This window comes from Dromiciops gliroides, chromosome 2 (genome assembly GCF_019393635.1).
Source record: "Dromiciops gliroides isolate mDroGli1 chromosome 2, mDroGli1.pri, whole genome shotgun sequence".
Taxonomy (NCBI): domain Eukaryota; kingdom Metazoa; phylum Chordata; class Mammalia; order Microbiotheria; family Microbiotheriidae; genus Dromiciops; species Dromiciops gliroides.
Genome location: NC_057862.1, coordinates 582,373,659 through 582,517,837, shown reverse-complemented (window position 1 = coordinate 582,517,837; position 144,179 = coordinate 582,373,659). Strand labels below are relative to the sequence as shown.

The window sequence follows — 144,179 nt, the reverse complement described above, 5'->3', positions numbered from 1 at the left end:
AAATGAAAGGCTGTATGTACCCCTTTTATAAAACTTGTAGGGGCAGCTAGGTGGCGCAGTAGATAGAGCACCAGCCCTGGAGTCAGGAGTACCTGAGTTCAAATCCGGCCTCAGACACTTAACACTTACTAGCTGTGTGACCCTGGGCAAGTCACTTAACCCCAATTGCCTCACAAAAAAAAAAAAAAAAGCTAATGCTGCATTATAGGAGGCATAGATCCCTGGAATAAGGAGATTATATTCCCTCTGTTTTCTACCACTATCATCAAACCTCTAGAACATTGGGAACAGTTTATGAAGTCCTTTGATAAACTAGAAAGCTTCTTGAAGAGGACAACCAAGATGATATAGGTCCATGAATCCATGTCATATGAATATCTATTGGAAGAACTAGGAAATAGGGCAGCTAGGTGGGGTACTGACCCTGGAGTCAAAAAGATCTCAGCCTCAGACATTTACTAGCTGTGTGACCCTAGGCAAGTCACAACCCTGATTGCCTCTTTAAAAGAAAAGAAAAGAAAGAATTGGGAATATTCAGCCTGAATAATATATTCATTAGGAACAAGATACTTGTCTCTAAGTATTTGAAGGGCCTGTGGAAGAGGGAATAGACTTGTTCTGTTTGGCCCAAAGGAAAGAGCCAGGAGCAATGGGTAGAAAATATAAAAAAGCAAATTTAAGTTTAAGGTCAGGAAGCATTTCCTGGAAATTAGAATTGTCCAAACAGGAATAGATTGTATTAGGAGGGAGGAGTTTCCCCCAAATGTAGGCTTCCACACAGAAGCTGGATGGTCATTTATTGAGTAGGTTATGGTGGGAATTCCTTTTGTGGTATGGGTTGGATTAGATGATAGTTTACATCTTTTTCAGCCCTAAAATTCTGTGATTCTAAGGATCCTCTCTCTAGGACATCCAGATGAAGATGTCTAACAAGCAATCGCATATTTGAAACTGAAACTCTGAAGAGAGATGGGGAATTCATAGAGACAATGGTTGAATCCTTGGGAGCTGATGAAATCATCAAGCAAAAGAATAAAGAGAAGAAGGCCTAGAGCAGAGCCCTGGGGTGTGCCCACGCATAACAACTGGGCATGGATGATGAACCTGGAAAGAAGACCAAGACAAATAAGTCCAACAGTGAGAAAGACAATCTTTAAAAAGCAATATCATGAAAGGAAAAGAGTATTCAGAAGGAGGAAGTGGTCAGCAGTATTAAACACTGCAGGGAAATCTAGAAGGATAAGAGCTGAGACAAAGGTCATTGGATTTAGCAATAAAGAAATCATTGATGACCTTGAGAGAGCAATTACAGTCAGGTGCTATGACTAGAAATCTGATTGCAAGGGGTTGTTATTGATGAACTGTGAATTGGTCAGGCCATTCTGGTTGTTGTTCAGTTTCAGTTGTGTCTGATTCTTCATATTCCCATTTGGGGTGTTCTTGACAAAGATACCATAGTGGTTTGCCATTTCCTTCTCCAGCTCATTTTACAAGTGAGGAAATTGAGGCAAACAGGGTTAAATGACTTGCCCAGTGACACATAGCTAGTAAGTGTCTGAGACCAGATTTTAACTCAGGAAGATGTCTTCCTGACTCCAGGTCCAGCAAAGCTATTCACTGCACTACCTAGATGCTATCCAGCTATTCTGGAACTACACTCAAAAAGTCACTAAGCTGAGTTTACCTTTTGACCTTTACCAGGGACAGACCCTAAAGAAGTCAAAAACAGAGGAAAAAGGGACCCATATTTACAAAATTATTTATAACAGGGTTTTTTGTACCAAGGCACTACAAACAATCACTTAGAGAATGATCAAACAAATTCTGGTATATGTATTAATATAATGGAATATCATTGCACTGTAAGAAATGACAAATATAATGAATTCAGAGAAAATCGGGAACATTAGTATAAACCTGCTGCAGAGTAAAGTGAAAAGAACCAGGAAAACAATTTATACAATGACTCAAGTCATGTAAAGGAAAACTATTTTGAAAGGCTTCAGAACACTGATCAATGTAGGGACTAATTAGGACTTCAGAAAACAGATAATGAAGTGTCCTTCCTGCCTCTTGGCTAAAGAGTATTATACTAAAGGGGCAGAATGAGACACATTTTCAGACAAATACAATATGTTGATTTGTTTTGCTTGATTTTGTTACAAGGAAGGACTTCTCATTAGAAGTGGGGTGGAGTTAGTGGGTAGTGAAAATGATGCCAAAAAAGAAAGAAAATATCAATGAAACATTTAAAAAATATACAGAAAGGGGCAGCTAGGTGATGCAGTGGATAGAGCACTAGCCCTGGAGTCAGGAGGACCCCAGTTCAAATTCAACCTCAGACACTTAATACTTACTAGCTGTGTGACCCTGGGCAAGTCACTTAACCCCAATTGCCTCACCAAATGCACACACACACACACACACACACACACACACACACACACACACACAGAAGAGAATAGAAGGAAGTCCAAAGGGAGACAAGTTCGACAGTTTTGTTACTACAGTGTTAAATTTAATATACAATTTTAAAACCTGTACATACCAGAAGTTCCAGTTTCACATGGAATTTTCTTTTCTGTTCTTTGTATTTTGAAATCTCATTTGTACTATGGCTTCAATTATCATCTCTATGAAGTTAAATCCCAAGTCTATATCTTCACACCAACCTCTCCCATAACATCCATTCTTGTGTGTCCTGATGATACCTCAATGTTTATAAAACTGAACTCATCATCTTCCCCTATAACAGCCTTTCTCCTTATCTTACATTTTTATAAATGAGAACGCCATGCTTCCTGGTACTTAGAATTGAAACATTCATGTCATACTTTTTTTCTCACTTCCATTTAATCGGTTCCCAAGTCCTCTGAAATATCTCCCACATAAATCCTCTCCTTGCTACTCTCACTGCCTCCAATGCCTGGACTCATAATAGCCTCTGACCAGTTCTAATACCCAAGTCTTTTCCATCCAACAAACCACTCTTAACACTACTGCCAAAGTTGAACCCCTAATGCTTCAACACATCACTCTCCTGTTTAAAATAGTCAGTGGCTACCTACTGTCTATAGACTAAAATACAGTATCCTTAGCCTGGTGTTCTATAGTCTGGCTCTTATCTGCCTTTCTACCTTTAATTTATGGTACTCCCCTTGGTATTTTAGGCTGCAATCAAATTAAATCATTAGCTATGAACTACTGAACTTGTTTCTGTCTTTTCACACTTTTGAACGAACTACCCACTGAAACCCACATACATGGGTGGGCTAGACTCCTCACTATCTCTGCCTGTGACAATTTTGTTATTTTCAAAGCCTAGTTCAGGTTCTGTCTCCTCTATGATGCCTTCTCTAATCATAGCTGGGATTCATACCTCACTCTGAAAGTTTCTCAGGCCAAACTGACTTCTCTTTTGCTCTTAATGATTTTCTAACCTGTATTTATTATTATTTCCTCCACTAAAATTTTTCCCCAATGCCTCATTATGCCATGGAAGTGACCTTGCTTTCTCTAAGGCCACCTAAGTGAAATTCAAGTTTTGGCAGTTCTTCCCAAGTTGGAAGGACTTAGAGTATTTTTCTGATACCAAATAGAACCTATGTTATCCACAGACCAGCCTACCTAAGTTTCAAGAAGCTCATCATCAAAACATTGGCCACTGAATCATGGATTTTTCTGCCCACAGCAATTCACAAAACAGTCTACAGTGGGCTACACTGGTGGTAGAAGCTTCAGGTCTATGAAGTCATGGTTGTTTTGAGTAGTAAAGTATTATATATATTTGTGTACATCTTTCTTTTATATAAGGTCTTGAGAACAAAGGCTACATCCTTAGCACGTAACATGATGCTGCTTAATAACACATGATTTTTTAATTTAATTGTCTGGCCAGATGCTGTCTAGACACATCCAACTGGATGACCTATAGGTATTACAAACTCAGTATGTCCAACCAAAGCTCATTCTCTTCTCCCCTCAATCTACTCCTCCTCCAAACTTCTATATTTCCTTCACAAAGGGAAAACAGTTCATAACCTTGGAGTCCTTCTTAACACTCCTTCATACCCCCATTCAATCACCTTTAGCTCAATCTCTTTCCCATGTGTCTCTTCCCTGGTTCAAACCCTCATCTTCTTTTCACTAGGACTATTGTAATACCTTCCTAACTGATTTCCCTGCTTCTTCTCTCTACTTCTTCCAAACCAACTTTCACAGTTGCCAAAATATTTATCCTAAGTCACAACCTATGGTCTTGTGTGAGAAAGTGGTATTTGACCTGTTCTGCCTAATCTCAAAAGGCACAAGTGGGAACAAGTAGTGAAAGCTACAGAGAGGCATATTTCACCCCTGTGTAAGGAAAATCTTCATAACAATTAGATTTTTCCCAAACTGTAATGGGCTGGATTTCCTATCACCAGAAGTCTTCAAGCAGAAGTTAGATCACAACTTGTCAGAGATATTATAAAAGAGAATCCTGTAGCCAGACTAGATGGATTCAACAATTGAATTCAACAAGCCTTTATTAAGTAACTTTTTGTGCAAGATGACGTACAAGGTATTGAGCATAAAAATAAAAAGGAAACAGGCTTTTGAGGGCCATTACAACTCTAAAATTCTGCCATTTGTCAAGCATCCATTGTGCACTGCAGGATGGTGTTGAATGCTCAGATGAGGCATGATCCTTACCCTCATGAAACCTTGTAGGAGAATATGACATACACAAATCACTCTAACAGAAAGAGAAAGACCAAACAGGAGAGAAAGGTGGCACCAAGAACAAAATTTCCTTGGAAGAAGAAAGTAAGATTTGGACTTATTTTAGTTATGCATGACTTGCTAAGAAGAAAAGAAAGAAAAAGAAATGAGAAAAATGTAGAAAGGAAAGGGGATGGGGCCTGTCAAGAGCAAGCATGCAACTGAGACACTTTGAAGGAGCATCTGGAATGACTAGAAGTCCAAAACCAGGACTATTGGGTCGGCTTAGTTATTTGGTGTTGTCTAAAGATCCCTGGAGCTGGAGAAGGAAATGGCAAACCACTTCAGTGTCTTTAGCAAGAAGACCCCAAATGAGGTCACAAAGAGTCTAACAAGACTGATCACTGGCCTTATCACAGTCACAAGCTCTTTCCTCTCTAGAATTGTTGTTTCTTTGGGCTTTCAGGACAGGCTCCCAGGATAATGGAAAGAGCACCGGATCTGGCATCAAAGAATCTGACTTCAAATTCCAGTTCTATTCCCGACCACTTGAGTAGTGTTAGGACAATTGCTTCACCTTTCTAGCCCTCAGTTTCCTCATCTGTAAAAGGAGGAGGTTAGACTAGATCTCTAGGCTTCTTCCCAGTTCTAACTGTAAGTTTTTGAATTGAAAATCATCCCTCGGGTGCCATAGAAACTGGGAAAATACTGAGCAAAGCCACAGACACATTTCCCTGACAACAAAATGACTTATGATTCAGGAAGAATAAACATGCCTAGATAATGCATTGGGGATGGATCAATTTACAGGTCTATACAGACTGTGGTGCTTGTTGGAACATCTATCTGAATGTTCTCAGACGGATATCTTTGGGAGATTAATTCATGCCTGGGAATAACAATTAGCCTGTACTCTTTAATACTTAAAGAAATGAAATTCCCACTCACTGTAAGCTGTTAAGATCATCATTATTTTCTTGGAGTCTTATCTTCCATATTTCAGAAAACAGCTCTTTAAGGAGTTAAGCTCCATATATACACACATACTATACTCATATATACCCCAAACAAAATAAATAATTTCACCATCCAACAAGAAAATCATTCTTTCTTTGTTCACTTTTTGATAACCCTATCGATGATGATTCCAAATGAAGTCAGATTCTGAATGATTTCCAATGACATCAGACACTTGTTTTTGTCTGATTATGCCTTAACATTATAGATGTGTATTCTCAGATACTGTGCAGTGTTGGCTAGTTGTAAATTAGATGCCAGTTTCTTTCCTGCATTCATCCTGTGAAGAGGTAGAGAAAATCATTTCCTGGATAAAGAGGCCCTCAAATTCTGAAGCAGGTTTGAAGCTGAAAAGGGATGATTCTTGCAAGAGGGGGAAAGGAAGGACCTCTTGAAGCTGAAAAAATAAGTTTAATATAGTAGGCGCTTAAAAGTTGGATGAGTTGGGGGCGGCTAGGTGGCGCAGTGGATAAAGCACCAGCCCTGGATTCAGGAGTACCTGAGTTCAGACACTTGACACTTACTAGCCTCGTGACCCTGGGCAAGTCACTTAACCCCCATTTCCCTGCGCAAAAAACAAACAAACAAAAACCAAAACAAAAGTTGGATGAGTTGAATTTGTTGATGAAAGGCTGTATAAATTTGTCACTTCTGGCCCTGGAAAGAGCTCTGCCTCTTTCAGGTCAGGATTTAGGTACTATAGGGGCAAGAATCAAGATAGAAACTTAGCTTAGCAATTCTGAGGATATGTCATGAAGCTAAGTCAATCTGGAGCCTTAAGCATCAGAATATACAGACATCTGACAGCAGTTTGAGCTAAATCTGAATTTAACACTGAGTGGAAATACTAGAAGCAGATGGTGCTTGAGGCAGCTGGTGGTACAGTGGATAGAGAGCTAGGTCTGGAGTCAGGAATACCTGAGTTCAAATCCTGCCTCAGATACTTACTAGCAGTGTGACCTTGGGCACCTGGGCACTTAACCACAATTTCCTCAACTGTAAAATGGGTAGGGTTGTTGTGAGAATCCAATGAGGTCATGTCTGTAAAAAGCACTCACCAGCAGGTGATAGTAAGTGCTAAGCAGATAGTGTAAATTCTTCTTCCCTTGCCCTCCTGTACATGTTTTGTTACTAGATTGTAAATTTCTTGGGAACGAGAATTGTGCCTCTTTTCTCCACATATTTATTATATCTCCATCATCTAGTATAGTGTCCTAATCATTTGGTGGGAGTAGGGGGAAAGAGTTGGTTCTAGGCCTGTCATTCAATTGAATGGATAAAGTTAAAAGTTAAGCAGTAATAATAAATTGTAATTTGTTATGAAAGCTAGAATCAGACTTCAGTGGAATTGGGTTCCTTGGTGCAATTTAGAAGAATATATCTTTTTTTTTTTTTTTTTAGTGAGGCAATTGGGGTTAAGTGACTTGCCCAGGGTCACACAGCTAGTAAGTGTTAAGTGTCTGAGGTCAGATTTGAACTCAAGTACTCCTGACTCCAGGGCCGGTGCTCTATCCACTGCGCCACCTAGATGCCCTAGGAGAATATATCTTATCAGACAGAATTCAGAACTTGCAGTAACTTGCTATTCGGGTTAGTGTTATGTCATATATATCCTATAAAATAAAATGTAGCATTACTATTACTACTGTTGCTTATGACGTCTTCAGAATATTTCTTATGGGAAATGTCCCCTTTCCCCAGAATGATGGTGAGAGGAGGAGTATGTGTTAGAATGCAAATGTGGGCCCCTGAGTATCTCTAAAGGTATAGTAAATACCAGTGGGATATATCTATGTATTAGAACTCCCTGAAAGGTGACTATATTTTCTTTTTTTGTTGTTTTTGGTGGTGGGGGGTTGTTTTTGTTTATTTTTGTTTTTGTAGGACATTGTGGGTTAAGTGACTTGCCCAGGGTCACACAGCTAGTAAGTGCCAAGTGTCTGAGTCCGGATTTAAATTCAGGTCCTCCTGAATCCAGAGCTTGTACTTTATCCACTGTGCCACCTAGCTGCCCCAAGGTGAATATATTTTCTTAACCAAAACCTAGGACACACGATTTGAACAATGTTTGCTTTTTCCAGATTGGTGTACACTTGACAATTGTGTGCCTATTTATATAAGATAGATTAGCACCCACAGCATCATGTTCTTGGGCTTAATGACAATGTCACCTGTTGCTATCACCAAACTGATGCTATGCCTAGCACTGGCACACACATAGTGAAGAGTATTCCATCTATCAGTCTGTCTGTCCATCATGCCTGGAATACTCTTGCTTCTCATTTTCATATCTTGGAACCCATGGCTCCCTTCAAGGCTCAGCTCAAGTGTCAATTCCCAATTATTAGTGTTCCCTTGCCAAATCACTGAGTCCTTTTAATTTTTAATAAATCTCACTGTGTGACCCTGGGCAAGTCACTTAACCCTCATTGCCCCGCAAAAAAAAAATAATAATCTTGGATTTACTTATTTAGGATTTATTTCTCTGCAAGATCTCTCATACACACACACACCTTCTTCTCCTCCGACATCACCTGCACTCTAATGGAGGGCCTTATTATCTTACACCTGGACTTTTCCAATAGCCTGCTTGTGGATCTGCCTACCTCAAGTCTCTCCCCCTTCAATCCACCCTCCATTAAGCTACCAGTGATTTTCCTAAAGCACAGATCTAATCATGTCACTCTCCTACTCAATAAACTCTAATGGCTCCCTATTGCCTCCAATATCAAATACAAATGTTGTTTGGTGTTCAGAGCCCTTCAATACATAGCCCCCTGCTACTTTTCAGTCTTACACCTTACTCCCCAACATCTCTTCCATCTAGGGACACTGGCTTCTTGGCTTTTCCACCAACAAAATGCTCCATCTCTGGGGACCAGACATTTTTTCTGGCTGTCCTCCATGCCTGGAATGCTCTCCCTCCTCAGCTCTGTCTACTGACTTCCCTGAATTCCCTGAATTCCCAATTAAAACCCCATCTTCTACAGGAAGCTTTTCCCAACCTCCCCCCAACTCTAGCGTCTTCCCTCTATTACTTATTTCCTATTTAACCTGTATATAGCTTGCTTTGGATCTGTTTGTTTGCATGTTATATTTTCAATGCCCAACGTGGTGCCTGACATATAGAAGGGATTTAATGAGTGTTTGTTCATTGATTTACAGCTATTCACACTTCTGTCTTTCCATTGAGGACCCCACCATCCTCCTGGTAGGCCAGCTTTACAACTCAAAGTCATCCTAAAGCAGGGCTTCTTGACCTTGAATGGGGAAAAATTAGATCCTCATTTTCACCTACCTCTAACTGAAATTTAGCTTTTCCTCCCATTATGAATGTGGACAATAAAATATTATTATGAGAAAAGGGGTTCATAGGTTTTACTAGACTGCCACAAAAAGGGCCAGGAGGGGCAGCTAGGTGGTACAGTGGACAAAGCACTGGCCTTGGATTCAGAAGGACCTGAGTTCAAATCGGGCTTCAGACCCTTGACACTTACTAGCTGTGTGACCCTGGGCAAGTCACTTAACCCCAATTGCCTCACAAAAAAAAAAAGAAAGAAAAAAGGGCCAGGAGTCCCTGTCCTTGACTCTCCCCTTCTCCTCACTCCAATGTAAGATCAATTACCACATCTTGCTGATTCTACTCCACAACATATTTTGTATTCACCGATTTTCTCTATCTCATGGCTACCACTGTCCTCTGACCTTTATCACCTTTTACCTAGACTGTTATAATCACTTCATAATTGGACTCCCAGCTTCCAGGGTCTTCCTTCTCCCATTCATTCTCTGAAGAGCTACCCCAAAAATCTACCTATAGCTCAAACCTGGTCCTGTCACTCCTCCCTTCAAGAAGAGTCTTCAGTGGCTCTCTAGGGCCTCTAGGATATAATACAGACGCCATAGCTTGTCATTCAAAGCCTTTCATGATCCAGCACTAGGGAACTTTCACTTCCAACACTGCATTACAGCCCAACTCACCCACTTGCAGTTCCCTAGAATGGATGTTAAGTTCCAAGTTAAGCCCCTCCACATCTTACCTCCTGGCCTCCTTTAAGGATCAGCTCACGAGCCACCTCTTATGAGAAGCCTTTCCTGATCCTCCCAGTTATCAGGATTGGCATCATTCAAATTGTCATGACTTTACTTATCTGTTTACAGGTTTTAATCCTCCATTAAAGTGTAAGTTCCTTGAGGGCAGAGACTTTATCATTTTGTTTTTGTATCTTTACCATCTCACAGAGTGCTTTCACTTCATAGGAATAGGGCCTTAATCAAATAGGAAGGTGCAGGTGAAATCAGATCACACCACACTGGAAATGTATTGAGACTGGTTAAAAGAATCAGACATGACTACCTCCCCCACCCTCCCACCCATGTTTATTAGAGCATTTCAACAGGTGCATTCCAGCAGGAGATTCCATCAACAAGCCAGTGTAGTGGTGATGGAAGGAATTGTCCTTGGGTGGGGTGAAGAGGAGAAGAATTGGGTTCTCTTTTCTTCCCAACTTCCAAATTGATGGGGCAGCTAGGTGGCACAGCAGATATAGCACTGGCCTTGAAGTTGGAGGACCTGAGTTTAAATCTCACCTCAGACCTCTGTGTGACCCTGAGCAAGTCACTTAGGTCCATCTCCAGTCGTCCTGATACTATATCTTGTCACTGGACCTAGATGGTTCCAGAGGATAAAGTCAGGCTGGTGACTTTGCACAGCCCTGCCTCACTTAAATCCAATTCATTGCAACCATTTGTCATGGTTCTCTTTGAGAACAAAGGACAAACAACAACATTGATGAGAGGATAGCATTGTGAGCTATGAAAGGTTGGAAGATTTGAGTTTCTAAAAGCTAATTAACTCTGGCTGATTGATAATCAATGGGGAGAACTCCAGATGGGGTCTCATGAGTGATAGTATTTTTTTGAGTCTTCCTGCCCCCAGAAAAAGTAGTAATTGCCCTCTAGGGATCTGACTCACCTCTGGGAAGTGGAGGTGGGAGAAAGTGGGAAGGAGGGAGAAAAGAGGTGTTATATTACCTTCCAGAAGGAGTCTAAGCCTTGAATCTTAAAGGTGTTATGTAGGACTCTGTGGAAAAGAGAAACTTACTGGAATGTCCAAGGGTTTTGCTATTAGCTATCCTAAATTTAGTTCACTTTTAATATGTGCTGATGGACTATTTGAATCTTCTCTTTGTTTTTGTATCTGCCATGGGTTCCTGTGAGTCTTGCATTTTCTATGGGATGAAATAAGGGCTTTGACATTCAATCCCCATGTGCTACCATTTGCTCAGGAGCTGGCAACTCCTTTCACCCACATTTGGGGAAACTAGACCTAAGCAATATACCGTGAATGTATTAAGAGATTTTTCCTGGAGTAACTCCAGGTGGAGCTAGTAAGCCAAAAAGATAAAATATGCTTTATTGGTCAGCCACCAGGATAAGATCCAGTCTGTGTGAGCTCAAGGTCTTGAGAACCCTTGGATATGAGTTCCAAATGAAAGGAAAAAACAACAAAGCCTTCCGAACTTTGTTCAAGGTGGTCACCAATTGTGACCAATTACATCAATTGTGACCAATTACCCCAACTGTGTAGAGGAATGAAGATCAAGTATATCTCCACCTCTCAACAAAAAAAGTGGTATAGAATAGGTAGAAGTAGGCTATAGTTTCATCAAGTCAATGCATTTATTTGTTTTCCTTAACTGTAGTTAGTTATTTTGCAGGAGAGAGGATGAAAGGGACTGGGAAGAGACAATGATGTAAAAAAAAAAAAAGCAATTTTGGGATATAGACCTAATAGTGGTATTGCTGGGTCGAAGGGCACACACAGTTTTAAAACCTTTTGGGCATGGTTCCAAATTGCTTTCCAGAATGGTTGGATCAGTTCACAGCTCTACCAACAGTGCATTAGTGTTCCAATTTCCCCACATCTCCTCTAACATTTATCATTTTCCTTTTTTGTCATATTAGCCAATTGGATAGGTGTGAGGTGGTACCTCAAAGCAGTCTTAATTTGCATTTCTCTATTCAGTAGTGATTGAGAACATTTTTTCATATGGCTATAGCTATTTTATAGATATAGATATTCATAGATATATAGAGAGATATTATATATAGATATTTAATTTCTTCTTCTGAAAACTGCCTGTTCATATCCTTTGACCATTTCTCAATTGGGGAATGACTTGTATTCTTGTATATTTGATTCCATTCTCTATCTATTTTAGACCAAGGTCTTTATCAGAGACACTGGCTGTGAAAATTGTTTCCCAGCTTTCTGCTTTTCTTCTAATCTTGTTTGCATTGGTTTTGTTTGCACAAAAACTTTTTAATTTAATGTAACCAAAATGATTCATTTTGTATTTCAAAATGTTCTCTAGAGTGATGAAATTTTAGATTCTGAGTCTGAAAGATATGAGTCATATTCCATCTCTGACATTTCCTGATTATGTGACCAGGAGATTAACTGACTTGTAAGTAAGCATCTGAGAACTGGATTTGAACTGGATTTAAACTCAGGCCTTCCTGCCTCCAGGCCCAGCACTGTACCATCTAGCAGCTCTCACACAGGCTGCCTGATATTTCTGTTTTACAGAGAACTCACTCAAGGAAGATGTTCACAGGGTGGTCAGAAGAAACAATACAAGGACACTCTCAAGGTCTCTCTGAAGAACTTTGGAATAGATAGCATGATATGGGAGATGCTAGCAAAGGACGCCAAGTATGGCATGCCTGCATCAAAAAAGGCACTGTGCTCTATGAGCAAAGCAGAATTACAGTAGCCCAAAAGCAACGTGAGATGTGCACATTTAGAGTCCTCTCCACCCCAGATGTTCATATGGACTATTTATGCCCCACCTGTGATAGAGCCTTCTGAGCTCATATTGGTCTGATCAGCCATAGTCTGACATACTATACCTTGACCCCCAAGATAGTGATGTTATTTTGGTTCTCTTCGAGAAAGAAGGCCAACACCCAATGCGATCATAAACCATCCATTTGCTCTCTGAATCTGTTTTCTTCATCTGTGAAATGACGATAATACCTGTAGTACCTACCTCACAGGGTTATTGTGAGGCTTAAATGAGAATGTATGCAGAAATAGTGCAAAAACTTTTAAATGCTATACAAAATGAGTATAGGGATGAGAAGCACTCCTCTGGCAAGGAGTATATAGTTATCAGAAGTCGCTTCCTTGACAAATCTCTCTGACGGTGGAGATATATGTGTGCTGGAGGGATGGAGAGGTAGAAAAGCTGTTCACCCTAAAAGTCATCTCCAGTTTTCAAAAACATTTTTCATTCCTCCCATCTGCACCTAATTAGAAAAGGTAGGGCTCTGGACCAGATGCAGCCTGGGGAAGTTTTCACTGGTGCATCTGGAGTCAAAAGCTGATCTAATCCTGACTGGTACTATCTACATGTGCAGCTGCAGGCATGTCACCAAACCTCTCTGGGTCTCAGTTTCCTCAGCTACAAAATAAGAAAGCTGGTGTAAAGAATTAATTGTTATTTGAGGTTTTTATGACCCCATCTTTTGGCTAGAATTAAAAAAAAAAAACCCTCTCATGCACTGACCTCTGGGGCTCCGAAGACAGCATGATGCTCCACCCACTGGTTGTAGCTGTCGCCATGGCGCTGACACCTCATGTCATCACCACTCGCCGACGTCTACATGAGCTTGGCAAAATTATAATGATTGGAAGCCTAGTGAGGGCAGTCATGTGACTGTCAGAGCAGCCAGCCAATTGGTTGGGGGCTGCTGGGGTTTGCTGGGAAGGGGGAGGAGAATTGGCCATTCTAGCTGGAAGCTGGAAGGCAACAGGAGCGCTGCTGTGTATTCTCAGCTGATTCCTGGGCAGTGGTATCTTTTCAGGTTGTATGATTTCCCTTTCCCCATTTTGTTTCCTTTCCTTTGATCCTACTGATCCTGTTTGTGTTTTGGTTTTTTTAAGTTTGTTCTTGTTAAAATAAATCCTGTTCTGTTTTGAGGGAAGCTGCCGGTCTCCTTCCTTGCCCCAATATTGCACGAGCCTCTTAGCTAGCACTCTCCAATTAAACATTGGTCTCTAAAGCTCCTTTCAGCTCTAGATCTATCTAGATACTATGAAACAGACCATTCAAAAAGAGCTCTCCCATCACCACCACACCCTCTCACATTCAGATCTCTTCCTTCACTACTTCTCCTTTATTCCATTCTCAGATGAATAGTCCTTCTCCTTGCCAAGTCCAAACACTTTATATGCATCCTTGATACCCTCCTTACTTCTCCAGCAAATGGTGTCCACTATCGTTCCTACTCTCTCTTGTCTTAAGTCTTTTCCTATTTAGTGGCTTCTTCCCAGTTGTCTACAAATACACCCATACAGACCCCATACTTTTAAAAGCCTCACTTGGGGCAGCTAGGTGGCACAGTGGATAGAGCACCGGCCCTGGAGTCAGGAGGACCTGAGTTCAAATCTGGCCTCAGACACTTAACACTTACTAGCTGTGTGACTCTGGGCAAGTCACTTAACCCAAATTGTCTCACTAAAAAAAAAAAAGCCTCACTTGATCCTACTCTCTCATCCTCTATCCCTTCTCTCCTTCTTAGCTCAATTCCTCGAGAAAGCTATCTATATGTTGAGCCCCCACTTCTCCTCTCACTCCCATACAATCTGGATTCCAACTTCATTAATAAATTAATGACAACCCTCTCCAAAGTTAAGATTGATCTCTTACCTGACAGATCTAATGACTTTTTCTCTGTGCTGGTCTTCCCTGACCTCTTTGCAGCATTTGACACTATGAATCACTTTCTCTTCCTTGAAACTCTTCTTTCTAAGGCTCATGACACTCTTCTCTCCTAGTTTTCTTTTTTTTTTTTTTTTTTGGTACTGCTCACTCTCCTTTTCTGGTTCTTGGTCCATGTCATGCCCACTATAAGTGGGTGATCTATCTCCCTGTCAAGCTCTACCCCAGGAGGACCCCTTCTCTTTTCTCTTTATTTCACTTGGTGATCTTATTAACTTCCATGGGATCAATTATTACCTTTATGCAGATGAGTCTCAGATGTAGCTCTCCCTCTCCCCCCCCCATCTATCTCCCTGGTGTCTCTGCTGAGCTATAGTCGCATACCTCCAACTGCCTTTTGAATATTTCAAACTGTATATCCTATTCACATCTCAAACTCAACATGTCCAAAACAGAACTCTTTATCTTTATCTTTACCTCTCCTACTCCCACCCTCCAAAACTTTCTTCCATTCTAAACTTCCCTATTAGTGTCAAAGAGATCATCGTGCTCCCTGTTACTTGGGCACAAAACCTCAACTTCACTCTCATTCAATCTATCATATCCAATCTGTTACCAAATCTTGTCATTTCTATCTCTACAACATTTCTCATTTCTATCACCTCTCCACCCACTCGAAACTTTAGGCCAGGTCTTTAACAGTTCTCATCTGGGTGAATATAATAGGCTTCCAAGTGGTCTGCCTGCCTCAAGTCTCCACACTCTAATACATCCTCCACTCAGTTGTCAAGGTGATTTTTTTCTGAAGTGTAAGTCTGACCATGTCATTTCCCTGTTCAATGAATGCCAAGGTTACCTTATTACCTCCCAGATCAAATATCTAGTCGTCTATTTGTAATTTAAAGCTCATAATCTTGCTCTTTTCTACCTTTACAGTCTTTTCCAAAAAAAAAAAAAATTTTTGTGGACAAAAGTCCAGCTTCTTTCTCTTTCCCCAAACCCCTGCTTAAGAAATGTTAATATGAATACATGGACCACCTGGATTTGATGGAGGTGCCTTATTATCCAAAAGTATTTTTTACGAAACCCTGGGTTAATAGGAGCAAAATGTCCTTCAACTGAACTCCAAACTGAACCCAGCTAGCTATCAGATAAAAGACCCTACCTAGTGACTTCTTTTCCCTCAGGATAGTAAGTCCCTATCTTATGGTGACATCTGGGCGTCTTCATCCTTGCCAAACCTTTTTTATTTTTATTTTTTTGAATCCTGTAATCTTATCATGATGTTTCGGTATTTCCTCCATGCTTGTTGTCATTGAAATTGTTAAACTGCCTTTGCTGGGGCAGCTATGTGGTGTAGTGGATAAAGCACCAGCCCTGGATTCAGGAGTACCCGAGTTGAAATCCGGCCTCAGACACTTAATACTTACTAGCTGTGCGACCCCGGTCAAGTCATGTAACCCCAATTGCCTCACTAAACAAACAAAACAAAAAAACAACCTGCCTTTGCTTCTGTATCATAGTATTGTAACTGACAATGCCCTGTAACCCATGAGCAAAGAAACCTTCAAAACCCTTAGAAGGAGAGGGTCTCTGAGCTTCCCTCTTAGGAAGGGGAGTCTCCACATGATCATTATATATATATATATATATATATATATATATATATATATTTCTTCTTGGGACAAAATATTAAATTGATATTGTTTTTTTCTCTTGGTCTCTGATCTGCTTCGTAAGAAGACAAGTATCATGTTCTCTCATCTGGTTAGTAGGAGGTTAAGTCTCTGATCTGGTTTTGTAGGAGATATTATAAGATATTATTATTTTTCTCTGATCTGTTTAATAATTTTGTAGGAGAGATTAAAGATTATTTTCCTGATCTGTTTGTAGGAGACAGGCAGACACAAAAACTATGTTTTAATATTCAACAGAAAGAAAAATAAAATCTTGTTACAAACACATATAGTCAAATGCTAAGTGAAGTGAGCAGAACCAGGCGAACATAGTACACAGTAACAGCAACATTGTGTAATGCTCATCTGTGATTGACTTAGTCCTTCTTAGCCATACAATGATCCAAGACAAATCCAAAAGACTCATAATGAAAAATGCTCTCCACATCCAGAAAAAATAACTGTGGACTCTGAATGAAGATTGAACCATAATATTTTCACTTTTTGTTGTTGTTTTTTCTTTTTAGAGGTTCTTCCCTTTTGTTCTGATTCTTCTTTCACAACATGACTAATGTGGAAATATGTTTGACATGATTGTACATATATAACCTATATTAGATTGATTGTTGTCTTGTGATGGGCGAAGGAAGAGATAGAGGGAGAAAAATTTGGAACTCAAAATCTTATAAAAACAAATACTGAAAACTATCTTTACATGTAATTGAAAAAATACTATTGATTGAAAAAATTAAAAATTTTTAAAAGAAAATAATCATAAAAAAAGAAAAAACATAGTCAAAATTTAAAATTCCTACAGTGACCATGCCCCAAAATGTCTCATTCTGCATTCAGAGTTCTTTACCTCCCAACAAGGAGGAGGGTAGGATGGTTCATTATGAGTCCTCTAGAATTATGATTGGTTATTACACTAATTAGAGTTCCTAACTCTAAAATCTGTATGTCTTCACAATATTGTTTTCATTGTATAAACTGTTTTCCTGGTTCTCTTCACTTTGATCTGCATCAGTTCATTTAAGTCTTCCCAGGTTTCTCTGAAATTATCCCTTTCATAATTTCTTATAGTACAATAATATTCCATCACATTCATATACCATACCTTGATCAGCCATTCCCAAATTGATGGGTACTGCCTCAGTTCCCAATTGTTGCTACCACAAAAATATATATATATGTATATATATACATATATATATATACAAATATTTTTGTATATCCTTAGTTTGTTTTGCTTAGACCTAATCCCTTCCTTGGAGCAGCTAGTGGCACAGTGAATAAGCTGGGCCTCAAGTCAGGAAGACTCATCTCTCTGAGTTCAAATCTGGCCTCACTGACATCTAGCTGCCCCCAATACACCTTACTCCCCATCATACACTGTGATCCAAAAATACTTGCATCCTTGCTGTTCCTAGCACGCTGTCTCCCAACTACGAGTATTTTCAATGGCTATTCCCAAATATCTAGGATGATCTCCTTCCTCATATCCACCTCTTAGATTCTCAGGACTTCCTTCAAGCCCTGTTTAAAGTCTCACCTTCTACAATAAGCTTTCTCCAGTCCTCCTTAAACTTGGTACCTTTTATCTGAGACTATCCTCAATTAATTCTCTATATATCATTTGTACATAGTAGTTTTCATGCTGTCTCTCCCCACTAAACTGTGAGCTCCTTAAGAATAGAGAACTGGGGGCAGCTAGGTGGTGCAGTGGATAGAGCACCGGCCCTGGAGTCAGGAGGACCTGAGTTCAAATCCAGCCTCAGACACTTGACACTTACTAGCTGTGTGACCTTGGGCAAGTCACTTAACCCCAATAGCCTCACCAAAAAAAGAAAAAAAAATAATGGAGAATTGGGAGAGGAGAGGGAATTTCTTTGTATCTCCAACATTTAGCACATTGCATGGCACATAGTAGGCACTTAATAAATGCTATTTGTCTGACTTTATAGTGGTGGCTGTAAATTGTATGTAATCTTGACTGTGGCTTCTCAGTACTTGAATTCTTTCTTTCTGGATATTTGTCTGGGTTGATCACATTGCTGCTCTCTTGGACTACTGATTGTTGTGTTATTCTAGGATCTCAGGGACAACTCAGGCTGGAGTCCTGCATGCTTTCAGTGCTCTCAAAGTCGTTTGACTTAATATGCTTAGCACTTAGCACAATGTCTGCTTCATAGTACTCATGGAGAAAGTGGCCCAAAACTGTCTCTACTTGAATTGTGAACTTTTCCTTTTCTGTGTCAGAAAGCTTGTGTCTGAGAACAACTTCAACATTTTGGAATTCACTTCATGCAAATAATGAACCAAAGCCCCAATACTGGGGTGGGGGGAACAATGGAGAAGATAGGTAAAGGAAGAGAAGAAAAGGGCACCTGACATGCAACTCAAGCATCTGTACAGAGTAGTGCTACACTGGGGAGCACAGAGACATGGGTCCAATCAGCAAGAAGGTGTGTTTTTGCTGAAGTGGAAGATGTGCTCCAAAGTGCCCTTCTGATAGTGGGATTCTTATACTATGATTTTGGATGGTCTCCCTGGAACTGCCAGATTTGCATGAGGGGTCAGGGGGCAAAATACTATTTGGGGGGGTTTGTCATCAAGGAGAAAAAAAGCTGGTACTAGACAAAATATAATTTGGGGAACATAGTTGCTATAACCTCTGAAAAAATGTTATCAATATTTTCCCATGATTATATTCTATAAACTTATTATGGCCTCCTTTAAGGGCTTAGTGGGCTCAAAATCACAGGCCTAATCTTATAACACAGTAGAATATGGGAGACAAGTACATATAAAAATTATATAGCAAAAATACAAAGGTGATAAAATACAAATCTATACAAAATTTAAATACAAGGTAGTTTCAGCAGTTGGGGGCATTAGTAGTTGGGGGGCATCAGGATCTTCTTTATGCAGAAAATGGTATCTGAACTGCTTATTTAAAGAGCCTTCCTTCCCCCACCCCCAACAACTAAGAGGTAACCCTCTTCTATACCATCTTGGTACCTTGGGAGAGTGGGCTCAAACTTAAAGCAATTTCCACAAGGAATTTGCCCCCAACTTCACTTCTGAATTTGGCACAACCACTGGGTGAGTCAGTGTCTCAGCTACTGCTGGGCTTGACTCCCAGTGCTCAAAGATCCATGGGGACTGTACTGGAGCCTTAGCTGGTAACAAACTCTGGCTGGTCTCCTGTTACTGGGCTTGTGATGGCTCACAAGGTCACAGACATTTCCAATACTCCTTTACTTAAGGAGTATTGCCCAAAGAGGCAAACAACAGAGTCCTATGTTCACACCCATGTCTGGGCTCAGTTGGGAAGATCTGAGGCCTCTGTGCATCCAAAGGCTTACAATATCTCGCACTCAAATGCAGCCAGCAAGGACAAAGAATACACCTGGGCTAGTTATCCTTCTTCACATAATAAGGGGGCCAAAAATACTGGTGGGAAATAGCATTATACATCATTGTCTGTATAGAAGCAAATCCCCTGGACTCCTCCATGTGGGATGTCAGCAGGCAGTACATGTTACACATGCTGAGGATGGGGCTCCCATTGACAAATATATGACAAAAATCCCCAGCGCATATGTACTATTTATGTACATGTTGTTTTCCCCGATTGGCATGTATGCTCTGAGGGCAAGGACTACTTCTTGCCTTTCTTTGTATCCCCAGCACCTAGAACCATCACTGGCACGGAGTAAAAATGCCTGATTGAAAGACTGAAGTGCACTGCCTTAAGCTTGAATGCTGGGAACTCACCCTGAACAAGGGATTTGTACCCTGATCTAGGTTACTATTCTGTTTGGTTGAGTTTAATTCCACCCTGTTGGTGATGAGAACTTGAATGCCCAGTAGTGTATGGTCGCCTCGTCACAGCCAGCCTGTTGAGGGGCAGGATGTGAGAATATAAAAAATCCTCTGGTTTGGAAGGGCCTCTCTGCGATCAAGTCTAATGGGCTGTCTCTATTCGAAATACATCTCCCTTTCCTGCAATCCCCTGCTCAGTAAATTCAGCAGTCATGCTGGTAAAGTCCTGGGATCTCCAGGCCTTTGACATCAGAATCAGGTTACCAATCAGATGTGCTTACGTGTGACTTAGTGACTACAGCCTTCCCACAAAGCCCATGTTCCTTTCCTGTTTTGTTGCTGACACAGTAGTTGAGCCTAGAACATAAGGCTGTCCCACTGCTCCAGTTTGGGAAGTTAGCTCTTGGCCCCAGTGTGGAGTGACCATGCTGCCTTGCTAGGGGAAAGGAAGACCAAGCTCCCTCCCCATATTCCCAGCCCCTGGGTGTTTTCTCCCTTAAGAATTAAAACATTCCGGGGGCAGCTAGGTGGCACAGTGGATAGAGCACCAGCCCTGGAGTCAGGAGTACCTGAGTTCAAATCCGGCCTCAGACACTTAACACTTACTAGCTGTGTGACCCTGGGCAAGTCACTTAACCCCAATTGCCTCACCAAAAAAAAAAAAGAAAAGAAAAAAGAAGAATTAAAACATTCCAAATAAAGTTAAGTCTTTTACAAAGGTCTGATAAGTCTGCAAAACCACAAATCTGGGAAAACATTTTAAGGATGACTCATCTGATGAAGATAAACCCCCCCTCTATGCATTAGTAGGTGATCTTCATGAGTTGCTCTGGAAGAAAAATGTCAGCACCTGGTAGCCAACTTTTTGGTCACAGTCTTCTCCAAAAGTAACTAGGAACATAGTCAAAGCTTTTCAGTTTGTGTAGGGCCAAATTAACACTTGCTTCTGACAGCATAGCCTTTGATAATGCAGGCTCACCTCCAAGCCACCCTTTAGCATAAGAATAGGACACAAAATGGAAAGTTAAGCAAACAGAGAATTTTGTCAGGATCATAGATATATTCATTCATTCCCTACCCCACCCCCTTTTTAATTCGGACATTTGCCTTTTTGAAATTTCAAGATCACTGGCAATAGCTCAGCCATATTTCTTTTGTCTGAGACACCTCTTTGTAGCCATAAAGCCTGCCCCGCCTGTACTTGATGTTTATTAGTAATAAGTAATATGGTAGAGGGCTATCACAATCCCTTTTGTAGTGACAAGAGACCCAATTCATAAGTGATCTTTTGTACATATGAGTGAATGGATTTGATTTTTTCAAAGGAAACCATGGAGAATTTTCCAAATCACCTTTAAAAAGTTGCTAAAGTTGTAAGACAAGAAATGTGACTGCCTGAAAGTTGACTAGTAGATTAATGAGTTGGCAAACCTTTGAAAAGATCCCCAAGTAGTAGACCTCACTTTGTCAGACATCCTGGATCTAAGTGTCCCAAATCTTAATACCTGAATGACTTTATAGAACTTGATTGTCAGATTTTGTGTCTGGAGAGGGCCAAACTTCAGTGGTTTACTGTTTAGGTGATGACAGGGGATGAAGATTCCCCTTTTAGGTTTCCTGGTAGGAATAACATCCCAAGTATTATGGACTAATCAAGAGAAAAGCTCTGCTACTGGCCCTCTGGTCTTGGCCACAGTAGCTCAGCTGCCTTCTTGTCCTGAAAATTCCCTCAGTTCCTATGGCCTCCTCACCCTGCGCCATCTCTTCACCCCACCTTTTCCCATCAGTGAATTCTTCCCAGAATTTTCATTTTGAGTAAAGGACCAAGCTATCCACCCTTCTTTCCTCTTCTTGTTCTTCTGACTCAATGGTCAACTCATTCTCTCACCTTAGCAGTCCCCTCAAACCCCTGTGGCCTGATCATCCTGAAATATCCCTCTGTCCTTGTTGTCCTCTTCTCTCATTAGTGAGTTCCACCTTTAACCTTCATTTTGAGGAAGGGCTCAGGCCAGTCATCTTTTATTCATCCTCAGGCTCCAATTCTCTCTCATGCGATGATTAAAAAATTCCGAGACATAGTTTCTGAGTAATTTAATCATTTTATTAATGCCTGCACATTTATTAATAAAAGGATGGTCATTTGACCATCTCTTAGACCAAAGATTACTAATAGTGGTGGGCTCACAGTTTATATGCCCTTCAAAGAGAAGGTGTTCCTGAGGGGTGGCAATCAACTCTTAGTGGTTAACAATTAATGAGAAACTGAGTATTATAAAGAGAGGCTGGGCTATATTCCAGTGAGGGTCTTGAGGTACGGTAACTTGTATCACCCAAATGTCGGTCAAAGAGACATCGGTTTCCATATCACCTGTCTGACAAAAGGGAAAATCAACATTTCCCAGATCTGTCTCAGCAAACACAATGCGCAAAAATGTACTCATTTGCCCAAACTTAGAATTTTTTTTACTGTCTGATTAGATCTTGGCCTTGGTAAATCTTTAAGAGAGATTTCCCACAGTTTGGTTGCTGGATGAGGAAGAACAAAAGGAAAAAATATCTTGGTCCTAATAAAACAGTTATTAATCAAAAGGTATTAAACAAAACAACAACTGGTATATTTGTTATCGAATAAAATAACTAAATATTACTTATTAATAAAAAGTTATTAAATAAAAGAAATACTCATTTCTCCGGCCAAACTGAATTTTTAGCTCCCTTTTATGTGTTGTCTTCTACCATTATAATGCGAGTTCCTCTAAGGCAGTGGTTGTCTCTTTTTTTGTCTTGTATTTGTAGTCCCAGCACTTAGCAAAGTACTTTGAACATAGTGGGTGCTTGATAAATGCTTGAGCACCTAAGTCAATTAAAATATACAGACTCTGAAAGGTGACCTGAATTTTCATTTATGACATATCAGCATCACAGTTTATATACTTAGATATTTCTTGTGCTTATCTATTCAACAAATATTAAGCAACTACCAATTGTATACAGTATGTACGAATGTGCTCTGTGGTGGTTTTTTTGGTTTTTTTGTTTTTAGTGAGGCAATTGGGGTTAAGTGACTTGCCCAAGGTCACACAGCTAGTAAGTGTTAAGTGTCTGAGGCCGGATTTGAACTCAGGTACTCCTGAATCCAGGGCTGGTGCTCTATCCACTGCGCCACCTAGCTGCCCCTGCTCTGTGGTTTAAAAAAGAAAAGAATACCCACATGTTAAAAAAAAACAAAACACCCACATGTGCAAAGACACATTGTTAATATGAATGTATGGATCACCTAGATTTGATGGAGCTGCCTTATTATCCAAATGGATTTTATGAGACCCTGGATTAATAGGAGCAAAATGCCTTTTGCTCAAAGACTTCAAACTGAAGCCAGAAGTCCCTATTTACTTTCCCCAAGAGAATAAACAAATGCCCTTTTGAAATTCTTATTTACTATCTTCTTTCCCAAGAAAGTAAATAGATCTTATTGTTCTCCTGATCAACTATCTAGACCTCCAGGTCTTGGATAATACCCTTCCTGTTTCCACATAATCTAACCACAGCATCTGCTTTAAGTTGAGCTGTTCAACTGATTTATATTGTTTAACGGATTTACATTTGTAGTATTTGCTTTGGGTTGGTTTGTATCGTGGTGGTGAAGTTCTTTTGTAACCAGTGAGCAAAGAAGCCTTAAAAACTCTTAGAAAGAGGGAATCTTTGAGCTCCCTTCTTTGGAAGCGTCTCCAGCATGATCATGTTGTATTTCTTCTTGGGACAAAATAAATTAGTATTATGTTTTTTCTGTCTGTCTCTGATCTGGTTTTTCCCGTAGGAGACATTATGGTCTCTGATCTGTTTTGTTCACAGGAGGACAACAGGTATGGAAACAAATTGTAAAATTAATTTTCTCTGATCTGTTTATTATTATTACTTTTTGTAGGAGACAGGCAGATTAAACTATATTTAATTTTCTACAAAACATATATATTTAAACTAGGGTTAGGAAATTTTTATTTAAAGCTTTGGTACTTTGAAGTATAATTATTTTGCAATTTGCTACTCAGAACAAGCAAAGCAAATAAGGAGGCAAACATTAAATGGCTTCCATATGTCAGACACTGTGACCTGAGTGTTAGGGATCCAAAGACAAAAGGCAAATATTTCTGCCCAATTTAATTTTCTAGAGAGAAATGCTGATTTCATTCACACAAATATCTCTATTGTGGACTGGACATTTGAAATAGGTCTTCCTTGATTCTAATTCTCTAATAAAGTTAGGCCAAGTATAGAGAGCTTTCAGCACTGGTTCAAATATAGCTCTGATACTAAATGTATGGGACAGCTAGGTAGTGCAGTGGATAGAGCACTGGCCCTGAATTCAGAAGACTCTGGGTTCAAATCTGGCCTCAGACACTTGACACTTACTAGCTGTGTGACCCTGGGCAAGTCATGTAACCCTCATTGCCCCGCCAAAAAAAAAAAAAAAAAAAAGAATGTAGCACCAAGTTCTATCTGTATGGATACTAAATGTATGGTCATGGACAAGTGACAGGCTAATTGTTGTGATGAGGCTCAAATTAAATAAAGTATTTAAGCATTTAGAACATGTTTAATGAACTATGTAAATGTCAATTACTATTATCATCATCAGTGTTATAATGGCCATTTTAACTCATTAATTTAAAAAAAGTTTAACAAACCGGAATCAAAGTCAGTACCCTATTACCTATGACATATTTGTGAATGCCTTGGACTATACATGAAAAATTTAAAGAAAATATAAACATTTTATGACAGAATCAGAAATTTGAATCCCTGTCTCCAGAAGTCCCATCCTTAGACTTAATTTCTTCAATGTTATAAACCTTTAGGAAATTTTGTGTGGTAGCCTGAAATCTTGAACACTTGCCCTAGATGCAACCTTACATGATACAGTGAATTTCAATATAAGCAATACACTTGACACATGAATCCAATGAGAACAAAAGGCAATGATTAATAAATAGGTCTTAAGTACTTGGAATAGTTTAAAAGCTTTATAATCCCCCACAAAAAAGGAATAAAAACCATATTCTTATTTTTTTATTTTTATTTTTTTATTTTTAGTGAGGCAATTGGGGTTAAGTGACTTGCCCAAGGTCACACAGCTAGTTAAGTGTTAAGTGTCTGAGGCCGGATTTGAACTCAGGTCCTCCTGAATCCAGGGCCGGTGCTCTATCCACTGCGCCACCTAGCTGCCCCAAAAACCATATTCTTATTACAAAATTAATTTTGACTATTGAGTTGATCTTTTCCTTACAAAACAAAAAAACTTTTCAAAATAATTGAATGATCCCATTTTAATTATGACATCATTTTCATCTGCAACAGTTAATGCTTCATTTTCTACTTTATGAAGTCACTGAGAGCTGAGTGAAATCAGATAAGCATACAGACAATTGGCCAAAAACAAGTTTCTCAGACTTTCAAATAAGATTGGCTCATTATGTAAAAAGAACAGATTGGAACCAAAGTGAAACTGTATAGTGTAGCTGTAACACACTGGTCTTTGCTCTGCTACTCTGTGATCTGAAGCAAGTACTTTTAATATTTGTATTTTCCTCATCTTTAAATGAATTGGACTAAATGGTGTCTAACATAATAAGCCTAGAAACATATTTTTATAGTAATGTAAAAAGATATATGTATTTGGTGAGATGCAAATTCTGGTATATGAAAACTATTGTACATAATTTGGAAAATGATGACCAGACAAAAAATTTGACTTTGCAGAAGAGAATATTAAAAATACTGCAGTGTTGTAGTAGCATACTCCTGAGATACAACAAAATAAAATGGAAAGGGCACTGGACAGGAAATTTAACCCAGGGATAGCCTTAAGAAGGTAAGGCAGGAAAAAAAAAACAAAATAAAAACAAAAACAGGGCAGCCATTTCATTAACAGTTTCCTGAATTTTGCCTCATTCAAAAAAGATGAGAAGTTAACTGGATAATAGATATAAATAGAAAATTTGGCAGAGAACCCAACCTCTGCCTAAATTTAGCTGGGGGATCAGAGTGATTGTGATTGAACTCATAACTTTTCTTCTAGAAAATGCCCCAAAGATATATTAGAGTCAACCAAAGGTACCTTTAGGGGCCATTTATTGCCTCTAGGTTCAAAAGGGGCAATTACTAGAAGTGTTCAGTTAGCTCATGTTTATATAGTGCTTTATGGTTTGCAAAACACTTCTTTTCAATTGAATCCAACAATGCTCAAGAACTTTTGCCTATGGAGATGGGAGGGGACAGGGACCAGGGACATAAGTCTTTTTCCATGGGGCTGTTTTCCTTTACTCCACCATGTCCAGAAATTTAGCAATCTGCAAGATGAAATCAACTCACAAACTCACATTTTCCACCCCAACAGCATGATTTCTTCAAGCCCCCACTCCCCTCTTCTCCAGCCAGGTAACCTTCTTCCTCTCCTCTTACCTCATTTTCAGCTTTTTTTTTTGTGTTGTCTCCGTTAGATTGTGAGCTCCTTGAGGCCTGGGACTGTCACGGTGCCTTCTTTTGTGCCTCCAGCACTTAGCACAGTACCTGGCACATAGTAGGTGTGGTGGTAGGCCCGGGACCAGTTGGAGACTCAACTTGCTGGGGTCAGTTAGAGGACACTCTTCCTTGGGAAAGCAAAGCCAGATAATGAAATAGATGTGTCAAGGGTACCCAGAAAATTAGGTGCCTTGAAACTTATAGCAGGAGCCTAATTGGAAGCCTTCCTTCCTTCCTTCCTTCCTTATTTGTTTACTACCTGACTAGTATCAGGTGGCAACAATAATTCCTAGTTAGGTAAGCACCCCCACTTCCCAACAGCTGTAACTTTTCCCCCCATCTATCCCCCTATAAAAGCATTATCTTCCTTCTGGCTCAGAGAGGAAGGTGTATTAAATACTTCTCCTGGCCACATCCCCTCATGCCAAATAAAAATTTTACTACCTCTGATCAGAATGTGTGTGAGTTAATTTTTTAACACAGGGATACCTAGAACCAGTTTTTCTCCCATGCCAATAGACATTTAATGTTTTTTTGCCTCTGTTGACATAGAGGGGTTGGTCTGCTTTTTCTAGGCAGCTAAGTGGCACAACAGACAAAATACCAAACACTTCCTAGCTTTGTGACTCAGGCCATGACTTGTCTGCCTCAGTTTCCCCAATGTAAAATGGGGATCATAATAGCACCTCTCTTCCATAGTTGCTGTGAGAACCAAATGAGATAATATTTGCAAAGTGCAAATAATAGCACAGTGCATATTAGGTATTTAATAAATGCTTTGAGTTAAAATCTCACCTCAGACACTTACTAGCTGTGTGACCCTGGGCAAGTCACTTAACCCCAATGTGGGGCCATCTCCAGTCATCCTGATATGTATCTTGCCACTGGACCCAGATGACTCTGGAGGAGAGAGTGACGTTGATGACCCTGCACAACCCTCCTTCACCTAAACCCAGATCAGTGCAAGTCATGGCATCATGGCATGGTCCTCTTTGAGAATAAAGGATAAACACCAACGACTGCCTCTATTAAATTGTAAGCTCCTTGGGGACAGGGACTGTCTTTTGCTTTTTGGTATCCCTAGCCCTAAGCATAGTGTCTGGCACATGGTAGGAACTTAATATTTACTGATTGACTGATAGAAGTTTGTGATTTTTAAAGTATTATTAAACTGTATTGATTTTTAAAGTATAATAAAATGTATTAACTTGTTTACTTATATTGACTTTTGAACACCTATTTTTTAGATTTTATCTTTATTATTTGTATATACTTGCAGTTAGTATATATGCATGTTATTTTGATCCTATTTTCTTTGTTATCACTTCAAGTCCCACAGTATTTCTTCTTATTCTTCATATTTGCCATTTCTTGTGGCACAATAATAATCTATTATCTTTTAGAGTAGGAGTTTATGACCTGGGTTCTATGAACTTTTTTCCCCACTTTAAATGTTGATACCTATATTTCAATATAATTGCATATGCATTTTAAATTGTTATTCTGAGAAGGGGTCTAATAGTCTTCAACTGAATATAAAGGTGACCATTACAAAAAAAGCTGAAAAACTCTTGCTTTAGATTAACATTTTTAAAAGGATAAGCCTTCACAATTAAATGCAGTATCATTGCATTCAGTATAATCCCATTTGGGGTTTTCTTGGCAGAGACACTAGAGCGGTTTTCCATTTCCTTCTCCAGCTCATTTTACAGATGAGGAAACTCGGGATCAAATTACTTGCCCAGGGTCACACAGCTATTAAGTGTCAGAGACCAGGAAAATGAGTCTTACTCACTACAGGCCTGGCTCTCACTATCCACCGTGTGCCACCTAGCTGCCCCCTCTTTAAACTACTGCCTAACATAAAAAGGATCCCTGTAAAAAGAGTTCTGCAATTCTAATGGTCAGAGTAAAAGAGTCATGTAGCTAAAAAAAGAAAAAAAATCTTCATGTTGTAGTCACAAATAAAACATCAGGTGAGATCAAGAACAAAATTTTTCCTAAAGCAGAACCCTGGATGATTGAATTCATGATCCAGTTTATTCCTTTCTCTGGATGGCAACCTGTCTTCAAATGAAACAGGGTAATTAGATGAGACGAATCCACGGCTGTATTACTCTTACATATGCTCTCCTCAGAATCCTACCATTTAGCACAACTTCTAAATTAACACATACATACGCTTTTGTGCAATCTACTTTTTTCTTTCCAAATCTTTTTTTTTTAAAGTTTCCTTTCAGTTTGTAGTAAAGTATGGGTTCTTTGCAAAAATGTACACCTACTGAACCAGCAGGGGGCAAAATACAACAGGAATAAATTAATACAGTATATTAACTTTTCTCACTATACGGGGAGCAGAAAAAAAAATCCGTTTGTCCACCAATTCTTCGTGATGCAATCTCTCCGTGTTTTACAAGGACTGGGTTGCGAGAGACAAATATTCTATTTTAGCTCTCAAAGTCCACGGGAATAGATTGCAGAGGGGATAGATTATGATATGCTGCTACCGTGCTCACACCAAAGAACCAGACACTCGGGTGCTGCCGCGGGATCCTCCTCTCGTGTCTGCTGTGTAAGTTGCTCTACTTCAAAATTTTGAAAATATCTGAAATCATTCACATTACCTACCACCTGCTGAAGCAGATGGATCGCACACTGTAATGAGCACAACCAAATGTAATTTAGAAGTTAAGAGGAGAAGGCTTATTTTGCGTGATTACAATAATCCGTGTATATATCCAGGTAATTAATTCTGCTGAACGAACCCGGTCCTCAGAAGAAAAGCGTTCAGAGAGCAGCGGTATTTTGGGATCGCCCCGTTAGCGGGATCCGATCTCATTTCTCACCTTTCCGTTGAGTCAGGTTCCCCCCTCACTGATGTTACGGTCAATATTCCGGGCTGAGTCTGAGAAAAGTCCCTGCCTTGACAGTTCTCCGAGACCCCGATAGTGGCAGTCAGCTCCACGCCGACCCCGCCCCCTTCGCGTTTGGAAACTGACTTTCCCCAGAACCCCGGGGCTTCCTAAATCGGTCCGGCAGATTTAGAAGAGCGGCAGAAGAATGGGAAAGTCGGGGGGGGGGGGGGGGGCTGGACGAGGTGAAATTAGGGGAGGGGACCAGGGTTGATCCTCGGGTTAGGATCCCAAGAGAGAAGAGAGGCAGGAGGCGGGGAGGACTCAGGTCCCCCGGTTAGTTAGCAACTAACCAGATTGTGGTCCCTTTCCATTCAATGTTACCGGGGACGGGGGCGGCGGAGGAGAGGAGACCCAGGACCGAGGCACTGCTTTGACCGTTACTTCTTACTAACCGTCCGAAACGTTCAGCGATCTCGGGCTCTCCCGGGGAAGGGATGAAGGAAGGAGGACCTTTTCTCCACTTACCTCCGCGGCTCGACCCGCACCAAGAAAAGGGCAATTTTGCCCGCACCCAAAATGGCGGGCAGGGCTCCTCACTCGACAAGAGCGTCTGTGACACCCATTCTCCTCGAGGGGTCCCTCCCCACATCACCCGCCCGGCCCCGACCCATCCACCTTGCGCCCGGAAATTACGTGGCGGCGGAGGCGGCGGCGGTTCTCCCGCTGCATGATGGGAGAATGTGTGAAGTGGGCGGGGGGAATCTCCGCGGAGGAGGAGGAGGCGGAGGCGGTGGCAGCGGCGGTGGCGGCGGCAGGCGGAGGGGAGCGGGATGGGGGCACCGCGGCGGCGCTGAAAGTCCGGGTGGGTGTAGATGGCGCCGCTCCGCTAACAGGGCGGCGGGAAGCTTGCCCTCCCTAGTCGCCCACTCTGCTCCGCCCCGGAGGAGCCAGTTCCTCCCCGGGCCCGAGCCATGCCCATCGCGGCCGCCCTGGAGGAGCCAGGTAAGAAGCGGCCGTCGCGCCGGGTCTCCTCCCCTCTGAGGACGGGGCTGCAGCGGCGCTGGAAACTCCCGCCGCGCCGCCTCCGCGGCCGACCCGCGGCCGGCCGGGGCAAGGGGCGGGGGTGACGGGAGGCGGGCGGTGGCGAGGGGCTCCTGCCGGGGGGGTGCGGGGAAGGAAGCGGCTCTGCGGGCCTGAGGGCGAGCCCGTCCTCGGGGGCCGGGGCCGGGGCCGCTTCCCCTCCTCGCACTCGGCTGCGGGCTCCGGCCGCCGCCCTGACACCCCCTGCTCCCCAGCCCCGGCGGGGGTCGACCTTTCCCCCTCCCCGGCTGGGCCCCATTCCCACCTGGACCTACCTCTCGCCCCTCTCCTGGTCCCGACCCCTCCACCTGCCCTGATTTCCTCCTCTTCCGCTCTCTCGGGAAAAAAAAAAAAAAGCAGAACCACACACACAGGAGTGAAGTTTGGAGCTTTGCTGTCTCCCCCACACCCTTCGCCCCTTCCTCGTGACAGGTGTAAACACGGCCCCCTGGCCCGAGGCCGCCGCCCGGGGACCGGGCCGAGCCACCTGCCCCTCTCTTCCTCGTTCCCTTCTCCCCACCAGTCTCCGAAGGCATTTCTTGTGCCTCCGATTACGGTGAATTTATCGAGGTCCTACCGGACTTCCCCAGGTTGGGAGGTAGGATGGCCTCGCTTGGATAGGGGATTGGTTTAACTGCCTGGGAGGGTGGTCCTAAGTTCTGGTGGGGGCTTCCCCCGTGCTGAGCCGGGAAAGAACATCTGGCTTGGCGTTTTGTTCGGAGCTTTTTTGTCCCGGGTGAGCCTCCGATTTGGGCCGAGAAAAAAAGGAATCTAATTCACCCAGTTACACACTGCTTTGCAAACGGAAGCAGCGTTCGAATTGCTTTCGTTTCTTGTTTTTGTTTTTAATTTCTTCCACTCCTAGGGGGAAGTCAAGTCGAATAAAGCTTTGGAACTTTACCCAAGGTGCAAGCCTGCCCTTCCTGCCAACCAACTTTCCCAACTTTTGAATCCTTTTTTTTTTTTTTAGGATGGGTTTACCTTTGAAAATAAAACTTGTTTGTAGTTTTGAAATTGCCGTTTTAAGGCACGAACATAAACAAACAGGACAACACTGAAATGCTGACTTGGCTAGTAGGATGTATCAACGTTTTGCATACTTTATGAACTTAAAATGTTGTCTTTTGTCGTGGAGATCATAGATTTAGAGTTGGAAGAAACTTTAGAGGCAGTTTAGTCCAATCTCCCTCATTTTACGAATGAGGAAATAAGCTCAAAAATGACTTATCCAAGGTCACACAGTAAGTGACGGAGCTGAGATTTGAATTTAGGTCTTTTGACTCCAAATCCATTGTTTTTACCAATACAGTAGATTATTTTAATTTAACTTTTGCTGAAGTGCTCTTGGCAAATCTCACCAACATCAATTATAGTAAATAAAAAAACATCGGTTTCCTGAACATTAGCTAACATTTTGCCCACAGAAATATTAGATGGTGTATAAACTACAGATAGTACTTTTGAATTCATATGTAGATATGGTGGCCAACCATTACAAAAGTGTTTTTTAAAGTCATGGAAAAGTACGAATCTTAAATTGTATATGTTTCTCCATAAAGTGCATGGGTAAGTTTTCCAAAAAGTTATGTTATAAAAACTGTATAGAAACTTGAGGTCAGACATTTTCAGTACATTTCATGAAAGATTCGTTTTGAAAAAGTAACTTTGTTTTTGGCTGTTTTTAATTATATAAGTACAGTAGATACCTTTTTTTTTAGTTATTTTAATAAAGCAGTTACTTTTCTTAGTTTTGATGACAGAGGCAGAAGCTATCAATAATTATATTGTGTTTTTCAGGATCAGATGAATCTTTTTTGTTAAAAGAAACAGTTTGGAACTTAATTCTCTGGAATTTAAAACTTTGTTTTCTTCCTTCATGTAGGATTATTGTAAACTAGGTTTGTATTGTTACACATTTTTTTAAAATTTGAATTAATTTAGCTCATAACTTATTAACTAATTCAGGAAAAAATATTAAGCAACACCAGTACAGTATTAAATGCATACGTTGTATAATTATTAAAACCTACCTCAGGAAAACTGATTGGGTGCTAGCTCTATATGAAGTGTTCTGCCTCTCATCAAGAACTTTAAAAAAATTCTCATGATAGAATTACTGAGTATTTGGGGTTTTTAAAACCTATTATAAATTTTTTTAGTTGAAAACTTTATTATTCAACTGTATTTACTATTAATAAATTATAAATCTTTTATTTTGTATTTTATATTCTCTTATTAAATAGGCCAGTACAAAAGTTTCCAGGCAGAACTTTGCAAAAACATGCTTGTTCATATTATTCAATCTATCATGTAAAGAATTTATTAGTATTCTGTATGTACCCCCAAAATGTCATAGCCATTCCATGTACTTGATTTAATGCTATAACTAGTTACGAAATATTTGGTTGTTGGTTAATCTCTCCCCTCCCACCCCTGTGCCCCGCAAAAAGCTTCAGAGACTTCATGATTGTTATGTAGCATCACTTTATATAAGGGAAAAAAGCAGTTACCAAGAATTCCTAAATGCCTTAAAGAATTGCTTGGTTTTAAGGTTTGGGATAGATAACTGATATTTCACAATAAAGCATATAAGTGAACGTCTTTATAACTTTCAAAAGGCTTGTCTTTTACATTAAAAAATGAATAGAGGGTAGAATTTCCTTTTCCTCTCTTCCTGCTAATAAAACCTGAATCTTTTGGAGGTTTTCCTTTCCCTACCCACCAAAGTCTCTGTCTCCATCCTTCTAAGTACTGGATAGTATGGTTGTGAGAGGAAGGATAACCTCATTTAGGGTACCATACATTAAGAAGTGAAAGAGACCTTATACTTTATTTAGCCCAGCTTGCCACTTTACGGAGGAGGAAACTGAAGCTCAGAGAGGATGTTACCTGCCCAGGATCACAAAGCTAGTAAATAACAGATTTGAACAGGAGGCAGCTGTTTGGTGCAAATCAGGTCTCACCAGCTGTGTGACCCTGACCCAAGTTATTTAACTTCAATTTCATAAATGGATTTGTCTATTTGTCTTCATTTCTTCATCTATAGCATTGAGATCATAGTAGCACCTATCAGGGTTGTTGTTAGGATAAAATGAGATATTTGTAAAATGCTTTGTTTTTATATATATAAATGCTAGCTATTAAATTCAGGTTCTCTGGCTCCAAAACCAGCACTCTTTCCACAATGGCCTGCTACCACAATAGTTTTTCCCTGCCTCTCCCCTCCCCAAACCAACTTATTTCCATCCACTACTGTTCCCCTTTTCTCCCTTTCTCCCCGCCTCCAGTCCTTATCAGAGCCCTCACCTGCACCTTTCTCCCCAGGCCTGTGTTCCAGATCTTTGTTTGTTAGCCCTTTCTCCCCAAACTGCATCTCAGGTAAGCCGTTTATTTTATAGCCTTGAGGTTTTCTTTTATTTTCTCCAACCCTAGGCTAAACCAACTTTCACTGTTTTTATCCCAGTTCTAAACAACTGATTTTACAGATTAACTTTTGGGAGACAACCAGTTCCTAAACAGGTGGAGTTTGTTTTTCATTTAGTATTATTTGTATTTACGTTAGAGAGGTAGAATGGTATCGTGCATAGAGAACCATCCTCAAAACCTTTTAAGACCTAGCTCATGTTTGACCCTATGCATTTCAATTAACCTTCTCAGTGCCCAAGGTGACTCTAAGTTGCCATGATGGTGCTCACTCTCCTTGTTAGAGTTTTCATCACCTGGGAGTTTTCCTTACCAATGAAATCACAGGTTCAGCCTCATCTCCACCTGTCCTTTAAAAATGCAGTAACTAAGAGCAGGGGGAGTGTCTGAGGGCGTGGGGAGTGGTAATGAAAAAGGGGCTATCCCCTGGAGATTATAGTAATTTAAATACTGAATTTGTCATAAGCAATTTCCAACAAAATATTGTACAATTTTTAGTAGAATTTTTTTAAGTGTGTACTTTAAAACAGTAAAGACTGTAAAGTTTTGTCATTTTAAAAATGGCAACTCTAGATTGAAACTGAAGAGCAGTCAAAACAGCCTTACTTTACTTTTGATTTTTTTTCTTCTAATATTAAACACCAGAAGCCCAGAAATTTGAGTTTCAGAAAAGTATGTTTCTGGATTAGAGGAATTGCTTCTTTCTATTTTGTTTAGAAGGAGGTTCTTTCACTTAGTGTTTGATAATAACAATTAGAAAAGATACAATTTTTGAGGTAGGTATGGTGTGGACAAGGAATATAATACTTTACTTTTTTAGAAAACAAGTAGATTCTAAAATTGTGTGTAAATTTAAACAAATATATGGTGTATGTTGCTTATAGTGTGCACAGCTTACATAACCAATCATTTGACATATTACTGCATTCTGTACTTAAGTTAAATTAGCACACAACCAGAATTTTTGACCTTATCTTCCTTTCAGTTCTGTTTTAATATAGCTCTTTTTTTCCTAAACTTGTAAGCTCTATTATAATGAAAAGGGGTAGTAAGAGCTCTTCTGCCTATTGCTAAAGTGTTTAGCACAATCAACTAGTGAGTATATCTTCAATGAACATTTGAACAGAGAATTTCACTTTTGGGCAACCTCATCCTGGTTTTTTTTTTTTGTCTTTATCAAATACAGCTGAAGGTCATGCTATATAACTACATATGATGAATTTGTACCCAGTAAAAAAGTAGACATCTTATTTTTACTAGGAACAGATAATCTAATGTAAACCTAATGTTAATTAAATGTTTCACCATTATTTTAAAGTGTTTTTAAAGGCATTTGTGAGAAACATTCAGGCTATTTGGAAAAAAAACATTTATAAAAGTGAAACTGAGGGATGAGTTAGGCCAAATGGGTTAAATGCTTACTCTTTTGTGTATGTGTAGATCATCTTACACAATGCATATTTAATTCTTTGGAAACATGTTCCTTCCCCAGAACTGAATACATAATAAACACTTTGCAACTTCTGTAGCATGATCAAATTATTTAAGATAACTGTATGAGTAATATTATTAGGTGACTTTTATTTCTAAAAATCAAGGCCTTTTATCTATGGCTGTGTTATAAGTTCAGAAGATTTACCGGAGAACCAGAAAGCACCTCTGATATTGTTTTGTATCTGGAGGAATAAAATGCCAGATGAAAACTTTGAAACCTTTATAAAACTGAGAGGGTTTTATTGGTTGTTTTTTTTTCTTTTTTTCTTTTTTTTTAAGCAAGAGGAGCATTGGTTACATAGGTGACATTTCTATTATTAAATAAGCTATTAATATTGTTTATGTAATATTGGAGGTCATTCCCAAGTCTTGAATATTTTAAAGGTGTTCAGTAGTTACCCTTTTCAAAGAATAGCTTTTTTTAAAAATTTTTTTTATTTTTAGTGAGGCAATTGGGGTTAAGTGACTTGCCCAGGGTCACACAGCTAGTAAGTGTTAAGTGTCTGAAGTCTGATTTGAACTCAGGTACTCCTAACTCCAGGGCTGGTGCTCTATCCACTGAGCCACCTAGCTGCCCCCAAAGAATAGCTTTTAATAGTGAAAATCTTTTCTGATCTAGAGGCACAGTGAATAGAATGCTGGGCCTGTAGTCAGGAAGGCCTGAGTGCTAATCAGGCCTACTTATTTGTTTGACTCTAAACAAGTCATTTAGCCTCTGCCTCAGAAAAATAGAGATAATAATAGCATCTCTCCTGCAGGTTTGTGAAAATGCTTAGCATAAGTGCTAGCAAATAGTAGGTGCTATAAAAATGCTTATTCTCTTGCCCAGTTGTTTTTTGTCTTTGTATCCCCTTTACATCGTACAGTGGGTGTTTAATAAGTGCTTGCTGGTTGATAAGACTTAATTAAACCTTAAAGAGGTTTTGTGTTATAAAACAAAATTTTTCTGTTTATTCCTCTTAGCTATATTAAATGTTTTTTACTTCATCAGTGCTTATGTCTAATAGATATGATTTTCTATTAACTGGGGCTTTTAAAAAAATCTTTTTGCTCCTTAATTGTGCATTGTCTGCAAACAGTTGTTGGTCTGAGTACATGCAGACAAGATACTCTTGGTGCAGTAATATACCCAGAATCAAAAAGCATTGCTTCCCCCCCCACCCAAAGTTGTTACTGGAGGCCAACTTTTGTTTTTCATGGCTAGTTACAAAAGTGGAAAGAAAATTACTTTTAATCACTAAAGCTGAATTAAACTGACTTTTTGAAAATATCAGAATTATAAATTTATTAATAACTTTTCCTGAAAATGCTAATTAGAACCTCAGGTATCTATTACATCATTATTATATATCAGGTATCTGAATTGTAGTCTTCTATCTCCAAAGTTTGAAATTTCTTTTTAACTTCCAGTCATAGCATCATTTCCCCTCATTCTTTATTCCCTCCTCTCTGCCTCTCAAAGTTACAATGGAGGTCATTCAATGAGAGCTCTTTTCCCCTTCCTCTTCTCCTATCACTCAGACATCTTCCTCCATTATCTTCTCTTTCAATTCCAAGAAGATGTGGCCCTTCTCTTTGCCAAGACTAATTCTACATGCACCAGTGATCTTATTCCTTCCTACTTCTCCAGCAAATGGCCCCCAGTATAATCCCTGCTCTCTCTTGTATTCAGTCTCTCCATATTTACTAGCTTCTTTCCTATTACCTACAAATGCAACAGTGTTTATACCCCATCCTTAAAAAACTTACACTTGATCCTACTGTTCCTGCCAGCTGTTATCTTATATCTCTCCTTGGCTAAACTCCTGGAGAAAGCCTTCTATACTCAGTGCTTCAACTTCTCTCCCTTTTAAACTGTCCACACTCTGGCTTCTGGCCTCATCATTCATTCAACTGAAACTGCCTTCTTCAGATTAACAGTGATCTTTTCATTGCTAAATGTAATGACTTTTTTTCACACCTGATACTTCTTGACCACTCTGACACCATTGATCATCCTCTCCTCCTGCAAACTCACTTTCTTTTCTATTTTCTTTTGTGACATTCCTCTCCTCAGATTCTCCTCTTTTCTGTCTGACCCTCTCCTTCCTTTTCAGTCTCTTTTGCTTGATCTTTAGGTCATGCCCACTAACCTTGGATGTATCCCAAGAATCTGTCCTGAACTGTCTTCTCCTCCCCCCCATCCTGTCTTTTTTGGTGGCCTCATCAGTTCCCACAGGTTCTGTTATCACGTCTCTGCAAATGATTCCCAGATATCTGTATCCAGCCCCAATCTCTCTCCAGAGTTCTAGCCTCACATCACTAAATTGCCTTTTAGACATCTCAAACTAGCTATTCTATAGACAACTCAAATTCAACATGTCCAAAACAGAAATCATTATCTTCCCCAAGCCATATACACACCTTTTTCCCTCTTCCAAAATTTACTATTACTGTTGAGGGTACCCCAGTTTGGCAATCTTCAGCTCCTCACTTGTACCTCTGCTACATATCCAATCTGTTGTCATACATACTTTACTTCCTCTGCCCTCTTTTTCCTCATTTCGTCTGTCCGTTTACACAGCTGTCACTAGATTACATGATACTCATCACCTTTTACCTGGACTGTTGGAGTAGCCTTTTAGTTGGTCTCCCTTTATCAGGTCTCTCCCTACTACAATCCATCTTCTCATTTGCCAAAGTGATTTTCTTAAAGTGGAGAAAATAGGAAGTAATTTGTCTGACATGTAAATCCTTCATGACCTGGGCCCTTCCTGTCTTTCCAGTCTTCTTATATTTTACTCTATGACCCAACTGCACTGGTCTGGCTATTAGCTGTTCCTCACACAGGATGATCCTATTTCTCTGGTGTTGGTATTGGATGCCCCTGGTTCCTGGAATTCTCTCTGATCACCTCCAAATCCTTTTCCCTGGCTTCCTTTGAGACTCAATTCAAATCCCTTCTTCTGCAGTCTTTCTTTTATCCTGTCCCTCCTCTACCCCAAGTACATTGTTTCCAGATGACCTCCCATTTATACTATATGTATTTTTTTTTATGTATATAGTTATTTGGATATTGCCTCCCCTATTACAATGTGAGCTCCTTGAGAGTAGGGGCAGGACTGTGTTTTTGCCTTTCTTTATATCTCCAGTGCATGTCACAGTTCCTGACACAGTAAACACTTAATAAATGTTTGTTGACTGTCTGGTTATGAGCTTACTATAGTACTTTGTCAGTGTTTTTTACAAACTTGTTAGTTACACTAAATAATTTTCATTGTAACATAACATCAGTACCCTCATTTATGAAAAAGATCATTTGAACTGGTTTAAAAAAAACTCTTCTTAAGCCTTTGTTTTCATCAGTTTTTTTAATGTGCCTTTTATTAGAGTGATCCTGTGGAGTGTTGAAAAGGACATTGGTTTGGAAATTAGGATCAGTTATTCCACAAACCCTGGATTATGTGGTTGATTCAACCCATACAACCTCTGGTGTGAGGGCTTGCTCATTCACTTTGGTGTCTACCTAGCACTCACCTGTCACCTGTGGTTCCAAGAAACTGTAGCATATGCATCGGCCACACCCTGTTAAACTGTCTTGGTAGATGGGCTAAAGCAAATTGAGGGTAACAAGCCTCAAAACCGTTGGTGAGTTCGGAGGGTGCCTACCACAAGCATTCGAAGACTTCACCCAGCAAATGGGAACAGTTCCAGTGGTCATGAAGGTGGCTGAAGTAGGTACTGTGGGGTGCTTACAGATTGGTCAGACATCAGTTACACCAAGGTCATCCACTGCATCCTGGGCCATGGTCAGTCAGAATGTCCACTCTGGAGGAGACAATGAGGCTGATGACAGTGCAATTAAACCCAATTCATGGGCAATTCAAGACCACTGATGTCATTGGTCCTCTTCTAAAATGAAGGACATGGGGCAGCTAGGTGGCGCAGTGGATGGAGCACTGGCCCTGGATTCATGAGGACCTGAGTTCAAATCCGGCCTCAGCCACTTGACACTTACTAGTTGTGTGACTCTGGGCAAGTCACTTAACCCCAATTGCCTCACCAAAAATAAATAAATAAATAAATGAAGGACAAAACAATTTAGGCCTACTGTTTGCCAGGCTTTGTTCCAGAGATATTTGCCAAACATAAAGAATGGGACAATTTACATACAAGGAACTTCAGGAGGAGAGAGCCCTAGCAGTTGGAGAGGGAGTCAGGAAATGTTTCATGTAGAAGGGAGTGTTTAAGGCTGAGCTTTGAAGAAAGAGATTCCATGAAGTGGAGGTGAGGAGCAGAGCATAACAGGCATGAGGACAGCCAAAAATGCCCAGACAAGGAGAAAGGAGCCTGAGGAACTGAGAGAAGAACAGTTTAGTTGAATCACAAATTGTGGGAAAGGGGTGGTAATAGGTTGGGTTAAGATTGTGAAAGACTCTTAAACAGGTGTTTCTATTTCATCCTCGAGGTAATAAGGAGTTTATTGAATAGATCAGATCTATACTTAAAGAAAATCAATTTGGAAGCAATGTGGAGCATTGAGAGCCGTAAAACAAACACTCATTGAGAGGCTGTTGCAATAATCTAGGTGATATGTAATAGGTAGGTAAGTAGGTCATAGTTGTATGAGTAGAGAGAAAGGGTAGGAGTCGAGAGATTGTGGAAGAAAAACGGCAAGATTTGTCAACTGATTGGATATGTGGGATTAAAACCCTAGCTCTGCTACTTAGAACCCTGTGTGACCTTAGATGAGTCAGTTAACCTCCCGAAGCCTCAGTTTCCTTATCAGTAAAGTGAGAAGGTTAGACTAGATGGTTTCTAAGGCCCTTTCTAGCTCTAAATCTGTGATCTGTGTTATCCTTATAATAATGACATTCCTTCTTGATTAATTTGTGTACCCAAAGATTTTTAAGGAAAACAAGTAAGTAGTAACTACTCTGTTTTAAGACAAAGTGGCAATCTTATTTTGTTTCTTAAATTATTTGTGTACTCCTAAGCCATATATTTTGAGCTTTAATTCTACCCTGTAAGGAAAGCACAAGTGATTTGGTTTTTACCTTGTACAGTGTTGATTTCTAGATGATGATAAAGCTAACTTTTGAAAGTAATCCTGTAAGATCCTCTGTTACAGTAGCTACAGTAAATGGCCTTAAGGGAGAAGGAGAGGACAGAGAAGAAAGGGAATTCATAGTACAGATAGAGGAGGCTATTGTGAACTGAAAATCTTAGCTCTTTTTTTTTCCCTGTCCAGTAAATGATATGTAAGTTGTTGCATATAAAATATTCCTATCATATTCTTGATTTGTTCTGGCATCATTAATGTGCTCTTTTTCCAAAGGTGGCCTGAAAGGTTTTGTTGTTGTTGTTAATACAATAAATATTTGTTGAATTGAATTATGTTAACAGTTTTTTTAGAGGAGCTCATAGAGGGTGAAATAATTGTTTATTTGCTTTCTAAAGTCTGTCAAGAAGTAGGTAGCAACTCGTAAGAGATTGTCTAGTATATAGAAAGACTTTAGAAGTTTAGGTTGTTTTCAGTCACTTTTCATATGGTTTAAAAGTATGAAAATTATCACGGCTTACTGTTCAAAAAAGATCTGCTATAAACTAAAAAGAATTGCTCACAACACCATTGTAAGGAAATTTTTTTCCCTAACTTTGTGGCGATAGGTACTTGTTACCACCATTATTTTATAGCTTTTCAAGACTTTTCCCTACAATTTAAATAATAACCTTCAAATTAAAGTCAGCATGTCATTCTGAATAGAGAGTTATCTTCCGTCACTCCATCTCCCAGTCCCAGCTGAAGGAGTAAGTTCAGACTGCATTTGTGGAAGTAGTTTCCATAGTAGGAATTCTCTTTCATTAATATAGACCTCCCCCATCCCCCATTTCCAATTTAAAAAAATCTTCAAAGTAACTTTTACAAACTCTTTGATATTATAAACATTAATAAAATAAGTTACTTATTTCTTGACTTTTAACTCAGCTATTTTCCTTTCCCAGTAAAAAGCAAAATCTTAAATCAAGCAAAAAACAGCTAAACCAGATAGATGGGATAGTGATACACATAATCTTGAATTTTGGACCTACAAATATCAGCTTAATTAAGCTCATACTTTTACGTTTCTGCCCTGTTTGCCAAACTGACTGCTGGCTTCTAGAAGAATACAGAATTTCTTTATATATCCATAAACAAATACATATATGTGTAAATAAAAAGCAAATATACAGGCTTCTAAGTATCAGTCTGTAATTAAGGGGCTGTTTCCCTTCCCCTGTTCTCCTTCCCCAAATTATTTTTTAGTTTATAGAATCTAGAATTCAAAGAACTCCTGGAGATAATTTAGTTCAACTTTCTTACTTTACAGATAGAAAATGGAGATCCAAGGAGGTCATAGGGTCATAGTTAGAGTTAAAAGTGATCTACCTAGATGGCTTCATCTAGTCCAATACCCTCTTTATACTGATGGGGAAACTGAGGCCCACAGAACTGAAGTGTCTTGCCCAAAATCCCACAGATAGTAACAATGTCAGGAATGGAATTTGAACCTAGGTGCTCACTCTAGATCAGCTGTTCTTTCTCCATACCACTTTGCCAGATAACCTAAAAAGTAAACATAACTGTCATTTGAAACTGTTACAAAATTTTGTGTACATTTTTTAATGTAAGTTCTTAACTTCAATTATTCTTTAGATACATATGAATCCATATACTAGAATAATGTATAATAAATAATTCATAAAAAGAGTGGCTGGTTTGCCTTAGCTAACTGGAATGACAAGCCAGATTTTTAGGAAATGGAAACTATTTTTATATATTATATCATAACACACAATACAGAACACATTAACAGACACATAACACAGAAAATGAATCTACTATCTCCAAACTCATATAACATATGATAAGTCAAATGTAAGCAATTTTTTTAGATTGAGCTTGACATTATGACTCCTCAATTAAAGTAGTATGGATAATTTTGAGTTGATTACATTTATTTACTATTTTGTGACCTCTCATAACATTTCTATCATTGACAGTTGCAGTTTAGCATGAAATGAAGATACAGATGTACACAAAGAATATCCTTTGCTGGCAAGTAGTTATTACCATCCCAGTTTCTGTTATGCTTAATTTCTAATTTCTTAGATACAGACTGATCTTATGAATAATTTTTAATCCAAAAAAATAATCTTGGTTAAAGCATATGAAGTGTTGAAATTGTTGCAGAAACACAAAAATTAGAAAGTGAAGGAAGAAAAAAACTGGAAGAATTTTAAGAAATGTTAGGGGAAATGGAAACTAAAGGAACAGAAAATAGCCAGGAGGCTTAGAATCAGGAGGTTAAAGTCTGAAAGGATGACTTTAGATAATCATTTGACACTCGAGGAGCCAAAGGCTGAGAGGAAAGTGAATTGCCCAAGGTCAGCAGCAGAACTGAGACCAGACCCCAGGTCTCCTGACTCCCAGTGCAGCTCTTGCTGTGGTATGGTGCTGCCAAAAACAGGTGAAGGCTGGGAGAATGTGAAAGGTCAGCAACTTACTTTACCACCTTTTTTTTTTTTCTAATTTAGGGTATAAAACAGATACTCTTTAGGGGAAACTAATCAAAGCCTAAAATATGGTATCCTTAATTTTTATAAGTTAAGAACCTTTTTGTTTATTTCGTTGTATGACTTTTGCTATGAAAATATCCAAAATCATCCCCAGAGTGTCTTTGATTATGGATTTTAGTAGGGTAAATTGTTTTTTTTAAAAAAACTTTTATATTCTTCTGTAATAATTTTAGTGGCTTTTTTATTGGTTTGTGTTTTTTTTTGACTGTTCTCTTCTAATCAATCAGGTTACTAAAAACATTTCTGTACTTCCCTCTCAAAAACAAATAAATTATTTGGGAACGTTTGGTTGTTGATGTTATTTCATTCAATTTAAGCAGTGTCATATTTTTATCAGTCTTTTGACACCGAGGTATGTGTGGAACCTTTTGCTATTAAAATTAAGAAAACTGGAAAGAAAACATGGCTGCCTGGCTTTTAAAATATTTTAAAGCATAGCTATAATAGGATCATAGATCCTTGTATAACTGAAAGGAACCTTTGAGATCATCCAGGACAGTGTCTTCACTTTTTTAGACAAGGAAACTGAGGCCCAAAGAAGTTATTTGTTCAGGTTCTCACAGGAAGTAAGCAGTAGTCAGGATTCAAACCCAGGCCCTTGGATTATCAAGGTAGTATGGTGTCTGTGCTTGAGTTAAGAAGACCTGAGTTTGGGGGCCTGGATCCTGCAGTGGCAGTGGCAGTGGCAGCAGCTGCACAGTGGTGTCTCAGAGCACAGTTGGGGCTTGTCCTCGCTAGTCTTCTGCCAGGTTGGGTCCACTTAAGTGGCAGGGCCACGAAAATCTGTAATGCAGGGAGGACCTGATGAATATGCAGCACTGTAACCTGCTGTGCCTTCCAGAAAACTATCAGATGAAGTCCTATTTCTGCCACGGTCCATCATAGCCTCAGCTCTCTTACATTGCTGAAGATGAGAAGGAAAGATCATGGGCTGTGTTCTGGCCAGGATGGAGGAAGATCCAGATGACATCCCCCATGGACATATCACATCCTTGGCTCTAAAATTTTCCTACTGCCTGCTAGGTCTTGTGCAGAAACCCATGGACCAGGCCTCAAGGGCCATGATTGAAAACTTCAGTGCAAAATATGTCTCCCTGCATGTCAGAAAAAGTAACCGGCAGCTCTGCATCTGTATTCCAACACACTTAACTTTCAGATTAGTGAGGTAGAACCCAAATACTACGCCAGTGGGAAGGATGCCTATGCTATGAAGCGAGATCTGACCCAGATGGCCGATGAGATGAAAACATAGGCCCATAGAGGTGAAAGGACGTGCCTGAGGTCACAGCAGCAGAGCCAGGACAAGAAGCCAGGTCTCCTGACTCCCTCCTGGTCCAGTGCTCTTTCTACTATGCCACATTGCCTCTTTTTAGAGATGCAGGATGGACTCTCTGTTTCCCCCTTTCCTCCTCCTGTCCTCTCACTGTCCATCTGTTTCTCCACCTGTTTGACTACTTGCTTGTCCTTTCACCCTCGTGGTAGCTGAGGAAACAACTGGAGATGAAGGAGAAAGACAAACACCCCGTGCTGGCCTCCCTGGAGAACGAGATGGATCCCAAAGCCAACCATGTGGGGGACTGCTGCCGTGAGAAGGACCTTGGCCCCCCAGCTGAGGACAGCAGCTGTGGCAACAGCAAAGACCTCAGTGAGGTCAGTGAGACCACAGAGAGCACTGGCATCAAGGACAGCTCCGAGGCCTCCAACTCAGCTTCCTAGAGTCCCCAGCCAGGGGAAACCCCTCCCATCTCTGTGTCTCTCCTTCCCACATCCCCCTGATCAGTCCTTCCAATTAAACCATTTGGGACCCTGGGGGCTGTGTAAACAAAGAAGATGACCTGAGTTCACACACATGCTTTGCTCCAACAATATCACTGTTAGATCTATATCTCAAAGAGATCCAAAAAAAAGAGAGAGAAAAGGACCTTCTACAGAAATATTTGTAGCAGTTCTTTTTGTGGTGGCTAAGAATTAGAAATTGAGGGGATGCCCATCAGTTGGGGAATAGCTGAACAAGTTGTGATATGTGATTGTGATGAAATACTGTTGTACTGTAAGAAATGACAAACAGCATTCCCCAATTGAGGAGGGAATATGAACAGGCAGTTTTCTGATGAAGAAATCAAAGTTATATATTGCCATATGAAAAAAATGCTCTAAATCACTATTGATTAGAGAAATGCAAATTAAAACAACTCTGAAGTACACCTGACACCTATCAGATTGGCTAATATAACAAAAAAAGAAAATAATAAATGTTGGGAGAAGTTGTGGAAAAATTGGAACACTAATGCATTGTTGGTGGAGCTGTGAACTGATCCAACCATTCTGGAGAGCCTTTTGGAACTATGCCCAAATGGCTATAAAGCTGTGCATACCCTTTGACCCAGCAATACCACTATTAGGTCTTTTTCCCCAAAGAGATCAAAAAAAAAGGGAAAAGGACCCACATGTACAAAAATATTTATAGCTGTTCTTTTTGTGGTGGCAAGGAATTGGAAATTGAGGGTTGCCCATCAACTGGGGAATAGTTGAACAAGTTGTGGTATATGAATTATAGAATACTATTGTGCTGTAAGAAACGATGAACAGGCAGATTTCAGAGAAACCTGGAAGGACTTGCACGAACTGATGATGAGTAAGATGAGCAGAACCAGGAGAACATTGTACACAGTATCAACAACATTATGTATTGATCAACTGTGATAGACTTGATTCTTCTCAGCAATGCAATGGTCCAAGATAGCTCCAGGGGACTCATGATGGAAAATGTTCTCCAAATCCAGGAAAAAAAAACAACTATGGAATCTGGATGCAGATCGACCCATACTATTTCTATTGTTTTTTGTTATTATTGTTTTTCCTTTTTTGAGGTTTTCCCTTTTTGCTCTGGTTCTCTCATAACGTGGCTAGTGCAGAAATATGTTAAATGTAATTGTACATGCATAGCCTATATCAGATTACTTGCTGTCTTGGGGAGGGAGGGAGAAAAATTTGAAACTAGAAATCTTATAAAAACAAATGTTGAAGACTATCTCTAAATGTAACTGGAAAATAATAAAATATTTATATGGAAAGTAAAAAGAAAATGACAAACAGGATGATTTCAGAAAAACCTGGAAAAACTTATAGGAATTGATGCAAAGTGAAGTGAGCAGAACCAGAACATTGCGCACGTAACAGCAATATTGTACAGTGGAGAACTATGAATGACTTAGCCATTCTCAGCAGTAGTGATCCAAGACAATCCCAAAGGACTAATGACAAAGCATGCTCTTTTTCACTTTCTTTTATTCTTTTTGTTGTTGTTGTTATTCAAGTACAAAATGACTAATAAGGAAATGTTTTACATGATCGTACATGTATAGCCTATATCAAATTGCTTGCCATCTCAAGACAGGGGGAAATGAAAGAGGCTAGAATATGCAAATTAAAACTTAAAAGAAAAACAAATGTTAAGGATTACTCTAACATAATGGGGGGGGGTCTTTATTTAAAAAAACAAAACAAAACACCTGAGTTCAGATTCCTTCAATTCCTTCTCCAACACTGTCCTTAGACATTCAGTATCTTGCCTGCTCCAGTGTGTCTTCAAAACTCCCTAGGACTTGATATGATAAACTGTAGACTGGTTGTGTTGATGGAAGACTGATATCACAGAAATTTTTATTGTTTGAATTCCAAAATCAGCATGGTTTCCTGCTATATGAGGCTGCTTCAACTAGTACTATAGGTAGTTACTACTGTGGTTTGTATTAATTGCCATGCTGTTGTTGTTTGTCCTTTGTTCTCAAAGAGAACCATGATATCAGGGTGATGTCATGACTTGCACTGAATTGGATTTAAATGAGGGAGGGCTCTGCAAGGTCACCAACCTCACTCTCTCTTCCAGAGCCATCTGGGTTCAGTGGTAAGATATATACCAGGACAACTGGAGATGGCCCAGATATTTAAGGCAGTTGGGTGTAAATGACTTGTCCACAGTCACACAGCTAGTAAGTGTCTAAGAGGTGAGATTTGAACTCAGGTCCTCTTGACTCCAGGGATTGTGCTCTATCCAGTGTACCACCTAGCTGCCCCAACTGCCATGCACATAAATATTAAAATAGGAAACTTCAGCTCTGCTTGCTGGGATTTGTTTTGCCATGAATTTTTTACATGAATTCATAATCAGTTTTTCCAGAGGTGTGATGAATAGTTGTATGAACAAGATAGAATAGATAAGGTCTTAAGAAATAATATTAGGTTGTTTTAATTGTTCTGAATTTTTTTTTTAGTATAAGAATGTTTTAAAGTTGAGAGACTTCATGTTATATTAGTTTTTTATTAATTTAAGAACACTTTTCATATCAGGAAAAAAATGAGAGTGAAAGTAAATGGAAAGATGAGTGATTTAACTTTTACCTTCAAAAGAAAGACTATAGTCTCTGAAAGCATACTATATACATACATATATACACATATATTTCATAGCTCATAATTGTGGTCTTGTGGTATTTAGCGTATTTTTTTCTTTTCAGAAAGTATAGTATTAGATGTTGATGAGGTGAAATAACTTCAAGATCCATGAGAGAGATACAGGAGAGAAATTTTAAGATAAGGAAAAAAGTGCAGTTGTGCATATCTGTTCATTCAAAAAGTATTGAGCGTCTGCTGTGTGCTAGGCACTATGTGTGCTAGGTCTGAGAATACAAATACAAAAATGTCAAGGAACATATATTCTATTAGGGGAAACAGCTTGTATATGGACAGAGTAGTTTCCAGGGGAGAGAGATTAGGGTTAGAAAGTGGGAGGATCAGGATACACAAGAATTGAGCTTTTAAGGAAGCAAAGGATTCTAAGAGAAGGTGAAGGAAGAAATAAATTCCATTTTTAGCCTGGACAAAGAAAAAGAAAAGCTTGTTTGGAAAACAACAAGCAATCCAGTTTGACTAGAATCAATCAGTAAGAATGAATTAGATATTTAATATGTGCTAGGCACTATGTTAGGTGCTAGAGATAGAAATATAAAAAATTAATTCCTACCCTTTAAAAAACTTTATTATTATTATTATTTTTTTAGTGAGGCAATTGGGGTTAAATGACTTACCCAGGGTCACACAGTTAGTAAGTGTGTTAAGTGTCTGAGGCCACATTTGAACTCAGGTACTCCTGACTCCAGAGCTGGTGCTCTATCCACTGCGCCACCTAGCTGCCCCAAACTTTATTAAAAAAAAAAAAAATCAGCAGAAATCGACCTCTCCTTCCCATCTTCTTTCTCCCCCTGCCATTGAGAATAAAAGAAAAACAAAACTACTGCTAGAGTCACATATAATCAAGCAAAACAAATTTCATAACCAGTCTAAAACACTGGCCATGTCTAAAATGTGTATGTGTGTGTGTGTGTGTGTGTATGTATGTGTATGTCTTATTCTGCAGTTTGAGTCTTTCACCTCTCTGTCTGGAGGTGGAAAACATGTTTATTTAGACCTCTGGAATCATGATTGGTCATTATAGTGATTAGAGTTCCTAATTCTTTTTCTTTCTTTTTTTTTTTTTTTTCAGGGCAATGGGGTTTAAGTGAGTTGCCCAGGGTCACACAGCTAGTAAGTGTCTGAGGCTGGGTTTGAACTCAGGTCCTCCTGAATCCAAGGCTAGTGCCTTATCCATTGCGCCACCTAGCTGCCCCCGTTCCTAATTCTTTCAAAGCTGTTTGTCCTTATTGCTGTTGGTGTATAAATGGTTCTTCTGGTTCTCTTCTCTTTATTCTTTATCAGTTCATACAAGTCTTCCCATATTTCTCTGAAACCATCTCCTTCATTATTTATGATGGCTCAAAAATTGTCCATCACATTTACATACCATAACTTGTTCAGCCATTCCCCAGTTTATGAGTATACCCTCAGATTCTCATTCTTTGTCACATCAATAAGAGCTAGATTTTATGCATCTTCAGGGTTTATTTAGGCAGCAGACAGAGAGAGCACTAGGCCTGAAGTCAGCAAGGTTCATTTTCCTGAGTTCAAATCTGCCTTCAGAGACTTATTAGCTGTGTGACCCTGGGCAAGATACTTAACCCTTTTTGCCTTAGTTTCTTCATTTGTAAAATGAGTTAACAAGAGTCCATTTTGCTTATGACTAATCCTTACCTTAAACTACCCTCTCATTCATTCCTCCTCCTCTGATTTTCCTGTTGAATTGTATTATTGTACCCATGTGTGTTTATATGTGTATTTTCCCCTTCTTTGACTAGTTCAGATGAAGAGTGAAGTTCGTGTCAACTGCTCCTCCCACCATTCCTTCCTCCTTGTTTGTGTAGATGTCTACTTGTACAACTTGATTTTATGAGATAATTTGCCCATACCTTCTCTTGCCCCCTCCCCAACCTCCAGTGTATTCCTCCTCACATTTTTAAGACCATTAGGATATAACCATTCTCAGGCCTTCTGTCTAACTGGATCCCCTTCTGTGTCCCCTGATGAAAAGGTTCAGTGGGAATACCTACATGTATCATTTCCCTGTATTAAATTGTAAGCAATTTATGTTTAATTTTTTATCGTTTATTCTTGTTTACCTTTTAATGTTTCTCCTGTGTTTGGAATTCAAAGTTTCTACACAACTCTGTTCTCTCTTTTTTTCCAGGAATTCTCCTTTAGGATTACATTTGGTTTTGCTGGCTGTTATTCTTGGGTGTTAGCCTATATCCTTTACCTTCTGGAATATTGTCTTCCAAGTTTTCTGCTCCTTTATAGTTGTGACTGCTGAATTGTGTGTGACACTGACTAGTTCCTTGATAATCTAATTATTTTTTTTCTGGCTGCTGGTAATAATTTTTCTTTGACCCAGAAGCTATGGATTTGGCTATAATATTCCTGAGCATTCTCATTTTGGAGTTTCTTTCAAGAGGCTACCAGCAGATTCTTTCTTTTTCTCTTTTACCCTCTGATTCTTAGAGATCTGGCCAGTTTTCTTTTAAGCTTTCTTGAAACAAGGCTCCTCTTTTAGTCATGGAATTCAGGTAGTCCAGTGATTCTTAAATGTTTTCCTCAATCTGTTTTCCAGATGAATTGCTTTTGTTTTGTACTTTGTTTAATTATTACTTGTTGCCAAATTAAGTCACTGACTTCTATTTGGTCTTTTCTAATTTTCACGGAGTTTGTTGCTTAGGCAAGGTTTTGTACCTTTTGTGCCAGACTATTAAATTCCCTTTCCAGTTCTTTTTTCTATAAATCTAACTTCATTTCCAATTTTTCCCACTAGTGCTTTCATATCATTGACAAACGTTTTAAACTTTTAAAAAATTTAATTACTGCTTCATTTCTTCCAGGAATTCTTGTTGGATTTGTGCATTTGCTGTATTTTTCTTTGTGACTTTACTTGTAGATGTTTTGGAATCATTCTCCTTTGTGATTTGAGTATCCCTGTCGCTATAATAGCTTTTTATGATAAATTTATTTTTTTTGTTTGCTCATTCTTCTGACATACTTTCTGACTTTGGATTTGATGTTAGGGCCAGGCTTTGTACATTGCCAGAGACATCTAGGCTGATCGTGTTGCTGCTTTCTTGGGAGACAGTGTTGTATTATCCTCCACTCTCAAGGACTGCTTAGGCTAGCAATCTGCAAGCTTTCAGTATTCCCAAAGTGGTATGATATAAGGTAAAGTCTTATTGCTGCCACCAGGTATCAGTTGTGCAGTTTTTTGACCTGGGTTTGGGTCTGAGCAATAGTAGAATGCTGCTGGACTCAATTGCTATTAATGCCAATTGGGAAGCTCCGCTATTTCAATTACAGAGGTATGGACTTCCCTTCGATTTAAAAGTCTTGCCATGGTTATTCTTTTCTAGGCTTCAGATCCACTTGCTGTTGATGCTACTCACTTCTGAACCTGCTCCTTTCTAAGTACACTGCCCAGGGTGTCCCTGCTTGGGAATCCTACTCCTAAGTATAGGTCCTCTCATCAGTCTGCTATGGATCTTTGACTAGGAATTGGGTAGTGGGTGACAGAGTTTCCAGTTGGTACTTATCTTCCTTGAGGTACCCCAGTATACATCTACAGATGTCCTGATATGAATCTTAGACTTCTTGTTCTGGTCAATAGCCTCTTTTTGTGCTGGAATGCTCTACAACTAGTGCCCCTAGGGAGGTACCATTCCCAGTGCCTACAGCCCTCTTTGTCTCCCTATATTAATCTGGGCCAGGAAAAGTGATTCACTGTAACTTTGTTTGGATTTTCCCATCAGGATTCAGTCTGATATGTTTTCTGGATCTGTTTGGAGGAGTTTATGGGGAGGTATTCTCTGTACTGCTTCCTTTTTCTCTGTTGTATTACAGGCTTCACTCCTGTATTCATCCTCTCAGGGCATTTACATGCAATCAGAGGCGACAGCATGTACGTTTTAAGTATATACAGAATAAATACAAGGTAGCTAAATATTGTTAACTACTGAAGTTAACAAAATGCAGTTAACTACTAAAGATACTTAGGAAGGAAGACATTAGCAATTGAGAGGTGGGTCATTGGAGAATCACTGTTATTCATGATGTGATGATACATTAAGGGCTTGGAAATGGGTGACAGAGTGTTATGCATGAGGAATAGAGAGGTCTGTTTGCCTTGACCAAAGAGTGTGGAAAGAGGGAGTTATGGATACATAGGGAGTATGTATACACGAAGGAATATAACAAGTAGTGAGGTAAGAAAGGTAGGTTGGAACAAGATTGTAGGACCTTTATAAATGGCAAACTGAAGGATTTATATTTTAAATATTAGAGGCAAGAGGAAATCACTGAAGCTTCTTGAGGAGTTAAAAATTTGTTTTCATATAATCATAAAATTTGAGAGTTGGAAGAAACCTCAGTGTCCATTTGAGTTGAACCCAAGCACCAAAAGAATCCCTGCTAGCTTCCTCAGCAACCAGTTATCCAGCTTGAAGACCTTCAAGGAAGGAGAATTTGCCACCTCTTTAGACAGCCCATTCTGCTTTTTAAGTACTCGCACTGTTGTAAAGTTTTCCCTGACATCAGGGATAATTGGCTTTCTGCAACTTCCACTCACTGTATCTGGTTCTTCTCTGGAACCAAGCAGAGCAAGTCTAATCCTTCCTCCATATGACAGCCCTTCAAATACTTGAAGATAGCTATCCTGACCCCTGGACCTTCTCTTCCTAAGACTAATCATCCCTGTTTCCTTCAACCTCCTATGACATGAAAAAACCAAAGCCGTCTTTGTCGTACTCCTGGACACTCTCTAGTTTATCAGTGGTGTCTAGAACTAAAAAGAAATTTCAGATGAAATCTAATGGGCAGAGTGCAGTGAGTCTATCATTTCCTTTTTTCTTGGTCGCGATCTTCTCTTAATGGAGCCCAAAATTGAATCAACTTTTTTGGCTTCCACGTCACACTGGTGACTTACATTGAACGTGTAGACTACTAAAAACTTTAGCTCTCTTTCAGGACAATTGATATACCCAGCCATGTTCCCCCCTTCCATCTTGTAAATTGTGGGTGAAGTTGATTTTTTTGTATCCAAGTAGAAGACTTTACATTTATCTTTATTGCACTTATCTTAATAAATCCAGCCCAGTGCTCTACTATTGTGAGCCTTTTGGACCCTGATTCTATCCTCTACAGTATTAGCTATCTCTGCTAGCTTTGTGTCAGATGCAAACTTGACAAGTATGCCATCTGTGCCTTTATTCAAGTCATTGACAAAATGTTAAATTGTAGCAGGCCAAACAGAGATTCCCTTGAAAGATCCACTGGAGACATCCTTTCATGTTTATATTGAACCATGGACGACTTCTCTTGGCATCTAGCCATTCATCCAGTTCTGAATTTCTTCATCTTCTCTACAAGAATAGCATGAGATATTTTATCAAAAGCGTTGCTAAATTCTAGCTGCACTCCATCCACAGCATTTCCCCTCACCAGTTTAATAATCCCATCAAAATTAAAAATGAGGTTGGTCTAGCCAGACCTGTTCTTGATGAAACTGTGCTGGCTGTTTGTAATTACCACTTACTTTTCTTGGTATTCAGCAACCATCACCGTGGTGATCCTTTCTAGAATTTTCCCAGGAGCCAAAGACAGTCTCAGTGGCTCTTTATTTTGTAAACTCTGTTCTTTTCCCTTTTTTGAAAATCGAGACATTTTCCCTTATCTAATCTTGTACTAACTTTAGGAATATCAATTTGGCAGCTTCATGGTAGACAGATTGGAGAATAAAGAGAGTGGAAGCAGGAAGACCCATTAGTATGTTATATTAGTATGTAGTGGTTCAGATGAGAGGTCATTAGAATCTGACCTAAGAGTGGGTGGTGGCTGTTTTAGTGAAGAGATAATGTTGGATGCATGCTATATTGTAGAAGTTGAATCAACAAAACTGGGGAACTGATTGAATATAAGGGGTAAGAAAGAGGATGATTCTGAGGTTTCCAGCCCTGGGTAATGGGAACAATAGTGGTACCCACAACAGAAATAGAAATATTAGGGGAAAGAGAAGGTATTGAGGGGAGTTCGGGTGGAATAATGAGTTCTCTTTTGGAGGTGTTGAGTTTAAATGTCTATGGGACATCCATTTGGAGATGTCAGACAGGAGCTTGGATCCATGGATTTTGGGGAAATGGTTATGAGGAGGGAGTTGATAGATGGGGATAAGTGATGCAAAAAAAAAAAGAATAAAAGAATATTGATGAAATACTGAAAAAATACACGGAAATGAGTAAAAGGGGACTTCAACAGGAGAAAATGTCAGTTTTGCTACTATCTTGTCAACTGTAATCTAATCTTAAACTGTCTATGATAGAAGTTTAGTTTCATATGTAATCCTCTTTTCTGTTCTTTTAGATATTGAAGTATTTGTGTTTGATGTTTAAATTCATTTAAAAAAATGAAGAAGAAAAAGAGAAAATACACAAGATGAGAGAATACAGAGAGCTCAAGAATGAGGGTAGAGGGAAGGGAACACATTTATAAAACACCTACTATGTTCCGGACACTGTGCTAAGTGCTTTACAGTTATTATCTTTTGATTCTCACAAAAACCCAGGGAGGTAGATGCTATCATTATCCCTATTTTATAGTTGAAGAAACTGAGCCAAACAGGTTAAGTAAACCTTCACAGGGTCACATACCTAGTAGTATCAATTCAAAAATTTTAAATAAAATCCTACCAGCCTAAAGTAATTCATCCAAGAAAGCATTCATCATAACCAACTTGTATTTATACCGAGTATTCAAAGATGGTTCTTCACTAGGGAAAGTCAACATAATTAATCATATAAAAACAAAAACATTTCAAAACCACATAATTACCTCAATAAATCTCAAAGGCAAAAAGGCTTTGACAAAGTGTAATGCTTATTTATCCTTAAAAATCTACAAAATATGGACATAGAGGGCCCTTATTTAAATATTATTTAAAAGTATCTAAAACTGGGGCAGCTAGGTGGCGCAGTGGATAGAGCACCGGCTCTGGATTCAGGAGGACCTGAGTTCAGATCCGGCCTCAGACACTTGACACTTAACTAGCTGTGTGACCTTGGGCAAGTCACTTAACCCCAATTGCCTCACCCAAAAAACAAACAAAACAAAAGTATCTAAAACCAAAAGTAAGCATCATATGAAATAGGCATATACTAGAACCTTTCACAGTAAATACGAGAGTAAAGCAAGGATATCCACTGTCCAGTCATGCTTGACCCTGTATGGGGTTTTCTTAGCAATGATACTGGAGTAGTTTGCCATTTCCTTCTCCAGCTTATTTTTCAGATGATGAAACTGAGGCAAACAGGGTTAAGTGACTAGCCCAGGGTCACACAGCTAGTAAGTGTCTGAGGCCAGATTTGAACTCATGAATATGAGTCTTCTGACTCCCTCCTGGTGCTTTTTCCACTACACTACCTAGCCAGCCCTTAAGGGCGTAAAGATAGCTTAAGGACATAAAGACATTTAAAGAGGAGATAAAACTATCTCTATTTGATATAATAGTTTACTTTAAACATCCTAGGGAATTATCAAAAATACTCATTAAAATAATAGCTTTAGCAAAGTTGTTGGGTACAGAATAAACACTCCAAAATCAACCATATTCATTTTTTATGTAATAGCAAAATCAAAGAAAAAATAATAGGGAAATCCATTCCAGATAACTACTAAATGCATGTCTGGGAACCAGCCTACCAGAGCACTCAAAATACATGCATAAATTACAACACATTCCTTAAAGTAGTAAGAACAACTTAAATAGTGAGAAGAATATTCAGTGTTCATTGTTGGGCTGTGCTAATATAATAAAAGTGACAATTCTGCCAAACTTAGTTTATAGTTTTAATGTTCTGTCAGTCAAATTATCAAAGGGATACTCCACAGAACTTGATAAAATAATTGTAAAATCCATTTGGAAAGATAAAAGATCTAGAATCTGAAGAGGAACTATGAACTGGACTGTGAAAGAGGGACAAAAGGGGAATAGCACTTCGGAACCTCAAACTGTATTATAAAGTAGCAATTATTAAAACCATATGGTTTTAGTTTAGAAATAGAGCCATTGAACAAACTAGATAAGGGGAATTCATAAATAATGGAACTTCATAACCTAGTGTTTGATAAAACAAAATGTAAGTTACTTAGGAAAGAGCTCCATATTTGGTTTAAAAAAAAAAAACTTCTGGGGAAAACGGAAAGCAGCCTGACAGAAATTAGACTTGGAATAACACCTTATACCATATTGCATAATACCTTCTAAGTGGATATGTGAACTTAATATTAAAGACCATACTACAAAAAAACTTAGAGATAATGTCTTTCACAACTATGGTTAAGAAATGTATTCTTAACCAAATAAGAGGCAGAGGTAATCACAGACAATAAAATAGATAAATTTGATTACATGAGACTGAAAGGCTGCTACACAAACAATCCACCTAAGATAAGAAGCAAAGCAATCTAGTGGGAGGGGGGGAATCATCGTAAACAATTAATAGATGTATAAGACTAAAAGCAAACCACCAATGGATAAATGATCAAAGAATATGAAGAAACTGTTCTCAAAAGAAAAATTGCTATTAACCATTTGAAAGAAATTCAAATCAAAATAATTCTAAGATTTCATCTCTTGACCTGCAAATCAGCAAAGTTCAAAAAATATGGGAATAGTCAGTGTCAGAGGTATTGTGGGAATTGCATTGTTGATGGTGCTGTGAATCAGTACAGCCATTTGGAAAGCAATTTGAAGTTATGCAAATAAAATGACTAAAATGCTGACACCCTTTGATTCAAAAATTCCATTACCAGGTTTGTACCCTAAGGAGGCCATGGATGAGAACAAAGTCCCAATAAGTACCAAAACATTTATAGCAGGACTTTTTGTTTTAGCAAAGAATTTAAAATAAAGTAGATGCCCATCGACAGGGGAATGACTAAATAAATTGTGGTAAATGAATGTAATGCAGTATTGTTGTGTTGTAAGAAATTATGAATGTGGGGACAGCTAGGTGTCCCAGTGGATAAAGCACTGGCCCTGGATTCAAGGGGACCTCAGTTCAAGTTCGGCCTTAGACACTTGACACTTACTAGCTGTGTGACCCTGGGCAAGTCACTTAACCCTCATTGACCTACAAAACAAAACAAACAAAAAAAGAAATGATGAATGTGATAAATACTGAAAAACAGGAAAAGATCCATATGATTTGAAGAGCAAAGTAAACAGAACCCAAAAAGCTCCCCAAAATCTATTTACTCAATGACTATAACAGAAAAGTGAAAGAATAACCACAAAAAAGTGAATGTTGCAAAATTATGAAGATCAAGCATGGCTTGAAAGAAAAGGTATAAGAAATACTCCTTTGCAGAGGTGGGAGGTCCACAAGTATTATACATTACACAATTTTCAGACTTTTTTGATATATTAATGAGATGCTGATTCTCTTCCCCCCCCTTTTTGTCTTTAAAAATTATTTTTAATATGGTATGATTTTTGGGAGGGGATAGATACTAATGGAAATTATGATTTTAAAAACAAGATATCAATAAAATTATTTTTTAAAAGAAAAAAGTAGAACAAATTATAAAAATAAGTGGTAGACCTTATTTTGAATGTGCTTTATAACTAGGGCTGATTTGGTATCGTCTTATAGTCTTATGAGGGGACTAATTTTCTATTTTCAAAATATATCCTTACATTTTGTGATAGTCATTTAAACATTTCTGCATCAGCAGACTGAATTTTTCTAAAGGGTTGATGTCTGTTCAAATACAAGGTGTATGGAAAATATGTTCTTGAATATTGCAATGTAAAAAGATCTTCCTTCTACCATTAGGAATTAAAAGATTTATACATTATATGTTTATGACATAGTTCATTCATTTATTTTTTCTGAGAAATAATTTTAATGGCATGATAAATTGTTAATAACTGCATATCTCATGCAGACACCAAAGCACAAAGCCTTACATTTAGAATTTTTGCTTATGAGGCAATTGGGGTTAAGTGACTTGCCCAGGGTCACACAGCTAGTAAGTGTCAAGTGTCTGAGGCCAGATTTGAACCCAGGTCTTCCTGAATCCAGGGCCAGTGTTCTATCCACTACGCCACCTAGCTGCCCCACATTTAGAATTTTTTAAAGCCTCTCAGGTCATTTAAGTACATGCCCCTCAGTTTGACAGAAGAGAATAGATTACTTTCCCAAGACAATGGAAATAACAAGTGACAGAATCAGAACTGGAACCCAAGTCTTCCAATTCTAATCCAGTATTTTTCCCACTGTCTCACACTTTCTGGTGCTTCTGCTGGTTGTAGAGTAGGTTAAGACAGCTTGACAGGAGCACCTTATCAACTGGAATAAGTAACAAGAACTGCCTCTTTCCTCTTCACTTAATATTTTATAATTTGAAAAGCAAAGAATATGACCTCTTTGTGTTCAAAGACCCATCTTGCTTTTTCATTTTACTCCCCAAGTTCCTAGCATATAGAAGGTACTTCAAAATGCTTATTTCTGATGGGGTTAAAAATTTCTACATACAAATTCATTTATACAATGATAACCTAGATTAATACTATCCTTTGGGGATGAAGCCTCTTCTAAAACAATTGGTCTGAGATGGAAAAGATTATACAGTGTTGGTTTGATGGCAGCAGTGACTGAAAAGGAGGAAGTAATGCTGTCTTTTTCAAGGGTCAGGGTCTGAATCTACCTGGCAGACAGGAAGTAATCCTTTGACCCACATAGAAAAGTAAGGGAGGTGCTCTACCAAGGCTCCTGTTGACTAGACCAGAAGTTCTTCTCCCCCCCCCTCCATGGGCCCCTTTTCTCTGCATCATATCTTTAAAGGCATAAAATAAAATTACAGTTATCCCTTCCACATTGTGAGGGTTAGGGGCACAGCACCCCTGTAATATGGAAAATCCACATAAAAATTTTTTGACCCTCCCTTCATACCAGAGAAGTCTGAATCACTGTGGTATTAAAAGATAACATATGTTGATATTATAAAAGACTACATATTTTTAATGCATTTCTGAGTTTCTAAACTTTTTCTGTATTGTCTACTGGCCTTTCTTTGTATGTCATCTGCGGCTTCCACAAGACTCCCCCAAAATTCCCATTTCTTATGCCAACCCACAATATAGCAAATTTGCCATGGGGAAAGTTGTGATATGGAAAGGATAACTGTATATTGGAATAAAGCTGACAAAATGGTTTTGTTTTTAAATTCATGGACCTCAGGTGAAGAACATTTTTTTTTTAACTTTTAAATGCCTTCTGGGCAAGGACCTTATCCAGCTGAGTTTAACACCATAATGCTATTTGTTACTACCTCCTCCTCCTCCTCCTCCTCCTCCTGGTGGGCTAAGAGCAGGGATCTCCTATACAAGATTTTCATAAATTACTGCTCCCCCACCTACCATCATTATTAATGACCTGTGCCCCTTAACATATACTTTTCATTAATTTAATGTTATTTTCCCTTAGTAGAGGTAAGCTTTTTGTGGACCAGGCTTTTGTTTTTCTCTTATTTTTTCCAACACCTTACACATAGTATGCATTTAAAAATACTTGTCTAATAAATGAAAGTTAGGGTATTGGCATATAGGAGAGATTGTTGAACGTTTAGACTAAGGAGTTTGAATTTGACTCAATAGACAATATGGGACCTTTGAAGGATTTTGAACAAAAAAGTAACATGACTCAATTTTACCCTTGATTAGTTTGGGTAAAATGGAAATAATAAGAATATTTTCCTTCCTTTACATGATTGTGGTGATGAATTATGTTTGTCCTTTTTTCTCAAAGAGACTTGCAGTAGATTGGATCTAAGTGAGGGAGGGCTGTGCAGGGTCACCAACTTCATTCTTTCCTCCAAAGTCATCTGGGTCCAGTGGCAAGATATACATCAGGACAACTAGAGATGGCCCTGGATGTTCAAGGCCACTGGGGTTAAGTGACTTGCCCAGGGACACACTGCTAGTAAGTGTCTGAGGTGAGATTTGAACTTGGGTCCTTCTAACTTCAGGGCCAGTGCTCTGTATCCACTGTGCCCCCTAGCTGCCCCAGTGATGAATTATATACAAATGAAAACTCTTTATCAACCTGAAAAACATGTTAGATACTAAATTGTGTGAACTTATAAATCCTGTAGGAATTCTGAACAGATCTGTGTTTAGACAAGATAGAACACCATGAATGAAATGGATCTTGAACTAGATTTGAAGGATAAATAGAATCTGACTAAAAATTCAAGTAATGGAGTTACTTGAATGAAACCATGGCTTTGTAGGATTGAGCATGACACTATCATTGTGGAAAACTTACCTAGAAGAAAGTAAATATGGATTATAGTATGAAGGGTCATGAAAACTAGGTAGAGAAGTTTAGATTTGCTGTGGCAAGAAATTGGGAGTTATTGGAAATTTTTGATAAGGGTAGTGACATGATGAAAATGATCCTAACAAATTTTACTGCTATTAGTTTGAAGAATAAATTGGAAAGGGGAAAGATCAGTGATACCACCTAAAAGGTTGCTTAAGAATTCAGGTAATGACTTGATGACTAGGGTCTAGAATGTAGCAATTGCAGTGGGAATAGAAAGGGATAGATTGTATGAAAAAAGTAATGAAATAGCTCCAGTAAAACTAAATAGGGGAGACAGGAAGATGAGACAGAGAATGACTTCATGGTTGTGAGCCTGGTTAAATGAAGACATGATAACATTGGCAGAAACATGGATGTATGAAAAGGAAGCTAGTTTGGGGGAGGGAAGGAGTTTTGCTCCATATCTATTGACTTTTACATGAAGTCAAGAAATCAGATGGAAATGTCTAATTGAAAATAACAGGTCTTAGTTAAGAACAGGGCTAGAATATAAATGTGGGTGTCATTTGCATGGAGATAGTCATTAAAGCCAGGATGGTTAGAGAGACATAGTGAGACATCCCAGGGAAAGAGAAAGAGGGAGAAAAGGGAGAGCACAGCATTGAACCATGAAAAAGAAGGTTAACTATGAGGAACAGAAGTGGGGGTAGGGGTTGCACGAGAGGGAGGGGGGGAGGAGGACACGAGAACAAGCACATGTGAGCTCAGAGAGTAGGAAACCATAAGAGCATAGTGTCACAGAGACTGATCAAAGGGAAGTTCAAGAAGCTGAGATGACACCCTTACTAAATGGAAAAAGAAGTCTAGGCAAATGGAAGTGAAGGAAAAGACCATATGCTTGGGTCACTGGTGATCTTTGAGGAAACTTTGAGCAGATTGAAAGTGAAGCCAGACTTAAAGTGTCTATGGAAGTATGAAAATGAAGGAAAATGGAGACATCTACGAGAAGCAGCGTCAAAAGGAAAGAAATAGGATCATAGTTACATTGAGCAGCAATGCCAAGCCAAGGTGATTTCTCTTTCTCCTTCCTGCCTTTAGGATAGATAATGGAGACCTATTTGTTTAAAGATGGAGGACAATTATGGGAGCAAGACCCTGCAGGAACTGTAAGGGATTGTGTTCTTGGACATGGATGCCTCTGCCTCCGAGCCAGGAAGAAAGGATTAGAGGGTTGATATAGAGAAAGATATGTTGTAATAGAGAGGGTAAATAAATATAAGTGAACCTACTTAATGACATTAATTTAGTGAAAAAGGAGGCATTAACTAAAGGTCTAGAAAATTAAAGTTTGCAACAAATTGAATTAACAATTTTCAGCTAGTGAGAATCTTTGACATACATAAATGGTGGTTGGGGGAGGAGGGGTGTACATTGGTACATAATGAAGTGCTATGTGAAGGCACTATTGCAGCTTACAGAGTGCTTTCCTCACAACAACCAGGTGAGGTAGGTAGGTAATGCAAGTATTTTCATTTAACAGATAAGGAAATTGAAGTATAGCCATATAGTGACTTTCCCAGGGTCCAACACCTAAGAAGAACAGAGACCTAAACCTAGGCCTTCTGATCCTGCAGTGCTATACGGCCTTTCTTAAGAAATGATATATATCATCAGGCTTTTTAATATCATGTAGTCTAGATGTTGTCAGGAACAAAAGGTAATATTTTTTCTCTATACTAAGTATTCTAAATAACTGAAACAGTTATTGCAGTATAGGAGTCAAATGCAAATCCTGAATCTTAATGCCAAAGGTTAAAAATTAAGCTTTATGGGGGCAGGTAGGTGGCACAGTGAATAAAGCACTGGCCTTGGATTCAGGAGGACCTTAGTTCAAATCCAGCCTCAGACACTTGACACTTACTAGCTGTGTGACCCTCGGCAAGTCACTTAACCCTCATTGCCCTGCAAAAAAACCCAAAACAAAACAAAAAAATTAAGCTTTATTTCTCATTGCAAAGAAGTGTTTTGTAATTCATTGATGCTAAGAAGCATTTGATATTATTCAAGTTTTAATGATAATATGTAACATTTGTGGGATCCAAAATTGTGCAATCTACAATAAAAGAAACTGAGGCAGAGCATTGAGCTAATGGCACTTTATCAAAGGGTCCATGGGCCCCTTTAATGAAGTGGACCTCCTGTCTTTGAGATGGTCCCTTCCTCCAGGCCCTTAGTTTTATAGTTCTGGATACTCAGACAATCTGGATGAAGCAAACTAAAAATATCATTGGTTGATAAACTTTGCCCATGATCCTCCAGGAGAATCTACACAAATTACAGAATCCCATTGGTTGACTAAAGGACTGGTGAACAGACCTCGGCAGGCCTATCTTGACGTTTCAGGAGATCTTACCAAGCCAATGAGCAGACCCATGGGCTGATAAATAGATGTCAAAACATACATGGGCTGGTGGGCCAGTAGATAGGTGGACAGACAGGGCTATTTATTGGTCAGGTGCTTTTGGTCTTCTCCCCGTATTGGGCAATAGATGACAAGGAACGAAGGGGCAATAAAAACAGCTGGGGGATTTTCCATGTAATTGAGCTGCCTCTGCCAAACTGGGCTTGGTCACCATAACAAGGAAAAACAAGGGTGGAGGTCCTCAATATTAGCTTCCTATGATTAACATAGGAATTTATAATCCACAGTTCACCGTTCTAGAGCCTAATATACAGAACTTATAATCACTCCACCTATGGAATCATATCAAACTGATTAATATTGACGGGAGTAAAACAGGGATCTAATTAATAATCACACATTTACATAGCAACTGAAGTAATTCTTTCATTCTCACAACACTGAGATAGATGCTATTAACCCTGTTTTATGGATGAAGAGACAGACTCGGAGGTTAAATGACTTCATAAATGTCAGCTGGGATTCAAACCCACATCCTCATGACTCCATGTCCTATATTTACAGAGTTGTCAGATGAACACCAGATCATGTTATCTAAAATGATAGCAGTAACATGACTTTACAGACAGTAATTGTAGAGATTTTCAATTCCCAAAGCATTGGTCTAGTGCAGGGCTTCTTAAACTTTTTCCACTTCTGACCCTTTTTCACCCCAGAAAATTCTACACGACACCAAGTATACAGGTATATAAAATAGATTGTGTGTGTGTGTGTGTGTGTCCTTTTACTATTTCCAATTTTTTCACAACCCCCACATTCAGTTATGTGGAGTCACAACTCACAGTTTAAGAAGCTTTGGTCTAGGGGCAGCTAGGTGGCGCAGTGGATAGAGCACTGGCCCTGGATTCAGGAGGACCTGAATTCAAATCCGGCCTCAGGCACTTGACACTTACTAGCTGTGTGACCCTGGGCAAGTCACTTAACCCTCATTGCCCCACACACAAAAAAAAGAAAAAGAAAAAAGAAGCTTTGGTTTAGGCCATTTCCATTAGGGAGCTGGCCCATTCGTGCTCTAATATATAAATAAAGACTTTTTATACTTCTCAAAAAAAAAAAAAAGAAGAAGAAGCAGCAGCAGCTTTGGTCTAGTGAATAAAGTTTAACTGGAAGACTTTTTTTTTAACATGTGAAACAGCTAAAATAATTCTAATAATCTCAGGTCTTTAGATATCTCTAACCTTTTTTTTTTTTTCAGTTTTAAAAAAATTGAATCACCTGAAAAAGCTCTCCTTAACAGAGTAGTAAGAAATTTTGTAAGCCCTAGGAACCATACTCGCTGTCTTTTTTCCCCCCAGGAACCCAATTGGATACTTTATACCTCATTTGTTTTTTTAAAAGATCTGTAATGTAGATTTAAAGCAAAAATTTATGTTAGTTGGATTGGCTTGATTTTTTTTCTGTATCTTTGGAGGGATATATGATGACATGCCGAAGAACCCTTTATCTTCATACTTTCTTTTTAAACTTCCATTCTATTGCTTTTTAGTAGCCTGAAGATGGACTTGGTCTGACTGCCCAAAGTATTCTCTGAGTTAAAATTGAATGGCATTTTATTGAATCACAAATCACTTTACATCTTTATGAATAAAGAGAGAAGGAGTTTTGAACTGTCATTAGCTGGTATAAGGAATTCTGGTATCTTGTATTTTAGTGTTTTATGTTTTTAAAATACCTTAGTGATAAAACAACTGCTTAGAAATCAGCATTTAGCATTTTTCAAGTTTAAAGATGGAATTTCCTGAGCTGTGAAATATTACTACTAAAAAGCCTGTGTAATTTTCATTTTAAAATGTTTTGTGGTTCATATGATTCTTATTTGCTATTAATGTGCGAGATTGAAACTCCAAATGCAACCAAGTACATTTTATAATTTTCTTTTCCAAAATTTTATGTCATCTTACCCTATTACACATTTTCTTCCCAAAGTAGCTTTACCTGAATAATAAAATAAGATAATAATAGAAAGTATTAATATAATTGGTTTTGAGATATTTTAGAAGAAAGCTTTAAGTGTAACTGAAGGACACGCTAAGGAACCTGCATCATTTTGTCATTTAGGCTTTTGCTGAATTAAACTGCTTTTATTCTTTTTCTTCAGAGAAAATGTTATTGTTAGCTTTTAAAAACCAGTAGAAGCACTAAGTATGTCATGATTTTTAAAAATTCATAGATGATTGAAATAAATTTAAGTAGCCCATTTATTCCAGCTTTCCTCAAAATTTATAATCCTGCTATTTTATTCCCTGTGTCAGCTAGTGTCCCTGTACCAAAAGAAGGATTAAGGAATGTCAATGACTTTTCTTTTTCCATAGTTAATAGGCTATAAGTCTAAGGCTATTAAAGGTACTGATATTCTGGTCATTGGTTGCTTTTTAGAACCATAGCGCCCCCCCCCCCAAATTAACCAACACATTATAAAAACTTTAACTCTATTCTAATATATAAGTATGCACATTATCCTAATGAAATCTTAGACTTTTGAACAGTCATTAAACCCTTCCCCCAAAACATTATAAATTAGAACTATTTCTTATCTATGTGATACAGCTTTTTAAACAGTTAACCCTTAAAGAAGCAAAAAAGAAAAACATAATATAGCATCACCTTTTTAAATTTTAAGATAATAGAACAAAAAAAACCCACTTTCCTTTTTTTTTTTTTTTGGCAGGTATAAATTAATCTTCTAAAAGCAGTTGAACAATGGAACCAGATATCATTCGAATGTACTCTTCATCTCCACCACCATTAGACAATGGAGCAGATGATGATGATGAAGATGAATTTGGAGAATTTGGTGGGTTTTCTGAAGTCAGCCCTTCTGGTGTAGGATTTGTTGATTTTGATGCACCCGAGTTTACCAATTCCAAGGAAGAATTTATACCTTCAAATCATTTTATGCCGATTCATGGTTTCTCAGAAAATGTAGATAGCTTTACAAGCTTTAAGCCCATTAAAAATGGTAATGGTAAAGACAGCATTACTGAACTTCCTAGTCTTATGAAAGAACAGTCTGATGTTTTACCTTCTACCACCAGCAAAGAAATAATTCAGTCCAGAACTTCAAATGTTTTAATTGACAGTATAGAAAGTCCAGGAGATTTAAATGAAGTAGTAGAGCAGAGAGAGAATGTTGGAACATCTGAAGGCTTTAGAATTGATATGAAAGTAGTTTGTCATGACAAGCAAATAGATAGTTGTAATGGTGAGAAACCCACATGTATAGAGATTTTAACAAATGGGTTTGCAGCACTGGACACTGTAAATCCTCAGGGAAAGGAAGACTTAGACATCATTGATTCAGAGAGACCAGAAAGTCACAGCACTGAGCTTCACTTAGACTCCACACCTAGTCCTGCTGAGGAGTTTGCAGATTTTGCCACGTTTTCCAAAAAGGAAAAGGTACAACTGGAAGAAACAAGATGTGAAGTTTTAAATGTCAGAGAAGCACTAACCATTCAGGAAAACAATAAAATAAACAGAATCCATGAAGGAAGTTCTGTAAAACAAGCATCTTCAGAGAGAAGCTGTGAAAACGAAGAAGAGACTCTTGATCAAGAGAATCAGGTTTGCATTTCAGAAATCAGTGTAGTAACTAATGAAAAATATGACCCTTCAACACTGGAACAGATTGAATCAAATACTAGCACACAATCAACCTTGAATTCAGCAGACACAACTGATAATGCAGAAACACTTAGGAGAGAACAGTGTGAAACTGATGAGAAACTTGATTTCTTAACTTTTAAATGTGCAGCTCTCTGTGTGGACAGTATTAAAACTTCTGAAACCAATGACAACATTAGTTATCCTCCCAAAGAAGAAACTGTTAAATGTACAAACATCCAAAGCACCAGCATAGATCTGACAGAAGAAAATGTTTTGGATGATTCTATAGAGTTGAAAAATGGGGATAGTAGTAATGATTTTGTGTCTTGTAGTGATACGAATGAAGATGATTTTGGTGACTTTGGCACAGTCAGTGGTGCAACTCCACCTTTTGTTAGTGGTACTCAAGATTCAATGAGTGACATAACTTTTGAAGAGTCCTCAGAACAGTTTCTACATTTTAGTGAACCAAGTGATGACTTCGGTGATTTGGGGGATACAGATGCTGCTACTTGTCAAGAGGAAATAACATATTCTCAGTTAGAACTGAAACAAACTTCTGATATTGTATCAGAAGGGTATGAAGTTGCAAGAAAGTCTTCTGTGTCAGGAATTGAACCTCCTTCACAGCTAAAAAATAGTGGTTATAGTCAATTTCAGAATCTTGATTTGGGGCCAAAAATTCAAGATGAGTGCAGTGCTTTTCAAGACCCAGATGATTTTGCAGATTTTAGTTCAGCTGGTCCTAACCAAGCTGCAGATTGGAATGCCTTTGAGGATGAACAAAAGGAGAGTTGCTCTTGGGCTGCATTTGGAGATGAGCAGACTGTGGAGTCTCCCCTTAGAAAAGAGGCCTGCCAGTCACATAGGACAGGTGAAAGTAATGTTAGTTCATTGACCCAAAAGACTCACACAGTCCCTCTGGCAACTTCCCAAGGAGCAGCTGCTAATGACCATTCACATGAATCAGCATCTTCAGTTCAGGTAATTTATTCTATTTTCCCCTGTTTTGTGGTACATGATTAGCTTTGGAAGCATGCAGTTCAGATGTTCAAAAGATGTTTTTAATGGATATGTTAAAGATGTTCTTTTGACAAATATCAGTTGATAGATTTGTTGATTCATTACATTTTCCACTAAACTTCTTGTCAGATTGAAAATTGTGCTAGCTTTATTTGAAGATTTTCTCTTAAAGAACGCAATGATTCTCTATGATTACAGGAAATATTGTATATATTTTAGTTTATAATGTTAGATTGTTCCTGTAGAAATGCATTTAAAAGTGTCCAAAAGTGTAGTATGAGACAGCCCCATCATTACCCTAAGATCTCTTAATTCTTAACCCTAGCCCTTAAAAAACACAGTAACAGGGGCAGCGAGGTGGCGCAGTGGATAAAGCACCAGCCCTGGATTGAGGAGTTCCTGAGTTCAAATCCGGCTCAGACACTTGACACTTACTAGCTGTGTGACCTTGGGCAAGTCACTTAAGCCCCATTGCCCTGCAAAAACAACAACAACAACACAGGAACACACATTTAAATTAGGCTTTTGAAGTTTGGTGAGATTCAGAAGCCCAGAAGTAATGTATGTTGAAAGTTTCCTAGGTGAAGCATAAAAGTAGTAGAGGGTTTTTGTTTTTTCTTTTTCTTGCCTTTCCTTTCCTCTTGTCTCCTTTCCTTTTCTTTTTAAAAAAGTTTTTTTGAGGGTAGAGTGGATGGAAGTTAGAACTACAAGTGCTTGTTGACGTAGAAAGAAAAGTAGAACAGATAATATTTTTCCTCAGATTTTCTTCTAGTACTTAGTCTGCCTCTTTTTTTCCCTTACCACAATTTATGTTACATTAGATTTTTTCGTATACACATGTTATCGTCCTGTGTTGGTCTTCCCTAAAGGCCTCACAGCCGCAGCCACTCGTCCTTTGAGCCTAGAGAGCGCTTGCTCTGAAAGGTTTTTCTGCCATCTCAGACCTCAGCTCTAGGCACCTAGGAGATCTAAAAAACTGTTCTGAAAGGTACTTAAACTGCCCTAATCCCAAGCTTCATTGGATCTAAAATACCCTGAGGACCTTCGCTTAAGATTTATGAATAGGAGGGGCCGCTAGGTGGCGCAGTGGATAAAGCACTGGCCCTGAATTCAGGAGGACCTGAGTTCAAAGCTGGTTCAGATACTTGACACTTACTAGCTGTGTGACCCTGGGCAAGTCACTTAACCCTCATTGCCCTGTTGAAAGAAAAAAAAAGACTTATGAACAGGAGCTAAGTGTCTATGTGACAGCCATTTTTGAGGCTGTGGAAGTCAGCAAGCATTTTTTAGGTACTTATTATGTAGCAGGCATTGGGGATACGCATACAAAAAGAAAAATAGTCCCTGCCCTAGAAAAGGAGCTTAAATTCTAATAGAGGAAGATGACACATATAAAAAAGAACTAAAGAATAGGAGTTGGGGTGCTAGAATAAAAGGATGTCTGTTCTGGCTTTTCCTCAAAAACGAGGTTTTAGTGGGAGGGAAAGGAGCAGCAAGGACAGAGAGGAGGTTGGACTGCCTGAGTTCAGCCTAACCTTCAAGGATGTAATCACCACCTTATTTTTCCTCAGCCATGGAGGTCTCAGAGGAATGAGATTCTGGCCTTCTGGGAGACAGAGAGCGCCCACTCTGACTATACTTAGACATCACAAGACACTAGGGGCTGCGCTCTATCACATGCTCATTCACCTTTCTGTACTAAACAGATTCCCAGCTGGGGCTCCATTTATTCCTATGTATCTCTTCCCACACTCATCCCTATGTACCTCAGTCTTAACCCTCCATAGTCTATATCATCCTCTGTCCTTCTGTTCCTTTGTGCCCTTTGGAATCCTTCCTCTTATAAATAAGCTCCCTTTTATCCTGGGTAAAGGATAAAGAGGCATATGTTCTTTCCATTTTCTTTAAGCTGGCTTTCCCCAAAAGACAGTGCATGCATAGATACACTGTCCAGTACTGGGTACTCTATAAGCACTGAGGCAGGAGGAGTAGGAGATAGTCAACAAGTACTTAGTAAGCACTTCCTATGTTCAAGGCACTCAGCTAAGTGTCAGGGTTACAAAGACAAGCAAAGGAGTAGGAACATTCCTTGCTCCTCACTTTCAATTCCAGATTGTACTTTTGTACCATCACTTGGTAACTTCACTGAGAGACTCACTACTATTTATCAAACTGAGTAAGTAAACTCCTTGTCTCTGCCTGTCAAACTCCAGGAGATTTTCCCTTCCTGAGAAGTTCATTACCTAATTCACAGATTCCATTCCAGCTCAGTCCCTTGTTCTCATCCCTGCAAATTTTAGCACCCATATTGATGTCTCCTTAAACACCATGATCTCCAAGTTCATCAGTCTCCTTATATGACCCGTCTTGATTCTGTTTCAGCCACACACAGTTGTTTCACTTCTATTGCCCAGAACACTGACATTTCCCTATTTGACTATAATCATTTTATACCTTCTATCTCCTCTTGTGCCTTACTCTTCCCAGTGTGAGATTTAAAATTGGATATTAGATCATAAAATCTCCCCCTACTTAACCTTTCCCTTAATTTATCCCCCAGACTAGTAAATGGAAGAAGCTTTGGTTTTCTAGATAGACCTTTTATTGTTATGGTAGTCACAAGGTGATGTTGATTAGAAGGATAGGAAAGTAGAAACACAATACAAATTGTCTTAAGTCTAAGCTTAGTCTATATTCCTTATAAAAACTCACCAAAACTGAAGGCCACCTTTGGAGAGAGAGAGAGACCGTCTGTGCAGCACAGTCAGGAGACCAGCAGAGCAGGAAAAAAGCCCCCACTTCCGTTCTCTCCTTGCCTTTTAAGCTCACACCCCGGAAGTCGAGTGCGTAGCAGGCAGTCTGACGTGCGCAGCTCATGCCGTTGGTCTCCTCCCCAAAACGGTGGTCCTTAAGAAAAACTGGCATCTTTCAGTTATCCTAACCGACTGTTAAAAAACTTTCATATTTTTTTTTACCACACCAGATGTATTGCTCATCCTCACCAAGTGAGACATCTAGTTTCTTTATTCCTTCCTCCATTTTCTTCCAGAGTATTGCCACTTTAGTCTTGAACCTATTATCAGCTGTTTCAATTATATACAGCTAGGTGGCACAGTGGATAGAGCACTGGCCTTGGATTCAGGAGGACCTGAGTTCAAATCCAGACTCAGACACTTGACACTGTAAGGACCAATTTTTAATTGGGGAATGTTAGCTAGGCGGCTTGCTGCAATATTGGGGCAAGGAAGGAGACCGACAGCCTCCCTCAAAACAGTAGGATTCATTTAACAAGAACAAACTTAAAAAAACACAAACAGGATCAGTAGGATTAAGGGAAAGGAAATAAAATGGGGAAAGGGAAATAATACAACCCGAATAACACCACCACCCAGGAATCAGCTGAGAACACACAGCACTGTCCTTTCGCCTTCCAGCTTCAAGCTAGAATGGCGGAAAAACCTCCCTTCCCAGCAGACCCCAGGCTGACCACACACAGCCCCAAGCCAATTGGCTGGCAGCTCTGACTGACAGTCACATGACTGTCCTCACTGGGCTTCCAGTCATCATAATTTTGCCAGGCCCATGTAGGCGTTGTCGAGTGATGATGATGTGAGGTGCCAGCACCATGGCGACAGCTACAACCAGTGGGTGGAGCACTGTGCTGTTTGAGGAGGTGCTAGCCTGAGCCCCAGGCCAGTGCGCCGCTGCCAGGGGTTTTTTAATTCTAGCCAAAAGATAGGGTCATAAAAACCTCAAATAACAATTCTATACAACACTTACTAGCTGTGTGACCCTGGGCAAGTCACTTAACCCTCATTGCCACGCTCCCACCCCCTCCCCCCAAAAATTATATACTAGCTGGTACCTTTGAATCTCTCACTCTCTTGTCTTAGTGCCTATGAACTGCTTTCCTGTTCCTACCTCCATGCTGCTGAGCATTGTGGAGGAATGTTCTGCAACTGCCAACTGGGTTCCCTCCTGGTTATGTTCTCATCAATTCGGCCTTCACTACTGGGTGATGTGTTTTCCTGTATAATTCTCTGACTACATTCTACACACAGGTATCCTAAACCAGGTACACTCTCTTTACTCTTCCCACGCCACTTCTTTTTCCCTCCTTTTCAGCAGACTCCCATGTGCTCATTTCCTGAGAAATGAGACCATTCATCTGAAGCTACCTCTTCTCCCTCACTCCAGCCCTCAAAACTCCACTTTTCATCATTCTCCTATTCTCTCCCTATTTACTGCTGAAGAGGTAAGATTTCTTTTCAAATGTTCCACTTAATGCTCTTAAATCTTATTCCCTCTTCTCTCTTCTGGGAGCCTTTCTTCTTCTTCATCCCCTTTGTTTCTCCCATCTTCAACTTTTCCATAGCCACTGACTTCTTCCCTATCACCTTCAAATGTTCTCAGACGCTCCCCAACACTTAAAATGAAACTTCAAAATCTGAAAAAAATCAAACTGTTTCACTTGACCCTACTATTCCTTCATGCTATCACCCTATATTTGTTCTTTTTCACAACCAAAATTCTAAAATACTATGTCTATATGTGGCTCCATTTCCTTATCTCCCATTCACTTTCCAGTCCTTTACAGCCTAACTTCCAACCCCACCACTAGAATAAAATTGCTTCTTCCAAGATTGCTAACCTCTCTATAGCGTGTGTCTCTTGACCACTCACTCCCATATCCCACACTCCAGCCCTACCCCAGACTTTCTCTCCTTACTTTCTGTAACACTACTCTCTTGTGGTTCTTGCCCTCTCCATCTGACTACTCTTTCTTGGTATTCTTTGCCAGGTTATCATACTCTTCCTCATGATTATTAAGTGTGGGGAATCTTATAAAGCACATTATCTGACTCTCTTCTCTCTCCACATACTCTTTTAGTGCTCCCTTTAGCTCCCCTCAGTTGAATCATTTCTGTGTAGTTGACTCCAAAGTCTGTACATCTAGCTTTAACTTCTGTTAAACTTCAAGTACATGTTACCAGCTGTCTCCTGGCTGTCTCCAGTGGGATGTCCTATAGGTGTCTAAAACTTGATGTGTCCAAAATGAAATTCATAGTTCTCCTAAAAGCCTTGTCTCTTTCATACTAAATAGTTTATGTTGAATGCATTTCCATCTTTCCAGTTGCCAAGTGAACAGCTTTGGAATTATCCTTGATTCTTCTTTCTCCCTCAACCCCTGTATCCTATAATTTGGCACATCTATCTCCATAATATCTCTCTAATGTTCCCTTCTCTTCATTCACACAGCCATCAACTTAGTTTAGGTCCTTGTAACTGCTTGCTTAGTTTTAAAATGGCCTTTAAAAACAATTTATTATTTTTATTTTTCAAGTAACAAGTATTTTTTTATTAATATGTCCCTCCTACCACTATACCCATTGAACAAATGTTTTTTTAAAAACAAGAAAAACAAATCCCTCAATACACAGTACATAGTCCAGAACCTTGTGCAAAATTATGCATCTCTTCTGCATTTCAAGCTCACTTTCTTTTGTCATAAGATGAGTAGCATGTTTTATCTTCATTGTTCTGAATTCATGGTTTATGATTGTATTGATCAGATTCCTAAAGTCTTTAAAAATCTTTTTTTCTCTATAATATACACTAGTCTTCTAACTGGTCTCCAATCCAGCTTCCAAATTAATATTCTTAACCTTTACAGATCTCTCTCTCTCTCTCTCTCTCTCTCTCTCTCTCTCTCTCTCTCACACACACACACACACACACACACACACACACACACACACACACACACTTCTTCCCCTTGCTCAAAATCTTGAATAGACTGCCTGTGGTCTCTAGGATAAAATATGCTCTCTTCTGTCATTTAAAGCCCTCCACAAGGTTTCCTACCTGCCTTTCCAATCTTACTTATTTTGTATTATTCCCCTTCACAAAATCTCTGTTCTAGTCTAGTTGGACTGCTGGTTCTTCCCTGTATACATCATTCTGTGCATACTTGTCACTACCAAGGTTAATTTTTAGTATTAGCGATCCTCCACTGTCCTTTCAAGCTGTCCCTAATTATTCTCATACCTTCTTACTGTCAGGCTTCCATTGTTGTGACTGTTCTGTTCTGATATATGGACAATACATTTAAATTGCCTAGTCCATGTGAATTGGCAGTGGCAAGCCACTTCAATTTAAGTGTTCTTAGGTGCTGAAATAATTGTCTCTTCTTGCTTCTGTGTAATACATAGACTCTAGTGTTACTTAAAAGTTAAATTCTATTATAATTGCTTTTTTGACTGAAGTGTTTTACTTTAAATGCCCTTAACCTTGTACTTTGTCTTATAATTTAATATTCAGTACATATTTTATTACTTTGATGTATTTGTTGAAGAGTACATTTTCGTTATCTCAAAGACTTTACAATGTAATGTTTAAAACCTCATCTTAATTTGAGGGAGAGTAATTGTTTTGCCAGATTGAAAGAAGCAGCATTGCCTTTTATGAACTTGCTGTTCAAAAACATCTATGCTTTAATAAAGTTTTGGCACCTGCCCACTGTTAAATGTAAACTTGTATTTTCAGCTATGAAGTCTTGATCTTAAATCGACACATTTCTATTTTAAATTTCAATAGTGTTAGAAGTATTGTGTTGAACATTAAACATGATTCCTAACCTCCTGATGTCATTTCTCAACTTTTAAGACAGAAAAGTTGTGGCATGTCCAGGAAGATACTTAATGTACAAATAATTTCTGTCCTAAATACATGCTTAGAAGGTCAGTTCTTTGGAAATAGCAATTTTTGAATTTTTCTCAAAGAAACAATATTCTAAATGTTGATTAAGTTCCTAAGCCAGCCCACAAAAGTGGATTAAACTATACTATAACTGAAATTCTATGGTGAAAATATATTCCAACCCAGAGATATAGGGAACACATAAATTCATTTCTCCCTCCTGGGGAAAAAAAATGGTATCTCTTCTACCCAAACAACCAAATCTTGGAGGCAAGAACTTCCTTTCTGTAAACTTTAAAGAAAAAGACTCCCTAAGTCCTCTGTGGGCCACCTGCTTATATGAATTGTCAAGCAAATCTTGTATTAATGTGTTTTTTAAAAGTTGAAATTTTTATATGATCCTCAACATTTGAAATAATTGAATACACAGTGTTCTGAAACCAAAGTTGATAACCAACATTGCTCTAGGTGATTATAAAGCAGATTACCCACAGTTCCCTGATTCCTTCCCATTTGGGGCTGCTGTCTGGTAGGCTTGAGATGGTCTTCCTATCCACTCCATCCCCCTGACCCTCAGTTTCTGTCTGTGAAATTCTTCCCATTAATGTTCAACTCAGACACCACCTCATTCATAAAATTTGCACTGATTCTTCCCTTCCCCAGCCATGTGATATATATGGTGTATATGTACATACATTAGTATATTCATATATATATATTTGTGTGCATGTATGCAAAAAATATATGTATGGACCTCTGATGTCATCAACACATAGAACTTTGCTTGTAAGGGAATCCCTTCTGTAAATGCAAATGAGAAACTGGGGAGAGGGGCCCTCATAAAAGAGATGGCATTTTAGTTGGGTTTTAAAGGATGGTTAAGAATTCAGCAGGTTAAGATATGGGAAGGAGGAGGACATTATAGACAAATGAATATCCTTACTTGTAAAGTCAAAGATGAGACATCTCTAGGGTCACTTCCAGTCCTAAATCTATGATCCTGTGAAGTAGATACGGTTTTCCTAATATTCAAGCTGCCCAAGGACTGAGTAAAACTTAGGAGTTAAACCTATAGCAAGAAAGAATCATTAGTGGATTTCTGCTGGTTGTATTATATTTAACATCTGCAAAGTGAGGTTTGGGGGCCAGGTAAGTCATTTTCTCTCTACATAAGTATGTATATGCAACAGTCTGTCCCTACCTCTTTATCTGAAGTCCAGGCCTGTTTTTGTACAGGTTTTATGTGAGAATGGCCTGGGAGCACTTGAACAGTCCTAGAGTAACCTAGTTCATCAAGTTTGTTACCCATGTCATCCCATTTTCAGTCAAAAATATCCTATGGGACCGTAGGCTATTTGGGTGTCATTCTTGGCATATTTGATAGTTTGTCAGATTATGGAAGCTTAGTGAGGTAGAAAAACTACTGGACTGAGAGTCAGGTGACTTGGATCCTAATGCTGACTCTGCTCCCAAGTAGTTATGTTATCCTAGGCATATGCCTTACCCATTTTAGAGGTGGACTTCTAGTCTTACAAATGTTTATCATTATCCATGTATATTTTAAGGAAACTAAATTTAAAAGTTGTATTGTTTCGGTTAGGAACAAGTTTAGGTCATTTGTAAGTTGTTCACCTTAAGCTCCATAATCATAACTGTTGAATTATTTCATTTAATAACAAATTTTAGTGAATTGTAAATTATTTGAGAGCTATAATATGATAAGTAGAAAGAGAATTTTAAATTAAAAAGGTCAGGGTTTTGGTTTTTTTTTTTTTTTTGGAAAAGCAGCATAGCCTGCTGCCACAAGTTAAGTAAGCCTTCAACCAGAAGTTCTTAACCTAGGATCCACAAATTGCTTGGGATGGATTTCAGGGAGTTCATGAACTCTACCTCAAATTTGTTTTTTTAGCATTTTGGTAACTATATTTCACTATAATTTGTTTGTAAGATTGTATATTTTATTTTTCCATATAGAAACATTATTCTGAGAAGAGATCTATAGGCTTCACTTGACTTACCAAAGTGAAGGGGGTAAAGGATACCAAAAAATGTTAAGAACATCTCCTTTAAATTAATCAGAATTTCTTCCTCTCTTTTTTCCACTACTTGTTTTATAGTTGTCTGTTACTATCTGGAATTTATGATGGGGAAGGGAAGACTTCATTTACATTATCAGAGTCTATCTCTAGTGTTAGTGATTTTTTTTGATGTTTTATAAGGATTGAGTTGTTAAAAATGAAGGTTCCCTTCCTTTCCTCCATTCAGTATACTCTTTTCTTCTTTAAGTTATTCCTGATTACCTCCAAAATTGTCATCTCCATGGTAAACTCAGGGTGCATGTTGATACACATATTTTTTGGACGTGGCCAATTTGGGAATTTGTTTTGTTTTTTTTCTTTCTCAATGAGGAGAGGGGGATAAGAAGAGAAAATAAATGCTTGTTAATTGGAGGAAAAATACTTTTTAAAATAGAGTATAGGGGCAGCTAGGTGGCGCAGTGGATAAAGCACCGGCCCTGGATTCAGGAGTTCCTGAGTTCAAATCCAGCCTCAGACACTTGACACTTGCTGGCTGTGTGACCCTGGGCAAGTCACTTAGCCCCCCATTGCCCTGCAAAAAAATAAATTAAAAAAATAAACATAAGCTTATTTTTTAAAAAAATAGAGTATAAAAATTTCACCTCTATGTTGGATTTCTTTTGAATATATTTTGTTGCTATCCCTTACTTAATCTTAGCAAGTGTTCGTGACATTCATTCACAGAATACAACAGGTGCTGGGGTGAGTGCAAAATGTTGTTACACTAGCAGTGCTGATGAGAATATATTACTTTTAAAATGTTGGCAGATCTGTTCCATTTTAAATTTGTTTGTATCTTCCTTCTGTTTTCCCTCTTCAGATAGTCATTTGACTTAGCTAGATTCCATGCCAAGTTCTTAGAGATTCATTTTCCCCTCATATGCTTTTTGATGTTTTGTGAGGCAGAAACTATTTATAGACTTCCATCTTCCTCCTCCAATAATATTTTAGACAGGTGTTCATACTCTAAATTGGTGTTACTCTTGGCTACTATATCTCTCCATGTGACATGGGATTGAAGGTTTTCTATCAATTAAACTTTTAATCAAAATGAATAAAAATATTATTGAAAAATAATGATATGGGGCAGCTAGGTGGTGCAGTGGATAAAGCACCAGTCCTGGATTCAGGAGGACCTGAGTTCAAATCCGGCCTCTGACACTTGACACTTACTAGCTGTGTGACCCTGGGCAAGTCACTTAACTCTCATTGCCCCGCCAAAAAAAACCAAAAAACCAACAAACGAAAAATAATGATGAGATCTTTGCTTTTGTCTACCCCTTCTCCCTCTCACAAGCCCCTTAAATTGCCTCCCTACCATTATCCTTTTATATCAAGAGTTTGATTGATTAGATAGGAGCTGCCCTATGTAACTGATTGGAGATGCATCTAATGTCATCTTACCTTTGTCTTTTCTTCCAAGTTGTCATATTCTTTGACCTTTAACCAGTCAATAATTTGCATGTATTCAGGCTGAAATGATTGCTAAGTCCTTTCCTATCTGTTAAAGTTAGTTTCATTTTTTTCTGTTATACCATGCTTGCCAACTACATATGAGTATCTTCTTACTGTTTTTGAAAAGAGAAAAGTTGGGATATATAAATGTGAGGCTTCTGAGTAGTAAACAAGCTCAAAGTGTCCCAACAAAGTTTTCACTGTCCTTCCCTAGGCCTGCATTTGTATTGAAGTTAGTATCAAGGTTTAGGAATAGAGACTAGATTAGATTTCATTGATACAGGGAAATCCTTCACATTCTTTCTCCCAGTGCAGGTCAACAACTTCTCTGCAAATTATAGTACCATGAAGTTAAGTGATTGACTCAGAGTCACATAGCCAGTATGTCTGATGAGGGACTTGAGCCCAAGTCTTCCTGGCTTTGACACCATCTCTATCTACTATGGCATGAGGCCTCTCACATTGGGGTGTAAGTTGACTTAATTTGGAGTATCTGCTCAAATTATTCATGTAATTTTTGTACTTCCTCTTCTGCATAAAATGTTGGTGAGTTCTTTACTATGGTCTATTCGTCTGATGTCATCTTGGAAGACCTTAGTGACCAAATGTCCTATGAAATGCTTCTTGTTTCTTTTGGATGCAAGATGAAACCAACTCTGCAACTTATTTGTATCGCTGAGGGGAACCTTGGGTCATTTCCTCCAGTATTGTATTAGCTTGTTGGCTGTTAGAGAAACTGATGATGCTGATGATAGCTTAACACTTTTATGCAGGATGTTCCAAAAGTGTTAGTGCAGTTTTTTATCTTTAACAGCTTAAACACTTTTCAGTTTGCAGCGAGATTTAAAATGTATTACCTCATTTGATATATGAGATTTTGCACACAGTGCCGGCAGTTATGTAGTAAGGTAGATAGGGCAGTAGGCTTGGAATCAGGAACTCCTGAGTTAAATCTGACCTCAAACCCTTATTAGCTGTGTGACACCAAACAATTCCCTTAACTTCTCTCTGCAGATAAATTGGAGTAGTATTTGTCAAGTGCTTTGCAAACCTTAAAGCATTATATATAAATGCTAGTTATTATAATTAAGATTTGCAGATTGAGAAATGTGAATTGTAGCAGCCTTTACCATGTTTCTGTTACTCTACCATAGTCTCTATAGAAAGGAAAGACATGTTTTATCATTTTGTTCCAATGGATTCCAATGGCCAAAAAAGAAAGTAATCACTTTGTGGCCATCCAGGATTGTCCTCAGGCTACAGACAGTCTGTTGCTTGACCTAAGTTCAACTGGTGATGCCCTCAAAATCAAGTTCAGAAGAGTGGTGGATTTGGGGGGAAAGATAACAAAAGGAGAATTGTAATGTTGATCCCAATTCATCCTGGCCCAGTCAAAATGGAAAAAAGAGCAGTCTTGTTCATTTACCACTGGCCTAGAACACAGAGCCTATCCTCTGAAGGTTATTTACTGCATCTCAAGGTGATGGGGAAGTGGGACAGGGAATGGGGCTAGAGATGGAAATTCTGGAAGGGTAGAAAATTTTGTCTTCACAACAGCAGCAAATGCCTGGGAACTAGCTAGCTTTTTAGCATTCTGGGGCCAATGCCTGGACCATCCATGGAATACCATTGGTCAAAGTAGGGGAGTTTTATGGGATAATAGATGATGTGTGTGATATAGTTATGTTGGAGGGCAATCCTGTTGATAGTCTTTGTTCAAGGTAGGACACATCCCATAATCCACCCTCTGGTAGAACAAAAAGATATCGTGGTCATGGTCACTTTGAAAACACTGATTCGAAAAACCCACTTGAATGGGAAGAAAAAACTTGTCCAAGAGGAAATCTTTCAAATTCATAATACACCTTTTATGAAGTAAAACTAACTTAATGTGTATGTGTAGACTTTCAAATGTTCTTGAAAAACTGAAATATCTCATTTTGAAATCAAAGAAACAAAGATTTTATGTCCTAGAGTCACGAGTTTGATTCCAAGGCCCCAGAAGGTCACCTGCGAGAGAAAATTTAGAATTTTTCCCATCATCTAGTTGAAACATAGGAAAATTGGACAGAAGATAAAACTAGCTCTCTCAACACTTGGAAGCCAGGACAAGTTCCTTTGCCTCTGACTTGGGAAGGCAACATGATTCTTAGTTATTTGCCCTACCTCTCTCTAACTTAGACACTAGACAGCTTTTCTTTCCTTTCTAGGTATTTGCAAGCCATTTAAGGATGAGGTATATTTTCAGAATTTGAATGTGATATTTTATTATATTTCAAGTAGTCAGTGTAGTCATGCTTGCTTTTTTAGATTTATATCAAAGATTTTACAGAAGGATAAAAAACATTCTTCAAAAGAACAGTCAATATATAATTGGCTGTTTTTACTTTAAACCAATTAGCCATACTTCAGTATCAGTTGAGGGATGATAAAGGGACAGTTGTAGATTTCTACCTGAAACCCTGCTCAATTTTTAACAGCATTGAGGTGTATGGTATCCTCTTAAATGGAAAATTAACTGACAATTGCTTTTAGATTGCTTTTAGACTTCCACTTATGTGCAGGACCTTATAGTATCAGCAAAGGCCAGTAAGAGTTATTCACTTTGTACTTAAGGAAGTATGAAAAAATAGCTTAAAGCCTGTCAAAAGAATTTTAGGGATCTCTTTAAGATGATGTAAATAGGAGGGACAGTAACACAAGATTAAGAATCTGGAGACCTGGGTGCGATTTATTCCCCATGCCTACCTGTAAAGATGTGTCATCATGAGTGTCACACTAAGCCTTTCCTTCAGTGGTAGTCGCCTATGAAATGGGAATGCCATTTGTACATATATGCCTCACAGAATTTCTGTAACTGTAAACAGAAGATTTAATTCTCAGTTATAGAAGTTAATGGAATTAGACAACTGACGGAGCTGGTTCATCAGCACATAATATCTTGGACAGACATGCAAACGAACAGCAAACTGGCCCAGAAATTATTAAAATGAAAAGAATAGACTGGATTATGTTTGGGAAATTGTATAGTTCTTTTAATCAACCCAAGCTTCTCCATGAAACAAAAATCCCATTTTAAAAATATGAATATTCATCCACTGATGCAATATAGCTATGAATCATAGAATACCTCATTCTGTAAGGAATCAAAATCATTTGTCACATAAAGGGAAATGGAGAAATGCATTATGGTTGTAAATAGACTGCAGCATACTAATCAAGATTGTGCGCATGAAGAAGTGTAAAAGATATCAGATATGTGACTAGAAGAGGAAGGGTGGGCTGGGCATGTCGAAATGGGGAGGGATACCAAATGGACAGCCTGTTTGTTAAATTGAGCACACATGTAATGTCGAGGTCTAGAGTAAGCCTTCAGCATGTTGTATAGACCCCTCATAAAGGATTTATGTGAGGAAATGGACAAGCTTTACAGAATGAGAATGCTAAACTGGGAGTCAGGCAAACTCTTACCGCAGACAATATCTACATTGATGAGATTACAATTGCACTGAAGTGTTATTAATGGAGGGAAAGATAATGAAACAATAGGGACTTCCCTGACAGAGCCTTAGGTTTGACAAAGATCAAATACCAAGAGAGTTAGGGAGCTGGTAAAATTTAAGAGTCTTGGGGACAGCTACATAGCACAGTGGATAAAGCGCCGGCCCTGGATTCAGGAGGACCTGAGTTCAAATGTGTCCTCAAACACTTGACACTTAGTAGCTGTGTGACCCTAGGCAAGTCACTTAACCCTCATTGCCCCACAAAAAAAAAAAAAAGAGAGAGAAAGAAAGAAAGAAAAGAAAAAAAAAACTCCATGGACAGTATAGCTCATGGGGTCACAAAGAGTCAGACAACATACCTGGAAGGATTAATGCCACTGATCCTTCAAGACCCAGATCAGATAGTACTTCTGCTTAGTAAAATCTTCCCTCATTTTTTCCTCCCCAGTCAGAACTTAGCTCTCTTCCTTCTGACCTCATTTAGTACTTTGTGCACTTTTATCTTCTCTTTTTATTCTGTACCATCATTGTTGTATGCATGTTCTGTCTCTCTACAAAATTTTAAGTTCTGTAAGGGCAGGCAGGGACCCTGGCCTAATTATCTTTGTTTCTACTCAATACCTTGCACGGTGCTTTGCTGCTTAATAAATGATGAACAAATGAAGATAGTCCTCAAAATCTTAAAGGAAACAGTAATGGCAGCCAGATTTCTTGGTAGCCAGAGAATAGGGTAACATGTGGAATTGTACTTTGAGCTGTCTCTTGGCAATATATTCACCTGACAAGTTATTCTCAGAGCAAAAACAACCACTTTTAGCTAGTTCCCATTCTCAGAATAGTTTGACAAGTGGGAACCCTACTGAGAACCAACATATTTCTATGTAAGCATCAGACAATCCACTTTGGCTTCAAAGGTATTTGATACTGATAGAGGCAAAAGAGAGCCTGTCACTTGTAGAGGACTACTTGGCTCTTAGCCAGTGTATTTATTCAGTGTTATCTTGCTTAGAAAACCTGGTAGTCATGTGTACTAAGCCTTTGTCACAACTAGGCTGCAGAATCTTTTGCTTCAGAATTTTAGTCATTCTAGGGAGGTCCAGAGTAGTGTAAATGAACCCCTTGAAATTGATCACATTATTCAAATTTGTACTATTCAAAGTTATTATTATATAAAATATGGTCATTGGTTCCAGCCTAATGGAAATATGGAATGGAAAAATTTTATATAAGTTTTAAAATCAGTTTATTAATGTAATATAGCAAAAGGTTTTAAAATTTTGATTAAAATCTATTACAAAATACTAGCATTGGGTGCAGCTAGGTGGCACCAGTGGGATAGAGCACCAGCCCTGGATTCAGGAGGACCTGAGTTCAAATCTGGCCTCAGAGACTTGACATCTTACTAGCTGTGTGACCCTGGGCAAGTCACTTAAACCCTCATTCGCCCTGCCCCAAAACAAAACAAAAAAAACCCAAAATACTAGCATCATTATAGAAAGCAAAATTTAAAAAATAAAAACATAACTGAATATCATCCCAAAGATAAGCCTACATTGATGATATGCCAAAATATCATTGTTGTTGGAAATTTTTAATAGTATATAGACCTGAGTGGTTTTCTCTTTCTTTAAATCTTCATACATATGCTCTGGTAGGTGCAGAGGAGTTTTATCCATATGTTGGCAAAACTTTGAGTGCTTGCTTTCTCATACACTGAATCAAGTATAGTGGATAATTTTGGGCATTATCTTAAAATCATGAAGCTTTAAAAGTGAAAATTGTTATCTTTGCAATATTTTTTCAACAGCTGAGCCAAAATAATTGAACTTTAGTCTTTGAAAGCAGCTTTAGACAACCATGATTTCTTTTTTGATCATCAAAGACAGACACGAAAATTTCGAGACTGATATATAGGGAATTGGTTTTAATTTAACTCACTTTCTGTATAACCACCAATAAACGTGATAAATTGGGGCAGCTAGGTGGCACAGTGGAATAAAGCCCGGCCCTGGATTCAGGAGGGACCTGATGTTCAAATCCGGCCTCAGACACCTTAACAATTACGAGCTGTGTGACCCTGGGCAAGTCACTTACCCCAATTGCCTTAAAAAAAGTGTAAAACTGATCATTAGACACTAAATGCAGGTTGAAATGCCAATTATAAGAAATATAAAGTTCTGGAATGCATCGTTTTCCAGAATAATCCTGTTTTTATACATGTTAAAAATTTTGTTGATAGTGTATTACTGTGTTCATTTATTTTCATCAGAACATCAGGATATTTAGTTGCCACATCCTGATTGATCTACACAATGAGGTAATTTTAAACATTACTCAATCGAATTCCATTTTTAAAGCAACAGAACCAAACAGTGCTCCCAATAATTTGTTTCATTATCCACTTCATTTCCTTTTCTTTGCCTTAAATAAACTTGAAACTTTTGTCTGAATACTTCTCTGCTAAAAAGGATACATTTTTATTGCAGTCTCCTATCTATGTAGCTAAAAGATGCTTCATTTCTATCATAAACACTTCTTTTCCTTGTAATTGTTTATAGACCACAAAAAAGCTGCTGCAAATACTTGCCTTTTTCTTTTATTTCGGCTGCATATTTTATAATATTCTTTACCATAGATTTAGACATTCTGACATTTCATCCTATTTTAAACTTACCATGACTACATTCATGCTGTTCAGTTACATCACATTTTTTTCTAATGTAATAACAAACCTCTTATTTTATCTTTGGGCTGGCATTGCCATCTAAAGTATTCTTCCTTTTGTCCATTTTGTTAAAGGCTCTTTTTCAAGAAAATGAATACAACTCTTGGCTATGACATTTCTGAGACTTTCTTTTGGAGTTTTTTTTGGGAGGTGATCTGTGAATTTTTTTCTGTCTTCACTTTGTTTTCCAGTTCTAATAGGTCTGGGCGATTTTCATTTATGATTTCTTGGAATAATGGAGTCAGGCTCTTTTTTTTTAATCAGTTTTTAGGAAGTCTGATTCTTAGATGATCTCTTCTTGGCCTTTTTTAGGTCAGTTATTTTTTTATATCATACCTTCCATTTTCTTATATTATTAAAAATCTTATGATTTTGTACTAATATTTCTTGCTAATCTTGTGGAATCATTGATTTATTTTTATCTGTCCTAATTTTCACAGGAATCTATTATTTAGATAAGGCTTACCATTTTCTATTTTAAGTGAATTTATTCTCCTTCCAATTCTTTCCTATATCTCTTGCATCATTTCTTCTAGGCATTCAAATTATATAGTCTTGGGAAAATCTTTTTTCTTTAGTGTCCCTACTTGCACCTCTTATTAAGTTACTCCTCTCCTAGGTTGGATTTTTGCATTTTTATTAAAAAAATTTTTATACTGGTTACTATCTTCTGTTTCTTTCTCCAGCCATAGTTCTTGAATTGGGGCTTTGTGTCAGGGCCAAGCTTCAACCATTGCTGTCTTTTGAGTAAGATGTTTGGTCTTGACCCGAGTTACCTAGGTTCCTATATTGATCTCTACATTTTGGAGTTAGCTCCCCCTGGATTTTTGAGGTTGAAAACATTGATCTTCAGAATAATCTATTGGTGTCTCATAACAAAATGGTAAAAGCCTTGAAACCACTGGTCCTGGGGTGTCTTGTGTTGCGTATTGTGTTGCTGCTCCTAGTAGTTTCCAAGGTTCAGGCTTTAGATTTTTTTGATTTCACTGGACCTTTCTCTCTAGGGAGCCCTTCATTCTTGCTGCCTGAGGCTATAGATAGGCTACAGGTTTCTCTCACCATCTCTGTTCACACTAGGAGGCTGCCATATTGTTTGCCTTCTTTCAAGCTAGCTCTTCTGACAGCCCCCCCCCTTTCCTGTTGCCTCTAGACTTCTGGATGACTTTTTGTGCATTTTGGGGGTGGAAAAAGTTGCTTACACTAGTTTCTCATTAGATTTCTTAATCAGTATTTGTTCCAGTGCTATTTTTAGGTTTTTGTTGGGAATGGGTATATAGCAGCTAGGCTACCTTCTATTCAGGTAAAAGTTTGCAAATTACTTTAAAAAAAAATACAATCAGACTAAATCCAAGTTAAATGTTACTTTATTTCAAGAAAGTCTCATAGTTCTTTTACATACTAATTGTGTTTTTTCCTTTCTGACTTGATTTCATGCTGCTCTATAACAAGCTTGTCTTCCAAATGCTTTTCATACTTTACAGGTTTTATTTGACATTTTAAATTACTTAATAACCATCATCCACCCACACCCTGACCCCCTCCCCCCCCCCAAAAAAATACAAAGGAATTTCTCCCCTAAAACCACATCTACACTGAAGGTTTGAAGGGTATGTATATACATGAGTGGGGAAAGGGTACCGTGAAGATAGGAAGACCTGTCTTCAAGTTCTTCCTCTAACATAAGTTGTTGTGACCTGGCAAAGACACCTAAAATCTAGTTCTCTAAGCCAGGGCTTCTTTTTTTGTTTTTCCATTCTTAATAGTGTTTTATTTTCTTCCATGTAAAGATAATTTTCGACATTTGTTTTCATAAGATTTTAAGTCCTAAATTTTTCTCTCTCCCCTCCCTCCCTCCTCCCCAAGACAGAAAGCAATCTGATATAGGGTATATATGTACAATCACATTAAACATATTTCTGCATTAGTCATGGGAAAAAAGAATTAGAACAAAAGGGGAAAACCTCAAAAGGTGGGGGAATAGAAACAGTACGGCTCAATCTACATTCAGATTCCACAGTTCTTTTTTTTCTGGATATGGAGAGCATTTTGCATTTTCCATCAGGAGTTCTTTGGAATTGTCTTGGATCGTTGTATTTGTGAGAAGAGCTACGTCTATCACAGCTGATCATCGTGCAACTTTGCTGTTACTGTGAACATTGTTCTCCTGGTTCTTCTCATTTCACTTAGCATCAATCCACTTAAATCTTTCCAGATTTTTCTGAAATCTGCTCATCATTTCTTATAGCACAATAGTATTCCATTTACATTCATATACCACAACTTGTATTCTCCAGTTAATGGGCATCCCTTCAATTTCCAATTCTTTGCCACCACAAAGAGAGTTGCTAGAAATATTTTTGTGCATGTGGGTCCTTTTCCCTTTTTTATGATCTCTTTGGGATACAGACCTAGTAGTAGTATTACTGGATCAAAGGGTATGCACAGTCCCATAGTCCTTTGGGTGTAGTTCCAAATTGCTCTCCAAAATGGCTGGATCAGTTCACAACTCTACTAACACTGGCTGTAAAAAAAACCAACCAAACAAAAAATGTTTCCTGGCAGCTAGGTGGCACAGTGGATAAAGCACTGGCCCTGGATTCAGGAGGATCTGAGTTCAAATCCAGCCTCAGACACTTGACACTAGCTGTGTGACCCTGGGCGTCACTTAACCCTCATTGCCCTGCCCCCCAAAAAATGTTTCCCAGCTTTCTGCTTTCCGTCTGGCTGCATTGCTTCTGTTTGTACAAAATCTTTTTAATTTATTGTAATCAAAATGATCCCATTTTGCATTTCATAATATTCTCTATCTCTTGGTTGGTCATAAATTCTTCTCCTCTCCATAGGATCTGAGAAGTAAACTATCCTTCCTCTCCTAATTTGCCTATGGTATTACCCTTTATGTCTAAATTATGAACCATTTGACCCTTATTTTGGTATATGGTATAAAATGTTGATCTATGCCTAGTTTCTGCCATACTAGCTTCCATTTTTCCCAGCAGTTTTATCAAATAGGTGAGTTCTTATCCCCAAAGCTGGAGTCTTTAGGGTTTCTCAAACAGTAGATTACTATAGTCATTTACCTACGGTGTCTAACCTATTCCATTGATCCACCACCTCTATTCTTAGCTAGTACCACTAGTATAGCTTCAGATTGGTACAGCTAGCCCTCCTTCCTGTGCATTTTTTCATTAGTTTTCTTTGATATTCTTGACCTTTTGTTCTTCCAGATGAATTTTATTATTTTTTTTCTAGCTCTATAAAATAATTTTTAGGTAGTCTGATTGGTATGGCATTACAATAAGTAAATTAGGTAGAATTGTCTTTTTTTTATATTGCTTGGCCTATCCATGAGCAATTGACATTTTTCCAATTTAGATCTGGTTTTATTTGTGTAAAAAAGTGTTTTAGAATCGGTTAATATAGATCCTGCATTTGTCTTGGCAGGTAGACTCCCAAATATTTTATGTTGTCTACGGTTATTTTTAAATGGAATTTTCTCTTTCTATTTCTTTTCTGCTTAGGTTTGTTGGTCATGAATAGAAAACTGCTGATGATTTATGTGGATTCATTTTATATCCTGAAACATTACTAAAGTTGTTAATTGTTTCAAATAGTTTTTTAGTTGATTCTCTCGGATTCTCTAAGTATACCATCATATCACCTGTAAAGAGTGATAGTTTTGTTTTCTTCTTGTCTATTCTAATTCTTTCAATTCCTTTCTCTTCTCTTATTGATAAAGCTAACATTTCTAGTCCAGTATTAAATATTAGAGGTGATAATGGACATCCCTATTTCACCCCTGATCTTATTGGGAATGCCTCTAACTTATTCCCATTATATATAGTGTTTGCTGATAGTTTTAGGTGGATATTGCTTATCGTTTTAGAGAAAGCTCCATTTAGTCCTGTGCTCTCTAGTGTTTTTAATGGGAAAGAATACTCTATTTTGTCAAAAGCTTTTTCTGCATCTATTGAGATAATCATATGATTTTGGTTAGTTTTTGTTATTGATGTGGTTGATTATGCTGGTAGTTTTTCTAATGTTGAACCAGACCTGCATTCTTGGTATAAATTCCACCTGATCATAGTGTATGATCCTGGTGATAATAATCCAGGGCTTCTTAAACTTTTTCCACTCTAGACCCCTTTTCACCTGAGAAATTTTTCCGCAGCCCCAGATATATATGTAAATAAAATAGGTATACATAAACTTTTACTGTTGCCAAATTTTTCACAAACCCTACATTTAGTTATATAACCCCATATGGGGTCATGACCCCCATAGTGTAAGAAACTAGGCTCTAAGCCACTCTTTAGTTTTGTCGCAGAAAAAAGATGCACTGGTAAACAGAGATTCTCCACTTAGGATTTCCCCATAACCAGTAAAATCACAAGTCTTTTCTCTATTCCTGTTGTTGCTTTATCCAGAAAAAAATTATGCTAAAATATTATTGTTTCCAAGCTAATAACTCTAGCCTTTTTCAAAATGATAAAGACTTTTTGAAATTAATTGGAGCAATTGGAATCTTTGTTTCAAAGGTGTTATTTCATCAAAAGGTAGTGTGAGTCTTGGAATCCACGTGTTTTAAAAAAAAAAAAAAGACTCAATGAAGTATGACTGTGCTTATAGTCACAATATAACCCAACTACTATTGTACATCATACTCATATTCTTGTGCCAATTCTGCTTGACTATATTATCATGGAATATAATGTATTAAGAACTTTTTGAGATAACAATTGTGTTTATTTCATATACTAGTCTGTTTTCTTGGAAGCAAAACTCTCTTAAGCAAATTGTGTTCTGGTTAAATATAGGATGAAATCTTAAGTTAGGCTACAAATATCAAATGGCTATGCATACTGACAGTTTCCAAAGAGATTGTCACTATAAGAAGAACAGTGATTTCATTCTTAGAACAGGTAAAAAACCTGAAAGTAAATATTTGAAAATTAAGTTTCTTTTGTTTACAACTTAAATAAAAGTACATAATCAATATGATTAAGTTTAAAAGCATCATCAGTAGCATCATCAATAAACATTTATTAAGAGCCTACAATGTGCCAGTCACTGTGCTAAGTGCTAGAAGCACTACACTCGGATTAGAAGACATGGAGTCCCTCTTCTGCATTTCATTGGCTGTGTGACCTTGCTCAAATCACTTTTTTGAGCTTTGGTTTCTTTATCTGTAAAATAGATAAATCTATCCTAGACAGGAGAATCATGACAATCAAAAAAGTATTGAACATTAAAGTGCTTTGTAGTCATAAAATGCTATGTGAAGCATACAGAAAAACTTAATAATTTTGGCAGACTGAACTGTCATAGAGTGTTGACAGTTATAATAATTTAGATAAATTTCATCATTCAGTAACGTAGTTATCCTGGGTCTGCTCTTAGTTTACTGTGTATTCCCTAATAAGTTACTGAATGCCTCTGTCATTGTGATTCATCATCTTTCATTAAATCTTATCATTGATATTGGACATATATTGATGCTTTTCTTTAGGAAGTGTTGGGTAGTAGAAGGAATTCTGGACTTGGACTCGAGAGATGTGGGTTCCAATTCTGCTTCCCAGAGTTATGAAGGAAGGAACTGTAGGCAGTCACTAACCCTTCTAGAACTTACTCCAGTATTGTTGTAAGTTTCAGTGAAATTAGTTAAAGCACTTCGCAAACCTTAAAAGCTATTACTGTTATTTCTACAGTTCTGCTTCAATATTCCACCACAACATGAATATGAATCTGTGTCCCTGAAGATTATGCCAATCAAATACAAACTCTCTTAGGTTCTACTATGCAGGAAAGACTTCAAATGTAAGCCTTAGTAACACACTGTAACTGTTTTCCAAGGACCAACATAGTTAAGTACAGAATCATGAATTCTTTGACCATGTCAGTCCCTATAATAAAGAAAAATACAAAATGACCCTCAGTCATATATGATACCTTTCTTCATGTGTAGTGAGGGGAGTAAAAGGTATAAAGAATCAGTTTTTAAACAATTACCTCTAAAAATTAACAGCTGATATAAATAAGTGAACTTAATACTAGAAAAATTGATCACATCAATTTTGTTAAGATTTTCCTGTAAATAAAATCAAATGACAAAGTTGCAACTAAATGAGAAGAATTGTTCACAAGTCTTCTTAAAGGTAACAAATAAAGGAATTAGAAGAGTTGCCTTATTTTGGATCCTAAGTCAGTAGGGAAAATATCCTTTCATTAAATAGTTTTCCACTTTGTATTTCAGTGCTCATGATGAATATTTACCAAAAGCAAAACCAACCCCCCCCAAAAAAAATCCTCCCAAACGACCATGAAGTAACTGCAGTTTATAATGTACAATCCATTTTATGTATTATACAGTTTGTATCTTATAGAAGATGAGGTAGAAAAATTCTCTGAAGAACTCCATAAGATTCACCAGATTAAATCAAAATGTTTTAATACTTAACAAATTCAGTGAAGAGGTTGACTACGGAAAGAGCAAAAAAATATGTTTATGAACATGGTTTTGGAATAAGAAGTGAAAGAACCCAAAGGTTTACAGATCACAAAACCCTGGAAGCGCTGAAAACTACCCTAAGAAGCTGTATCGTGTACAGCTCCACACCCTGATTAAACATCTTGGCAAACTAACCCAGATTGAAGGTAACCAACAAGCCTCAAATCCATTGGTGCGTTGGGGGGATGCCTACCCCAAGCATGTGAAGACTTCCCAACACAGAATGGACAGATGAGAACAATTTGTTCCAATGGCCATGAAGGTGGCAGAAGCAGGCACTATAGAGCACTTAGAGCTTGGTCAGACATTGAAGATGACATGGGCCATCACCAGTCATCTTGACTTTGGTCCTGCCACTGAACTTTGATGACTTTTGAAAAGAGAGTGAAGCTGACAATTTTGTGCAACTCTGCCTTAGTAAGATCCAGTTCACACAAAAGTCATCCATCAGTCATTATTTTTTTTTCTTTTCTTTTTTTTTTTTAGTGAGGCAATTGGGGTTAAGTGACTTGCCCAGGGTCACACAGCTAGCAAGTGTTAAGTGTTTGAGGCCGGATTTGAACTCAGGTACTCCTGACTCCAGGGCCGGTGCTCTATCCACTGCACCATCTAGCTGCCCCCATCAGCCATTATTTTACTCCAACATCATGATATCATTGGTCCTCTTTGAAAACAAAAGATGAACATCATATGCACCAAATGGCATAACATCCAAATTCTTCAAGGAAAAGTTAAGTGAATTATAGGAGGAAATGGAGAGTAAAACTATACTGTGGGGGACTTCAACTTTCCCCTCTTAGAGCTAGATAAATTTAACCATAAAATAAATAAGGAAGAAGTTAAGGAGATGAATAGAACCTTAGGAAAATTAGATATGATATACCTCTGAAGAAAATTTAATGGAATTAAAAAGTATACTTTTTTCTCAATTGCACCTTCATAAAAATTGACCATGTATTTGAAGCATAAAAGCCTCACAACCAAATGCAGAAAAGCAGAAATATTAATCCATCCTTTTCAAACCATAATGCAATTTAAAAAATATGTTTAATAAGGGCCATGGAAAGAGAGAGAGAAAATTATTAGAAACTAAATAATCCTAAAGAATGAGAGGGTCAAAGAACAAATCATAGAAACAATTAATAAATTATTTAAAGAGAATGACAACATTCCCAAATTTGTCATATGCTGCAAAAGTATTACTTAAGGGAAAATTTATATCTCTAAACAAATCAGTATAGAAGAAATAAGGCCTTTACCAGAGGAACTCAGTCAAATTAATAAAAATAAGAGCCATTCCCAGTTCATAAATGTTCAAAGGCTATGAACAGGCAGCTTTTAGAAGAAGAAATCAAAGCTATCAATAGTCACATGAAAAAATTCTTTAGATCACTACAAATTAGAGAAATGCAAAAGAACTTTTAGATACCACCTCACACCTATCAGGCTAATGTGACAAAAGGAAAATGATAAATGCAGAAGGGATTTTGGAAAAATTAGGACACTAATGCACTGCCGGTGGAGGTAGGAGCTAGTCCAACCATTCTGGAAAACAATTTAGAGCTCTGCCCAAAGGGCTATCAAACTGCATATCCTTTGACCCAGCAATGCCACTACTAGGTCTGTATCCCAAAGAGAGCAAAGAAAAGGGGAAAAAACCTTTTTGTACAAAAATATGTATGACAGTTCTTTTTGTAGTGGCAAAGCATCAGATAGCAGGGGAGTGTCCATCAATTGGGAAATGGCTGAACAAGTTGCAATATATGATTGTGATGGTATACCATTGTGTTTTAAGAAATGACAAGCAGAATGCTTTGCTGGTGCTTCATTAGTGTCATGCCCACTAACTTGCTGTTCCCTAACTCTCTTTTCTGGACCCGCTATACTCATTTGGCAATTTCATCAACTCCTTTAAATCTATGCAGATATTTCCCATATCTACTATATGTCCAGCCCTGATCTCTCCCTCCTGAGCTCCAGTTCCATTTCAAATTCAAATTCCGTGGACACCTCAACATGGCCAAAACAGAATTCCTCTTACCCACAAAACCCTCTTTTTGTTAAGGACACCACCATCTTCCTAGTCATTCTGGCTTGCAACCTTATCATCATCTTCAGCTCTTCACTCTCACTTCACATACCCTGTCCATTGCCAAGTCTCTCACACAGCCACCACTCTGGTTCAAGCCATCAGCACCTCTCATCTAGATTATTACAATAGCCATCTAATTGATCTCTCTGCCTCTATCCTCTACTCGGCTGCCGGAGTGATTTTCCTAAAGCATAATTCTGAGCATACCACACTCCCACTTAATAAACTTTAGTAACTCCCCACTACTTCCAGCATCAAATATGAAATCCGGTTTGGCATCTGAAACTCTACACAACTTGGCCCTTTGCTTCTGGTCTTACACTTCATTCCCCTCTACACACGGTGAAATGAGGACATACTAGCCTGTTAGCTCTCCTTGAACATAACACTCCATCTCATCTCTGTGCTTTTGCTTCGACTCCTCCCCGTGACTGGAATGCCCTCCTGTTCACTCTCTTTTCCTCCCCTCTTTCTCTTTTGGCGTACAGTAAAGGCAACTCAGTCAACTGCTTTCTTGGCCTTCTCAGAAAGTAGATGTGATCTACCCTTCCATTTAATTTCAGCTTCATTCTCCTGCTTTCATCTAAGCTGAAAATGTCAGGGTTCATGTGCTTCAAGGATCTCACAGAGTACCAAGAGCAAAGTACTTTATAGACAGTACCAAACTGTATGATTCTTAGTCCCTCCCCTTTTTACCCGTTCTTCCACCGTTACTGCAGAAAGGGGCTTCATAGGGTTGAGAATGATTTTGTAGTTTTTATCTCACACGTGATTAAAGAACTCATCACCAAATGGACAGCATACTGGCGATGAGCCTCTTAGTCTTTAGCTATACTAGTCCTTGAAAAACAAGCTTTGACAATTGCCAGGACCATACTTAAAGCCCTGTCACCATGGTAGAACCTCCCAGAGCTTACACAATGCTGGCATAGCATTTGAGAAGCCAGTTACTTCCACACCATAATGAGGCATTGGAGTAGGACTTGTGTGTATATAATCCATATGTATGCATATATTATATACTAGAATTAATATGATGGCTTTAATTCTAATTCTGTGTCTTTGATGCAACTTAATATAGTGGGGTTTGCTCAAAATTGGTCTTCTAGGAACTGTATCCCATCTCATTTATTTCTTGACTGAAGAAGGCAAAAAAACTCTCTAAGGTCTCAGAATTGAAACACAATTGAGAGGTAATTCTCTATTGTATATAGTTTTGCTAACGGAATAATAATTCCTATCCCGAAAGCCAGATGAATGAAGAGAAATAAGGTAGATGACCACAGTCTTTTTCTCCTCTTTTCTAGCCCCTAATTTCATTGGATGCTGCCAGGCCTAATGGCAGACCTTTTCCTGTAGCTTGATTCAGATTCAACCAGTTGTGGTTTTTATTTTTCAGAACTCAAAATTCCATGGAGAGGATAAGAAAGAATGGTAAATGGGGGTGGTCTTTTCATATTATTCTTTTTTTTTTTTTTTTTGCGGGGCAACGAGGGTTAAGTGACTTGCCCAGGGTCACACAGCTAGTAAGTGTCAAGTGTCTGAGGCCAGATTTGAACTCAGGTACTCCTGAATCCAGGGCCGGTGGTTTATGCACTGCGCCACCTAGCCGCCCCCCTTTTCATATTATTCTAAAGCCTTTTTATTTAGCTTTTCCTTCCCCCAGTTTTAAGTGAAAAGGTTTTGAAAGAATTAATAAAGGAAAAGGCCTGCTAATGGTAATCCACATCCTTTAAAAAAAACTATTATGGTTGCTAGTCTGGCTATGTGTAAACCACAAATGTAATAACACAAATAGTATTATTTAGTTAACTCTTCAACACATCTCTGATATTACTCATGCTGGGTACTCCCTCCAGTGCTAATCACAACCCATTCACATATTTTTTCAGTTCAGTTATTGTCAATGTGCTAAAAGTCTTGATCTAGTTCTTCTAACATTCCATGGCTCCCAATGTTCTTCTCATATGTTTAACTAGCCACTTTTTTCTAGCATACATTTCCTGGATGTTATCTTTTATGCCACTTCTTGTACACAAAATCATTTTTGACAATGTATTGTAGCCTACTTAAAGTCCAGCTTGCTTCCCTCTATTATCCTTTGAAACACCTCTGTCTATAAAGACAGAAGAGTCCCAGTTTATTTTTCCCTAGCTACCAGAATAGGGAATATTGAATTTTGGGGAAGGCACTAATTTAAAAAAAAAAAAAAAGGTTTATCAGGGATGGTAAAGAGCATAGGAACTATGTCATAGACAATCAGTTGAAGGAACAAGATGTTTTTAACTTGGAAAAGAGAAGATTTAAAGGACATGTAATTATTGCATTCAAATATATAAAGAGCTGCTTGGTAGGTAATGGATTATATTTGTTCTGTTTGACACTGAAGGGCAGAATTAGGAGCAGTAGATTGAATTTGCAGGTAGGCAGATTTCAGCTCAGTGTGACAAAAAAACTTCCTAATAATTAGACCTGTTCTCAAAAGTGAAATGGAATGTTTTGAGAGGTAAGGAGTCTACCCTTATTTGAAATCTTTGGCGAAAGTTGAATTATTACTTGTTGGGGATGTTTCAAAATTGCTGGCTCCAGGGGCAGCTAGATGGCGCAGTGGGTAGAGCACTGGCCCTAGATTCAGGAGTGCCTGAGTTCAAATCTGGCCTCAGACACTTAACACTTACTAGCTGTGTGATCCTGGGCAAGTCACTTAACCCCAATTGCCTTACTAAAAAACCAAAACAAAACAAAAAAATTGCTGGCTCCATCAGATTTCTTTTCCATGTGCTTGGTCTAATCCAGCTGCTTTTCCTTTCTTCATTTTTTAAAGTCATTTCCATTTTTTCATATAGAACATTAGATATAGAGGTATTAAGATTCTAAGTGTAGTAATAACTCCACTGTTACAGATAATGAAAAGAGGTCGTCATTTAAAAAATAGAATTTTCATCTTTTGTTCTCTTTTTATTTATAAATGCACGTAGGATGATCTGGCTTAATTGAGATTTTTCCAAGTTTCCTGCAGTGCAAGATTAACTTTTCCCATATCCCTTTTCTGTTGTTGTTTTTTAATATCAGTAACTTGTTTGTATTGGTCAGGTTTGAGTTTTTTTAATTATCCATAGTATCATTTTAATTATCTTTATTCTTCTTATTTTGTGTTTATTTTTATTTTTGTTCTAACAAATTAGCGGTCTGACTTCAACAGATAATTCATTTTCTGTTTCCTTCATTAGTAACCAGTCATTTCCTGTGTGCTCACATATATTGAGTGCACCTGCACATACTGTCTTTTGATGTTCATTATGTCACAACTTTACAATTCTGGTATCCAGCCTCTTCCCTCCATTAGCCTTTATAAACCCTCCCTTAGATTATTGTGATAGCCTCCTTCCTAATTGGTCTCCCTGGCTCAAGTCTCTCACCATTTTAGTCCATTCTACACACTCCTGCCAGAGTAAATTTCCTTACTCCTCAGACCCTCCCCCTCCCCAACTGCTGGTTCCTCCCTCCCAACTTACCTTGTATTTGAACGCTTTGTATATGTTTTTATTTAACTTTATACGTATGCTGTATATTTTTACATGTACTTTTCATCTCCCTCATTAGAATATAAACTCTTTTTGAAAGGGATCAGTTCTTTATACTTATATTCCCATTGCCTAGTACAGTGCCTGGCACATAGTAGGAACTTAATGAATACTTGATCGATTGGAAGAAAATATTCATGATGTACAGGCATAAGGCTTCTGAGTTATTTATAAGCTTTTGGACTTTTCTGTTTCTTAATCTGGAACCATATATTCCAACATTTTTTCTTCTGATGCCCAGCTTCTCATTCTGCTTATTTTGGAGAGGAAACTAGAATGTTGGAATAGTAGAAAGAGATCTAGTTCTAATGTACAAAAATAAAATTTGGAGAGCCATATATGTAGGTTTTGTTTACTTTATTTTGCCCAAGAGAAGCAAAGGCTGCATCATATTACCAATTAAACAAGTTATCTGATCCCTTTAGAGCTAACTTTGTGTCCCTGTGTTGAAGAGAGTAAATGCCTACCCCTTTTGACATACTCAAGTTGCATGTGAGTCCAGGGATCTTGGGTCCATTCTTTATTTCAGTTTTTCCCATATTGAAGGTATTATCTTAAACAATAAAGCAGATGAAAAAGCCCATCTTAATAGAACTTTGTAGCCTTGGTAGTGTTCAGATTATGATGTATTACATAGTAGTTCATAACTACTATTTTCAAACTAAATATTTGGAGCTTAGTGTAATTTTATATACAATTGAAATCAGTGTACTCACATGTAAGATAAAACTAGTAGCATTAAAATAATGTGATTTAATCATCTGAACCTAAATAGATATTTAAATTGACAAATAAACTTAGGCAAGATGCCAGGAAATTTACCCATTTAATCTTGGTAAATGGGCCCTAGGGAACATGAATCAGTTTTGTTAGGGAAGAAATATAGCTGTCTACTTAGGAATTTGCCATGTCACAAGAATAGTACTATTAGTTGGCATTTACATGGCTCTTTATGATTCACAAAGCACTGTTTATGCATTATTTCCTCAAAATAACCCTAAACATAGGTAATACAAAAGTATTATTCCCATTTTATAGGTGAAGAATCTAAAGCAGAGATAAAAATGAACTTGTATGAGGTCACCCATTAATACATAACAGATTCTAAGCTATATAATTCAGATTTTCTGATATCAAGTCTATATCCTCTGTACTCCATTACAGCTGTGCAGCTTATTGTACAGTTTGTCTTAACAAATAATATCAAAAGATAACATATGGGGCAGCTAGATGGCGCAGTGGATAGAGCACCGGCCCTGGATTCAGGAGTACCTGAGTTCAAATCCGGCCTCAGACACTTAACACTTACTAGCTGTGTGACCTTGGGCAAGTCACTTAACCCCAATTGCCTCACCCAAAAAAAAAAAAAAAAAGATAATATATGGGGACAGCTAGTTGGCTCAGTGGATAAAACACTGGCCCTGGATTCAGGAGGACCTGAGTTCAAATCCGGCCTCAGATACTTGATGCTTACTAGCTGTGTGACCTTGGGCAAGTCACTTAACCCTTATTGCCCAACCCAAAAAAAAGATAATATAAACAATTAGAGTAATACATGAGTCTTTTGCTTTTAAGGGATCATAAGAGTAGAAGATTTAGAGCTATAAGAGACCTTAGACATCATCTAATAGATTGTATTACAAGAGTCATCATATGACTAGTATGTGTTGGAGCAGTGATGTCGAATTAAAATTGAAATGGCTCCTTTGGGCTACATATCAACTTAGAAAGCTACAAATTAACATTATCTATGTTGTATTATATTTGTTTTTGTTTAATTTCTACTACTGGTATTGGATGTATCTTTAACAGGATTTCAGAACTCAAATGCATATGAATAAATGAACAAAAAGCATTTATTAAAAGTGCTTATTACTACCTCATTCCATTCCACCTTCAATGGCTCCCTCTGTCATCCCTACTCTCTCACTTATCTTTCACTCATCTGTCTACTGACTGCTTGCCTACTGACATGCTTGCTGATGTCTCCCTCATCCTCAAAAAAAAAAATTCACTTGATTCATCCATCCTTGCTATCTATTGTCCCATATCTCTCCTCCTTTTTGTGGCTAAACTCCTTGAGAAGACCATCTATAACAGCTGCCTCCACTTCCTTTCCTCTCACTTTTTTTTTCCTTGAATAAAAGTATTTTATTATTTTCTAGTTACATGTAGAGATAGTTTTCAACATTTGTTTTTATAAGATTTCCAATTTCAAATTTTTCTCCCTCCCCCCCTCCCCTAGACAGCAGGTAATCTGATATTGGTTTTATGTATATATATAATAACATTAAACATATTTCTGCATTAGTCATGTTATAAGAGAAGAATCAGAGCAAAAAGGAAAAACCTCAAAAAAGAAAAACAGCACCAAAAACAAAAGAAATAACATGATTCAATCAGCATCCATATTCCACAGTTCTTTTTTTTTTTCCTTCCTGGATTTGGAGAACCTTTTCCATCATGAATCCTTTGGAACTTTCTTGTACCATTGGATTGGTGAGAAGAATCTACTCTATCACAGTTGATCAACACATAATGTTGATAATACTGTGTACAATGTTCTTCTGGTTCTGCTCATCTCACTCATCATCAGTTCATACAAGTCCTTCCAGGTTTCTCTGAACTCCTCCTGCTCATCGTTTCTTACAGCACAATAAAATTCCATTACATTCATATATATACCACAGCTTGTTCAGCCATTCCCCAATTTATGGACAGCCCCTCAATTTCCAATTTCTTGCCACCACAAAAAGAGCAGCTATAAATATTTTTGTACATATGGTTCCTTTTCCCTTTTTTATGATCTGTTTGGGGAAAAGACCCAAAAGCTCTTGTTTTCTTTTTTTTTTTTTCTTTTTTTTTTTTTAGTGAGGCAAGTGGGGTTAAGTGACTTGCCCAGGGTCACACAGCTAGTAAGTGTTAAGTGTCTGAGGCTGGATTTGAACTCAGGTCCTCCTGAATCCAGGGCCAGTGCTCTATCCACTGCGCCACCTAGCTGCCCCTCTTGTTTTCTTTTTAATTCTATATAATTCACTTCCAAACTCAGTGTTCAACTACAACTGCCCTGTCCAAAGTTACTAATGATCTCTTAAATAGCCATTTCTTTAAAACAACAACAAATCAGCTAATTTCCTTTTCTCTGTCCTCATCCCTCTTGACCTCTGCAGCTTTTGACAGTGTAGACCACACTCATTTCTTTCCTCTCTCTAGGTTTTTAGGATTCTACTCTCTCCTGGTTCTCCTTTTGCCTGTCTGACCACGCCTTAGTCTCCTTTCCCAGTTCTTCATTCAGGTCATTCCTAATAACCATGGCAGACTCACAGGGCTCTGTCTTGGCCTTCTTCCTATCCCCACCCCCCACTACTACACTTGGTGATCTTGTCAAATCTCATGGATTCAGTAAGAAACTCTATGCTGATGAGATTCTCAAATTGACTTATCCATCCCATACCTCTCTGCTGACTTCCAGTTGCACATTTCGAGCTGCATATTAGAAATTGTAAAATGGATGTCCTATAGGCATCTTAAATTCATTATGTCCAAAACTAAGCTCATTATCTTTTCCTTCTAACTCTTCCTTCTTCCTGTCTTGTTCATTTGTTTTGTTGTGTTTTTTGTTGTTGTTGTTTTGGTTTTTGGCAGAGCAATGAGGGTTAAGTGACTTGCCAAGGGTCACACAGCTAGTAAATGTCAAGGGTCTGAGTCCGGATTTGAACTCGGGTCTTCCTGAATCCAGGGCCAGTGCTTTACCCACTACGTCACCTAGCTGCCCCTCCGTCTTGTTCATTTAGAGAGTGCAACTATTCTTCCAGTCACCCGTGTAACTGGACATCCATGCTAACTGTGTGTCATCCTTGACTCTTCGCTCTCTTACCTCCCTCTCCTCGCTCCATAGCCAGTCTGTTGCCAAGGCCTTTAAATTTTACCTTGTTACATCTTTCACATACACTCTCTTCCATCCTCTGGACCACCTGGGAACAGGCCCTTATCATCTCAAGCCTGGACTGTTATAATAGCCTGCTGCATGATCTGCCCTCCAAGTCTCTCTCCATCTAACTGTCAGAGTGATTTTCCTAAAGTAGAGATCTGCCCGTGTCACACACACACCCTTGATAAACTCCAGTGGCTCTATCACCTCTGGGGTCAAACACAGGACCCTCTATTTGGCATTCAAAGCTTCCATAACCTGGTCCACACCCTGACCCCTGCATACTCTTCAATACTATTCCTTGTATGAGCTATTCCTGACAACATTTTCACTGGAATGTTCCCCCTCCTCATCTGTATTACCTGACTTCCCTGGCTTCCTTCATATTTTTTCTAGAATCCCACCTTCTATGAAAAGCCTTTCTTTCTCCCCCTTAAGTCTAGTGTCTTTCTTAATTACCTCCTATTTGCCCTGTATGTATTGTGTTTGTGCATAGGTATTATTTGCATGTTACTTCATTCATTAGACTGTGAGAGCCATGAGAGCAGAAGCTACTGTCTGTTGCTGTTTTTGGAATTCCTGGCCCTCAGCATGGGCCTTGCTTGCAACCTAGGAGATGCTTAATAAATATTTGACTGTCCAAGGATACAAATACAAGGAAGCAAGACAATTCCTGACCTCAAGGAGCTCACATTCTAACATGTACAAAGAGCAGATCTAGAGGAGTGGTGGCCATCAAAGGGTGTTTTAAAGAGAGATGCCATGAATGGTGATTAGAGCTATAGGGTGAAAGAGCAATTCCCTTCCAGGAATTATAGTGTTAAGTTGATTGCTGTTCTTGAACTGGGGTTGGAAGGTAGGAACTTGGGAAGAGGATGGGTGGGGCTGAGACCAAGCAAGGTGGGATGAATGCTCAACGGTCAGAGCCCAGCATCACAGGGGTGGGAGCCCAAATTCCAGTGGAAGTGGGAAATCAGGCAGCATGTCCTAAAGCTGACAATGAAGGGGCATGTGTTAGATGAAAAGAGTCTGAAGTATTTCCATATTATTTAATGGGCTCTAGAAGATCATCTTATTCAACCCTCTCCTTTTACTCCTGATGAAACTGAGTTCCAAAGAATGTAAGTTACTTTCTAAAGGTCATATTACTAATAAACAGAGTCAGGATTGAACTAGGCCATAAAACTTGAAATTGAAGACTCTTTACAATAAAACATACTGGCTCTTACTACAGAAATTCCCAGTACATTTCAAAGTACAGAATGGAGGAAAGAGCCCTCCCTAGATTTCAAGTCAGAAAGCCTGGGTTCAAATCTCAACTCTGCTACCTGTATTACTTTGGACAACTCACTTCTGGACCCAAGTTTCCTCATTGGTCAAATGAAGGGATTGGACTGAGTGACCCAGGGTTCCTTTTAACCAATCTTAAATCCTGTAGAAAGCATTCATAACTTTCTTCACTGTTTTTTTGTTTTGTTTTGTCTTGTTTTTTAATCAATTTAGGGTATTTTGTTAAAGTAGCCTTAAAAGAATAAGCATGATTGGGGATCGTGTTCTTATCATTTGAAATTTCTTGTGTTGAATATTGTTTCTTTTTGAAATTGAAATAATTACATTTAGAAAAATGAAAGTAATTTTTTGGGGGGTGTTTTGATGCAGACAGCATTGCTAAACCGCCTTGAACGAATATTTGAAGCCTGTTTTCCTTCCTTACCTGTCCCTGAAACTAAAGAAGGAGTTACTTCCCTAGAGCACTTGCTAGAAACAAGCAATACACAGATCAGAACAAGAGAAGCTTTGGGTGAAAATTGGTGAGTAACTGAAAATTTTAATTCAATTCAGCAAGTATTTATTGAATGCCTACTATGTGTAAGGCACTGTGTTAGGGGTACAAGAAAGACACAGTCCCTGACTTCAAAGAACATACCTTCTCCTAGTGTGATACAGTGTGTACACAACTAAGTAAATACAAACTCTATAGTGATTGATGGAGAACAGAAAAGGCCTAGTGGAGGAGGTGGCAGCTCAACTTAAATTTCTAAAGGATGTTTGGGATTCTAAGAGGCAGAAATGAGGAAGTGCATTCCAGACATGGGGCATAGGAACAGGAGATGAAGTGTCATAATTGAAGAAGGACAGGTGGCTTAGTTTGGTTGGAGTACATGAGAAGTCATGTGAAAGAAATAGGAAAAATAGGTTGATGCTGGCCTTTACTATCAAGGAGGAGTTCAGATTTTATCCTAGAGGCAGTCAGAAGTTACAGAAAATTCTTGAGCAGGGAAGAAGCACTGTCAAACCTGTGCTTTAGGAAGGCCATTCTTGGCAGCTGGCTGGAGGATGAATTGAAAAGTGGAGGGACTGGGATCAAGGATACCAGTCAGGAAGCCGTCAGCTAGGATTTGAGCTAAGATAGAGTCTGAAAACGGAGAAAGGGAAGGGAAGAGAATATGCCCATATGAGAGAATAGTGTCTGTGATATGCCAGGCACCGTGCTATGCAGTTTTACAAATCTTTTCTCATGTGACTGTCACAACAACTTGAGAAGTAGGTACTATTATTATTCCTCATTGTACAGTTGAGGAAACTAAGGCAAATAGAACGATTTCCCAGGGTCACACAAGTAGTAAGTGTCTGAGTTCATATTTAAACTCAGGACATGTGACTCCAGATTCAGGGCTCTGTCCTTTGTACCACCAGATGCCTCTAAGAAATAAATGGGAAAGTTGTGGCATCTGAATGCTTGGAGGGAGTGAGGGAGTAAAAGGGCAAGGCTGACTCAGATTATGAATGTGGATTGACTGGAAGGATGATGATGCCCTGGACAAAATAGGGAAATTAGGAGGAAGAGATTTGAGATTCCTGTGGTACATCTCAGGTGTAGAAGTCTAGCAGGTACTTGGAGATATAGGACTGAAGCACAGGAGAGAGAGAGAGAGACAGAGACAGAGAGAGAATGAATTAGTATTATATAGATTAGGAGAGATTTGTATGGACGTGATGAAATTCATAGGAACTGAAGGAAGATTACCCCAAAAGAGAGAGAGCCTAGGAGAATAATAACCTTGGATATGCACACAATTAGGAGACATGCAAAGAACATGAGTGATGATATATTGCAAAGGAATCATCAGATAGGTATGGGGTTAATCAGGAAAGAACCACAAAAGCAGAAGTGGGGAGGAGGAGATAGAGTATACCTGAGGAGTAGGTGATCAGGCGTGTCAAAGCTGAAGATTGGCTAGAGGCCATTGGATTTAGCTATTAACAGATTGTTGATAACTTGTAGAGAGCAATTTCGGTCAAGGTGAGGTTAGAAGTCAGATTGTAGGGGCAGCTAGGTGGTGCAGTGGATAGAGCACCGACCCTGGAGTCAGGAGTACCTGAGTTCAAATCCGGCCTCAGACACTTAACGCTTACTAGCTGTGTGACCCTGGGCAAGTCACTTAACCCCAATTGCCTCACTAAAAAAAAAAAAAGAAAGAAAGAAAAAGAAGTCAGATTGTAAAGGTGTCATAATTTTTTTTTTGTGGGGCAATGAGGGTTAAGTGACTTGCCCAGGGTCACACAGCTAGTAAGTGTCAGGTGTCTGAGGCTGGATTTGAACTCAAGTTCTCCTGAATCCAGGGCCGGTGCTCTAATCACTGCACCACCTAGCTGCCCCCTGGGTGTCATAATTTTTTTTAAAAATTCCTAAATTAAATTCCTATCAGTTTGCTACAAATTTTGTGATCTGGACTTGTAATTTCATATGGGTAGAAAATTCCCTGTATGGAAACTCTCTTTACCAAGGCAGATTTGAAGCTTTTCTGTAACTTAGAGTCTTAAAAAATTATCTGGGGTACTCAAAGATTGAGTGAAGTGACTTCACTGTAGTTACATAGTTACGTTTCAGAAACAGTGTTTGAACCCATCTCTTTCTAACTGCAAGACCTAACTTGGTCTCTGCCACTATACATATAAATCAGATCAAGTTAATAATGACCACATATAAGGGCAGCTAGGTGGATAAAGCACTGGCCCTGGATTCAGGAAGACCTGAGTTCAAATTTGACCTCAGACACTTGACACTTACTATCTATGTGACCATAAGCAAGTCACTTAACCCTCATTGCCCCGAAAAGAAAAAAAAGAATAATGACCACATATGTGACTAATCACTTCATGCAGATGGTTTTTCAAATCCTTTTGGTAGTGTGACTATTGTATAACTTAAACTTTCTGTAAATGGCTATATTCATAAATTGATGGAGCTTAAATAGATTGTATTTTGTCTGTTGTGAGCACTATTTCCCAGTTTTAAGTCTGATTAATAATTCTTTTAAGAACACTAGTACTACAGGCAAAAGTTTAAAGGGAATTTATATCAGACACATTACAACTGCTATATACAATAAAAGTTGCTAAGTCAACTAGTCTTCATTCTGGTGACTTTCAATTGGTTTTGGCTGTTATAGGGAACTACTGGATGTGTGGACAGAGCTACAGGATATCCATGATGCATATGGCCTAAGATACCAGTGGGGTGGCTCCCATAGCAACAAGAAACTTTTGTGTTCCTTGGGAATTGACACACGAAATATTGTGAGTTTGATAATCTTATTAAAAATGGCTTAACTGGTGAATGTATTTTTAAACCCTAGTCTAATGTGTTTTTTTTAAGTTGTAAGGAATTAGTTTCTCAAAAAGACAAATTAATATATAATAAACATTTATAATTTAAATATGAGTGTTTATTGTTTTCTTTTTTCCTAATGAGCTGTGTTGCTCTTTTTTCAATTAGCCATCAGCACATCAGAATTCTTACTTAAAATAGTTTGTTGGGTTTTTTAAAAAATAACTAAAGGTAATTTTAAAATTTCTTAATATAATTCAAAATGTATGACATAAGTAACAGTTGAACTAAGCACTTTGGAAAATAAAAGGTTTGGGGGGGTTTTTAGGTTATGGTAAAGTATTCTTTAAATGTGTGTTCTTTCTCTTTCACATACAGCTCTTTACGGGCAATAAGAAGCAACCTGTTATAGTGCCCATGTATGCAGCAGGGCTGGTAAGTATAAGGAATGTCCTCATAAAGCTTTAGTCCTTGATGTCTCCAATTTTAAAAATCACATAAAAAGAAGCTATTATTAAATTATAATGGAAATTAGAAAATAGAAAAAAATTCTTTTTGTTGACTTCAGAAGTACCTTTAATATTTGTTTCCTTACTTTTAGGAAGCCAATGGTAGAGATACTTTTAATATTAAACTAAAACTCATTTCTGCCTCTTTATTAAGATGGTCCTTATGAATCTTTTTTGTTGTCAAAATAAATGTATTTTAAATGAGTGAATTAATAAAGTATACTTGAAGGCTCCAAGAAAATCATTGGGTTTAATCTTATTATAAAATTCTACATTTGGTTAATTTTCCATTGAAACTCTACAATAACATTGAAGCCTAGTATTAAGAAACTAATATTTTATGGAAATTAAATAAAGCTACCACATCTGTTTGGGATTAAGGTGATAGTTATGATAGATTCCGATTTGAACACATTTGTAAGTTGCTCAATCACTTAAAACTGGTTGAATTTTGTTATTTTAATTTTTTTTCCCCAGATATGCCAGGTAGTCCAGAATAATTAAGAAGGAATTCTTATTCTTTTTTTATAAAGGACTAAACAGTACTTTAAAGTTTGCTGTGGTTTTTTTTTTTTTGACGTGTCTGTGAATTATTGGCGACCAAAACAATTCTGTGTGTAAAACAAACAATTTTTAAAACCCTATCACCTTTAACTTAAACTAGAGAAAAAATCCTGTGGCCCACTTAAGGAGAGGGCAGGGGAACAACCTTAAGGTAAAGACGTGAACTTATTTGTAGAATGACAAAACTTAAATAACAGCCCTTAACCATGAGCATGTGAAACTGGATTTACAAAAGAAGTTGAATGTATATTTCTCTATGTATATACACACACACATATATACATGCACACATGCATATACATGTGTGTGTGTATATGTATATATATATAATTTTGCTAATCAACAAGGCTAAGGTACTCAGTGTATTTCTTTGTAGACACTACACTTTATTATTTGTTTGTTTTTGTGAAGAAGGGTGAAATTTATTGTTTAAATTTTACAAGGAAGAAAGCAAAAGCACAGAATGACCAAGTGACTTTTACCTAAGCTTTCTTTTTTGGTTTTCTTTTTCCCAATCTTAATGACACTACACTTTAAAGATCTTTCTCAAATGAAATATACAGTATTAGAGGAAGGGACAATCTGATATTTTTACATTTGGGTCACTATTAATATCATATGAATTTTATTATATTTGAGTCTTTTCTGCCCCCCTGAAGAAGGACATACTGTCTTAAGAGTGGATTGGAGGGGCAGCTAGGTGGCTCAGTGGATAAAGGGTGGCCCTGGAATCAGGAGTACCTGAGTTCAAATCCGGCCTCAGACACTTAACACTTACTAGCTGTGTGACCCTGGGCAAGTCACTTAACCCCAATTGCCTCATCAAAACAAACAAACAAACAAAACAAACCCAAAAAAAAGAGTGGATTGGAGTAATTTAGTGAGAGATGTTCTTCCTAGTGAACTTTATTCTTAGTTTTAGTTGTTGGCATAGATGCTCATGATCCAAAATATTATTTAAATTTATTCTTTCTAAGAACACTGAATCTATCATTGCTCTGATTTTAAAATCTTATTAAGAATTTAGAATCTCATGTATGAGAGATTTTCACTTGTGAAAGCATGTCCTTAGCTTTATTTGTGTGGGGCTTTTTCCAGGTGTTTGGGGGAGTGGGGATAGAGGAGTAGAATTGTTAGTAAGATTTGTCTGCTTCTCCTCTTTCCTCCCAGGAATTAACAGAAAGCTTTTAATAGTAGTAGATGTAGTAGACCATGTAATGGCTTGTACCATTTAAGCTTAATGACAGAGTACAAAGTGAAACTCTTAACAGAATACGGTATGAAAGTTTCTTTGTGCTCCCTCTCCTCTTCCTTTTCTCCTTCCCTCTCTTTCCTGAGACTGAAAAGAAGACTTAGATTTCTGAATTTCAGTTTCATAGCACAGATTGCCTTAAATATGATAGGCCATTTCCCTAAATATTTATTGATTTGATCTCTGGGAGTACTAACCAAATGGGAAAATAGAACTTAAATGTTATTTAATAAATTAAAATTGGTGTTTTAAGACTGCAATTACTCTTTGGGAAATGTAATTGATCATTTAAAGCTTAGTGAAGAACAAATAGTGCATAATCACAAAAGGCATAAATTTTCTTTAAATTGTCCCTGGCTGGCTAAGTCAAAGGCTTCCATGTGCACTTTTGATAAAGGATTAGACATCTAAATCTTGTCAAACAGCTTATATGGAAATGTACCATAGCTCTTATTAGTGGTTTAGCAGCTCAAGGTTTTTGTCATTTTAGAGACAGTTTGAACAGTTATTCTCCAGGATTCCTATTTCTTTTGCCTCTCTGTGATGTGGAAACAGCCACGTATTCTGGAAGGTGGTCTGGTGGCTCTTCTAAGCTAGAAAGGCTTTAAACATGGGCTGGGAAATGAACCATGCATCTGTTTAAGGAGCATTCTAGCCAGCTGAAGAGAGAGGTTCATTACCAGAGAGTAGGTTGGCTGCCAGGTACTAGAACTGCCCTTCATATCCAGAATATACAGATAGATCCAGATTAGTGTGACTAATGTATCTCATGAAGTGGTCACGTATTCAAATAAGAGTTGCAGGTATGAAAGGGAATACATTCTTGGCATGAGGTACAGCCTGTACAAAGGTGTGGTGATAGGAACTGGACTGGACTAGCGAGTGCATGATGAGGTTTAATATATACTAAGGCTAGCAAGGCCAGTTGAAGCTGGTTTGTGAGGGATTTAAAATTCCAGAGGAGTAAGCTGTGTTACAAACTGGTAACCGCTGTTGATTCAGAAATCTTGTACGATGCCAGTACAAGATAAGAACTTAAATAAAACTAGGCCAGTCCCAAATGACATAGACTAGGTTCAGAAACAACTCCAAAATTTAAAATGAATATGTTTGAACTGAATCCTTTCCCACCTTTCAAGCTCCAATTGAATACAATGAAAAAGGAAACCAGAGACCATATTATTTCATTTGAAACATTTAGTGTTTATTCGATTATTTCACCCTGTAAATTTTATTCAGAATGATAAATATTTTTGTTGAAAAGCTTATTCTAAGAACATTGAAGGAAAGCATTATATCATAAAAGAACTTTAAAGTGTAGAATATGATACTTGGAGAATATTGTGTGTTGAATTCCAGCAAGCATGAATAGAGTATGTTGTGAGCCCCTCCCATTCCAGTTTTGTGTATTTTTCAGGCTGCAGTGATATCTTTTATTTTATTATTATTTCTTGTAGGTAATAACAGAAGGGGAATATATTAAGTACCTATAAGATGATTTGCTTTCATTAATGATGAAAATTTTAAAATGGATCTTCTATGAGATCAAAAGTCTTTATTTTAAAAGCTGTGGGTATAATTGCTGAAAGGTATTTCTAGAAATAAATTTATTAATACAATTTCCTTTTTTTCTGGAAGTATTCTCCAATTGGCCTATTTTCCCTTCTGTAGTTTATTGCCTAATCCTGCATCTTCCAACCCATTTCAAAATTTTTGCTGATGGCTACTATAACTTTTTTAGGGCATGTTAGAACCCACAAAGGAACCATTGAAACCACTATCTGCTGCAGAGAAAATAGCTTCAATTGGTCAGACTCCCCTTATATCACCAGAGATGAGTGCATGTACATCTGATCAATTACAGGTAAAAAAAAAAAAAATGTGTGTGTATTGACCTTTTTTCTCCTTTAATATATGTATAGCTAAATTTCTTTTTTTTTCTTAAAGCCTTTAATAATATTTGGAATTTTATTCTATGTAATTCAGTGGAAAACTAAATTGTGTATGTATGGGTGTTATTTTGTTTTTTTAAAGGAAGATTTTAATTCAAAACTAGTGGTTTGAGCTCCTGACCTCATTCTTTATCTGTGTAGTGAAAAGGATGTCCTTTTTCTGTAGAGTCTGCTTAACTCTAAAATCCTGTGATCCTGAATCCTGACATTTACTCTGACAAATTCTTTGGAAAAAAATGTGTGAAATACTGTGTTTGTAGGAAGCATTAGCAGTATTGGAAATAACTCATCAAAGCTAGTATATGTATTTGTGTTTCAATTTAAACTTACATATACATAAGCCATGGTTTTGGTACTCTTTTTTAATTGAAAGCTCTTTTAAATATTAGCCTTTTTGGACTAAGCTTATTTTCCAAACTAAGCCAAAAGTTTATTAAAATAATCATTTTATATGTGCATAGTTTCTTAGTAAAAATTTAATCTGGCTTCTTTTTCCTGTTCTTTGCATCAACACACCTAAATTTACTTTCTCTATAATAAAGAATACAGTACAGTGTCCCATTGAGGGGGAAGTAAGCTTTTTTGTTCATATTGGTTTTTCTCCATGGATCAACTGGCTCAATATTTTTTTTCTTTTAATTCCTGTTATAGTTTTCAGAAGATTTTAATATGTTCCTAGCTTTTTTTTTTCGGGGGGGGGGGGGGGCGGGTAATGAGGGTTAAGTGACTTGCCCAGGGTCACACAGCTAGTAAGTGTCAAGTGTCTGAGGCTGGGTTTGAACTCGGGTCCTACTGAATCCAGGGTTGGTGTTTTATCCACTGTGCCACCTAGCTTCCCCCTGTTCCTAGCTTTTACTTCCTTGTTTGTCGAGCAGGACTTTGCCATCTCTTGACCTCATGAGCACTGTGAGCTACAAAGGCTAACATATCTTTGGCAGGGAGGAGGGGGCAGGGGACAGTTCCCAGTGATGCATGCAGCTCAGGCCATCTCCTGCAAAGGAGCCATGGCTCCTGGTTGGTAGCACGAAAAATGGTTTAAGCAAAACCATTTAGTTGTCTTCTGTGCTGGGCTTCTCCTTTTCCCTTCTCTCGGCACTTGAGGCAGGTAGACAAAGGTGGGGCCTGACTCTGGGCAGAACTTAGAGCAAGCCCAGTTTGTCTGTGATGCCTTTTTTTTTTTCTCCCTGGGAGTCAGTGACCTCTAGCAGTCCTCTGGCTCTCCACCACCCTAATCTTATTTCCCTAGGGTGAAAATATACCCCACCACTTGTTCCTTCCCCAAGTGTCTACAAGTTTTTCCTTTCCTGAGCCTCTAAATCAGCTCCTCAATGCTGTTAATTTTTTTTTTCTTCCCAGAGAGCTGGATTGAAGGCATGTAGCCCAGAAAAGACCCTGGCAGCTGACAAGTCTTTGGAAATAAGACAGTGTAGATTCTGGGGGTCTGAGATTGGCTTAAGGCAGGAAGGGTCTCTAGGGATGCAAATTCTTCTTTCTTCTTATAACCCCTTCTTCCTCTAGCTGACCCTAGAAATGCTTGTTTTGTTGACTTTATTTCATGGTACAAATGCTTAATTATCATAAACCACAATAACTACCATGTATATAAATATCAGGTTAACTTTGTTACATAATTAATTTATAACCCTAAATGTGAGCTGTATGCAGTGTTGTGTGGTAGGTAGTGGGGGAACATGAAAAGAAAATTATCTTTGTTCACGTGGAGCTCACAGACGTGATTTACACCTTTCTGCTTCATTATAATTTCAGCCATTTCTTCATCAACCTCCAAATACAATGTGTTGAGGGCCTGGATCGTATTTTATCAGAATTTTCTGACTTTCAGCACCTAGCACACATAGAGTGGGCAAATATTTATTAAAAGTATCTTCTGCCCTTGATTTGTATAAAATCGAGTTTGTTTATATCTGTTCAGACTTTGTACCACTTTATTCAAATAGTGTGATTAACTGCTCTCAACCTAAAAAACTAGAAGGAGGGCGCATTGATCCTGGAACTATGTCATCAATATGAAAGCTCCCTCCAGCAGTGCAGATTGAAAGCCATCCATGCCTTCTCATCATGTGTGACTCATGTTCATTTCCTCCACGGGGGATCGACCCATTGTACTAAATGCTTTTTGTCTAGATCTTTTCATATTTGAAGGCTATCATTTGGACCATACAGCCTCTCTATCAATTATTCCCATGCTCACTATATGACAAACCTATCTCTTTTTCTTCTTATTTATATTTCTGATATGTTTTATGCCATCCCTCCTGTGCAGCTTTGTGTTTGGTAACATATTGCCATCTAATGATACCTACCATAAATCAATATTATGTATTAATATTGTCCTTTAGGTAACCTGCAACTTTAATCTTTCAGATAGTGGTATTCCATGATTTATAGCAATGCAGCGGTATTGGAAGAATGTTGAGATTAAAAAGCTTAAGAACATTCAAAGTACTGTGCAGTTTCCCTAAAGTAGTTTAGCCCTCTCTACTTTTCAATTCTGGTCCCTGGCTCACTGTCCATGTGTAATGTCTCTCAGGGTATATTTATTGATGGGTTCCCTCATTGGGTTTTCTATACAGCTGCATAATAGTTTGGACAATAGACATTCTTCATCCACTTAGTTTTTCCTATGGCTAGTTAGACTTGTACCTTTTTTAGTGGGGTGGGTGGATTTTTCTGTATAGTTTTTATTTTTTAAATAAATTTAATTTTTAAAAATATTTATGTCATTGTCGTTTCTGGATATAGCATCCCCCACTTTAATTGAACCCTCATTTGCTTCCCCTCCCCACTCCTTGAGGTGGCAAGCAATCAGATATGGGTTATACATGTGCAGTTGTGTAAAACATTACAATATTAGTCATTTTGTATAAGAAAATTTGAAAAAATGAAAGAAAGTAAAAAATAGCATGCTTCAGTCTGTGTTCAATATCAATTCTTTCTTTGGAGGTGATACATTCAGTTGTGCATGTGTTGCATGTATTGAGTTTGAGATGCTGGTGGGACATGTTCATGAAGTAGAAAGTATGAAACGAAAGTATTGAACCTATGAGAGCCCCTCAGAGGACTTATATTCTATTGGAGAAAGCAAAAAAAAATTTGAACCCTCATTTGTAACAAAGAAGGGTTAAGCAAAAGTAACATATCCAGTGACTGAATCAAATATGAATGCAACATTCCATCCCAGCCTATAGTCCCCCGCCCCCCCCCCCCTCTTCTAAGTCTGGCTGGCTTTAACTTGTACCTTTCATTTATATTATTGTAGGCACTGTGTATATTCTTATAGTTCTACTTATTTCATTCTGCTTCATTTCATACAGGTCTTATGTTTCTCTGAATTCTTCATATTCGTCATTCTTCATGCACAATAATATTATATGTGGTCACATGTTGTTACATGTGGTTACAGTTGGTTATTTGACAGGCCACTCCCCCTTTGACAGGTACCCACTTTGTTTCTAGTTTTTTACTAACAAAAAAAATTGCTACTATGAATATTTTGGTGTATACTGCTGTCCTCTTTGGGGTATAGGCCCTCTAGTAGGATCACTAGGTCAAAGGATATGGGCATTTTAGTTATTTTATTCACATAATTCTGAATTTTTTTGCAGAGCAGTAGGACCACTTTACAGTTTCACTAACCATATTGGTGAGCCTCTCAATCCACAGTCTTCCAAACATGGACCTGCCATTTTTTGTCACCTTTGCCAATTCTTGGCAAAGTTGGTTTAATTTGCATTTCTTTTGCTATTGGTGATTTGGAGCATGTTTTCACATGGTTATTTATTGATAGTTCTTCTTTACACATCCTCTAACTATTTATCAAAAAGTAACAGCTCTTGATCTTATATACAGAGCATCCCAGAAGTCTTAGCATGCACACCATACACTGGCCTAAATAAACCTAATTTATATGAAATTGATCTCCAGTTTTCTCAGTAGTTCTTATCAAACAGGGAATCTTTTCCCCTAATCCTTTTTCTTCTTGGCTTTATCAAACCCTGGGCTACTGGATTTTTTTAATGTATTATTATTTCTAGTCATTTCTTCTAGTTTGTTCCACAGACAAGATCTGCTTGTCTGTTTTTTAAACAGTACCAAGAGTTTTGATGATTTCTATTTTGTAATATACTTTAAAGTCTGGTAATGCTGTGCCCGTTCTATTCCTACTTTTTTCATTATTTTCCTTGAGATGCTAGACCTTTTGCTGTTCCTAAATAATTTTATTATTATTTTGTCTTGTTGAATAAATATAATTTTGATATAATATGAAAGTATAATTTTAGTTTAAAAGTTTTTATATTGGCATGACCCAACCATGAGCATTGAACATCTTAGCAATTATTTGTCTTCTTTATTTTGATAAAGAATGTTTTGTAACTATATTTATATGTGCATGAGTACCTTTGTAGCCTATTTCACAGATAATTTATGCATTTCGTAGTTAATTTTAGATGAGATTTATATTTTCTCATGATATTTATTAGTATTGTATAGAAGTGATGGTTATTTTTTAGATTTATCTCAATCTCACCACCTATTCTTTGGAGCTGTCTAAACAACCATATTTACAGATAGAGATAATTTTTGTGTCTTCTTATTGTCAACATTTAAACCTGTTTTTTTTCTTGTATTTTATCCCAAAATGGTATTACTAGAACTTTGTCAAATAATAGGGGGTAGGGGGAACCTTGCTTTACCTAAACTGTTTTAAATGATCTGTTCATTTTCATCACTTAAGTGTCTTGTCTGCAGCCTACTATTTTGATAAATCATAACAGTGAAAAATACTTTTTCATGTTAGGTATAAATCATTAGCCTATTACAGTATCCAATATTTCACTAGCATCTTACTGGACTTGGAAACAGCTCTGGATTTTTTTTCTGCATAACCTTGAACAAAGAGAAAGACCAGGTGCCTTGCTGCAGCTATAGAGCTACTAAATATGTGGCAGAACCAGCTATTGCCTAGAACACAGGTCTCCTGACTGATTCTTCAGTGCTGATCCAAACATATAATTGGAAAAAATCTGGTACTATATAGATCAAAAGCATTAAGTAAGAGTTTTCAAAGTGCTGCTGCTTTATACTTGATACCATTGGTTTAAGAAATGTAAAGAAGTGGGGCAGCTAGTGGATAAAGCACCGGCCCTGGATTCAGGAGTACCTGAGTTCAAATCCAGCCTCAGATACTTGACACTAACTAGTTATGTGACCCTGGGCAAGTCACTTAACCCTCATTGCCCCCACCAAAAAAGTAACAACAATAAAAAAAGAAAAAAAATGTAAAGAAGAAAAATAAAAATTATAGGAAAGCTAAATTAATGTGGCCTGTTAAAGAGAAAGTGCAGGTATTTAATCGTACTTTCTAGGTTTACAAAAATTTATACCTAAACAATTAGACATCATCTTCTCCAATGAGGCCCTTAAAAACAATAAAACAGATTCCTAAAGAAATGGTGGCTTTTCATGACTGGAGATCTTTAAGATACAGGGTGTGACTATAAAGTAATGAGACTGGTGTTTGTGTGCAGGATCAGTCTCATTACTTTATAGTCATGCCTTGTGTATGCTCATCCTTCACACTGATGCAGCTGTGTTCTAACAGGAGGTGGGAATGTGGGACCTAGACATACTCAGCATTCTTTCAGTAACTGCTCTTTTGAGGTAATTTATAATTCTAAGATAAAAAGATTCATCTACTGCTCTCATAATTAGAGTACCATTATTTTCTTCAGTTTTTGAGGCTCTTTTTAGCACTTGTTGCCTGTGTCTACAGTAACTACCACATAATGTTCCCCATTCACTTTCAGCCTATACCTGAAGTTTTTTTGTTCTTTTGATTTCCTACTTCATCTTGAGCAGTCTGGGTCAAATTTGGTATTTAGGAAAGAAACTATTTTTTTTTAATCTTAATGTGCTTTGTAAAAACCTTAAGAAAAATTTTCTTTTTGTATTTGTCCAAAAGTTGTTTCATTTCTGTCTAGGGACATACATAGCTGCTATTCCAAGTCATATGTCATACAATGTTTTATTTTGTTAAATATTTTGATATGCAAGTACAGAATTAGTAGATGCATTAATAAGGGACTTTGGGTGCTTTTGTGGACTATAATCATTTGTTGGAGTAAGGGTTTTGAACTTCGAACTGTTTTGTGTGTTTAAGAAAAAAATAAAGACCAAGATTTGTAGAAAATATAAAGTTCATACTTACCTAAGTTCAAATATGGGTAGTCAGAAGTGAATATTATAAACTAAGAATATTATGATTTAAACAAGTTGCCATGATTGACAAGTATAAATATGATCCCAAATAATGTACATGCTAATATTAGTCCATGTGGTCTTCAGTCTGACACAAATACCACACTAAAGCTCAGAACACTTTAAGGAAGGAACTGCTTTGCCACACACATAATGAGCTATGTGTATGATCTGCAAAGACCAGACCTTCTCGTTCATGTTTTAGTTTCTGTCAGCATTAATTAATCAGTGACTTTGAGAGGCAGTATGGCATAGTGAAGAGAGTGCTGAATGTTGAGTCAAGAAGACATAGGTTCGAATCCTGCCTTGGTGTGCCCAAGGTCACACATAAAAGCTCTGTGCTCCTTAGGATAAACTCTGGGCCACAAGTTCCGTCTTTATTAAATGAAGAGATTGGACTCAGTGCATTCCAAGTCATTTCAGTTCTAAATCTCTAATCCTCTGATCTTATAACTTTCAAACTTGACTGAATTAAATCATGTAATTACATGTTTATGTCCTGAGATTAAGAATCTTTTCCCTTTCAGATCTGAGTAACTTCTTTTTTTATTTCCTCAACTGAGACATTCCATATTGACTAAAACTCATGGCCACTCCCTTTAATTGAATCTAGTAAAAATCAACAAGAATTTGGTGGTCTTTTTTTTCCCTAAGACATAACTTTTTGGTGTCTCCAACAATTTCATTTGGGAACAAATTGTCATCCTTTGCATTAAGGCCAGCACTGTTAGTTCTGTTACCCACATCCTTCTTAAGATAAATGTGACTGAAGATCATGATGAAGCCCACATTTCAGACAGTAGCGAATGTATGGTGTACCCTGTCTTTACAGAGCCCACTGCTAATGGCAACTGACTTTGCCTTTTAGCCTATATCACATTGTTACCCAAATTCATAGAAGTTATAGAGCTGTGGCTGAAATTCGTGTCTCCTGACCACCATCCTACTTTTACTATCAAACACATTTTTCTTACAATTCACTCAAAACATTAATTGTGCCACATCCTTCAATTTCTATTGTAGTGCTTCCTCCTCCTTTTGCTTTACCTATGCTTTCTTCAGCAGTTTAGCATCAGAACAGTTGCTAAGGAGTCCTTTTGCTCATCTTGTTCATGACTTTCTCTAAATGGATTTTTTAGTGCTCCCATCACAACATTATTATTAACAACTTTGGCAATCTATGTGAGAGCAAAATCTGGATGAAAAATTTAGAAATTCAGCCAGTCATTCTTTGCTTTTGTTTAGCATGATATAGCCAAGACAGTTAGATGACTAATTTTTTTTTAATCTTTTGACTGGATGGTAACACATTGCAATTACTTTAAGCAGGATATTAATATAGCTAATAAGAGTCAGAAGCCAGGTCCACACCTAGGCCTTCTGGCTCCTGCCTGATTCAGTGTTCTTTGCACTAAACATACCAACTCCAGATAATATGGCATCCTTTATTTACAGCATTTGACTTGTTATATGATACTGAATGTGACAATTAATTTAAAAAACTAATCTTTAAATTAAATTGGATAAGTACATATATGATCTAAATTCCATGTCCAAAAAATAGGAACTATGTTGAATGCCCTGGTTTTGTTTTTAGATGATATGGACATTGTAAAACTGATAAATAACATAAAACACATAAGCTTTTTAAAAATGACGGTATGGGGGCAGCTAGGTGGTGCAGTGGATAAAGCACCAGCCCTGGATTCAAGAGGACCTAAGTTCAAATCCGACCTCAGACACTTGATACTTACTAGCTGTGTGACCCTGGGCAAGTCACTTAATCCCAATTGCCTCATCAAAAAGAAGAAGAAAAAGAAAAAAATCACAGCATTTTCAGTGGTGGTGCTTTTTTCATTTCAGTTAACATTGTTGCCTGATTGAGATGATTTTTTGTTTTGGTTTGGTTTGGTTTGGTTTTGCTTTTGCTTTTTGCTTTTTGCTTTTTGCAGGGCAATGAGGGTTAAGTGACTTGCCCAGGGTCACACAGCTAGTGTCAAGTGTCTGAGGCCGGATTTGAACTCAGGTACTCCTGAATCCAGGGCCGGTGCTTTACCACTGCGCCATCTAGCTGCCCCGAGATGATTTTTTTTAAGCACTATTGATTGACCTATATAATGTCATGAATTATCCAGGCAATCATATAATAATACAATCATCATATAATAATAGCTGAAAATACAGATTTGATGTTAGTTAACAAGACTTTTAGTAACAATTACATGTTTGTGTCTGTACAATAGACAAACATACATGTTACATTACTAGTATATACTGATACATATAAATATAAAATTTGTGTATATATCAAAATAAAACATTGCAAGGATACAAAAAAATTACAATGCCTCTTCCCTGTCCTGGAAGAACTTAGAGGCTTGGTATCGTATCTATTCTATGAGACATATAGATGATGCAGTAGGCCTGGAGTCAGAAAGACCTCAGTTCAGATTCAGCCTCAAGCACTTATTAGCTTTGTGACCCTGGATAAATCATTTAACCTCTATCTGCCTCAGGTTTCTCATCTGTCAAATGGGATGTTTGTAAAGTGTTTTGCAAACCTTAAAGTACTATATAAATTAGAGCTATTGTTGTTATATTATCATCAAAACATTTATAGGAAATTTTCTCTCACTAACGTGAGAGCCTGATGAAACACAGCTCATTCTACCAGTTCTTATGAGCTTCAGATTGTCAGTTTCCCTCTGTATTTTTTATTCCAGTTATGCTTACATAGCCATCTTTTTGTTGTTCCTTGACGCCCATTTTATGTATCATTTCTGCTATCTCATTGTGACATTTCCACAATTTAGTTAGAGATGTTTTGAGGAAGTTAAGAAATTTAAAAGCATAGGTTGTAAAAAATAAATAAATTTTTTTTAAAGCATAGGTTGTTCAGGAAATTTGGAGAAATATTTTTGTTTCTAAATGTTATTGTCTTTAATATATGTCACTAAAAAGTATAGGCACTAAAATCTGATAAATAACTTTCTCTATTTTTGGAGCAGAATCTTTGGTTAATTTTTATAGAATCTGAGAATGTTCAAAGTACAATGTTCAAATGTAACAAAGTAGATTTAACTTCCCTAAAATAATAGATTAGTACTAGATCTACTGAGGTATCACATTTTTGAAAGGGAAAGATTATTGTACAATTAGTAACCCTATTTTCAGGGGGTTTTTCTCCCAGTAGGAGGGATGATAAAAGGTAAATATTGGACATTAAGTACTCAAAAAAAACCTTTAAGTTCCTGTGTATAATTGCATAATTTTGCACCTTTGTCTTAAAAAATTTTATCAACTATCAAAATGTTCTTCCCTAAGGGAAAAGTGAAAATGTGAAATTTGAAGTAGAAAAATTGTCTTTCAACCAACTCATTGTATAGGTGAGGAAACAAAGGATCATAGAGAATGAATGACTTGCCTGAGGTCATATAGCTAGTTACTAATAGAGTAGGACTAGAACCTTGTTCTCCTGACTCCCAAGATGGCTCTAGCTAAGAAGTTTTCTGATTCTTGGACAATGTTCTAAGGTTTTACAGTATATATTTGTTAGGCATGATTCGTGCGTACTGGTTAAATTTAACCTTTAATGGAAAAAGTCCTTTACTAGAAATTTTTGGCCATTTATCGCCATTTAGCAAGAAGTTTAAAGCTAGGTTTAGAAGACGGTCATTTGACTTAAGATCAATCTATAATCTATTTAGTAAAATGAAATTTTATGAAACATTCTAATCTTTTTATGCTATTTTGATTTTTAAAAACTTTATTTTAAATATCTTATATTGCTATAATCTGGATTGACTTTTTTTTTGTTTTTGGTTTCCAACTCTAGGAATCTCTACCACCTGTCCAGTTTGACTGGAGTAGCAGTGGCCTTACTAACCCTTTAGATGGTACGTCTCTCCGTAGAGCCTCTAGCACAAGAGCTAGAGTTAAGAAAGCTACAAAGTTCAGACAAACTTCTCTCTGCTGATTTTTTTTTAAATCATAATTTCTTATTCTTAACTTTGGAAATTCAGGCTTTCCTTCTGATTGGCAGTTCCCCCAGAAAAGCATCCATTAATATTCATGATATATCATCAAAATGTACTTAGTATGAATTAGATAAAATTTTATTTTAATTACTGTAAGTAGAACATTAAAAGCTTAGGTAATTCTAATCATTCTCTAAATAGCTAAATAGTATTTTAGCTTGAAATATTTAACTTGGGAAAAATACTTTCCTAATGAACTTCACTTTAGAGGGGGTTTTTTGGATGCAAAATACAGTGAATAATGGTGTTTCAAAGCACAATTGTTTAGCCAAAAGCAATTTGCAAATGATACATACTTTTTTGACTCAAAAGTTTTCAGATATATTTATACTTTATAGAACACCAGTATTAAAATGGAAAATGTGATTTAATGGTTGTTTTCTAAATTCAGTTCATTTCAGTGTTCAAAATTATTAATATGTAATGAATGCCAGCAATTCAAATTTTGCCCATGTAACTGGTATCACTTATGGCTTTTAAAAATGCTGGCAAGGGAAACAAGTTATCCCTGTGATTTAGAGGGTTGAAAGGAGGTAAAAACATAGAAAATTAAAGGTTTTCTTTTTCTTAGCAAAACTTAGGTTAAAATAAAAATAATGACTTCATTATAGTTGTTTAAACATTGGCCAAAACTTTTTTTTTTAATCACTCTTTCATGGTCCCTTATGATAAGACAGTAGTGGTGCAAGGATACCTAGACTCTAGCAGATTGGTACCTTAGTGATGAAGGAAAGCCTGGATGGACCTTTTTGCTGTTGTCTAGTGTCTTATTACTTCAGTCAAATCATCATGCTTTCTTTTAACAAAACAACTTCTTTAAAAATGTATCTCATTTCTGATTACTGTTTCAGAGTTAAAGGGGAACAGTACAACTTGAAGTTGCGTGTAACGGTGCAGGGCAATTGTGGTGTCCAGAACCACATAGCCTATTTAAAATTTAAATTAAGTCACTCTATTGATCTGTAGCCTGAAACAGGTGAATAAATTTGTCAGATTTTTAAGTCATTAATTACGAACCAGCATTACTAACTTGGAAGACTGGTTTGGACATATACACTGGTAAATTTATGATGGGCTGAAATTACAGTATTGTTTCCCTTTAACAGGAGACTTACCTGGGTCTTTCCAATATGGCATTTTTTTTTAATTGAAATAAATCTTTTCTTTCTAACTATAGTTACTAGTGTTTAATTATTTGCATTGTACATGAGAATATGTACATTGTTAAGTTGTTACTATCTTTAGATATAACAAACTAATTCTGTAAGCATTGTTTTCATGTTGATTTTTAAATTGTATAATGAATACTAATTATAACTTGCATGTTCAAGTGTGTGTCTTACCCCTTTTTACACATAACCCCTCCTCCCTTGGCTTACCTTCTGTATGGCTGCCTACCACCACGGTCACTGAATTCCAAGCTAGTGGAGGTTCCACTCTCCTGAACCTTGATTTCTTTGGGCCCGTGGATGACAGTAGCTCTAGCAGCACCACCACCATCCCAGGTCAGCAGAGTGTTAAAACCACAACTATGATCTAATTTGTTACTAATAGCATGATCATGGCACTTGACTTTCCTATAAGCAAGGAAAATAATTTTATTGTATTCTCCTATGATGTCTTTCTAATGCTTTTTTTTTTCCTTTCGTCTGTCTTCTGTTAATTATTTTGCAGTACCAAGCTACAAGTAACTTAATTTGAAGTATTTATAAGAGCAAAGTGTAATGTTATAAAGGTGACTAGCTTTTAGGAATGAAAATTTTAATCTTCTTAGTGACTCGGTATATTAAAGATTTCCCCTACTCCACGTATGAAAGATGTGAGATTTTGTATGCTGATTTTTTAAAAATCTAAGTACAATCACATATGCATCTTTTACATTGTATAGTACCTGTGATTACAGTGTTATTGCAAATCCTGACATTCAGATAATTACATGTACTTTGGTGCTGCTAGTGTAGAATTAACTTCCAAAATATCAGAGGCTGTTTTTAGTCATATAGTTGACACGCAGATCTCTATTATAGTTTTAATGTAGTTATTTCTTAAATAGTAGGTATGCTGTTACCTCTGAAGAAAAGTGTTATCACAAAATAGTAGAAAGACTATTGCCTATGAGACATGAAAAGCTAGAAACCAAAAAAAAAATATATTGGAAAATGCCTGTAAAAGGAATGTTCAGCCTGACTGAAGTTCAGTCCATTGACCAAAGGACTAATGTACTTTGTCATTTTCTAACTAAATAAACGGTGAACATTGTAATATTTTTTATGGTTACATTTTCTTTAAGATAATTTTCACTGAGTTTCTGTTATCTCAACTTGTGGTCTGGTTGTTCTACCAACTGGTCACAGGACAGCATTGGGGTGACACATAGTGACCCAAACCTATGGGTAGAGGGTTACCCTTGACCCTTTTCGATACCCCTCTCCTAGCTACCCTAGCCCTTAGGTATATTTGAATTTTGTCCTGCTGCACAAGAGATGCTTAAGAACTGATACCACCCCTATCCCCAATAAAGGGAAAGTTCTAGAAAATAGGGAGGACCTGAGAGGGGTAGCTGAGGTGGGACTCCGTGTCTTTCCTGTCCCCCAAGATCTATTCATTCATTAGTGGAACCTTATTGCTGCCAATTGGTACAATGACCATACCCTGTAATCTAGGTGATTCATTATTGTTTTCATTTGCTTTTAAGATTTTGCAAGCTTGTGAAAACGAACACAGTTTTTGTTTCAAAATGATTTGTCAGGGGGCAACTAGGTGGTACAGTGGATAAATCACCAGCCCTGGATTCAGGAGGACCTGAGTTCAAATCTGGCCAAAGACACTTGCTACTAGCTGTGTGACCCTGGGCAAGTCACTTAACCCTCATTGCCCCACCAAAAAAAAACAACAAAAAAATGATTTGTCATTCATTCATCTGAATTACTTCTAGGTTCATTGCTTCAGTGGACTTGCCAATATGGATAAGTTTGCCATTGGAGGACACCTGATGAACTGACAACCATGCATTTAGTTTCATTGATTACCAGGGAAATCGCAACAATTTATGCAACTTCCTTGGGATGAAATGAGCTCCCTTAGCTCCATTTTTCTCACAGTTTCATGTTATAATTTAAATGAGCTCACTACTTTTTTCTTTTGAAAATTTAATTATAGGGGGCAGCTAGGTGGCACAGTGGATAAAGCACTGGCCCTGGATTCAGGAGGACCTGAGTTCAAATCCAAGCTCAGACACTTGACACTTACTAGCTGTGTGACCCTGGGCAAGTCACTTAACCCTCATTGCCCCACCCAAATATATATATATAATTATTATTATTATTATTATAACCCAAACTCTCATTTAAAAATCTTCCATAAGAGCACAAATAACGGGAATTCATAAAGAGATGCAGGAGTGACCTGGTGATCCAGTTAATATCCAGTGCTGAGAGCCCAAAGAATCAAGCAGAGGGCAGGCTTAATAGTCTCATAGCTGTAATAATGGAAGTGCTTTTTAGCACAGTTAACATAGTACATATTACATTTTACCTATCTTCTATACTTCTTTCAGTATTCTCATGAATATGCTATTATGAATTTGATTACTGTAAATCCTGTTTTGGCTTATTTTATTGCTGTTGGGTTTTTGTTCAAAACTTGTCATCAAGCAACAGTTATAAACACCTTCCTTGGTAGGTCATTTCACCACTTGCTTGCATTTTTTTCTGACTTGTTTCTGGGAAAGTCATTTTGCCTTAGCTTGCAATTATTATTTTGTGTATAAGACTTATTTAGGAGGTTGGCATAGAATTTGGTTAGCTAACTTGAGTTATATACAAACCTCATTAAGGTTCTGTCAAAGTTCCACAAATTATTCTCCACTTATATCTATGCTGTAGTTCTGCTGTGTTTTGAGAAATAGCCTTACTATTTTTTTTAAAAATATCCTGTTTTACTAACTGTTTGACAGTAAAGCAGCCAATGTTACTTTTATTAAACCTGTCAAAACCAGCCAAGCTTTCTCTCACACCTTTGTGTTGCCAGTCAGGATATAATTTTTCCATAGAAGAGAAGCATGCTGCATTGAACATTAACTTAGATTCCAAAGTAACCTCAGAATTTGACCTTTAAAAAGAAATTCTTCTCTTTCCAACTTGTCTCTTAAATCCATAGTTTTAACTTTCTAACTGTAACCCGAAATAAATACAAAACTCTGTAAGACTAGGTCTTTAAATAAATTGAAATAATGTGTGCCATATACCTTAATGGGAACCCAAGAACTCGTGAGAGTTCTTGCATTTTCTATAGCCTTCCTCCCTTATTGGAAGTGGAAACTGGGGCTTGCTGCTTTTGCTTGTTTAGGTTCTGTGAACATCTGAGATCTATTTTTTAAAGTCTGCTGATTTGTGTTAAAAAGTAGACTTAGGGCAGCTGGGTGGTGCAGTGGATAGAGCACCAGCCCTGGAGTCAGGAGGGCCTGAGTTCAAATCCAGCCTCAGATACTTGACACTTAACTAGCTGTGTGACCCTGGGCAAGTCACTTAACGCCAGTTGCCTCACCAAAAAAAAAAAAGTAGACTTATTATGGTGCAATTCCTAGTTTTCCATTATTTTGTTCAATAAGGGACTTGCTTATAATTTGGGAAAGCATAATACATGTCATATTAACACAGGGGGTTATGAATGAGTAAGAAGGACAAAGACATTTTTTAATTGTCCCAAGAAAAAGTTATCTTTTAATTACCGTCATTTAATCATAGTTCCAAAAAGTATCAGCACAACTTACATCTGAGACAAAGGGTTATTAGCAAATATAGTAGCAACAGTCACTGAGGCAGAGGGTGTTTCCGTGGAGGTTATTTCGCCTCTTCTTGTTGTTAACCAAAGGGCAGTTCTGAATGCTCCCAACATTAGCTAATCCTTGTTTTTCTAAATATAATCCCTTTATATAGGGATCGTTATTTACTGTCAGACCATAATGTTCATTGTCTCTTTCAATCAATCACATTTATCAATGAGTATTTATTAAACACCTGTGTTCCAGGGCACTGTGCTAAGTGCACAAAAATATCCCCTTTGCCATCGAGTTCACATTCCAATGTAAACAACTAAAATCGTCTCCCAGAAATAAGTTCAGCTTACTTAGATCTAAATAAACATTATAGTTCTTGATTTGATTTCTGTCCATTCTTCCCCACTTCCCAAAGAAAAGATTTAAGAGAAGCCTAGCTTTATATTGTGCATCATAAATTATATATAGGAGGGCGGCGAGGTGGCACAGTGGATAGAGCACCGGCCCTGGAGTCAGGAGTACCTGAGTTCAAATCCGGCCTCAGCCACTTAACACTTACTAGCTGTGTGACCCTGGGCAAGTCACTTAATCCCAATTGCCTCACTAAAAAAAAATATATATATATATATATGTATATATATATATATATGATATTAAAATGTGGGGGGAGGCATCTCCTATGAATGCAAATAAATCTGAATTGGCAGTTTTTTTAACCTTACCAATCAGTATTTTTAAACTATCCTAATAAAACTTTTATACCCAAATCTGCACAAAAGTATAGTTTCTTGCATCAAGAATGAAGGTTATAATGAAAAATGTAACAGTATATTCTGAAAGTAATTAGTGCTGATTGTAAATTACTCAGATGTTTACAGAATTAATCCTTTTGCATCTTGGATTGTGGTTGATTGATACATTTGCATCCTGCCCTCACTGACTATCATTTTATACTCTAAGGTGTGGATCCAGAGTTGTATGAGTTGACAACTTCAAAATTGGAAACCACCAGCTCAAGCATAAAAGTAACTGATGCATTTGCGAGACTCATGTCCACAGTAGAGAAGACAAGCACATCTACCAGGTAAATTGCAATGACCAACTAAACCTCTTGAAGATAAGGATTGTTTTTTGCAAATCTAATTATTAACCACTTACTTAGATTCCATGTTAAACAAAGCAGACCTGAAATGAAAAGCCATATTATGTCCTTTATTTTTTTTAACAAACCAAATTACTATTTTAAGATATAGTTTATATGGAGGTTATCTAGTTGGTGACAATATATTAAGTTCTATGGGTTAGGAATGTTGAATAAATCCCTTCACATAACTTGTAGTTTTGTTAAATGATAAGAATTAATCTACTTTTATAAGAGAATGAAAGAGAGTATAATCAGGTTATTTGACTAATATTTGTAGACTTCTTTTAAACTTGTCAGCACTGACTTTTCCAAATATGGAAATTAGATGCTCTTCCATCTTCCTATACCTACCCAACTAAACACTGTGTATTAAGCTAGCATGGAAATGCTATTTTCTATACCTGTTTGCCTGCCCCTAAAAAATTCACCTGAACTTGGTCCTTGGATCCCTTTTACGTGACTGAAACAAGTAAAATAACAGCTAGCTTTCCTAGCTACTTCCATACTGTGCTATTTTAAAACCCACTTGATTTTGGGAAGGGGGAGATTTTTTTCTCTTGACTTCATGGGAACTCTGAGGGTCATGGATTTTAGAAAAAGCAGGACACTAGAAGAGTATCTACTAAAGTCATTGTTGGTCCCTTAAATCATATGTTTAGGTTTCTATGGCAACTCAAAAACTTCTTCAACAAGGCAACAATCATTTTATATTCGCACTTAAAGCAATACTAAATGAATTTAACTGTCGGCCAAAGAAAGTATTGCTGCAGGAATAAGAATGTTCAGTTCTAATACAACTTGTGCTATAAAAGATTAGTGATTCATCAGCATTATTCAAAGGGAAGTATTTACCTTCCATCTCCTGTGCACCCTTCTTGTTTTGTTTTGTTTTGTTTTTTAGTGAGGCAATTGGGGTTAAGTGACTTGCCCAGGGTCACACAGCTAGTAAGTGTTAAGTGTCTGAGGCCGGATTTGAGCTCAGGTACTCCTGACTCCAGGGCTAGTGCTCTATCCACTGCGCCACCTAGCTGCCCCTTGTGCACCCTTCTTATCAAGTATTAGTGCTGTTCTTGAATGAACACCTACCCGCTTATCAAATCCCCAGATTTACCATTTACACCAAACTTTTTTCATTGGATTTTTAAGTCATCAGAAAATAGCCATCAAAACTTTTCTCTCATACATATTTGTCTTCAAATTTTTGGCATGAAATATCACATTGCCAATCAGAACTGTTCTCACTGTGTGTATAATCATTTTAAGATTCAAGGTATGCTGTTAATACCTGCAGAAAACCCCCTTTTAATCTATACATTGTTCTCTCCCCCTCCTCCCCCACTCTTTCCTAGTAAGCTAGTAGCCATTTTTGTCAGATTTGTGCTGTTTGGCAAAATGTTTAAGGGGGATAGATAAAATTAATAAAGCCCTGTATTAAGCGAAACTGTAAATGAAACTGGCTTTTTTAGACTACTTTTAATTGTTTTTCCCAAATAATTAGAATTTTATTATATTTTATTAGAATTTGAGTTTGATATTCTTTTCCTAATGATTTTGCCCTATTAATGACACGGTTTAGAAGGTTTCAAAACTGCCGGCAATGAAAGTTTCTTCTTTGAACCATTAGGAGGAGCTCTAAGCCTCATGACTGACTTGCCTTCTTTTAGCTCCTCAGAACAGCTGCTGAAGAATGCTGTACACTAGGAAACTTTCCAAACCGTATCATTTTAAGAACTTCCTTTTGTATTTTCCCATTGGTTTAGGGCGTTCCCTATAGTCCTTTTTACAGCTGTAGTGACTTCTTTAGCATATATTGAACTGCTTACTTAAAAAACTCAGTATTTCTAGGTTTGAGGAATTCAGTTATTGGTTGCAATCTGTATAAGTAAATGAAAGTTGGAAATGTAAATGCCCAAATGCATTTACCCCAAGCCAACATGTCCAGCTCTCAGAGGGAACCCCAGCAAGAAAATATATTGTTCAGGATAAATTCAAGCCCACTATAGAAACATAATGCAAAATGACAGTGTCCAACTCCCTCGTTTTCCAGAAGCAGGTTAAATGAGTAATGATAACTGACGTTTTAGTAGCATTTTAAGTTTTACAAAGCACTCTAATAAAGTAATTTCTTCTCATTTGAGCCTCAGAACAGCCCTATGAGATTGGTAACTACAGGTATTATTATCCACGTTTTACAGTTTAGGAAACAATTATAGGCTCAAGATTTAGAGTTGAAATTGATCTTTGATGTCCATCAGATTTAACCCCTTCATTTTATAAATGAGGAAACTGAGGGAAAGAGGTCACTTAAGTGACTTACCCAGAGTCACACAGCTCAAAAGGGTCTAAGGAAGGATTTGAACCTTAGTCTTACTTACTTCGAGTCCAGCTCTGTAAGCACTGTGTCTCTCATACAGAAGACAGTCTAGCTGAAATACACCAATAGTTTGTACATTGACTGGAACAAATGGTGCTTGCAAGAAAACATTTTTATTTTAAATTAGTGATTTTTTAATGGCCTATTTGTTCATAGCCAAGCAAATTTTAAGGAAAGGTACTTGGGTAATTTTACACCTTAAATTTTTCCTTGTACCCAAACCATGTTGTAGTTATTGATCTTCCTTGAGATTAAGAGGCAGAGGGGAAAAAAATAATTTTAATCAAATAGCATTAGAAACTTTATTATATAAATATAATCATTTTGTTCAGAAACCAAGCAGGGAATTTCACATTTTCTTTACAACCTCCCACAGACCTCTACTATTAAATCCTACAATTAAGTGTAGGATTTAATTAAGTATGCCTAAAGGACTTACCTCAATAAGTAGGGAGATTGGGAAAGAGGCAGAAAGATTAATGGGAGATTCATTGACAGTAAGCTTAGAGATTTGAAAGGTTTTATTGGCCTCAATGAAAGTAATTTATTCATAAATTTCATATGAATATTGGAGACATTATTCCTTAAGACATTAGCTCCGGGGCGGCTAGGTGGCGCAGTGGATAGAATACCGGCCCTGGAGTCAGGAGTACCTGAGTTCAAATCCGGCCTCAGACACTTAACACTTACTACCTGTGTGACCCTGGGCAAGTCACTTAACCCCAGTTGCCTCACTTAAAAAAAAAAAAAAAGACATTAGCTTCGTGCTCCAAGGTCTCTATGCAAACTTTTTTTCCACATAGAACTAGTCGTCGTATAAAATAGAAAAGCCTTAACTCTAAACTAAAATAGGCAGTGGTTATGAGCATGCTTCTGAATAAAGGTCTATAGTATACATGGACAAATTAGTACTTTTTTCATATCTTTTTTTTTTTTTGGTTGGGCAATGAGGGTTAAGTGACTTGCCCAAGGTCACACAGCTAGTAAGTGTCAAGTGTCTGAGGCCAGATTTAAACTCAAGTCCTCCTGACTCCAGGGCCGGTGCTCTATCCACTATGCCATCTAGCTGCCCTACTTTTTTCATATCTAATGGAAAAGAAGACTGAGAACACAGATGTTCATTTATTCCAGTGTTCTGTTATAAAAAAAGTTGACCAAAATTCTCAAACATTAACCTTCATCAAAGATAGTTCCTATTTTTCCTACACTTTTTAAAATTACCTATGGTCTTCATATTGACTCAGCACCTGCATTCAAATTTTTTGAAACTTTTTTTTTATGAGATATCTTATTTTTTCCGTTACATGTAAAGATAGTTCTCAACTTTTATTTATACATGCTTTACAATTTCAGATTTTTCTCCCTCCCTCCCCTCCCTCCCCCCTCCCCTAGACAGAAACATTTTTGAAGAGAGACAAGAATATTAGTGCTAGTGTAACAAATTATTCTAGTGTGGTATTACCTAAGCTTTAAGTGGACTACTATACAATTATAACCCTAAACTATACTGTGTAATTCTGTAATGCCCTACCTCAATCATAGAAATAATCCCCACATTATTGATTTACAAACCTAGGAATCTCTCAGGGTTTGGTCCCATGCCCCCAGTGGGATCTCAAATAAAACTGCTTATTAATTTTCACATGTACTCTTGGAAATGTGGGCATTGCCCTTCTTTGTAGCTAAGGATGCCCTGAAGGTGATGGTAACTGGTCATACGGGAGTGAGTAGCAGTCATTTCCAATGTCCATGTGTGAAGGTGCTCGTTTGATTTCCAGACCTGATTTTTATAGAATTTCATTTGCAGCCCTGCAGAGTTGGCTGAAAGCTTTTGCCTTCAAAAGTCTACTCTTTCTGATTGCTGCACCCCCAATGCACTACCTGCCCAAGACAAGTCTGCAACATGTTGTTCAAAGTCTTCTCAAATATTCCAAGTCTCCTTACACACTTCCCTGAAGTGTTGTTCACCCCTGCTAGTAGTTGCTACATTTCAGCTCACTTTTTAAAAGTTGTTTGGATGTTTTACTGTCATCCATTCACCAGACAAGACCAGCCCAATGAACTGCATTATGAGGAGTATTGTTGTAAATCTTTTCACTCACACCTGTAGTGAAGTTTTACCATGGTATTATAGTTCTAGCCACATCCATCCAAATTGAGTAAGTTCTGTACAGAAAAATGAACTTAAAACCTGCTATCAATAGCTCCAGGCCCTGTGCTCAGCACTGGAAATATAAATAAAAGCAAAAAAGTCGATAGTGTCTATTTTCAAGGAGCTCCCATTCTGATAGAGGAAGACAACACACAAAAGGAAACTAATGGAGGAAGGGCAGGTACCCGACTACCATTCATGGGGGGCACGGTAGAAAAAGTAAAAAGCCAAGTCAGGAGTACATCCTGGAGAGGAATGAAGACAGAGATGGTCTGAGCATCTGGGAGGAACCAGCCAATCAGAGGAAGGAACCACAGGAATGAGCAATTCAGTATGAGGAGTCCAGAAGTAGAGTGAACTTCCAGGGTGAGGAGGTTTCTAGAGAAAATCTGGGGTCAGGCATGCATCCTGGAGAGAAGTGAATAATACCTTCCTGAAAATATGGCCCTTAAGTATATGCAGTTGGGTTTTTGGCAGCCCTTCCTTACAACTTATTAATATGTTGTATTCCGAGAGTGTGAATATTAATTATTTGGAACTTGGTGCCATTTTCCCATTCTAATAAATGTTATGCATGGTTAAGTTCCTAAGCAGACCCATAAGATTACTTAGCCCATATTATGTGAATTACGGTAGCTGCTGATATCCTGAGATGGCTCCTATTTTTCCCACAATTTAAAAATTATTCATGATCTTTACTTTGTTAATAAAATGAGGTTGCTCATAAGGGTCAAATTAGAACCACATGCATGTGTGTGCGCATGCGAGAGAGAGAGAGAGAATTTTGCCAACCTTAAAAAGAACTGTGGATATTAGGCATCATTATTATCAATGACTTGGGTAAAGGCATAGATGCAGTGCTTATCAGATACTCAGATAAGACATAACTGAAAAGAACAGCATTACACTGGAAAGTAAGAATCTGAATCCAAAATGTAGGCTGGCTAAATTGTTAGATGGATCGGATCTAATAGGATGAAATTTAATATAAATATACAACTCCTATACTTGTGAGGTTAATTTTTGGAACTAAGTACAGTGTGGAAGAGGCATAGCTAGATAGCAACTTGTCCAGAAAAACTATGGGAGTAGATTACAAGTTCTGTGTGAGTCAGAATGTGAAGGCATTGAGGCGCATAGTATCCAGACCCAGGAAGAGGGTATGGGCATTGATGAGTAGGAGAGCATCCCAAAGAGAGTGACCAAAATGATGTCTGAAGAACTGCTTGGGGGGTGGAGGGGGGCAGGGAATGAGACTTACTTTGCTTGGCCTCCCAGAACCAACAGCTGCATTTAAAGCCCTGTGTTCCCAGCTCAGTTCCTGTAGACATCCTTGCTATTCCCACAGCTTGGTCATGTTCACCTCTCATTTGAAATCTGCTACAGGAAGTCTTTGCCCATTCCCATGGTTGTGAGTGCTCCCTCTGCCCTCCTCAAGTTATGGTTCATGAGACACCTGCTGGTGTCTCACAGCCACTGTACCCAGCATCATACCTAACACATAACTGGCACCCAATGCTTGTTGGATTGGACTAGAAATTATAGAGAGGCAAGTTTAGGTTTAATCTTAGAACAGTTTTTCCTAACAATTAGAATTATGTAAAAGTGGGATGAGCTCACTCAAGAGCTAGCAAGATTCCCTTATGCACCCTTGCACTCTCCAGGAGGTCTTCATGTAGAAGTTGAATGACAACTTTGTAGATGTGTTATAGGAGAAATTATTTAGATAAAGGTTGGTTGGACTAATGGCCTTTTAGGTAGGTCCCTTACAACTCAGGTATTCTGTGATGATAGCTTTTTTTTCTTCCTGTGAATCTCTTTTGGGATGGTAGGAACACATCTCTCCCCACACAGCCCCTGCCATCATTCCAGCAAGAAGCCCTTTTTCCTCTTCCTCCCTTCCCTGGTTCCAAATCATTTTGCTGCAGAAGGGACTCAACCCCCCAGATTCTTTAGGAGGGGGGTCTTTTTTATGCATTTTTTTGTTCTGAACTTAAGAAATAATTAGCATTTTCATATACCTTTTAGGACAGAAAAAAAAGATGGTGTATGAAACTCCATATCTCTATTATGTCAAACTTGCATTTCTTTTTTTAGTATTTACTAAATTCATCATTTAACTTTCAAAGCTGTCCTTGTCTATGATTGCTTCTGGCCATCCTTCTGTTCTTTCTGCATTTTAAAAATTTGCTTATCCCTATCTTTCCTTTCCCTCCCACTTCCCCAATTAAAGAGAAAAAAAGGAAAGAAAAGCACATGTAACAAATTTGAATTGTCAAACAAAACAATTTTCACATGCATTCTGAGTCCATCCCTTCTCTACCCAGGGTGATAGGTGCTTCATCATCAGTCCTCAGAAATCACACTTAGTGACTGTATTGATCAGAGTTCATAAGTCATTCAAAGCTGTTTGTCTCTAGTGTTGTTACTAGTGTTTAAATCGTTTTCCTGGTTCTGCTCACTTCACTCTGCGTCAAGTTCATGCAAGTCTTTGTTAGTTTCTCAGAAAGTACCTGTCACCATTTTTTACATAGTAATGCTATTCCATTTTATATTCATATACTGTAAGGGGAGGCAAAGGTCATGAAGGGATCTGGTATTTTAATGACTTTTTAAAAATTATTTTTCTTTATTTCCTGTAAGTATACACGCATTTATTTCCTATGTAGACTGTATATGATGCTATGGTATTGTAAATTAAAAACAAAGCTAAAGGGGTTATTAAATATTGAAATCCCTTATAATTTGTTCAGCCATTTGGAGAGGTAGGTCTTGACAAGCAAGACCAGGTTGATGTGTCTTTGTTTCTTGGGGGGGGGGGGCGGGGTACATAATGTTTAGCAGAGTATGGAGGACATTGTTTCTCTTAGAATACAATAATAGAAACATCTCCAAAGCTCTGTTAGCTGTCGAAACATTGTGGTAGATAGATGCTGTTTGTGAGCCTGAGTATGGGACTTTGGTAGTTGGAAATGTATAAATATAGAATTGTCTGTATGTATTTGAAATACAATTACAGATCCAGGACTATTGACAGGCACATTTAAAATGTGAGATTGCCTGATTGAATTTTTTTTTTTTAACTAACATTTTGGTTTTTGCTGTTTGTCCTTCATTCTCGAAGAGGACCATAACATCAGGGTGATATCATGACTTGCTTGCACTGAATTGGATTTTAAGTGAGGGAGGACTGTGCATATATATATATATATATATATATATATATATATATATATATATATATATATATATATATATCAGGACAATTGGAGATGGCCCTGGTTTTTTAAGGCAATTGGGATGAAGTGATTTGCCCAAGGTCACAGAGTTAGTGCTTGAGGTAAGATTTGAATTTAGGTCCTCCTGACTCCAAGGCCAGTGCTCTACATCCACTGTGCCCCCTAGCGGCCCCCCAAGTAAGGTAAATTCTTACTGTCTTGGGTATCTCATTGTAGCTCAGTGGAAGTTTGAGATGGTGCCCTATCTTCTCTAAACTTACAGCTACTGATTTCAAATGAAATACCCTTTCATTTTTTTCTTGGCATATCTTTATTTAATTTCATAAAGTTCCTATTGTTCTCCTTTCATCCCTTAATATGTTACTGTCTGTGGTCATTGGGGTTTTTTCCTGCTTTGCAGAGGTATGTCTAGTCCTTTTGTCTACCTGTGGTCATTGCAGTCTTCACATATGGTCACTGCAATAAAAAAAGGCATTTGCTGCTTTGCACTTGTTATTCTGTTGCTGTTGTTTTTTCATTTCTCTTATTTATGTCACTTTAATTTCCTAAAAGCACTCTGTCCTCCTCCCAAATAGTTGTCCCTCATAGTAAAGGATAAAATGGGGGGGAAGGCTGGAGGGAGGGTTAGCAAAACTAATGAACACATCAACCAAATCTGGTATTGTATGCAGTATTCTGCATATAGTACAGTAGACCCCCACCACCACCACCACCTTCACAAGGAAGACAGGGAAATGCATTGTCACATTTCTTCTTTGGAGCCCACATTGGTCCTTATAATTTCACACTTAATTTTGATTGCTATTCCATTTATATAGTTATAATCATATCTGTATATTTTTAAACTTTATACCAATCACATCTTCCTCTGCTTCTCTGTATTCTTCATAGTCATTATTTCTTATAGTAAAGCAACATTTCATTTCATTCAGGTACCACGGTTTATTTAGCCCATCCTCAGTCAGTAGGCACTTTATTTCAACTGGATCAATTTCTGAAATAGAGAATTGGTCAAAATACTTGAAATTCTGAATTGAGTTTTTATTACATAGAAGCCTTATAAGAAAATATTTCTTTTGAATGAAGTGTTATAGCCTGCTTTCATGTCACTCAGAACACTATATAATCTGATGGTCCTCATTAAGAAACAGTTTTTTAATGTTCAGATCAGTTAAATGACCTTTTTTTTTTTTTTGAAAGCTCCACAGGAAAAAATTTTTTTCCTGGTATAGTGTTGGTTCACTTCAGTTTTCTGTTTCTGTTCACTTGAGAGCTATGTCTGTTCAATAGCAACTACCATACAAGGAATTTTACTGTCCTAAAGGATGTAGAATGCCATCCTGGCTTTTTTATTTGGGGGAAGGGGTCCCAAACATCCCCAAACCTTTCTTTCCCTACTTGTGTTGCTGGAATAATGGTGATTTAGTCAGTGACTTTAAAAAGGTTAAGGTATCAGTTCATTCACTGTAGCTTCTTGCCAGCACCATTGAGATTCTTCCCTCCAGCTACCACCATTTAACTACGCTTTTAAACTAAATGATACATTTGTTGTAGAGGTTGACTTAAATTTGGAGAGCTTTTCCACTTTGAGTCAACTTGCTTTTTATTTTAAATGTCTAGGGGCAGCTAGGTGGCACAGTGGGTAAAGCACCGGCCCTGGATTCAGGAGTACCTGAGTTCAAATCTGGCCTCAGACACTTGACACTTACTAGCTGTGTGACCCTGGGCAAGTCACTTAACCCCCATTGCCCTGCCCCCCGAAAAGAATGTTATATATTTTAAATGTCTAAAAATTAAGTGATTTTTATTATACTCTCTTGGTTTTGGTTTTAGGGAAAAAAAAGGTTGTTTGCATTAGGTTTAGCTGTGGGATTATACATATATACATATGTGTGTATACACACACAGGTTTTAACAGTAGTATCATAACTATCATTGACAGCTGTCAGTTATTAAATATCAGCTACTTACAATGAGAATTAAGCATACGCGGCAACTTCAGGGGAGAAGATTTTATTGCATTGATCTATAAAGAATTTATATATATGTAAAACACCTTGTTTTCCTCACATTGGGAGCAACAAAATATGTGTTAATTTATATCTTCACTGGCATAATGATCTTCTGTTTATAGTTTTTCCACAAGAGTACCTTTTAGGGGCAGCTAGGTGGAGCAGTGGATAGAGCACCGGCCCTGGAATCAGGAGGACCTGAGTTCAAATCCAGCCTCAGACACTTAACACTTAATAGCTGTGTGACCCTGGGCAAGTCACTTAACCCCAATTGCCTCACCAAAAACAAAAACAAAAAAGAGTACCTTTTAAGTTTAAAAAATGATATTTCAAAACCCAAAAGTTGATAATAAAAAACTTTATAATAAAATATTTTATTTAAAATAAAATGCTCAATATTTTTGTTATTAAGAAAAGTTAAAGGTTCAAATAGCAAAAAAGACCTCTGTCCTCAAAAAGAATAAAATAAGATAAACCCAAACAAACAAAATAAAACCTGAGGATTAGATCTTAGCTAGAGATTTTGGAAATGCCATACCTGGAGAACCTGAGTTGATAGACCAAAATTAGGTCACCACCTGCCCAGTGCCAAAGACTTTGAAAAAAAGTCAACAATGCAACTTTGTTTTCAAGTCTTAAGTGTTCTTTTCTTTCACAGTTTCTAAATAGCCTTGTATCATGTCAGTATATAAAATGGCTACAGATTAAACACGTACATTATAATCCATATGCTTTTAGTTGATATCTCAAAATATACTTCTAGTCATCCCCAAGTAACTGTTAAAAGTGAAAGCTTTTAGAGAAAACAGGGTGAGGGTGATCTCCAGCAGTAGTGTGGGATGATCCTGAGACCTTCCCCTCAGCCCTTTTCCCCTTTCTCTTACTCCAGATGGAGCAATCCATTCAAGCATAACTGGTTGTAGGGCTTTTAACCTGCAATACCATGGGTACTTCTCATTCTTTTCATACTGCAGTGTGTGGGGACCAATTTTTAATTGGGGAGTGTTAGCTAAGCGGCTCACCGCAATATTGGGGCAAGGAAGGAGACCAGCAGCCTCCCTCAAAACAAAACAGGATTTATTTTAACAAGAACGAACTTAAAAAAACACACAAACAGGATCAGTAGGATCAAGGGAAAGGAAATAAAATGGGGAAAGGGAAATTATGCAACCTGAAAAATATCACCACCCAGGAATCAGCTGAGAATACACAGCAGAGCTCCTGTCGCCTTCCAGCTAGAATTCGGGGGGGGGGGGGGGGGGAGAAAAACTTCCTTCCTCCCCACACACTCCACACAGCCCCCAGCCAATTGGATGGCCGCTCTGACAGTCACATGACTGCCCTCACTAGGCTTCCAATCATTATAATTTTGCCAGGCCCATGTAGGCGTCTGTGAGTGGTGATGATGTGAGGTGCCAGCGCTATGAAAATGGCCACAACCAGTGGGTGGAGCACTGTGCAGCCTGCGGAGCCCCAGGCCAGTGTGCAATGAGGCACAAAAACATCAAATAACAATCAACTCTTTACATTCCCCCCTTTGTTTCATCAAGAAACACGGGGTGTTTCCTTGATGGAACAATAAATAATAAACAATAAATAATTTTTTAAAAAATAACAGAATATCATAACCGATGCTAACAAATAATATACTAATAACAATATAGGAAAGATAAAATACATATTACAGATGATATATATATATATATAGTAACTGAAGAAAAAATAAAAACCAAAAATGTCCATTTAAAGTCCTTAAAATCTTGTCTTCAAAGGAGGGTTGAGATGTCATCAGGGGAACTGGACTCTGGTCTGGATTCTGGCTGTCTCTGGAACTGCTAGATTTTCATGAATCATTAGCATAACATTGTCCAAAAATGTTCAAATTAAATAATGAAAGTTCTTCAAAATATACAAAACAAGTTTAAACTTGATATATATACAGCATATTGGAGTCCCCCCTTTGGAGGATACTCATATCCATATGCAATACAAAATTGAGACAGTTATGACATTACTAACACTTTTTACCACTTTATGTCTGGATCAAGGCCAAATTTAGTTATGTGTCCATGATGACATCTGAAAATGTTTTGGAAAGGTTACCATACCACATCTTGTGATGCATAGATATCTAATAATTGTGCTAGGTCTCAGGTGGGTGGATTCTGACCATGCCACCAGATTGAGTGAAGAAGCCAAGTTAAGTTAAACCAGGTGCGTGCATTAGGGCTAACATGACACCAAAAGCAGCATACATTGATTCTAATAGAGGTACACATTTTACAGATTCAATTCTCACCCAGATTTATTCTTTCTTGGGAGTAACTCCTAGATTTCATACTCCTTACCACCCTCAAAGCTCAGGCCAAGTTGAACGTATGAATAAAGAGCTTAAAAGCATGATTGGCAAATTATGTACTGAAACCCATTTGAAATGGCTTGATGTTCTACCCTTGGTATTATTCTATCTGTGCAGTAGACCAAGAGGTGAACTCCACATATCTCCTTATGAGATGCTTTTTTGGTCACCCTCCTATCCAAGCTAAAACTTTTTCCCCAGTCTATACATCACTGGTGGGAGGTGATACTTCTGTTGCTTCCTATATACAGGAACTACAAACTAGGCTACATGAACTACATGAAGCAGGAGTTGCTGTACAAGCTGGTCCTTCAGATTTTTCCTTGCATGATTTAAGTCCTGGAGACAATGTATATATTAAGAATTTTCAGCGGACCAGTGAGACCCAGCCCGCTTGGGAGGGACCTTTTCAGGTATTATTGACAACTCCTACTGCTATTAAAATTGGAGAAGAATAATCTTGGATTCATTGTTCCCACGTGAAGCCCACACCATTTGTGGGTAAAGTAATTTCAAATAACAATCAACTCTTTACAAGTGGAAGCTTAGTTTAGTGGTTTATGTACTGATGTCGTTCCCAGTGTCTCTGGTGGCAGTTCTAATAGATGCCTTGCACTTTTGTTTCACCTTTTGGCCCTAATAATCTGGTGTTGACTTTTCTAGTCACCCCACACAGCCTTTTGATTTCATCTTGGATTAAGGAGACATGAAGTGATACAGAAGGATCAAGTTTTGGTATAAAGAGGTGGCCTGTAATAGTTTTGTTTTATTAGTACTTTTCCTACTCTCATCTCTCCCTCCTCCCCAAATCCAAGGAGAAAATCATAAAAGACGTGACTTGGCAGAAAGGAATCGATTAGCCATTAGCTAATTAGCTTGCCTCCCAATTTTCTTTTTCAACCAAAGGATTGTTCATTAATTTAAAATAAAAAACTTTGGAAGCAAAAAAATGAGGATCTGTCTGCAAGTATTCTTTAATACAGTTAGTATCTTGAAATACCCTACAGATTAGATTACAATAATACGCTTTTACTGAGCTACTTTTGAAGATCATTTAGAATTTCCAGTGGTGCTGGCATCCTCAGCTCAGCAGACTAGGAAAGCATTGGTCCTTTGTCTGTATGCCTCCACTGCTACCTCCTGGTCTCCTGCTGATCATAGCCTGTAAAAGCCCTGTATAGTTTCATCCCTGGTTACCTTAGAGACCACCTCTCTCCCTCTGCTCTTTGAGCATCCTCGACAGGAAAAAGCATCTTCAGTGCTGCTGCTAATGGGCTGGCTGGCGCTCTCTCTCTCTCTCTCTCTCTCTCTCTCTCTCTCTCTCTCTCTCTCTCTCTCTCTCTCTCTCTCTCTCTCTCTCTCTCTCTCTCTCTTTTTCTCTCTCTTTCTCTCTTTCTCTGAATCCCAGAGGGAAAAAGTCTGGGTGTTTTTACATAGAGAACTTTCTCTTTTTCTGGAATTCCCTGATGAAAATCAATAAAGCAGCCCAAGGTTGAAGTTTCTTACAAAGATTCAGGCCAGACACATTTTATTCTATATTATTTTAATTTTGACATTTTCATAGAGAATAAAGAAAGCCCTCTTAAGCAAAGTAGACCTGTGACCTCAGGTTTATTGTCCTCATTTAGTAACATTTTTTTGAATTGTCAAGACTTTGAATAACTCAGCAAAGTTGTAAGCTGTTTTCAAAAATGAAAAATGTGTACTCCTCACTTAGGTAGAAACATAATTGTTCTTGCAGTAACATTTGGCAAAGGAAGAATTTTGAAAAGCTGCCTTATGTTGAGCAAATACAAGTCAGAACTGAAGATGGACAGAAAACATCAGTGACTGGTGGGAGTCATGTGCACTTAAATCCTTTGTAGGTTGCTGCTTCATACCATGGAACAGATTTTCCCCATTGACAACAGAATGATTAACCTGCTTTTGCTTTTTCCTCTGTAAATAGGAAGCCTAAAAGAGAAGAGCGTCTGAGTGAAGAGGCCGCCAAAGTGATTGCTAGCCTTCCTGACTTAACCTTCATGCACGCCAAGGTGTTGATGTTCCCAGCCACACTAACACCTTCAACAAGCTGCCATGAGAAGGCAGACTGATAAGTGATGTGAATTGGACTGTTTCTATTGATTTTTTTTTTCTTCCTTCCTTTCCCTTCCCACCACCAAAAGCATACTTGCTTTAATTTAAAAAAAAAATAAAAACAAAAAACAAATTTCAAGTTCAGCTGATTTGTTGGTAAGCAGCATTAGAAAGATATACATAGTAATGTATATTTATTTACATACTGAAGTCCTAAATTTATATTAGAAAAATGTAAATAATCGGGGGTGAACATTTTTGAAGATTTATTCTTTTTGTGTTGCTGGGGTGTATACATTTATGTCTTTGTGAAATACACTGGTGGTGTCCTTCTTACAAAACTTTTAAAATTAAAAAAAAAAGAAAATTAAAAATTCAAATCTTCACTGTCTGTGAAATCCCCTTCAGGTGTTTTTCAGATTGCATTGAATGTCCTTTTAATTTTGTCTAACACATTGAATTACTTTTGCTATTACAAATGAGCTCCAAAGGTCATTATTTTATTTTATTTTTTCTCTGGTGGGCTTGGTTCAGATCTTTAAAAAAAAAAAAAAAAGGCTGTTGCCGAAGATTTGGGGCTGTTTTTTAATCTTTTCAATCTGGCATATCGCTATTTGGCCTTTTATAAGGTACTTTCATTAGTTGCGGTTCTGTTAATAGGGATGGATCATTGTCAGAACTTGATTGGGAGGGGTTGTATCAGAAAAAGATTGTGTCTGCTTTAATCAGTTTGATTTGAAGAAGGACCAAAATTATATGAATGTCTTGCAATGAAACTTACCTGTTACTGATTTTTTTTTTGTTCTATTATACCACTATTTTGTTTGAGGATTTTGCACAGTGTAAAATGACATAATCATAGATTGCTATGGTTTAGGCTGTATATACAGTAAAAGACTACGGGTTGTAAATGTTTGGGGAAATTCCTATGGAAAAAAAGAGAGATGTAGAAGAACCTCTAACAAGGTTAACATGCATGCCCCAGGTCTTTTGAGATTTAAGTGTGTAAATTTCCTTTTAGCTTATACAGAAATAAAATAATTTAAAAGATGTGTAGTCTCTTGTCTCTTTAGTGAGAGGAAAAGGGCTGCTAACATTTCCTTTTTGTGATTGAGAGCAAAGTTAAGGAACTTGGGAGGAGGATACTTTGATAAAGTTCTGTTTAGTTTCTGTGCCAAATAGGCCTTCAGAAATGGCGAGGCCTCTGCTGTCTAAAAACTAGAAAAGAATTTGATTCTGGCCTGTGAGAATTGGATCACAGCTGAACTGTGCAGACATGTAACCTTCTGACATAAAACTAATAATCACAGTGGTTTCCTATAATGTGGTTTCCTGCGAGTATATTGACAGTGCCACAGTGAAGTGCTAAGGGGCCAGTTATTTCTCATTTTGGTTTTTCTGAAATAAAACAGTAGGGGAAAAAAAGAGAGATAAAAATTAAAAAATAAAACAGTATAGGGGCAGCTAGGTGGTGCAGTGGATAGAGCACTGGCCCTGGAGTCAGAAGGACCTGAGTTCAAATCCGGCCTCAGACACTTAACACTTACTAGCTGTGTGACCTTGGGCAAGTCACTTAACCCCAATTGCCTCAGCAAAAAACAAAAAAATAAATAAATAAAACAGTATGAAGTCAAGTTGGGTAAAAAAATTCCTCCAAAGTAATTTTAAAGTCTTACTAGAAGATTTTAATTCAATAATTTGTCTGTCAAAGTCTGTTTGTGTTGTAGCTATATATTTGGGAGCTATTCTTAACTATTTGAAAAAGTAATATTCTAAAATGTAATTTGTAAAAATGCCACACTGAGCTGTAGCAAAGCTTGAAGTCATGAAATGGCACTTCTGGGGAAGAAGCAGCCAAGTCGTTTTCTATCGTATTACCATAGGTAAGACATAGGCCTGAACCTTATGACTTAGGCCATATATTTACATCTGATGTTCACTAACCATCAGAAAATGTGTATTCGTAATTATTTGGCTATGATGAGCTGGTACTCGATTGCCTACTTTAGTTCCTCCTACATTGGAGGAAAGTTATCATTCATCTCGGGTCTTTTTGTGACATAATTGCTTTCTTTTACAGGCCGCCTCCATGAAAGGGGGCCACAAAGTAGACCTCCACACAGTTTCTTTCTGTTGCCACAGTTTTCTGCTAATTTCCAGTTGACAAGTAGCATCCTTTCAGATTTGGGAGCTATCCAACCAAGGCTGAGGGTGACCAGGCCTACCAAATTCCTGGACTCTTTGGAGAACATGGTGAAAACTCAGCAGGCAGCAATGAAAAGCTGATGCACGTGGTGAATCTCTTTCAACTCTGAAGTTCTAGGATTCTCTTCTGTGCACTGACATTTATGTAACACTTTGTTATGTTTCATATTATCATCTTTCATCCTCAGGGGAACCTTGTGAAGTGAGTAATGTCAACATTGTCACTACGTTTTATAGACTCTGGGTTCCAGGAGGTGGTGACATCTGAGGAGTGTGTTACTTAGCGAGAAGGGACGCCTATCAGACTTGATTCTGGGCCTTCTGGATTTAAATCCAAAGGCATATAGCATCATAGAAAGTGTTGAACTTAAGCTCTCTAAGGGAGGCTCCGCTTAGCCTTTTACTAACTACGTAACCATAGGAAAGTCACTGAGCTGCTCTTGGCCTCAGTTTCTTCAACTGTAAAATGGGGGTGATAATCTTGCTGCCTGATCATCACGTTTATGTGGCGCTTAGGTAAATATACCATTTATAGAAATCAAAGTGTTTTACAGACGTGATCATTTGAGTCTCCCAACAACCCTGTAATACCGGTAGTCCAGATATACTTATCGTAGTTTTACAAATGTACAACCTAGTTCACAGAGATGTCAGTGACTCGTCCATGGTTCAACAGCCAAAGGCAGAATTTGACCAAGACCTTTCTGATGCCCAAGTCTACTGCCTCCCCTCTCTACCTAACTCTTCTAACCCTTAAAAGTACTATCTTTATATTTATCGTGACTTCTTCCACATTACGTTGCTTCTCACAATTAGGAAAGGTTAAATGTGTCTTCTGTGAAGTGAAATTAACACCACTGTGATGGTTCCTATAATGCATACTTTATCTCAGGACTTGTTTTGGACAGGCTGGTATATTTCCCTTTCTGCCTGTTTTGCGTTTTCTCTCTTTCCTTTTTAAATGAAGCACATTAACATTTAGTTGTCAGGTTAAAATCAGTGCTTCAGTTTACAACTAAAAATTTGTAGCCTCGAGCCAGACCAGTGGTATAATTGTATTAAAGAGCACTGTCTATTGTCTAGGAAAGTATGTTTGGAGTCTTGACATAGTAGGCTCTTCATCGCTCCTGGCACGTTAGTGAAGCTCGTGGGGAGGGGAGTGGAGGGAGAGGCTGCCAGCTGCAAGCTGATCTCCATACCCAGCTTCACAACTGCCCATAGTGGCAGCTGCCCATTTGTTTCCTAAGCACAGCCAAAGGACCAAGCAGGGGGGAAGGGAAAGAATCCATTGAGACTTGAAGGAGCTGGTTGGTGCCCAGAGCCATCAAAACCAGCAATAAGGACTGGATTCAGTACCATAGAAACAGTAAATCTACCACCCAGAGTCTTACCCCTTTTATGACCAGTGCTCAACAGTGAGAATGTCATGGGGCAGTTCAGGTCAGAATGAGAAGTTTGTGTTCAGACTACCCAGGTCATTGCATTCTGTGCTTTGGCTCTATGTCTGATATGTAATAATAACAACAGGTGACATTTAGAGATGGCTTAATGTTTATAACACATTTTATATTCATTCTTTTTTTTTTTTGAGGCAATGAGGGTTAAGTGACTTGCCCAGGGTCACACAGCTAGTAAGTGTCAAGTGTCTTGAGGCCAGATTTGAACTCAGGTCCTCCTGACTCCAGGGCCGGTGCTCTATCCACTGTGCCATCTAGCTGCCCCCTATATTCATTCTTAATGGCTTACCATGATCTAAGTACAACGGGTTGTAGCTCCATTTTACAGATCCTTCAGTGACTTATTCAGGGACATATAGGGACAATTCAAGCCTGGGTCTCACTCCTGAGTCCCAATCCATAATACCCTGTCTTCCAAGTATGGAAACCTGTCGTTCTCTCTCCCTTGACATTTCTACTACATGGGTTCTATGTACCGTTCTAGACCACTGCATAATTATTATCTTTGCTAGAACAAATTGGTACCTTCGGTGTCCCACATTCATTCTTAGGACCCTGCCTAGAATAATTCATCACACAATATAGTGAAAATAAATATAAGTGGCAGGATCATTGTGATAAATGAGTAGGCAACAGTGGTCCAAGTCAGAATTTTCATTCTCCTGGCATATGTTTTCATAAAAACTAATTTGTGGAATTTTCTGTAGAATTTCACAACCTAAAACACTACCCCCCCACACACAAATAGCAAATAAGATTTTTCTGAAACTTTAGGAGAATATTAATCTGTGTTCTCCACTCACATAACTACCTCAATCCAGGCTTTCATCCACTCTTTTCTAGACTTACAACAGCCTCCTAATGGGTCTCCTTTCTTCTAGTCTCTTACCACTGCACTCCATCCTCCACCTTGTTGCCAACTTAGTTTCCTTAAGTACAATGAATCTAACAAAGTAACTCCGCTATTCAGTCAATTCCAGTAGCTGCCTGTTGCCTTTAGGATAAAATGTAAATTCATCTATTTAGCTTTTGTACACAGGGGCAGCTAGGTGGCGCAGTGGATAGAGCATGGGCCCTGGATTCAGGAGGACCTGAGTTCAAATCTGGCCCCAGACACTTGACACTCACTAGCTGTGTGACCCTGGGCAAGTCACTTAACCCCAATTGCCTCACCCCCCCAAAAAAACAAACAAAAAAAAACATATACAACCTGTCCCCAACTTATGTTTTCAGCTTCTTTGGACATCACTCCCCCTCCCACAAACTGCGCTCTGGTCATTCCTCTGTTCCTCACACTTCATCTCCCATCTCCACTTGCCTTTGTTCTGGCCATCCCACATTAATGGAGTAGCCCTCTGCATGTACCTCCCCTGTCCGTTTAAGATGCAGTTCAGGGGCAGCTAGGTGGTGAAGTAGATAAAGCACCGGCCCTGGATTCAGGAAGACCTGAGTTCAAATTTGACCTCAGACACTTGATACTTACTAGCTGTGTGACCCTGGGCAAGTCACTTAACCCTCATTGCCCTTCCCCCTGCCCCCCCCCCAAAAAGATGCAGTTCAGGCACCATCTTGAACATGACGTCTTTCCTGATCTCCCCAAGTGCTCAACTACCTTTTATGTAACTACTGTGCGTGTGTGTGTGTGTGTGTGTGTGTGTGTGTGTGTACACTTGTCCCTCCCAATAGAATGTAAGCAAGAAGGGATTATTTCATTTTCCTTATGTCCTTAGCACTTCATTACAGTGTTGTTCAGTCATTTTTCAGTCGTATCTGACTCTTCAT

General features: G+C 38.0%; 1 protein-coding gene and 1 pseudogene across 2 annotated transcripts; both read left to right on the top strand.

The window, feature by feature from the left end:
* The first annotated feature begins 30,128 nt into the window (after positions 1–30,128).
* AFTPH (aftiphilin) lies at positions 30,129–139,785 on the top strand. Of its 2 annotated transcripts, XM_043983634.1 has the most exons (10): positions 30,129–30,327; positions 64,862–66,783; positions 101,057–101,208; positions 103,852–103,978; positions 104,388–104,444; positions 108,076–108,198; positions 118,401–118,461; positions 120,024–120,107; positions 124,340–124,463; positions 138,608–139,785. In XM_043983634.1, exons 2-10 carry the CDS (start codon positions 64,894–64,896, stop codon positions 138,750–138,752), a joined length of 2,763 nt encoding a protein of 920 aa, XP_043839569.1. In that variant the 5' UTR covers positions 30,129–30,327; positions 64,862–64,893; the 3' UTR covers positions 138,753–139,785. The 2 variants fall into 2 exon arrangements, with proteins under 2 accessions (XP_043839569.1, XP_043839570.1); XM_043983635.1 differs by lacking the exon at positions 120,024–120,107.
* On the top strand, positions 43,723–44,637 carry LOC122740848 (annotated as a pseudogene).
* Positions 139,786–144,179: the final 4,394 nt, after the last annotated feature.

Bases quoted from the DNA above. Each gene is read 5' to 3' on its own strand.
- AFTPH (XM_043983634.1), top strand. From the start codon at position 64,894: ATGGAACCAGATATCATTCGAATGTACTCTTCATCTCCACCACCATTA. The intron at 103,979-104,387 runs GTGAGTTTGATA...TTTCACATACAG, and splicing joins GAATTGACACACGAAATATT to CTCTTTACGGGCAATAAGAA. The intron at 108,199-118,400 runs GTAAAAAAAAAA...TTCCAACTCTAG, and splicing joins GTACATCTGATCAATTACAG to GAATCTCTACCACCTGTCCA.